This window comes from Siniperca chuatsi, linkage group LG21 (genome assembly GCF_020085105.1).
Source record: "Siniperca chuatsi isolate FFG_IHB_CAS linkage group LG21, ASM2008510v1, whole genome shotgun sequence".
Classification (NCBI taxonomy): domain Eukaryota; kingdom Metazoa; phylum Chordata; class Actinopteri; order Centrarchiformes; family Sinipercidae; genus Siniperca; species Siniperca chuatsi.
Window position 1 is genome coordinate 15,046,837 of NC_058062.1, and position 144,179 is coordinate 15,191,015.

A 144,179-nucleotide genomic window follows, 5' to 3' on the forward strand; every position below is an offset into this window, starting at 1 on the left:
GTTTTGTGTTGATTTTGCTTAAAATTTGCTTGGCAATTTAATGGCATGATTTATTGTATGTACTGTATCAGTAATTTCATGGAGTGGGACAATTGAATAGTTGTTTCTGTCCTAATACTTCTCTTGATCAAGTGAAAGTGAAAATACATGTTAATCTTTTCAGTTTTTTTGTTAGTTTACCTTTGTACTTTCACTTTCTCTTCTTGAACGCCCTTAATTTATTGTATATTTTCTGTGATTTCAATTTAATCTAATTAAAGATATTTATAAAGAATAAACAGTTGCTGTTGCAGCACACTTGAGTCTGCTTTACTGGTGAGAAGTTGCAACACTGAGAACTTACAAATACATATTCTGAAATATTAAGTCTCAAATATTCTGTTGACATTTGGTTTGGTTTCAGGCAATAAATAATGTGTAACAATGTTTCTTGTTTACACGTTGTCTTAATATTTTATTGAGGCCATGGGAGGAAGTCCAGCCAAATCTGAACCCCGCCCACCTTCTCCTAAGAGTAAGATACTAAAAATATTACAGAACATTGTTTAAACTTATGTAGATAAAAATAACAGATTTTTCATTTGTGTTGAAGTAATTTCCTTAAAATGTGACTCATATCTTACATCAACATGTGCACTTTACTTTTTTCAGCTTTTAGAGAACAATGGAGGAACATAACATGGGGGTGAGTAATGTGTTAAGTGTGTGGTGCCTTTGGTGTTTAATGTTTTTTCTTTAAATAACTATTTTTAAAACCAAAACTGCTTAACTGCACACACTCATGTGTTGAATGTGATGTCATTTTGTGTTTTTTGTGAGTCTCAGTGACGTATTGGGTACAATGTCATGGGTGTCTGTGACAACCAAGCAGCAACCACAAAACATGTGCACCATATGAAAATTAAATCTAACCTTTTCCTTATTGAACAGCCACAAAGAGAGCGAACTGCAGTTTGTGATGGATTATCAGCCTCATAATGCTGAGCTCCAACATCTCAGAGTCCTGCTTTATGGACCAGTTGGTTCCGGCAAGTCCAGCTTCATCAACTCTGTCGACAGTGTTTTGCAAGGCAGAATGGCTGGTCGGGCTTTGGCAGATGCAACCTCAGGCGGGAGCTTCACCAAAGAAGTATGAATCACTTTTGAGTGTGGTTTAACCAAGGTCATGTATTTCATGCACTGTAAAACTTCATGACATTTACAAACTCTTTCACTGTGTATTTCATGTTGTATGTGCACCTGTAATGACCTTTGCAGTACACAGATCAGTATTGAGCAACTAGTTGAGATGAAACAAGTGAGCAAGAGACAAACTGCTTTATGGCCATCATTCAACAGGTGGCACTGTTGTCATAATATGTGCCTCTTTCTGTTTTACAGTACAAAACTTACAAAATCCAAAAAGGAGGACCAGAGACATATTACCCTTTTGCCTTCTCTGACATCATGGGCCTTGAGAAGGAAACTAACAGAGGAGTTGGTGTGGAAGACATCAAACTGGCCATGATGGGCCACGTAAAAGATGGTTACAAAGTACAATTACTGAATTCACTAAACTGTGTTGGATATATTTCAGTTATACAATCCAGCTTTGTGATCAGTTTTGAGTTAACAATTTTATTCACATAAAAATACATATCTGAAACATTTACATGCAAAAGTCATTCTTTGATTTGATTCCACATTGTTTTCCAGTTCAATCCTTACTCTACATTATCTAAGGATGATAAAGGCTACAACGAAACCCCCGCTCTCAACGACAGAGTTCATGTTCTGGTTTGTGTCGTCTCTGCCAGCACACTAAACATACTGAGTGCTGAATCTATGAAAAAGTTGAGGATGTCAGACTTGCAGCCAGCGACATGGGTAAGGGTTAAGGGCAGTTAATGGGTTTAATGAGTCGAATCAAATAACCTAACATTATTGATTGACTCAGATTCTGCTCTGTATCGGCAGGGATTCCCCAACTGGCTATTCTCACCAAAATTGATGAAGCCTGTCCAGAGGTCAAAAGAAACATAAGGAACGTGTATAAAAGCAAGTACCTGAAGCAACAGGTAGGTTTCTACTGGTGATTTTATGAGTTTGTATTCAAGTTGGAATATAATTTCACTTTACATTTTAATATTCGAACACAAATATCTGCTTTGATCAGCACTTTGCTGTCATTTCCTAAGTGTCGAACTGTTTAAATTTAGATGGACCAATTGCATGTGTCGCTGGGTATTCCACTAAACTGCATCTTTCCTGTGAAGAACTACCACTCAGAGATCGACACAGATGACGACATTGATATACTGATAATGAGCGCACTGAGACAGATAATTTACTTTGGAGAAGACTTTGTCAACAACCTGTAGACCTACATATATACTGCAGGGGCAAATCTTGCTTTATTACAGCATGAAAAAAGCCAATTTGTGAACCTAGATGTGCTTGTATAACTCTGACTATGCTCTTTGAATTTTTGCATTATATTGTTAGATATGCTTTGTTGATTCAGGTGGTAATTTCTGGTGTTGTAGTCTCCCAGTAATCATGGACATGGTGATTAGCAGGTTAAAACTGGGCTAAATGTGGTTAAAAAGTGAAACTTTTAGACTTCTGGTTACATATACTGTACCTGTTGTTCCAACATCATTTTCTATTTGAATGTTTGGAGCTGCTATATATTGAATAATTGTGCTACAGTACTGTTGTTCAGGTAAAACTATAATAAAAACATAATACATGAAATTTGTCATTAGTGTCCCTTTATTTAATTAAAATTAAAATCTTTTCGTGCAATTCCTTGGTGAGGTCTTCTACTGCACTTTGCTGTATTTTTCAAACAGTCTTGTGGTTTTTACAAATATTGGGCTACCTGATACAGTAAGAATATAATAACACAAGAAAACCCCAAAACTAAAGGCTTGAAGTCCCCCCTTATGGTGACAAATTAAAAAAGTAATTTCATCTCTGTCCATCAGAGGACATGGCAGAGTGAAATTGGAGGTGTATTTTCACTCAGCAAATGTGAAAATCTTTTCAATTTCTTGACATAATTCCTTTCAGGAATGATGTATGTTTTCTCTCATTAAGCTTGTAAACAATTCAGTAGGACTGTGTACAATGTGTCTGTGCAAATAATCTAAGTCATTAGCATGATGTGATGTCATCATGTGATCTGGTCAACAACATTAAAGTAACATTAGCTAACCTGACCACTTTGGTGATGGTTGAGGTGAGTTTCCCCCCTTTACTGTGACGCACTTTGGGTATCCAGCCGTCCTATTAGCTGACTCAGCCCCGGGGTGCCAAAACCAGCAAGAAAACCAGCTCGGAACTGTATTCCCTGTCAAACTGGCCTCCGCTTGTCTCGGAGGTTGTGTTTGTCCCGGTCGTGGACTGGTCCTGGTCCGGCCGTATTCACAGGAAGCTACACGCTAACACTAGCTGCATGGCAGGGGGACGCACATCCAGGCGTGCATCCTAGCGTTTTACCTTGATACCCAAAGTGCTTCACAGTGAAGGGGGGAAACTCACCTCAACCACCACCAATGTAACCTTAATAGTAATAATAATAATAATAAGTCATTTTGACCCAAACCGTTATCTCTCTAACCCTAACCAAGTTGTTTTTGTGCCTAAACCTACCCAAACCTTAACCATCACTGTGTAAGATCAGAAAATAGTTATTTTTGAAACACCATTGTCATCCTGTCGATTGTGACATGACAACAGAAAACGCTTATCTATGTTGTTCTGGAGGCCGTGGACAAACAATGTATTTTGTCATTTAATTTGGCAGACTTGTTGGTCTGACACAGTGGGAACAGTGGTTATACCAACATTAGTTATTACTGCTGTAACAAACAGAGATTTCATTCACCCACAAAACCACAGTAATATGGACATGCCCAAACCATTCCAACACATGAAATTATGAAATTCATATCAACAGTATATTTTCCTTAAATTTAAGGCAGATTTTGGAAGGAAACAGTCTTGGAGTTTCTGCCTCTTGGTTATATGGCCGAGGCCTGGAACCAAGCAATGCTTTGATAACACACTCTAATGAAAGAGGGATCTTTCAGATAGAGTACTGTTTGTCTTATCAGGTGTTGGTCCCTCTCTCATCCTGTGGGATACTCTCTAAGCACAAAGAGACTGAGAGATCTAGTTTGAAGGAGCAGGGCAAAGCAGGTCTCATGCACTTCATTTCTTTTCATTCTTGCAAATAGCCTGTATCAAGTGTATCAAAATGACAAATGATGAGGCATGGGAGATTATGTATATCAAACCCTGGAAATATTTTTATTATTATCACTCCCTCCGGGAAATAAACGACGCCATGGGTCTGGATACTGATGGATTTATTGCCTTTCTCTTTCTTTTCTCCGCTATCACGTTCACCGTCAATGAAATCCACCGTCAAACTCGCTGGCTGCATATAACCAAGGGGGAATGAGTTCTTTAAATGCCCCGATCAAAATACAAAAATAAAAAACATCTTGTCTTCTTTGCAACTTCTTCACAACTTAAATTCACATGCAGAGACACCAACCTCTCACCAAAAGTCCGTTCTTTCTTATTGCATCCCTCAAAAATGTCCGTGTGCAACACATATGCACCCTAGTTCCCACTCAACATAAGCACTCAACATGCATGAATTAATTTAAACAAACACAACAAACACATGTTAAAACAACAGAAACAATATGTATGGAAATTATAGAACATATTAATTGAAAGAAATATGTACGGCAGTTATAATTATCAACCGATGAACGTACAATATTAATACAATGTAAACTTTTTTTGAGGTGCCTGCTGCGATATGGGCAGCCTTGTTTGTCTAATCGTGAAAGGATGTTGGTAGCTAAATTTCCTCTCTGCCCTTCCAGTGTACTTCATATTTTTGTCTTGGCTTTTCTTATTGTGTTTTAGTGTGTTTGATGTTATTTTTAAATCTTCATTTTATCCTACTATTCTGTCCATTTTATCTTCATTTAATGGGTGTTTTTCTTTAATGTATTGATATATCCTCTCCTGAGAGGATATGACAGACAAGATGTGACAGCAGCTGACTGTGTTGTTCTCACTGACACCTCTGTCTTGACCTTTTTTTTTTTTTTTTTTTACTATTTTAACTATACATCTATATTGTTGTCTTATTCATTTAACTTTTAGTTTTTGATTGTTTTAGTGTGCATTAGTCTCTAAATCTATTTTTTATATCCTAAATTTTGTCAATCCCCTGTAAAGCACATTGAATTGCATTTGGTTTAACTGAAAGTTGCTATATAAAGTGTGATTGATTGATTGATTGATTGATTGATTGATTGATTGATTTACCCTAATGCCCAGGAGCCATTCTGTTCATAACAGTTCTTAGGATGTGGGAATAAGTTATAGTTGTTTAGTTGTAGTTGTTCGGCTGTGCCTCGCAAGCTCCTTGTAGTGGTTCTGGGTCATGTAAATAAAGAATACATCAGAGAAGAGAAGAAAATTCTTTGAACAAAAACACATGAATCAAAGAATATTGAAAAGATGTTAACATGTAGCCTCAAGTTTAAAATGCCAGAGGTGTTTATTTGTGCCATTCCAAACTCACTGCAAACCAAAAAAGGACACTTACTGAATGTGCAGAAGTTCACCTCTGCACAAGTGCCAATGTAGAGGAAGAAAGCCCTCAAACACATGTCCACAGTCAGCCACACCCTGCTCCAGGGACTAAATGCTGAAAAAAAAAAAATTAAAAGAGAAGCTGGGTTGCCTTTGAAGATTTTTACAACAGGAAATAAAGCTATTACAATGAAAGCACATGAATGATTGAGCACAAACCAAATACCTCACAACCTCTGGCTTGCACTCTCTTCAAGTGGGCCTGACCTGTTCAAGGTGTGTGCCTACAAGTAAACCGAACTGTGCTATGGTTGGATTTGTTCGTTTTAAACAAGTCAACATATCACACAAGGAAAAGGAAGAACCGTCTTAAGTCAGTCATATCATTGAGTGTGTGTGTTTTACAATCCATTGTCCTCTTTGTGTGAAGAGTTTGCTTTGAAAAATTAACCAAAGCATGACTGCCTTCATCTTTGGGGTCTGGCCAAATCTCTACTTCTAATCTAACTAATCCCAAGCAAAAACAACAGGGTTCCAACGTCACTGTTGCTTGGCCCCTAAATATAGATGGGTGTTGTTACACCAGTATTTAGAGACTTTATAATCCAAAACCATAAATCACTTGGATTTAGTCTTCCAGTGGTAGATACTGTATTATGGTAGACTTGCCAATAAATTGGAAACTGATAGGCTGTTAATATAAGTGGAGCTACTGTTACTGGCATTAAATTTTAAAAAATTAAAGTCAAAATTAGAAGTTTTAAAATAGGTCTCTGATCATAAAATGTGTGGACTTCTTTGAAGTCACATGGTTGTTTATAAACTGAAGCTGAAAAACTGAAACTGAAAGCAGGTGGATAACCTATTAAAGCACATTCTCCCTGTCAACATTGCAGTGTCACGCTGTCCAGAGCCACATAAGTAAAAGTTGGAAACTGACTGGCTGTTAATATAAGTGGAGCTACTGTTACATTTTTCAAATATTAATGCCAGTAAGTCAAAATTAGAAGTTTTAAAATAGGTCTCTGATCATAAAATGTGTGGACTTCTTTGAAGTCACATGGTTTTCTATAAACTGAAAAACTGAAACTGAAAGCAGGAGGATAACCTATTAAAGTACAGTCTCCCCGTCAACATTGCAGTGTCACGCTGTCCAGAGCCACATAAGTAAAGGTAAGGACTTTCTATTATGTCTCTCCTCAGATATGGAAGTAAAATATTCTCTTGTGAAGCCAAAATGGCATTTGTTTATTTGGGTTAATGTTTCACTAATTTTATTTATTTGGTTTTATTTAGTGTTTGTCTCTTTGTGTTTACATTATACAAAGGAAGCGTAATGGGGTGAAGTAGCTGGATGGCTACAGTGATTATTGAGGGTGATGTGGTTGACAGGCAGGTACAGGCAGACCGGTAAACAGGCAAAAGGCAGATTGTTTACCGGCTGGTAGTGGTGGAAGCAGGGAAATGAGTCCAAGGTGATAAATCAGTTCAAATAGGGAACAGGCAAGTTACAAAATACAGGATCCAGCCAAGGTCCAAGGGAGGCAAATTATCCAAAAAACAGAACTCACTGTAAAACTGCCAGGGAATTGGGCACTGCAACCAGGTGCAACAAAAAGTTCACTAAACAGCGACACACAAAGGTCAGGAACAAAATCTCAAGGCAGGAATCACTCACCATGTGTAACAACAATAATCCAACACAGAACAAAGAAAGCGACCCAGATTAGATACCCTTGGGGAGGTGAAACAACGAGACACAGGTGGAAACAATCTTCTGCTCCTTCTTCTTCTGTTCAGTTTTAAGGCGGTTGGCATCCCTAATGGTGCATTACCGCCACCTACTGAATTTTAACAGCTTCACAGTTAAAACTATTTACAGTGTCTACCCAACGTGATCCCATGCCATAGTCAATTCTATAACCCAGACCCCATTGTCTGATTTGTTGCAACTCCTTCCCTCAGTGTAACATCCAGATCCTCTCCAGATATGTCCACAACATTCAAGAATCTTCTTGCAGCATCCAGCACCATATTAATCCTTTCCAACTTGAAGTGAAAAACCTTAAACTCCCACAGACATAATACAATAATGTTTGTTTTTTAGTTCAATCTGGGATTTTATACTCAGATTCCACAAAAAAAAAGTTTTATTCCTGTTTTGGTACTGAAGAAATACATATGGAAATACCTCAACCTGCTACAACAATAAAATGCTTCTTTCAATCTGATAATGTCAGTAGATTTTGCTGATAATGCCTCTGTGCTTAAGTAGGATTTTGATAGCAGAACTTTCACTTGTAGTGTTCTTACATCACTGTATTGGAACTTCTACTTAAGTAAAGAATCTGAATACTTGAAATACTTAATACGTAGATTCATGCACATTTACATGTAAATGTCTTACTTTACAGCTATGGGAGGAGGTAAGTCTTCACCTGTCACACTTTCACCTTGTAAGATGTTCCAAATATTGCAACAATTATTCAAGTTTTAACAATGACACCAGTCACAGAAAATAATGCATGTTGTTTAAAAATAAAGCGTTATCTTACTGTATGTCAACAGCAACTTTTAGTAAGCCATGGAGGACTATGCCGCAGTGAGTATAAGTGAACATAAAGTCAGTGTGGCTGTGCCCTTGGTGTGTGACCCTGCTCCTTAACACATAACTGAAATGGTTTGTTGTTGTGCTGGCTGGTTGGTGTGTGTGACAACAGAGCCTCAATAACAATGTGCCTGTTGTGTATTCAATAATCAAAATCATATAGTATTTTATTCTAATGTTATTTCTTCAATAAACAGGAACAAAAAGGAAAATCTTGATTTTGTGACATCTTACCAACCTCGAAACACAGACGTCAAACATCTCAGAATTCTGCTTCATGGACCGATCGGTGCTGGCAAGTCCAGTTTCGTCAACTCTGTTGAAAGTGTTTTACGAGGCAGAATTGTTGGGCGAGCTCCAGCAGATGCAATCTCTGGGACCAGCTATACTAAAAAAATATGAACAACTGTTGATTGTGGTGTGGCTAAAATAGCATCTAGGATTACTGACCACATTAATAATAATAATAATAAAACTTTATTTATAGAGCACTTATCAAAACAAAGTACAAAGTGCTTCACAATAAGAGAAATAAAATACCACAGTGAATGACGAAATATAAAGAAATAAAACACATAAAATACACAAAAGCAATAAAATAAACAGTAAAATAAACAGCCAGTTCAGGTAAAATCAGGATATACTTTCAGATAAAAATGTGTTTTGAGATGAGACTTAAACGAAGACACTGACTCAGACAACCTAATTTCTTCGGGCAAGTTGTTCCAGAGCCTCGGGGCCCTGATAGCAAAAGCTCTGTCCCCCTTAGTTTTCATCCTGGACTCAGGAACAGACAGGAGACCCCTGCCCTGATCTCAAACTACGTGAAGGTTCATAAGGGATTACAAGGTCTAAAATATAATCTGGGGCCAGGCCATGAAGAGCCTTAAAAGTAATCAACAAGATCTTAAAATCAATCCTAAAACCAACAGGGAGCCAGTGTAAAGAGGCTAAAACAGGTGTTATGTGGTCATACTTCTTGTACCTGGTTAACAGCCTAGCAGCTGAGTTTTGTACAGTCTGCAGTCGTGACAAAGTTTTTTGATTAAGACAAGTGAACAGGCTGTTACAATAATCAAGGCGTGAGGAGATAAAAGCATGCACAACAGTTTCTGCACTAAGATTTAAAATAGATCGTATTTTTGCAATATTTCTGAGGTGATAGAAACATGATTGGACAAGCTTAGTGATATGTTGCTCAAAACATAAATTGCTATCAAACAGGACACCAAGATTTCTTGCAACAGGCTTGATATGTTGTGACAGGTTACCAGTGGATGGCAGTATTTGTTTAGTGATGTGTTGGGGCCCAATAACAAGGATTTCAGTTTTATTTGAGTTGAGCTGAAGAAAATTTATCGACATCCAATTTTTTATGTCAGACAGGCAGTCCTGCAGAGAACTCAGTGTACTAAGGTCAGTGGGCTTGACAGGGAGGTACAACTGTGTGTCATCAGCATAACAATGAAAAGAAATCCCATGTCTGCGGATTACATCACCCAAGGGAAGCATGTATAAGGAGAACAATATTGGTCCCAGAATTGAACCTTGAGGCACACCATACTTGATATGGGAAAAGGATGACATGAAGTTATTAATGCTAACACAGAATTTCCTATTGGACAGATAAGATGCGAACCAGTCTAGTGCAGTGCCAGATATGCCCACCCAGTGCCTCAGTCTATCTAAAAGAATGCCATGATCAATTGTATCAAAGGCAGCACTTATGTCCAACAGCACAAGAATTGAACACATGCCTGCTTGTGCATTCATTAAAAGGTCATTAGTGACTTTGAGAAGGGCTGTCTCAGTGCTGTGGTGTTGATTATTGTTTTCCACAGCAGCAAGAAGCTGCTTAGATACAAGTTTTTCGAGAATCTTCTAAATAAAAGGCAATTTGGATATTGGACGGTAGTTATCCAGGAGGGTGGGATCAAGCCCAGGTTTTTTTAGGACTGGCTGGACACAAGCTGTTTTAAAGAAATCAGGGACACAGCCAGTAGACAGCGAGCTGTTAAAAATAATTTGTAAAAGGGGCGCAATACAATCCATAACTTCCAATAAAAACCTAGTTGGGATTTTGTCAGGGCTGGAGGATACTCTCATAAGAGACATGATGTCTGCGAGTTCGGGCAGAGTAACAGCAGAAAAATTGCTCAAAGAATCCCTGAGCGGGTGATCCACATCTAAAAAGGCAGGATTGGGGGTGATATCAGATCTTATTAACGCCATCTTTCCAGCAAAGTGCAAAAGAAACTTTTCACAATCAGCATCACACTCAGCAGGGGACAAGGAGAGGCAGGGTTAACTAACTTAAATAGGAATCTGGGGTTGTGCTGATGGGCAGAAATAAGTGCAGAGAAATGGCATGTTCTTGCATCCTTCACCATCCTATTATAAAGGCGTAATAACTCTTTCATGGCCACGAAGTGGACCTGGAGACCTGATTTCTTCCATCTGCGTTCTGCTCTTCTGCATTTCTTTTTACAGCTTCGAATACTGTTATTTAACCATGGCTGTTTTCTAGTCTTTGAGTTTGGTCTATTTTTCAGAGGAGCTATGAGATCTAAGGTTGAAGAACACAGGTAGTTAAAATAATCAACCAAATTGTTAGTGTTGGAGGAATCGGGAAACACACTGCCAGGAGAACTGAACAGTGTACAGAATTTTCAGGCACTATGCTCATTAAGGACGTGTGTGTACTTAGAGCGGGATAAGACAGTACTAGCAGCCTCTAATTCATAGCTAAAAACAATGCATAGGTGATCAGATACTGATCAGATAATGCATTTCCTATGATAATTACAGTTCATTAATCCAACTAGCTGTAATGCAACTTCTCTATTATGAAAATGACATGACATGTGACACGCCCTTCCATGCCACCCCTTCCTTTCACCACCTTTTCTTGATGAAGAGGATGCAGAAACTTTAATGTTATTATAAGATAAACATCGGACTTTAACACGTGAGACTGCTGTTTGTTTCCTGTTTCCTACTGACAGTCAACGTTTCTTTTAATCATGACTGTGGTCATTCCCTATCTGCAACAAAGTCATTACTATTGTAACCATGGCAATGAAGGTCTCTTAACCTTGACAAAGTAATTTTAACACAAACCGTGATCTTTCCCTCCTTTTTGTACCTAAACCTAATATAACCAAACTGTTATATTAGAAACACTGATGTTGTCCTGTCGATTGTGACATGACATCAGAAAACGCTGACAAACAATATACTTTGTCATGTAATTTGGCGGACTTGTTGGTCTGGCACAGTGGGAACAGAGGTTACATTAGTTACTACTGGTGTATCATAGAAAAGGTTTCAGTCGTAGTCATCTGGACACTGTTTTCAGAATCAAGACGTTTCGGCTCCCATCCGGAAGTCGTTCTCAATTGTGAAGAAATGGGACGGGAATAGGAAATTTAAGCTACTCTGTGTTACATAAGCCCTGCCCTCAGGAAGGAATCTCCCTGAGTATCTGTTAATAGCTAGTTTCACCTGAAACTGACCTAATAGTTTCCAAGATGGCCCAGTAATCAGTAATCAGGCCTATTGTTTTCTGGCTGCATCTACTTCATCACTGTTAAGTACCTGATTAGCATGTGATTGGCGTGACCAAGGTGATAATACACTCTGATAGACTTTGGGCAGATTGAATCTCAGACCACCATTTCTGTTCAAAGAGGGGTTCTCTTTTTTTACAAAAATGGCTTTCTTGACGCCCCGTTCAAACCAACTCTTCTCTCTACTTAGAATCTTCCCCTCGCTGTCTTCAAATGTGTGGTTTGTAGCTTTCAGATGCAAATGCACGGCACTGTAATCCTGAGTTAGCGTGTCGTCTGTGCTGATAAAGTCTTTTGTGAAGTGGCTGTTTGGTCTCGCCTACGTACCGTTCCTTGCAGTCTTCATCACTGCACTGAATGGAGTAGACAACATTGCTCTGTTTCTGTGTGGGCAACTTCCTTAGGGTGTCCTTAGGGTGAACGAGTTTCTGTCTTAAAGTGTTGCCTGGTTTAAAGAAAACAGGAACATCGTGCTGTCTAAAGATCCTTTGTAGTTTTTCAGACAGTCCAGATACATAAGGAATGGAGACACTGTTCCTTCTTGGTTCTGTTACACTTTTGTCCTGTTTTTTGGCTCTTTTAACTTTGTTGATAGCTTTAACTTTGTTGATAGCGTTTAACTTTGTTAGTAGCTGGCTACTACTGGTGTAATAAACAGAGATTTCACTCACCCACAAAACTATAGTAATATGGACATGCCCAAACCATTCCAACATATGAAATTATAAAATTCATATCAACAGTATATTTTCTGAAATTTAAAGCGGATTTTGGAAGGAAACTGTCTTGGTTTTCCTGTCTCTTTTTTATATGACCGAGGCCTGGAACCAAGAAATGCTTTGATATCACACTCTGATGGAAGAGGGATCTTTCAGAGTGCTGTTTGTCTTATCAGGTGTTGGTCCCTCTCTCACACACTCATATCCTGTGAGATCCTCTAAGACTGGGAGATCAATGTGGGTTCCCTTGCTGAATAAAATGTAACAATTGTGCAGATTTGTGTTGGTTTAAGAATTGCATATTTATCTGGGATTTGCTCAAACGATGCAAATAAATGCACCTTCTGCTTTACAGTACACAACTTACAAAATCCAGAAAGACCCAGCAAGGTTTTATTCTTTCATTTTCAATGACATCATGGGCTTTGAGCAAAACACCAACAGTGGAGTTTGTGTGGAAGACGTGAAATTGGCCCTGAGTGGACATGTGACAGAAGGTTACCAGGTACAATCATTTGAACTCTTGACATCATTTAAAGGTGCCCTGTGGAGTTGTCTTGCAAACAAACAAAAGTTATATTTACACTCAGTGTTACTCAACAAAACACATTGTGTGTATTCTTAAGGTTTAACAAATGTGATGAATGCATTTTCTTTCTCATGAAACTCTTCTGGTGCATCACCGGCACCTGTGGAATAGTGTGAAACCATTGGCAGGAATGTGTATCGCATCACCCGTGTACACGAGACAAACAACCCACTCATAGAGAAACTGCTCCATAGCTCTACTAGAGATCAAAAACTCCACAGGGTACCTTTAAATTATCTATCTTTTACTATTTCCATCAAACAGATTTTCACTTAAAAATGCATTGTATTGTTCAGAAAAAAAACATTACTTGACTGTATTTTATTGTATTTTATTTTTGTTTTCTAGTTCACTCCTGAACACCAACTGACCGAGAGTGATCAAGGCTACAACTCATCTCCCACTCTGGAAGACAGTGTTCACGTTCTGGTTTGTGTCGTTCCTGTCGGCACAGTATCTTTATTAAGTGACGAAGTTGTGAATGTTAACGAAGCGTCGTGGGTGAGTCCGTGGAGTATGAGCGGCTGGAGTAGAAGCTCTGTCCTTCATACTAACGAGACCGGACACTGACTGAGGTGAAGAGTGGGAATTTATGGAGGAGTAGAGTGGCTGATTGCGTTCAGGTGTGTTATGGGTAACAGGTGCTGGGGATTAGTATTCAGGTGAGGGGGTGCGGTGTGGCTGAGGTGTGGTGGAGCCTGGCGTGTCTGTGACAGTGAAGAAGATGAGAGAAGTCAGACCATGTCAGCCAGTGACATGGGTAAGAGCTGACATCACTATAGTTATTACTCTGTGTGCACTAATGGTGCCATGTTGGGTTTTATGAATCAAAATACCAGCAGAGCAAATGCTTAAAATACTGATTAGGTTTCTGTATCGGCAGGGATTCCTCAAATGGCTATTCTCACCAAAGTTGATGAAGCCTGTCCTGAGGTCAAAAAAGATATAAACAATGTCTATAAAAGCATGTACCTGAAGCAACAGGTTAGTGTCTGATGGTGATTCTTTTAAAGCGTTTTTAGATTTGTAATCTTGGAATGTAATTTAAGTTAAGTTCAGTATTTCAGCATGAAAATCTCTTTTGGTCACAACTTTGCAATTACTGATCATCTGAAATGCTGTTATTTTAAAACTTAGGTCGATTTAATTCAGCATGTTGCTGGGTATTCCACCAAACTGCATCTTTCTTGTGAAGAACTACGAATCTGAAATCAACACGAATGATGCCATTGATACGCTGACACTGATCGCACTGAGACAGATGATTAACTTTGGAGAAGACTTCCTCAACTACCTGTAGACCTACATACCACTGAAACAAAACTTGCATGATCAAGACTTGAAAAAACAATAATCTGCATGGTATTTTTTTGTGTGATTTTTATTACAGTGTAAAGCATGGAGTATTCACTATATCATGTGAGCCGTCATTACATCATTAATAGCTGAGTTAGAAATGTTGTCAAAATGTATCTTATTGTTATTTCACTTGGATGAATAAAGGATGAATAAGCTGTATACAACCTGGATGGGCAAATAAAATGCTTGTTTATATGGAAAATCAGAGTGTTCAAGATTAAATAAATAAGACTGTGAAATAAATAATCATAAGAATAAATACACAATATGCACAACTATACAACCATGACACTGAGAAATATACTGTATTCAGTTTATTATGAAATGTTATTTTATCCTACTTTTTTTCACAATTTTACAAAGTGTGTTTTTATTTTACGACGTCATTATTCCCCAATGTTTTATTTCCTAATGCCACTTTTCATCACAAATCACATCACAATCCTGCAGAGATCTCAACGTATGAAGGTCAGTGGGCTTGACAGGGAGGTACAACTGTGTGTCATCAGCATAACAATGAAAAGAAATCCCATGTCTGCAGATTACATCACCCAAAGGAAGCATGTATAAGTATTGGTCCCAGAATTGAACCTTGAGGCACACCGTACTTGATATGGGAAAATGATGACAAAAAGTCATTAATGCTGACACAGAATTTCCTATTGGACAGATAAGATGACAACCAGTCTAGTGCAATGCCAGATATGCCCACCCAGTGCCTCAGTATGTCTAAAAAAATGGCATGATCAGTTGTGTCAAAGGCAGCACTTAAGTCCAACAGCACAAGAATTGAACACATGCCTGCTTGTGCATTCATTAAAAGGTCATTAGTGACTTTGAGAAGGGCTGTCTCAGTGCTGTGGTGTTGACGAAAGCCAGATTGGAACTTTTCAAAGGTATTATTGTTTTCCACAGCAGCAAGAAGCTGCTTAGATACAAGTTTTTCGAGAATCTTCTAAATAAAAGGCAATTTGGAGATTGGACGATAGTTATCCAGGAGGGTGGGATCAAGCCCAGGTTTTTTTAGGACTGGCTGGACACAAGCTGTTTTAAAGAAATCGGGGACGCAGCCAGTAGACAGTGAGCTGTTAAAAATAATTTGTAAAAGGGGCGCAATACAATCCATAACTTCCAATAGAAACCTAGTTGGGATTTTGTCCAGAGGGCTGGAGGATACTCTCATAAGCGACATTATGCCTGCAAGTTCGGGCAGCGTAACAGCAGAAAAATTGCTCAAAGAATCCCTGAGCGGGTGATCCACATCTAAAAAGGCAGGATTGGGGGTGATATCAGATCTTATTAACGCCATCTTTCCAGCAAAGTGCAAAAGAAACTTTTCACAATCAGCATCACACTCAGCAGGGGCACAAGGAGAGGCAGGGTTAACTAACTGATCCACAGTCTTAAATAGGAATCTGGGGTTGTGCTGATGGGCAGAAATAAGTGCAGAGAAATGACATGTTCTTGCATCCTTCACCATCCTATTATAAAGGCGTAATAATTCTTTCATGGCCACGAAGTGGACCTGGAGACCTGATTTCTTCCATCTGCGTTCTGCTCTTCTGCATTTCTTTTTACAGCTTCGAATACTGTTATTTAACCATGGCTGTTTTCTAGTCTTTGAGTTTGGTCTATTTTTCAGAGGAGCTATGAGATCTAAGGTTGAAGAACACAGGTAGTTAAAATAATCAACCAAATTGTTAGTGTTGGAGGAATCGGGAAACACACTGCCAGGAGAACTGAACAGTGTACAGAATTTTCAGGCACTATGCTCATTAAGGACGTGTGTGTACTTAGAGCGGGATAAGACAGTACTAGCAGCCTCTAATTCACAGTTAAAAACAATGCATAGGTGATCAGATACAGACATGTCCCTGATTTCTACAGATGGGGTTTTCAGGTCCAGACTAAAGACTAGGTCTAAGGTGTGGCCATGGGAATGAGTTTGGCCAGAGTTAGTGATATTTAAAAAATCAGCAGCAAGGGCATTAGAGGAGTCATCAACATGAATATTAAAATCACCACAAAGAAGAATTCTATCATAATTTAACACAAGACTGGATAAAAACTCCAGCTGGTTTAGGGGGGCGATAAATAATAGCAAATGTGACCGGGAGGGGGCCACCAAGTTTAAACATGAGCACTTCAAAGGAGGAAAAATCATTGCAAGCTATGAGGTTACACTTTAAATGCTTCCTATAGACAGTAACAAGGCCCCCACCTCGACCACAGACCCTAGGGCAACTAAAGCAGTCATAATCAGGAAGGCATAATTCAGCCAGCTGACTGTGATCACCAGGACGTAACCAGGATTCAGTTAAAAACATAAAGTCTAAATCAGTAGAAGAGATAAAATCATTTAAAATAAACGTTTTGTTAGAGAGGGATCTTACATTGAGAAGAGCCATCTTAAAAAATCTGTGCTGCTTCACATTTGAGGTTGAGACTGGAGGTAGGGTTCTGGCCCTGATCTTTATTAAGTTATTATTATTATTGCTGTGTCGGCTGTGTCTGTTTCGCATTAAGGACCTATCCGAAATAACCACAGAAATGTTAAAAGTGGCACTAGAGGGATCCGGGCTCCAGATAGCAGCACTATGATCAGTCCACAAGGGGGAGGTAGTGACACCAGAGGGTGTGTGGATGTTTATGGTGGGCAGAGAAGAGGAAGAGGAAGAGGAAGAGCGAGGGGAAACAGGTGATTTAAATAGTCAACTACATGAGGAGGACAGCACAGCGTGTGACTACCTGACATGTTTGGGTGAAGACCATCTCGTGCAAACAAGGAAGAACGATCCCAGAATAAGTTAAAGTTGTGAATACAAACAACGTCATGGGTGCTGCAGACAGACTGGAGCTAGGTATGAAGACTGAGGATCCTGCTAAAACGGCCAATTCCCTGACCCAGTGTAGGAATTGGACCCGAAATGAAAGCATGCTTTCCGGTGCTGTTGAGCAGGTCATAGAGGCGGATGAAGTCTGCTTTCGTCAGCTCCGATTGCTGACGGGCGGTGTCATTGGTGCCGACATGGACTATGATTTTCGTGATAGTCGTCGGGAGTGCAGCCAGAAGTCCGGGGAGCTTTTCGAGGATGTCGGGTCGTAGCTCCGGGAAAGCAGCGTGTGACCGCATTAGCGAAGCGGATATTCCTCACTGTGGAGTCTCCAACGACCAGCGTGGTTGGGGGGATGAGAGAAGGCAGACCGCCGAGTTCCATCAGCCGTCCCTGGGATAGTCGTGGCCGGGACTGCTGCGGCGAGGGGCGGCGTCCTCCTTAGCAGAGGAGTTCTCTGCCGTCTCAGGACGAATGAGACCTCCAGAGCTTCTCCTGATCACGGCCTCTTTCAGTAATTTGCGGCGAGAGGAGGAGGAAGACTTGACCGCTGGAAGAAGGGAGCGTCCCTCCAGTGGAGGAAAGTCCTGCGTGTCCAGGATGTCAAACCTGTTGGCCAGCGGGAGGTCCCGATGTGCGCTTTGCACCATGTCTGTCCTTACAGGCTACAGTCCAGTGCTCCGGTTGGCGTGGAGTCGAACTCTCCGGAGCTTTCTCACCACCCCCGCCGACGAGTGACCATGCATCCACTGGGGCTCGGCATGGAGTAGAAATGGCCATGGCTTTGGGCTTTGCACCCATGAGGAGCCACGGATCTTCAGGCTTATGCTCCGGGGCGCCAGTGATGATGGAGCCGAGCCACGGAAGAGTGGGATCATTGTCCAGTGCTGGAGTGGAGCAGTCAGGGGAGTGAGAAGGGATGGTCGCAGTCCAGTTGCCGCAGCCAGAGGAGCTGAGGACCGCCAGGTGTTTTGCCTGGGCCGAGGCGACGGTGGAGAACTCCAGGATGAATTCAGATAAAAATTCAGAATAAGGACCAGGAGGCGGTGCACTATGACAAATAGAATTGGCTGTCGTGTTTTCCAGTTTGGGTGTGAAAGACTAAGAACAAGGTTTCGAATGAGTTATAATTTAGTTTAGGTTTAGGATTGATTAATAGGCTTGAGTCGAAGATGGCTGCAATTCCACCTCCTCGGCCTGTGCCTCGAGGAATGTGAGTATTAATATGACTGGGCGGAGTGGATTCATTTAGGCTAACATATTCTTCATGACCCAGCCAGGTTTCAGTAAGACAAAATAAGTCAATATGATACTCTGATATTAAATTGTTCACTAGTACAGCTGTAGATGACAGAGATCTGATGTTTAAGAGTCCACGTTTAATTTTGTTGTTTGTTGTGCTATTTCAGCGTTTTTGTTTAGGTTTTTATGTATAACTCCTCTTCTGTTAACTTTAGATTTTATTAGTTGAAGAGGTCAGACAACACCGAACAGACATCAACAACTACCACTGGACACGCTTTGGTATACTAACCATGTCTTTGCAATTCACTAGTTTAGGAACGTCAACTCATGATTATTAACTGCTTTGTCCACAAGAAACTATAGTTAAGTTGTATAATTGCATAATTTGTCAAAGTGATAAAAAGGAACTTGGAATACAGATTTTAAAGCTTAATTTCTCAATTTCAGAATCATTACTTGAGGTAAACCATCACTCAACAGCTGAGGTAAGAATTTCTTATGATATTTATACTGATAAATGTGGTTTTACAGTTTGCTATTAAGAAGTAAAATGTGCGTTTTTAGAATTAAGTAAGACACACAGATCTTTTACCTACAGTACCTCCTCTTTTCTGCTCATTTTTGAAACCATTATTTTAATTATTTCTTAGTTTATATTTTCTCTAAAATTTTAATAAAGTATTTGTGTGCACATCATAATAATGTATCTTGTTATCGCTAACTTCTTTTGATCAAGTGAAAGAGAAAATACTTGTTAATCTTTTCATTTTTTTTTAGTTTACCTTTGTACTTTCACTTTCTCTTCTTGAAGTTTTCCTGGTCAGAAGTTGCAACAAGTTAAATTATCAAACTATTTAGCTTTATGTGTTAACATTACATTATACTGTCATATGTGGTTGGTTTTGACACTGGCTGTCATGAGAAAATAATTGTGTCATGAATAATTCCCTTGATCTCAAGTAAAGTGGAACCATTTGGACTTGTCATAAAGATGTCATTAAATGTTATAAGGCCAGATTGACGACAGAGTAGTACCAAGGTGATTTACGGAGTTTCCTCATGGACACGTAGCTTTACTTGTTGCTAAAGTAACATTAGCTAACCTGACCCCTTTGGTGGTGGTTGAGGTTTAGTTTCCCCCCTTTACTGTGAAGCACTTTGGGTATCAAGCCGTCCTATTAACTGACTCAGCCCCCGGCTGCCAGGAGCCAAAACCGGCAAGAAAACCAGCTCGGTACTGTATTCCCTGTCAAACTGGCCACTGCCTGTCTCGGAGGTTGTGTTTGTCCCGGTCGTAGACTGGTCCTGGTCCAGCCGTGTTCACAGGAAGCTACACGCTAACACTAGCTGCATGGCAGGGGACGCACATCCAGGCGTGCATCCTAGCGTTTTACCTTGATACCAAAGTGCTTCACAGTGAGGGGGAAACTCACCTCAACCACCACCAATGTAACCTTAATAGTAATAATAATAAGTCATTTTGACCCAAACCGTTATCTCTCTCTAACCCTAACCAAGTTGTTTTTGTGCCTAAACCTACCCAAACCTTAACCATCACTGTGTAAGATCAGAAAAAACTTATTCTTGAAATACCAATGTCATGAACACTTATGGAATAAGTTGTATTTGTTTAGTTGTAGTTGTTCAGCTGTGCCTTGCAAGCTCCTTGTAGTGGTTCTGGGTCCTTACCACTTTCAGCCCGACCATTATAGCAGACACTTTATGCTACACACCCAGCTCACCTCCACCTGCAGTGCAAAGTAGCACTCCAAGACTACCACTTCTAAGTGAAGCACTGAGCAGGCAAACTCCACAGCAACATGGACGTCTCTCTTGATGCCGCTGCTTTATACTGCAGATGGTAAATGGACTGTACATGTATAGCGCCTTTCTAGTCTTCCGACCACTGAAAGTGCTTTACACTACATGTCACATTCACCCCATTCACCCCCACTCACACACCGATGGTACGCCCCAGACATGACAAAGATATTACAAAGAACACAAGCAGACACTTACCATGAAATCTGCACTAACCCAGCAAACATGCTCTTTTGGGGCCCGTGTGGGGCCACTGTGGGCAGAAAATTGGGCCCCGTGTGAGCAGCCTACTGTGCGTCCCATTACGGTGCGTGAAATACGGGGCAAATTAATGAATAACATGAATAACCAGATGTTTCATGTTCCATGTAAACAGCATATCCTGAACATGATCAAAAGCAGGATAATACTACCATACTGTAGCTAAAGCATGTAGACATAGTTTTTGTTAATGTTTACAGTAATTAGGGCAGGAAACAGTTATGTTATAACTCAGCAGTATATGCTGCAAATACAGCACAGGCTTTGTTAAATTATTCACATTACTGAACAATTAAGACATGAACATGACAACATTTTTAGCATTAATTCCTTTTGCTGTGCATCTATATATTAAAAGATATGCACGATGGAACATCATTTGGGGTTTGGGTTGTTATGGTGCAACCTCACAGCACCTTAGCTTAGTTTAGGAGATGAGACTGCCATCTGAGAAGAAAATCTCTTTAAAATAAATCACATGACCCAAAGGAAAGTGAAACTACATTAATAGATTTGAAGACCTGCAGCATCACACAACAGACATCGCCTGCACTCGAGTGGTCAATGTAAAAAAGAAGTCAATAGGAGGATACAGCATTAAAACAATATCAAAATCATTACTTGTAGCACTTTGTTCCAGTCATACAACAATAGAGGTAAGAACTTTTTTTATACCTATCCTCAAATGCTGTAGTAAATTGTGGCATTGTGAAACTGAAATGTTTATTTGACTGCAGTGGTAGATGCAATGAATGACAGATGAGCTTTGTAAGAATTCCATAACACTTGACATTCTTAAGTACAGTAGCCTGAAACTTCTTGTTTTGTGTTGATTTTGCTTAAAATTTGCTTGGCAATTTAATGGCATGATTTATTGTATGTACTGTATCAGTAATTTCATGGAGTGGGACAATTGAATAGTTGTTTCTGTCCTAATACTTCTCTTGATCAAGTGAAAGTGAAAATACATGTTAATCTTTTCAGTTTTTTTGTTAGTTTACCTTTGTACTTTCACTTTCTCTTCTTGAACGCACTTAATTTATTGTATATTTTCTGTGATTTCAATTTAATCTAATTAAAGATATTTATAAAGAATAAACAGTTGCTGTTGCAGCACACTTGAGTCAGCTTTACTGGTGAGAAGTTGCAACACTGAGAACTTACAAATACATATTCTGAAATATTAAGTCTCAAATATTCTGTTGACATTTGGTTTGGTTTCAGGCAATAAATAATGTGTAACAATGTTTCTTGTTTACACGTTGTCTTAATATTTTATTGAGGCCATGGGAGGAAGTCCAGCCAAATCTGAACCCCGCCCACCTTCTCCTAAGAGTAAGATACTAAAAATATTACAGAACATTGTTTAAACTTATGTAGATAAAAATAACAGATTTTTCATTTGTGTTGAAGTAATTTCCTTAAAATGTGACTCATATCTTACATCAACATGTGCACTTTACTTTTTTCAGCTTTTAGAGAACAATGGAGGAACATAACATGGGGGTGAGTAATGTGTTAAGTGTGTGGTGCCTTTGGTGTTTAATGTTTTTTCTTTAAATAACTATTTTTAAAACCAAAACTGCTTAACTGCACACACTCATGTGTTGAATGTGATGTCATTTTGTGTTTTTTGTGAGTCTCAGTGACGTATTGGGTACAATGTCATGGGTGTCTGTGACAACCAAGCAGCAACCACAAAACATGTGCACCATATGAAAATTAAATCTAACCTTTTCCTTATTGAACAGCCACAAAGAGAGCGAACTGCAGTTTGTGATGGATTATCAGCCTCATAATGCTGAGCTCCAACATCTCAGAGTCCTGCTTTATGGACCAGTTGGTTCCGGCAAGTCCAGCTTCATCAACTCTGTCGACAGTGTTTTGCAAGGCAGAATGGCTGGTCGGGCTTTGGCAGATGCAACCTCAGGCGGGAGCTTCACCAAAGAAGTATGAATCACTTTTGAGTGTGGTTTAACCAAGGTCATGTATTTCATGCACTGTAAAACTTCATGACATTTACAAACTCTTTCACTGTGTATTTCATGTTGTATGTGCACCTGTAATGACCTTTGCAGTACACAGATCAGTATTGAGCAACTAGTTGAGATGAAACAAGTGAGCAAGAGACAAACTGCTTTATGGCCATCATTCAACAGGTGGCACTGTTGTCATAATATGTGCCTCTTTCTGTTTTACAGTACAAAACTTACAAAATCCAAAAAGGAGGACCAGAGACATATTACCCTTTTGCCTTCTCTGACATCATGGGCCTTGAGAAGGAAACTAACAGAGGAGTTGGTGTGGAAGACATCAAACTGGCCATGATGGGCCACGTAAAAGATGGTTACAAAGTACAATTACTGAATTCACTAAACTGTGTTGGATATATTTCAGTTATACAATCCAGCTTTGTGATCAGTTTTGAGTTAACAATTTTATTCACATAAAAATACATATCTGAAACATTTACATGCAAAAGTCATTCTTTGATTTGATTCCACATTGTTTTCCAGTTCAATCCTTACTCTACATTATCTAAGGATGATAAAGGCTACAACGAAACCCCCGCTCTCAACGACAGAGTTCATGTTCTGGTTTGTGTCGTCTCTGCCAGCACACTAAACATACTGAGTGCTGAATCTATGAAAAAGTTGAGGGATGTCAGACTTGCAGCCAGCGACATGGGTAAGGGTTAAGGGCAGTTAATGGGTTTAATGAGTCGAATCAAATAACCTAACATTATTGATTGACTCAGATTCTGCTCTGTATCGGCAGGGATTCCCCAACTGGCTATTCTCACCAAAATTGATGAAGCCTGTCCAGAGGTCAAAAGAAACATAAGGAACGTGTATAAAAGCAAGTACCTGAAGCAACAGGTAGGTTTCTACTGGTGATTTTATGAGTTTGTATTCAAGTTGGAATATAATTTCACTTTACATTTTAATATTCGAACACAAATATCTGCTTTGATCAGCACTTTGCTGTCATTTCCTAAGTGTCGAACTGTTTAAATTTAGATGGACCAATTGCATGTGTCGCTGGGTATTCCACTAAACTGCATCTTTCCTGTGAAGAACTACCACTCAGAGATCGACACAGATGACGACATTGATATACTGATAATGAGCGCACTGAGACAGATAATTTACTTTGGAGAAGACTTTGTCAACAACCTGTAGACCTACATATATACTGCAGGGGCAAATCTTGCTTTATTACAGCATGAAAAAAGCCAATTTGTGAACCTAGATGTGCTTGTATAACTCTGACTATGCTCTTTGAATTTTTGCATTATATTGTTAGATATGCTTTGTTGATTCAGGTGGTAATTTCTGGTGTTGTAGTCTCCCAGTAATCATGGACATGGTGATTAGCAGGTTAAAACTGGGCTAAATGTGGTTAAAAAGTGAAACTTTTAGACTTCTGGTTACATATACTGTACCTGTTGTTCCAACATCATTTTCTATTTGAATGTTTGGAGCTGCTATATATTGAATAATTGTGCTACAGTACTGTTGTTCAGGTAAAACTATAATAAAAAACATAATACATGAAATTTGTCATTAGTGTCCCTTTATTTAATTAAAATTAAAATCTTTTCGTGCAATTCCTTGGTGAGGTCTTCTACTGCACTTTGCTGTATTTTTCAAACAGTCTTGTGGTTTTTACAAATATTGGGCTACCTGATACAGTAAGAATATAATAACACAAGAAAACCCCAAAACTAAAGGCTTGAAGTCCCCCCTTATGGTGACAAATTAAAAAAGTAATTTCATCTCTGTCCATCAGAGGACATGGCAGAGTGAAATTGGAGGTGTTTGTCAATGAAAATAAAAATGACACGTGTAATAAAGCTATACTAAGCTTCAGGGTAAAAGTGCCTCATAAGGTAAAAGTAATTACTTATGAAATCAATGTATTTTCACTCAGCAAATGTGAAAATCTTTTCAATTTCTTGACATAATTCCTTTCAGGAATGATGTATGTTTTCTCTCATTAAGCTTGTAAACAATTCAGTAGGACTGTGTACAATGTGTCTGTGCAAATAATCTAAGTCATTAGCATGATGTGATGTCATCATGTGATCTGGTCAACAACATTAAAGTAACATTAGCTAACCTGACCACTTTGGTGATGGTTGAGGTGAGTTTCCCCCCTTTACTGTGACGCACTTTGGGTATCCAGCCGTCCTATTAGCTGACTCAGCCCCGGGGTGCCAAAACCAGCAAGAAAACCAGCTTGGAACTGTATTCCCTGTCAAACTGGCCTCCGCTTGTCTCGGAGGTTGTGTTTGTCCCGGTCGTAGACTGGTCCTGGTCCGGCCGTGTTCACAGGAAGCTACACGCTAACACTAGCTGCATGGCAGGGGGACGCACATCCATGCGTGCATCCTAGCGTTTTACCTTAATACCCAAAGTGCTTCACAGTGAAGGGGGGAAACTCACCTCAACCACCACCAATGTAACCTTAATAGTAATAATAATAATAAGTCATTTTGACCCAAACCGTTATCTCTCTAACCCTAACCAAGTTGTTTTTGTGCCTAAACCTACCCAAACCTTAACCATCACTGTGTAAGATCAGAAAATAGTTATTTTTGAAACACCATTGTCATCCTGTCGATTGTGACATGACAACAGAAAACGCTTATCTATGTTGTTCTGGAGGGCGTGGACAAACAATGTATTTTGTCATTTAATTTGGCAGACTTGTTGGTCTGGCACAGTGGGAACAGTGGTTATACCAACATTAGTTATTACTGCTTTTTCTATGTATTGATATATCCTCTTCTGAGAGGATATGAGACAGACAAGATGTGACAGCAGCTGACTGTGTTGTTGTCACTGACACCTCTGTCTTGACCTTTGTTTTTTTACTATCTTAACTATAATATAATAATAATAAAAAAATATCTATAGAGCACTTATCAAAACAAAGTACAAAGTGCTTCACAACAAGATAAATAAAATACCACAATGAATGATGAAATATAAAGAAATAAACCTCCACCTGCAGTGCAAAGTAGCACTCCAAGACTACCACTTCTAAGTGAAGCACTGAGCAGGCAAACTCCACAGCAACATGGACGTCTCTCTTGATGCCGCTGCTTTATACTGCAGATGGTAAATGGACTGTACATGTATAGCGCCTTTCTAGTCTTCCGACCACTGAAAGTGCTTTACACTACATGTCACATTCACCCCATTCACCCCCACTCACACACCGATGGTACGCCCCAGACATGACAAAGATATTACAAAGAACACAAGCAGACACTTACCATGAAATCTGCACTAACCCAGCAAACATGCCTTTTTGGGGCCCATGTGGGGCCACTGGGCAGAAAATTGGGCCCCGTGTGGGCAGCCTACTGTGCGTCCCATTACCAGTGTGAAATACGGGGCACATGAATGAATAACATGAATAACCAGATGTTTCATGTTCCATGTAAACAGCATATCCTGAACATGATCAAAAGCAGGATAATACTACCATACTGTAGCTAAAGCATGTAGACATAGTTTTTGTTAATGTTTACAGTAATTAGGGCAGGAAACAGTTATGTTATAACTCAGCAGTATATGCTGCAAATACAGCACAGGCTTTGTTAAATTATTCACATTACTGAACAATTAAGACATGAACATGACGACATTTTTAGCATTAATTCCTTTTGCAGTGCATCTATATATTAAAAGATATGCACAATGGAACATCATTTGGGGTTTGGGTTGTTATGGTGCAACCTCACAGCACCTTAGCTTAGCTTAGGAGACGAGACTGCCATCTGAGAAGAAAATATCTTTAAAATAAATCACATGACCCAAAGGAAAGTGAAAGGACATTAATAAATATGAAGACCTGCAGCATCACACAACAGACATCGCCTGCACTCGAGTGGTCAATGTAAAAAAGAAGTCAAAAGGAGGATACAGCATTAAAACAATATCAAAATCATTACTTGTAGCACTTTGTTCCAGTCATACAACAATAGAGGTAAGAACTTTTTTTATACCTATCCTCAAATGCTGTAGTAAATTGTGGCATTGTGAAACTGAAATGTTTATTTTACTGCAGTGGTAGATGCAATGAATGACAGATGAGCTTTGTAAGAATTCCATAACACTTGACATTTTTAAGTACAGTAGCTTGAAACTTCTTGTTTTGCTGTGTTGATTCTGCTTCAGTTTAATTTGCATTAATTTAATTTTGAGTCAATTTAGTCCAGTTTTTTTTAAATGGGTGTGGCGTCTCCCTTTCACTCTAAACGTTTTATCTCTTCTGTACAGAAGGGGTTACGGTGGACTGGGTGTCTTACTGCTGTGCACAGTCACAGTCTCCCCTAATATTTAACAGATTATGTAATATTTCCAGCTATTTCAGTTGAATAAATCTTGGATTTATATCCACTAAAAATTAGACAAAACATTTTATTTTTAATTTATGTTTGGTACTGTGACTAAAAATATACATAAATTAGGATATACAGTAGTTAGTTTGCTGTTGCTGCACACCAAGTCTGATTTATCAGTGATAAGTTGCAAGTCACTGCAGTTGAATTAATATTTTTAAATGATTCACTGTCTTTGCTACAAGTACCTCTCCAGATTCTATTAACATTTGTCTTATTGTTAATATTACACAAACGTTTACACGCATATCTTTCTGTTATATCTTATTTTGTAGCAATGGGAGGAGAGCCGTCTAAACCTGCTCCTGTGAGTCTGACATTTAAAACATTCAGAACATCATTTAAAATCTATGATAATTATTAGCACCTGATATTGGTGAATGCATTTCTCATATTTTATTTTAGTTGGCTTTGTTAATTTATGTGAAATTTGCCATCAGCTTTTGGTGAACAATTGGAGGAACATACCATGGGGGTGAGTATGTGTTTTTTTCCCTATTTGTTATTTGCTATTTTTGCTAATAAAACGAAAACTCCACAAAATGATTTGTTGAGGCAGCAATTGGTTTCAGTTTTGTTTTTGTGGCTTCCTCAGAAACATCTTGGTTAATGTCACCACTGTCTGTGCAGCCAACACAAAATACCACAAAATATCTGCACCACTGACTACAAAAACTGATTTGGCTTTAACAACTAATCTAAAATGTTCTTCTAGTGATAAAGAAGAAATAAAGAAAAATCTGCAGTTTGTGATGGATTATCAGCCTCATAATGCTGAGCTCCAACATCTCAGAGTCCTGCTTTATGGACCAGCTGGTTCTGGCAAGTCCAGCTTCATCAACTCTGTCGACAGTGTTTTGCAAGGCAGAATGGCTGGTCGGGCTTTGGCAGATGCAACCTCTCACGAGAGCTACACTAAAGAAGTATGAATCACTTTTGAGTGTGGTTTAACCAAGGTCATGTATTTCATGCACTGTAAAACTTCATGACATTTAAAAACTCTTACAGGTGTATTTCATTTTGTATGTGCACCTGTAATGACCATTGCAGTACACAGATCAGTATTGAGTATTGAGCAACTAGTTGAGATGAAACAAGTGAGCAAGAGACAAACTGCTTTATGACCATCATTCAACAGGTGGCACTGTTGTCATAATATGTGCCTCTTTCTGTTTTACAGTACAGAACTTACAAAATCCAAAAAGGAGGACCAAAGACATATTACCCTTTTGCCTTCTCTGACATCATGGGCCTTGAGAAGGAAACTAATAGAGGAGTTGGTGTGGAAGACATCAAACTGGCCATGATGGGCCACGTAAAAGATGGTTACAAAGTACAATTACTGAATTCATTAAACTGTGTTGGATATATTTCAGTAATACAATCCAGCTTTGTGATCAGTTTTGAGTTAACAATTTTATTCACATAAAAATACATATCTGAAACATTTACATGCAAAAGTCATTCTTTGATTTGATTTCACATTGTTTTCCAGTTCAATCCTCACTCTACATTATCTAAGGACGATAAAGAATACAACAAAACCCCTGCTCTCCACGACAGAGTTCATGTTCTGGTTTGTGTCGTCTCTGCCAGCACACTAAACATACTGAGTGCTGAATCTATGAAAAAGATGAGGGATGTCAGACTTGCAGCCAGCGACATGGGTAAGGGTTAAGGGCAGTTAATGGGTTTAATGAGTTGAATCAAATAACCTAACATTATCTTGATTGACTCAGATTCTGCTCTGTATCGGCAGGGATTCCCCAACTGGCTATTCTCACCAAAATTGATGAAGCCTGTCCAGAGGTCAAAACAGACATAAGGAACGTGTATAAAAGCAAGTACCTGAAGCAACAGGTAGGTTTCTACTGGTGATTTTATGAGTTTGTAATCAAGTTGGAATATAATTTCACTTTACATTTTAATATTCAAACACAAATATCTGCTTTGATCAGCACTTTGCTGTCATTTCCTAAGTGTCAAACTGTTTAAATTTAGATGGACCAATTGCATGTGTCGCTGGGTATTCCACTAAACTGCATCTTTCCTGTGAAGAACTACCACTCAGAGATCGACACAGATGACGACATTGATATACTGATACTGAGCGCACTGAGACAGATAATTAACTTTGGAGAAGACTTTGTCAGCAACCTGGATTTCAGACCTACATGTTGCGGAATCAAATCTTGCTTTACAGTTTGAAAAAAGTCAGTTTGCGAACAGGAATGTGCATGATAATGATATAAAGTGGCAATATCGCTTTTTGTTTTTTATTTGCAAGCATGTAGCATATATTGTCTGCTATAAGATATCTTTTAACCTGTTCTGTTTTTTTACCTTGCTGAATAAAGTATGAATAGACTGTACAACAGCCTGATAAAATTAAAACCTAGATGTGCATAAAGTAGGCTTGTATAACTCTCATATGCAGTTTGAGTTGTTGCATTACGGTATTGTTGGCTATGCTTTGTTGCTTCAGGTGGTAATTTCTGGTGTATAGTCTCCCAGCTGGTCAAAAGACATAAATGAGAAGAGACTAAATGTAATGTTTAAATTATTTAAACTGGGCTAAATGTGGTTGAAAAGAGAAACTTTTAGACATCTGGTTACATATACGGTACCAGTTGTATGTTGTATTGAATCATTGTGCTACAGTACTGCTGTTCAGGTCTGTTAAAATATGTTCATTATGTCCTCAGTTGTATATTGATGTGATGCTGTACTGTACTGTTCTGTATTATGCATGTACGTATGCCACAAGGGGGCACTAGAGTGTGAGCAGCATAAGACGCATTTGCGTTATTATGTTTGTCCCGGTTGATTTACGGTTGACTCTTACTGAAGACTGTCTGACCTTGAGACTGATGTGTCGGCATCTAGAAAAAATAAATATGCCAAGAACGGCTAAAGATGGTACACGTCTCGTCCACTCTTTTTCTCCGAATGCAACGCTAGCTGCAACAATAGTGTAGTACAACTCAACAAGGTCAAACCACAATAAAAACAATAATAATGAAATTTGTCATTAGTTTTACTTTATTTTATTCCTTCTAGTCCATACAGTAGACTATATTTTAATGCAGTCCCTTGGTGAGACCTTCTCCTGCACTTTGCTGTATTTACACAAGCAGTCTTGTGGTTTTTACAAATATTAGGCTACCTGATACAGTAAGAACATAATAACACAAGAAAACCCCAAAACTAAACTGAGGCTTGAAGTCCCCCCTTATGGTGACAAATTAAAAAAGTAATTTCATCTCTGTCTATTAGAGGACGTGGCAGAGTGCAATTGGAGGTGTTTGTCAATGAAAATAAAAATGACGTGTAATAAAGCTATAATAAGCTTCAGGGTAAAGGTGCCTCATTAGGTAAAAGTAATTACTTATGAAATCAATGTATTTTCACTCACCAAATGTGAAAATCCTTTCAATTTCTTGACAGAATTCCTTTCAGGAATGATTTATGTTTTCTGTCATTAAGCTTGTAAACAATTCAGTAGGACTGTGTACAATGTGTCTGAGTAAATAATCTACGTCATTAGCATGATGTGACGTCATCACGTGATCTGGTCAACAACTCAGCTGTTGTGATGGTGCCCTCAAGGACCGTCGAAAATGTTGGAATTGTAATTCCACCTGGATGAAAAAAACAGTGACCAATATGACTGGACAGTTCGTGATTCTTTATGAACTATTAGATTTGTAAGACTATTACGTTGTACGCCGACGTTATAATCTCATTTGTGATTCGGAATGAAATGTGTGTATTTTATTCCCACAAGATAAAAATCATCTTCTGGGACCGTATGACTTCGGTCCTTCAGTGAAAATGGGAAGTAGAAGCTTTGGAACAGCACTTGAAAGCAGCATGGGACAGGTCAGGGAAAAGGAGGAAGAAATCCACGTAGCATATCTTGCATCGTTATAGTCTAGCCTTGTAATGTCCTCAACGTGTACGTTTATTTGAAGAAACGCTGCTTTCAATAAAGCGGATAACGGTGTTCATAGTGGCGGGGTAAGGCGGAAAACCCGCATTGGTCTGGTCCTGTTTGCTGAAAGGGAGAGGACTAAAATGGAGCTGGAAGACGGAGTTGTGTACCAGGACGACCCGGGGACATCAGCGATGATGTCTGAGCGGGTGTCGGGCCTGGCCAACTCCATCTACCGCGAGTTCGAGAGGCTCATCGGTAAATACGACGAGGACGTGGTGAAGGAGCTGATGCCGCTGGTCGTGGCCGTGCTGGAGAACCTGGACTCGGTGTTCGCGGAGAACCAGGAGCACGAAGTGGAGCTGGAGCTGCTGAAGGAGGACAACGAGCAGCTCATCACCCAGTACGAGCGGGAGAAAGCGCTGAGGAAACATGCAGAGGAGGTGAGTTGAATGGAGCTTGGGGTGGGAAAGACTGCACTGGGATGTCGCCAGCATCCTTTTTGGGGAGGAATGAATGCTGCCTCAGGTGTATATGTCCTCCCAGCATCCCCGTGCGGTGAATTCACCCTACACGTGGCCCGGCAGCATCCCACCCGTCCTGGCATGGTGCTTATTGGGGATGTAAACAAGGCTGTGTCATGGCTAACCTCAGGCTGAAATGGCCCCTCTCTTTGTATTAGCTGTGTGTCTGGTCAGTGACATAACTCTCTAATCCAAGGAGGGGAGTTCTTACTCACTGCCTCAACAAAGACATCTTTCTAACAAGCAAAGCACAACCATCCCTCTGTCAAACACACCTATAATTTATCAGCTCGCCTATTGCATCAGATAGTGAAGTAACGTCTGAGCCCTGTGAGACCCTGACTGAAGAAATAGCAGGTGAAGTGACTCAGCATTTTGGGGGCATCACTAACGTAAATGTATTTAATCAACACCCTGCACTGCCAGCAGGTCATCGTTTCCACCCTTCACCCCCTGTATTAAGCACTTCAGCCATATCATCACCCACATAATCCTCCGATTAATTGTTGAAAGCTGTTTGGAACATTTTAGAAATCAAAATATCAGCCTTTTTCACCTCCCTTTTCACGTAACGGCGTGTTAAATTGTTCGAAAGAGCAAATAGATGTCATGCTGTTTATCCAGCGACCACAAACTATGGTTTTAAGTCAGCATCTCTCACTTAAAGGAGTACTACAGTGTACTTCCATAGAGTTGGGGGACTTGAGAGAGACAGATTAAAAAAAGGGTATAAATTGATGCTGCGGAGGCTGAGATGTCCTGACTTTTAGTTATTAGTATCGTTCAAGCTACAAAACAAAAACACTGGATCCTATATTTCTCGTAATGCTGCTTGATAGCATTTCTCATTTGACTCTTCAGGTTATAACACAGTCATTCTGTTATACATTTGTAGTTTGTGAACACAAGCTGACGAAATTATAGATAGTTATTTTTTTCCAGCCTTTGGAAAAATCCTCCAGAGCCACAGAAGACATTATGCAACTGTTTTCACAGGCTGGGTAGTGCTCCTCATGACAAGTAAATTGACTTTGGTTTGTAAAATCGGTGGAGCGCCCCTTTAAAAAGTAACAAATATGAAATCAGGTCAGCATCTGCTGCTACACAAAGTTTAGGATGTGGAACAACAAGTAGCAACCAAATGGGTGCATTTTTGTAGCAAAAGCTCTTACTTGATCAGACATTGTGTGTGTATGTATATATTTGTGTGTGTGTCAGGGATGTTGTGTTTTGGCTGGGGTGATATGTAAGAATTGTGTGGTTTAGATGTGTGAATCTGGTGCCTCCTGGCCTTGAGCTTTTTGTATGAAGGGCAATGTGATGTGACTCAGACCTTCTGTCCCAGCTTGCTTCTTTGACTCAGGGCATCAGGACAGCAGGGACACTGGCCCAATATGTTGTGGACATGTAGACCCCTCTGTACACACTTTGACACTGAAGCGGTGTGACAGCCAGGCACACAAACACTCACTGACAATACAAGTGTATACTTTATTGTTATAGTATTGTACATATTATGTAAAATATAAATGCACATATTCACATTAAACCAGTGTTTATGGGATTGTCATGGGAAAGATTCTTTGTCCAAACCCCCGAGGAGGAGTGAGCAGAGCCTGTTGGAGAGGCAAGGTATTACTTCCAGGTCATGTGATCCTTTGTTAGAAACAAGCAGAAAGGGAACATACCCCAGTTTGCATTTTTTCCCGTTTCTTTTTTTTGTCTTGAGTTTAAGTGTCAAATTCTGGTGTCACAGACGGACCCCTCCACATTTCCAGAGTAGTGAAGGGTGTCACATTTCTTTATGTAGGCTGTTTCCACATGAGATGAACAGCTCAAGCTTTCACATGTATTCACTTTTCTTTTAGACCTTTTACTGGCTGGATTGACCATTCATTGCTTTTTAACTCATAGATTTCACACAGACATGAAACAGATGGTATCATCATCCTAACTGCTCAGCTATTATTGCAACCCTGTTTCCTCTAATCTCTAATGTAATGTGAAGACGTAGACATACAATTAAACAGTGTAAATTACTTATAATATTGATGGCTGTGTGGAAATCCTTGATTTTGATTAAGTATGAGGCATCTAACCAGCTGTTCAGATCATTAAAACTAATTCTCCACTTTCTGCCCTGTGGTTGCTGTTTTTGTTACATGTGTCTATGCCATCAATCACTGGATGCTGCTGTTGATATTTCATACTTATTTTTGCTCATGTTGCATTATTTTTGGGCTGTAACTAACGATTCTTTTCACTATCAATTAATCAAACGAATATTTTCTCAAGTGATTGATTAATTGTTTAGTCCATAAAATGTCAGATAATAGCAAAAATGCCCATCACAACTTAGCAGAATTCAATATGACGTCTTCAGATGTCTTGTTTTGTCCAACCAACAGAAACCGTAAAACCAAATGATATTTATCTCACTATCATAAAAGACCAAAGAAAACCAGCAAAAATTCCCATTTAAGAAGCTGAAAATATGAGTTGGGCAAACCTGAATGAAAACCCTGTAGTGGCCACTTCAAATCTGCGGCAAACATAATGCTACAGAGGCAAAAGATGTTTTTAATCTTGAGATAATTTTTCACTGAACAAAATACATTTTTATTTTGTAGCGCAAAATAACAGACTGCCCAGCAGCCTGTAACTGCTCTTTGTACATCAAAGTGTAGCTTAAGACCCATGTCCAGAAGAGGAATGGCACCCACATTATGGCCTTGGCTTGCTCAGCTGGACAGGATGTGGACGCTGACTCACACACACTCTCCCGCTCCGCGGTCCGCCTAGAAGGAAACTGGGAGGAACCGGAATTTCAGTTTCAACCAATAAATCAAGATCCTGTTCCTCTAATCCTGATTCAGACATATTTCTACATCCATCATCACGTTGTGGAAAGTTATGCCGTCACAGTGGCACATGTGTTGTGTGCTATTATGTAACATACTGTATGTGTGTGTGTAAAGGGCTGCGACTACCAATTATTTTCATTATCAGCTAATGTACTGGTAATTTTTAATCTATTAATTATTTCTATGAAATGCCAAAAAGTAGTGAAAAAAATGCTGATCACATCTTCCCAGATTCCAAGGTAACATCTTCAAATGTCTTGTTTTGTCTGACCAACAGTCCATCCTCTCATTTGAGAAGCTGCATCCAGAGAATGTTTGGCATTTTTTCAACTATTTTTCCTGAAAAATAACTGAAACAATTAATTGATTATTAAAATAGCAGCAGATTGTTTTCTCTTCCGATCGATTAATCTAATAATTTCAGCTCAAACTGTGTAAAATGTCAAATACATTATTATACTAATACTGCTTATGTGTTTCATACAAAAAGAATTTGCTGATGAATTAATGGTTTCATTACCTTAGTAACATCAATAGCACACTCATGTTTAGATACAGCATCTTAGTAACTATGGTGAGACGTTTTAGTATTTAGTAAGTATTTTTACTTACTATTGTGTTAGGAAATGAGGAAAAAAAACTCGGATTATCACTTTAAAGAGCATGAGACAAATGAGTTTTGATGGGTTTTAGATTAACAAGCTCTTTGTGTGTGTGTGTGTGTGTGTGTGTGTGTGTGTGTGTGTGTGTGTGTGTGTGTGTCTGTCTGCGTTCCTGAGTAGAAGTTCATTGAGTTTGAGGACACTCATGAACAGGATAAGAAGGACCTGCAGAACCATGTGGACAGAATGGAATCTCACTCACGGCAACTGGAACTCAAGATCAAGAACTACGCAGACCAGAGTAAGCACAAACACACATAAATTCATATGCAGGCATATTCACAAAATGTGATCATTTATTATACCATGTAAGTCTTCTCACAATCACTGTTCTCTATTGTGTTATGGAGAAACATCCATTCATTGATATGAAAATTAAATTATGTCTCAGCAGGAATTTCTATTCATCTGTCTGTTCCCATGTACAAGGCTTTTCTCTTCTCCCTTCTGCTTTTGCCATTTTGTACTCTCTTCATATAATCTTCCCCACTTGTTTGATGTCTCTCTCATGGCTTGTTATGCCTACTTTCTCTCTCTTTGCACGCGCGTACACACACACACACACACACACACACACACAAACACTTACACAACCATACACACTCACACTCTCTTTCTCCCTCTTCTCGGGGGTAACAGTAATGGGATTATAGGATTTCTGTTATTCCCATCCTCCTAATGCGACAGTGCATTACCGCCCATCTTATTGGTAGATTAAGGAATGGAAGGAAAGTGATTGGCTCTTACCTTCTGTCTTGTTGGAAATAGTGGATTCACACAATGACTGCTCTAGTATCTCGTGGCAAAGCAACACAGCTGGTTAAAGTGAATCACATATTTGCACGAAGCTGTGAGGGGGAAGAAAGTGCAAACATGAATTTCTTCCATATCTCACATTTAGCAGAAGCATTAATGAGACAAACATAAGAAGCTCAGTGTTTGGTTTATTTTGGAAAATTAAATGTAAATCATTTTGTAATTTCCTTCCATTATCAGTCATAATTCACTATTTCCCGTATTTGGGAAAATGGAGATCCTTGAGTGTACACGCTCCACGCAACTAGTCAGCGGGTTCAGTCAACCCTCTGCCACTCCCAGTGAATAGTGAATCATTCGGTACTGCACGTTGCAACAGCTGAGTTGATTGCGTCCTGAGGCATCTAGGACAGAGTCCACAGCTACTGTAAAGTTAAAAAGGCCACAATTAGTAGCAGATGATAGTAGCAGCGACAGTATAGCTCATATTTTTGAATCCACTGTCCTGCTTTTGTCTTGGCTTTATTTTCACTTGCCTGGCATTAAAGTGACCAATAATTTATGCATTTTGTTTTTTGGTTGTGTAGTTTTATTTGGCGCTGTTCTGCACTTCCAGTAGTAAACTCCTATTTCAGTTCATTCATCTGTCCCATCAGACAGAGATTTTGAATCTTAGTGAGGCCCTTTCCTGGTTAAATAAAGTTCTATATTATTGGATGATATTTGTATATCGGCCTCAGCACGTTATACTGCATCGGTCAAGCAAAAGGCATCTGACAATCTGATGATGAAGATTTATACAGAGACACACATCTCACCCTCTAGGCTTCCCAGCAGATTTATGACATTATATTAAATGGACCTTAATGGGTGATTATGCAGCTTCCACACAGATCAGGGATGTTACACTCTTGTCATTTCTATGATGTTGCTTTGTGTTCCATATCCTGTCAGAGTGGATATTACAGAAAGAAAGGTATTGTTTTGTCAGTGTTTAAACAGCTTTTTAGGCAAATAAATTATGAATTTCATCAGTATCATTGCCTTAATGTTCAGCCACACATTCAGCTTCTCCACACAGTGATTTGTCGACTGTGCACATCACTAATACAAACACACAGGAGGGATTACTTCAGCCGTCTCCCCTGTATACAGCCTTTCTCACTTCATTACATGTCTACATGAATTTGATGACTCATGATAGCAGAATGAAATCCTGCAGTGATGTCAAAATACACACATAGGAAAGACATCATCACACAACATGCAGAAGCTTTAGCTGCTGTAATTGATAGCATCCAGGCTTTATACTGTATATCTGTCTGTTGCAGTAGCTCTCTGTGTGGCTTAAGATAGACCTGACGCGCTAATAGGGGATTAGTTGTTTTTGTCACTTCCTAAATCAACCCAACATTGAAACCCATTGAGTGAGATTACCCCCTCTGCCTAGTCCCAGTGCCTGCCTCGTAGAGCAAAATGATGCAAGTGGGATATGCACACTCTTTTATGTACAGGGTTGTACTACAATGAGGTACGATAAAGGTCTAAACGTTTTAAAGGAATAGTTAGACATTTTGTGAAATGTTATTATTTGCTTCCTGGTGGAGAGTTGAAAGGTCGATACTACTCTCATGTCTGTACAGTAAATGTGAAGCTGCCGCCAGCATCTGGTTAGCTTAGCTTAGCATAAAGACTTGAAACAGGGAAACCAGCAACTCTAAAGCTCACTATTTGACATATACTGTAAGTGTTATATCTTGTTTGTTTAATCTGCAAATTCAAAGTGTGAAAACAACGATTTGCTGGACTATTTCTTGTCTCTGAGCAGTTGCAACCAGCTGAGACTCCAGGAAGTTACTGCTCCCAGGCAAGAAATAGCCTGGGACATGACCGTAAAACAGAAAATTGTTGTTTTTACACTTTGTTTTTTGTGCAAACAAGATATAACATGTTAATTACTGAGTTTTAGAGGTGTTGGTAGATAGAGTTTATCACCTTTGGACAGAGTCAGGCTAGCTGTTTACCCCTGTTTACAGTCTTTATGCTAAGCTAAGCTAACCAGCTGCTGGCGGTAACTTCATATTCACCGTACAGACTAGGGCTGGACCCAAATATTTGACTATTCAGATATTCGTTCTTTGCGTAGGCTTTCGATTTTCAATTTGGGATTCGGATATTCACACACACACCTGCACACACACTGGCTTGCACTGCCCCGCCTCGTTCTGTTTCTCTCTCGCTGTATGCGTCTACTCTGTTGACTTTTTTCATCAGCAGTGTGTTTTATAAAGCTGATGGAAAAAGACAACTCACGTTTTGAATTTTTTTCACTCGCGATACCGTTTTCACATTAGCAGGTGGAGTAGGCTTGTTGTTTAATGACGTAGCCTATCGAAACAATTGAAACCAACGTGGCACCGAATGACGTCTACACCAACCAGGTGTGTTCACTTTTTGTTTTACCTGGTCTGTGCTTGTAAAATATCCACTGTTTCTAGGTAATACCGGAGAACGTCTCTCTCTTTGTGTGTTTCTGCAGAGCATGTGTGATTGCCAGTATACCTGAATGGGATGGATATAAATAAAAAGTCATGCTCAGCACCACATTCGATGTTGATTACTACTGAAGTTTTGAAGCCCAAAAAATGGTATTCGGGACACCCCTAATACAGACATGAGTGGTATCAATCTTCTCATCTAACTCTCTGCATTGAAAGCGAATTTCGCAAAATATCAAACTATCCCTTTAATTAATATTTCATATCCACCTATAGCCTTGATACATAAGTATTGTTTTATTGGTAAGGATTTTGTAGTCCTGATCCTGCTTGCAAGATTTTGAATTTGTCATGCCCGGTCCTTGTTTTAATTTTTTTTTTATTATCATTTTACAAATAGTTCTTAGACAAAGTATGAGCCTTGTCTTGCGCCTTGTAATTTGACTACCTTAAACTGAGCAGTGTTGTATTCTGTTTCAGTTGGCAGGTTAGAAGAACGTGAATTGGAGCTAAAGAAGGAATACAACTCCCTCCATCAGCGACACACAGAGGTAAGGGGGAGAGGAAGGAAGGAAAGAAAATGTTGTTGAGTTTCAATTTACAACATTTGTGAATAGTTTCCTCTGGGTCTTTGCTTTGACTTCTGCAGATGATCCATAATTATATGGAGCACGTAGAGAGGATCAAAATGCAGCAGATTAGTGAGACTTCAGAGTCGAGCACGGCTGGCCGAGTCAGGTAAGACCGCAACAGATAAGTTTGTATAAATGCTGTGTTCCTGTCATATGGTATGGATGGTAGTGATGGGAAAGATTCCCAGGTCCCATGACTTTCGATCATTCACGTCATCAAGAAGGTTGTATGATTACAGAGTTGGTCGTGTGAGGATTTAAGTACTGTGCATTGACCATACACCATATTCATTAAATTTGGGTTTAATTACATTGAATGACAGTCTTTGGCTGATGTGAGGCGTCCATTTTGTTTTCAGACACTTTCGTATTAGTAAGTGCCGATATATCGGAGCTTTCAGACAAATCTGAATTTGCCAGTCATAATCACGACTTAAATGTCGACATGAATGCTATTTACCAGTCGGAAACTCGTAATTAACTCCAGTATGACATGAATGCTGAATAAGAAGCCCCTCAGGAAGAACCCTGTCTTTCCATGGCACATAACACTATGGACAAACCTGTGAAGAAGTTTATGTGAACATATAGTAGGACTGATCTTTGAGGACTCATTAAGCGTGTTTTCACAATTATTTATCAAGACGCATTTAGCTGTTTCTCAGCTCTGCTATTGTATCAACTTCAACCAAAAGTTAATTTTATCGTGACAGTTATGAAGAGCACAAACATAAAGAAGTCATGATTTCAGATTACATCTCGCTAAATTTTTTCACTTTCATATTATTTTCAGTGCTTATATAAAGTTAATCAGTTCAACATTGGGAATGAGTACCTGCAAATCAAAATACCACCACAGCAAACACTTAGTGGTTAACAAGGGCTCAACTGAGACAAGATCTGTGAAATGTGCCTTTGACAAAACATGATCAAAAATCTTTTTTTATTGTCCCTCCAGGAGAGAGCGACCTCTTTCTTTGGGGATTTTCCCATCATCTGGTGGGGTGTCTCTGCTCACCCCAGACCTCCAGACCAAGGCAGAGACACTGGGCACAGAGGGCTGGAGGTTCGCCGACCCAACACAACCACGGTCCAACACTAGTCTCAAGGTAGGTTTGTGGATGGCACCTCCATGTGATCATGTGGTGGAAAATAATGACTTAGTCCAGGCTGATTTTACTTCAGAGAATAAACTCACCTGGTTCAACTACATGATATCAGCCTTATACTGATGTGGGGAGTTTGGAAGGAAAATGATCATCATACATGCAGTACAGCATAGTGAAAAACAAATAATGCCATAACTTTGAAATTCTGACACAAAAACCCAACAAGACAGAATTTTATTGTCTTATGTGACTGTGTCGTCGTGTCAGCTGTGCATCTGGTGACATGTTAAATTCTGATTGTCCAGGCTGAATTATGATGATCTTAAATGATTAAAGAATATCGTGTAGTCTGATCCCATCATCACGCAAATTATTTTCACTTGCTTCAAATTATTTGATACCTGAATATTAACTACTACCTGAACACTCTCACCGTTTTAACTGTTTGATCAAAATGATTGTCAACAGTATACAAACATAAAAAATGCATAAAATATGGAGAATGATATGATTGCTTTAATCACATTTTCTGGCTGAGTATTTCCAGCCCTCCTGCCAGTGCTAGAAGATAGAGCAGTTTTGGCTTTGAATACATTTAAAAATAGAGCGCCTTTGATAAGGCTTGGGCGTGTAGGCAAATCTTAGTAGGCATCTGACAAGGCCATCTCTGTTTTCAGACATCCTTCTCTTTAGCCATTGATGAATATGCAAACTTGTCTGTTCCCTTGGTGCAGCAGTCAGAGGAGATCATTAAATGTATCACATAAATATTCATAACAGTAGCAATTTTCTATTTGTTGCAAATAGAAAATTGTATTATATATTGTAAATATATATTATTATATGATGTGTACAGTAATTTCAATTAATGTTAAACTGCTTTAAATACACTGGGAACACAAGTCGTTCTTCTAACATAGACATTATAATGGTTATGTTCTCTCAGCTAAAATTAAGCTGTTTTCTATGCAAAACAGTGACTGGTACTCTTCAAAATGTGTGTTGTGTGGGTTATCTGTGGCAGTTAGGACCTGGAGGGTGACAATGTTAATTCAGCCCACTGCTGCGTTTTTGTTAAAACTGGGACATCCGCGCTGTGGCGTGATGCATGATGGGAGTGATGCCGCTGTATGGCTCGCAGCCAGTCACTGAGGGAGAAAGGGGCTAGCTGGAATGTGATTGGTTCTTATGTAATCAGTGGGAGTGGGTGGCGTTTCAAGTGAAAAGGAACGACAGGTTAATGATGTGCATATGCCTGCATGCGAGCCATGATCTAATCTCCATCCACAATATGAGCCATATAGGCAAGACCATCCCATTGCCTTTAAAATTGGCATAATTAATATTTTCTAAATCATTGCTTTTATGTTTCGTTGAAAGGGACCTTTACAAAGCAACTCCACTTAAAGGGGAACTCCACCGAGTTTACACATCAAACTCTGTTTACAGGTCAGGTGAGCATTACTGCGTATGTGAAAAAAGTTGTATAAAGCCTTTGGTGAGTGCAGCGGGAGCGACACAAAATCTGATAAACATCGGTTGGGGCTGAAGACTACAAGTTTGAAAATGAAAAAATTCTGTGGGTGTGGAGTTGCTTACCAGACCTCTGTAGCCCGCTCCTCATCTTTGCTTGAAGCTGACGGCTCGAGGCTACATTAGCCGCTAGCATAATACATACAATCTCTGGCCGACTTGTCAAGTGTATTGTGGGTAATGTAGGCACAGTATAATGGCATGGAACATAAGACTATATCGCTGGTTCTGCTGCATCGATTCTGATACTTGCCATTCTATATTAGTGGAGTATTAAACCAATCAAAGATATGTAATACAGGTAGGAAGTGATGAAAAAGTTGAAACACTATAAATATTGTAGAAAAGGTTTCAGTCGTAGTCATCTGGACACTGTTTTCAGAATCAAGACGTTTCGGCTCCCATCCGGAAGTCATTCTCAATTGTGAAAAAATTGGACGGGAACTGGAAATTTAAGCTACTCTGAGTTACATAAGCCCTGCCCTCAGGAAGGAATCTGCCTGAGTATCTGTTAATTAGCTAGTTTCACCTGAAACTGACCTAATAGTTTCCAAGATGGCCCAGTAATCAGTAATCAGGCCTATTGTTTTCTGGCTGCATCTACTTCATCACTGTTAAGTGCCTGATTAGCATGTGATAGGCGTAACCAAGGTGATAATACACTCTGATAGACTTTGGGCAGATTAAATCTCAGACCACCATTTCTGTTCAAAGAGGGGTTCTCTTTCTTCACAAAAATGGCTTCCTTGACGCCCCGTTCAAACCAACTCTTCTCTCTACTAAGAATCTTCACCTCGCTGTCTTCAAATGTGTGGTTTGTAGCTTTCAGATGCAAATGCACGGCGCTCTGTAATCCTGAGTTAGCGTGTCGTCTGTGCTGATAAAGTCTTTTGTGAAGTGGCTGTTTGGTTTCGCCTATGTACCGTTCTTTGCAGCTTTCCTCACTGCACTGAATGGAGTAGACAACATTGCTCTGTTTCTGTGTGGGCAACTTCCTTAGGGTGTCCTTAGGGTGAACGAGTTTCTGTCTTAAAGTGTTGCCTGGTTTAAAGAAAACAGGAACATCGTGCTGTCTAAAGATCCTTTGTAGTTTTTCAGACAGTCCAGATACATAAGGAATGGAGACACCATTCCTTTCACCACCTTTCCTTTCTGAAAACAGTGTCCAGATAACTACGACTGAAACCTTTTCTAAGATAGAACACTCCTGGACGAATGAGGGACTACACCATACTATAAATATTTGTAATTTTCAAAACCGATTATACTTTTACTTCTTTTTTAATTGAAAATACCAAACATTTGGCTGCAAGTTTAGATTAGCTCGGATTTCTCCAGTTCATATCAGTCTAAGTACAACTTCCAAGGTATTTTGGCTAAAGATGCCATTTGGTTAGGGCAACAACTAATGATTACTGTCAGAAAATAGTGAAAATTACCCATCACAATTTCTTTCAGCCCAAGATGATGTCATCAGATGTCTTGTTTTGTCTGACCAACAGTCCAAAATCCAAACATATTAGGTTTACCAAACCATAAGACAAAGAAAAGCAGCAAATCTCCACAATTGAGAAGCTGGAACTGGGGATTTTTTGGAGGATCTTTGCTTGAAAAATGACTCAATCTATAATTATTGTAGATTATTTATTTCAGCTCGACAATTGTTAGCATTAGTCACTACTTTTTAAAATCATTTTATAGGTACAATATATACAGAAAATGATGAAAAAAAAGTTGAATTAACAAGATTAAAGATTAATCTGTTGCTCTATTGCTTGTAGTCTAGACTAGACAGTGTTTACCATGAGCTAGCCACATTTGCACACACACAATACACACACAGGCTTACCTGTATTTGCATACTTTGTCACATACAATAGTACTTTTCCATTCACTTCGCAGACATGCACACTTTGGGGTGTATGCATTTCTGCAAAACTGCTTCTGCACATGTGAGCTTCATTCTTACTCTTCCCCTCCAAGCAGTTGGACTTTGTCGACCCCCCAAAGGAAAGGGGGAGTAAGAGTGCGCAGGACTCTACTTGGGGGAATTCACTGGCAGACGACTGCAAGGTAGTTGGATGAGTGGCGGCTGGCAGAAGTGCCACCAGTGGCAGCACGCCTGTATTGACTGTGGGCAGCAAAGTGTTTGTGTTTGCGTGTGTGTGGGCTTCAGTAGTCTCCTCCACTATGCTATTTCATCTTTTCAAAAGCGTCGCCTTTCACTTTGTGCATTTATAGACCCTCACTTCACAGACCACCTGTGCTAAATCATGCTACATGCAACCATGTCCTGTGTGAAGTCTATATTGGGGTCTTTCAAAATCTAAGTGCACACAACAGTCAGGTGTGTCACGGATGGAATTGGTAAATTATTCATCTTTTAAAATCAATAACAGTGTGGTTGCATCTGGCCTCTAATTTGTTTTACTTTTCAGATAAAATGCATGAGTTTTATATTCCACATGCTTCTTTGTATTTTTGCTTCATTCATGCAGATCTTCAACATAATAGTAACATTTCTCACTCATTGTACAATAACAGCATCATACATTTAAACAGTATTCTGTCTTTTAATGCTGTAGTTGTGTAACATTAGATCTGATGTCCAGTAGATTCATACTTTCAATCTCTGTTCAGTTTTGAGTTTTTGAATCGTTTGTGGGTTTGTGTTGTGTACTAGCGATAGAATGACAGCTCCCATTGTGGCCTTGTTTAATTTCAGTTGATATTGTGTGAAGCCCCTCGCAGTCGTGTAGTTGTGTGTGGACTTCCTTGTCTATGTTTGTGTGCTAGCTCTGTGTTGCTCATGTTTTCTCTCTGCATCTGATTGGAAAGCTATCCTCAATCCATCCATAACTTTGTTTAGTGTTTCAAAGTTCTTTCTTTTTTGGTGTTAATTCATAGTTTTGGAGTCCCAGATGTTTTCATAAGTTCCAATTTCACAATTTCATAAAACTCTTCCCTGTAGCTTAATATTTCTAATTATTGTGTTTAAGGGATTTAGGGATTTAGAGATAGATTTTTTCTTTGAGAAAATTCCTATGCTCTTGCTCTACACAATGTAAGAGCTGAGAGAAATTGGACTCTCTAGCTTGTGATGAGCACTTTCAACCTGTCAAACCATGTTAACCTGTTAGATTATAAACTGTGTTGTTATGTTGTTGTTTTCTTTGTGGTCCGAATGTGTTTTGTATGTTTTAATTTTTTTATTTCGGCACTGGTTCATTGAAGGTCATTTTGACCCTTAACTTTGAATTGCTATCTGTAAATATTGCATTACGTACGCCCCTTTTCATTACAGGATGAGCTGTCGGACATCACCGGCTCCAAGTCGGCCACACCAATGTCCACCACGGCCTCGGACATGGAGAGGGAAGATGCGAACAGTAAGAGCACAGAGGTGCAGGCTGCACCTGGGACCAGATCCATATCAGTGGGTAGGGTCAAACATCATGAAACTGCACTTGTTACTAGAATCACATTTATTAGTCATCCATTAGTCTTGGTGGCCTTCATGCCTTCAAGGGTTTGACATACATATGTTAAGAGGTGTCCTAGAAGAAACCATTTTTTGTTATTTCAATCTAAAAATGTCCTAGTCTGATGCAAAATGTTGTAGATTTTTACTCACATACAGACAGTACCCATCCTTCTCTTTGGCATGTGCTGTGTCTCATGCAGGTTTGCCTGAAAATGAAGACAACTCAGATGTGCAGGACATCATTGAGTCCACCCCTGAGCTGGACATGGATCTCATTGGATACAAGTCCTGCAGGTAGTACGAAGAGCATGCTGTCAGACCAGTTTTCAACAAAGTTTCACCAGGTAGCAAAACATCAACCTGTTGTTATTACTCTTCTAGTACCCCTACTAAAGGCATTGAGAACATGGCATTTGACCGCAATACCGAGTCTCTCTTTGAAGAGCTGTCGTCTGCAGGCACTGGGCTCATAGGGGATGTGGATGAAGGGGCCGACCTGCTGGGTGAGTAAAAACTTTAACTTCATTGGAACAATGCAGCACTGAAATAGAATAATGAAGCAGGAATCCTGTCAGATCCTCTGAATACATTTAATCTGCATTTGTATTGGAATTGTCTGTATGAAATGTCTCGATTCAATTATGAATTGACTCAATGATTGTTTAAGTGAAAAACCCTACTGACACTTTCCCCGGTACTTGAGGATTTACAATACATAATGGGTTCTGTAAAAGCTCAGTTACCAATGTTTTGCATGATGTGTGAAGATTAAGCATATAAATGTTATATGTGACAATTATACCATGGCCAGGGAAAATTTGTCGTTTGTAATATGCTGGTCCGACAGGCCTATTGAGGCATCTTAAGGACATACGCCCTGTATCCAAAAAACACAAACAAAATAACAAAAAAAATAAATTTTAGTTTTAAATTCATTGTAACTCTGAACACCTGCTGTTTGCTGCAATGCTATACCACTTGCTTTGGTCCAGCTGTTATACGCAGTGTTAGCCATCTACCCTAATGTTAACATCACCTCTCTCTCTCCCGTATCTCATCCTCTGGCTTTTGTCCATAATCCCAGTGGAATACTCTGGTGTGTATGACCTCAAACCTTTCCTTAGCTAAGCATTCTTCTGTAATGTCCCTTTTGACCTCTACTCATTAGTCACTTTCTGCCATATCCACCATCCTTGCAGCTCACAGCTTGTTCTTTATTACATTTGATAACAGACTTTTGACTACTTTTGACAAAGTTTGGTGCATGAATGATGGAGTTCAATGCTTCCTTTTTTGGCCTAACTGTTCTTTTTACAGCTTAAATTATTCTTTATTTGCCTTTGTATTTTCCTATTTTCCTTATTTTACTGTACTGCTGCGATTGTCTTATCTAACTAGCTTTAAAGACCCAACAGCATCTTTTGCTTGTGGAGTCAACAGCTACACGTTTAGCTCTGGCTCCTCCATCATTTTGGTCATTCCACTGTCTCAAACTATATCTGCATTTCTTTCTTTCTTTCTTTCTTTCTTTCTTTCTTTCTCTCTCTCTCTCTTCCTTGTTCTTTCCGCCTGACATGGATTGCATGGTTTTCTCAGACCTTAGTTTGATTGGTAAGACCCCACCCACTCTATCCATCCTTCTCCTGTCAGTCATGTGACATGTGCTGTGGGTTTGTGTGTTGTAGTAGTTTTTGTACTGTGAAACCTACAGTAACAAATATCTCACTAGGAGATATTTCCCATCCTATGTAGTTCCTTGTTGGATTTTACCTTAGTAAGAAAAATCTCTACAGTGGTGCATTTTAATCTGTAGTGCTTATGTAGTCACTGCTGCAGCTTGTTGTCAAATTGTTTTTCTTATGTAATACAATTCTAATTTCATCATAAATTCTGTTCAGGTATGGGCCGGGAAGTTGAAAATCTCATTCAGGAGAATTCACAACTGCTTGAGACAAAGTAAGTACAAAACTTAATGTTTTTTGTGTCATGACTTTGATATGTGATATCCACCACTTCTTAAGTCTTTGTCCCAGGTAAAATGTGCCAACAGTATTTTACAAGTATGCGAAAATGTCCTTGTTCTCGTCTCTCCAGGAATGCTCTGAACGTGGTGAATAAAGACTTGATATTGAAGGTGGACGAGTTGACCTGTGAGAAGGAGATGGTACAGGGAGAGCTGGAGGCTGTGCTGCAGGCCAAGACCAAGCTGGAGGACAAGAACAGAGAGCTGGAGGAGGAACTCAAAAAGTAAGTCAACAGTCATAGCAGGTAGCACTTATCAGTTTCTTACTACTGTGCTTGTAAATTGTAAAATAGCAACAGGATTTTATTACATTTATTTACTGTACATCTTAATGTATTTCCTGTATATGTTGCAAGTGTAATAAACTGTTTTTTTTCAGAGTGCGACTTGAGGTGGAGGAAGTGAAACATAAAACTAAAGATGAGGAAGATGTGAGTCTTTTCCACAACAATGTCTGAGATTGCAGACATATATATAATATACATATACAGTATATAAAATGTTTGTCCTGTTTCTGTCAAGATGCAGCTCGTTCCCATAACAATAAATGTGTTTCTGTGTGGTCATGTGTGGGTTTAATTGTGTGCTACCACAGAGTGATGTACCTACAGCCCAGAGGAAGCGCTTCACCAGAGTGGAAATGGCCAGAGTTCTGATGGAAAGGAACCAGTACAAAGAGAGACTGATGGAGCTGCAGGAAGCTGTTCGGTGGACAGAGATGATCAGGTACAGAACAAAGGGGCAAATTTACACGTGTACATAATCGTGTTTTTGTTACATTGAGGTTATTATTGAAAATTACCACAGGGTGCTAAAATCTTTCTAACTCATGTTTAATATTTATCACATACAAACTTAATTCCAGTGTCTAATTGTTCTTTGAGAATGATGTCTGCTGTTTTCCTGTCTTAAAGCTGAAATCCATAACTTGTTAGTATGCAGTGAAAACATAACTGAGCAAAAGGATACAATGGCCATGTATAATATTTTCTGAATTGAAGTTAGATGGTGTCCAGCGCATGGACACCACCTCCATCCACAACAACTTCTTAGTGTTTCATCCACATATCAACTAAAGAACTTAATCGGGTTCGTCTTTTAATGTAAGAAGCAGTATGACATCCTCAACCTGTGCTTGTGTGTCTTCAAACTGACAACAGGTAACGTCATATCATCTTGTCTTCTTCTTTAGGGCCTCGAGAGAAAATCCAACACTTACAGAAAAAAAGAAATCCAGCATCTGGCAGTTGTAAGTCCATTTTTTTTGTTTAAACTACCTTTGTCGGGGCTTTAGTTTTAACAGCGTGTTGAGGTCAACGCATATATTCCGAGTGACACTTTCTCTCAAATATTCAAATGTTTTTTTCTCATCTTTTCCGGGATGTGCTATTGAATTGGCAGCATTAGGTAAAGATGGTTTAATAAATCTTCTCCCAGAGAAACCTCTCTTTTCCCCCCCATTGACACAGAACTGCTCCTCCATTTCAAATGGATCCAACTTTGATGTGTCTTTATCCATGATATTTTCTCTCCGTGCAGTGCATCAGTTGTTGTTATCACAAACTGCTCAGGAATGACTCTCCTTGTGCCCCCGGGCTTTCCTGTCTCTTGCCTGCTGTGTGCCTTTTTGATGTTTTCCTACTCTGTCTGCTCATAGGGAGCTAAAGAGGGACGGAGTTCCCCCAGCAGCCTAAATACATATACATGTTCTGACTTAAGTCGGGTTGTACCTGCAGATCAGTATGTTTTGTTTTATTATAAGGAATTTTAACAGATTTAGTAGAAGTATTATCTTTGTTTTATCAGGCTTATTTGATTAGACATCAAGATCATAGGGACCAAAAAAATTAAGCGGGTAGCTAGTACAAAGTTTTAGCACAAGTAGTCAGTGTTGGGAAATGACAACACATACATCACTGGAAACACAGCAGTGTTCAGTCTGCTAGGATTTGAATTAAATATGTTAATATTGTAGCAATGTTTTACCCATCTTGGAAGATTCTGTTGTGTAGCTGATATGGAAAGTATAAATTGTACATATAAAGACAGTATGATTCAAACACCGTTCTGAAATAATGAATTATACATTAAAGTGGTCATATTATGCTTTTTGCCATAGTTACCGGCTGAAGAGGCTTTGTTTTGGATCACACTACCTTGCTCGTCAGGACCCGACCTACTCTGCTTCTGATTGGCTAGTAGTCCTTACCTAGCTACTGCGCACGTGCAACTCCCAACAAAGATCGAATAGAAGTGAGACGCCTCAGTCGGTAGCTAAAACGGAGCATTCAAGACACAGGATGAAAAGAGGTGCTGCAGCAATGTGCAGTATGAGGAAAAAATATGGTGTTTTTTGAAAATTAAACCATGTCAACCTATTCTGGTACAACCCCAAAAGAAAATTATGAACCTGAAAATGAGCACAATATGACCACTTTAAGATATTTTATTTGCTTTTCTTGAACTGTGATGTTTTTATCTGTTTCTTCAAACTTTTGTTTACACACGCCAAAAGGTTTAATTATGCATAATTTATACACAGACAGACTTTGCCTGGGTATTGTTGTTGTTTATTTTACAGTGGTGCCAATGCCACCTCAGTCCCATGTGCAAGACTACTTTGTAAAAGTATAAAACTAACTTGAGATACTATTGATACTTGGTGCTAAAGACACAACTTTGTTAGTACTTAAAAAAAGTATTAGTGTTCAATGCCTAGTCCCAGTTAAATGTGATAGGAAGCTCAACTCCCAGCATGCTTTACGTCACTGTACAGTCAATGTTGGTGGTGGGTCCTTGGTTGCTTGGTTGGTTGGTGACCCCTTACCTTGCTTTTTCCCTGCACTCCTGTCTGCTCTGTTTCCCTCTTGGCTTTCTGTGACTTCGCCACCTGCAGTTTCAGCAGACTGTTTAGCTCCTCCTCCAGTTCACCTTCTATAAAGAAGGTGGAGTCCCAGTCCAACGTGAAATACAACTCCCCGGGCAGCCTGGTAAAGAGGAGTAGCACCTTCTCCCAGTTCCCCACAGAGAAGTCCAAGACCTTTGACTTCCTCAATGAAGAGTGAGTAATGGAGTCAAGTGACTGTGAGTTTGGTGTATTTTATCAAGGCAAACATGATGAGGGACATGACAAAGGCACAAAATGTGAAACTTAAATTGATACAAATCCACAAATGTATTTTTTTATTTTTTCTAAAATAATGTAAACATTACAGTGTAAGCCATATGGGTTTGATGTCCATCATGACTCATCCCAAAAATATCTGCAGGAATATTATTTTCACCTAATGGCCTGCAATAATGCACATGTATATAATGTAATCTGTAAGCTGATCACATTTTTCTCCCTTTGCTCTTCTTGTAGAAAGGATCAGTGCAGTTCGCCATCGCGTAAAGAGCAGAAGAGAGCCCAGTACAGACAGGTCAAGGCCCACATGCAGAAGGAGGATGGACGAGTCACTGCACACGGCTGGAGCCTGCCCAGCAAATACAAGGTAGGACATGAAGGTTTGAATTGGAATCAAGTAGGAAGAAATATGGCTGTACATTTTTATTTGGTTCATTTAACTTTGCCACACTCTTTTGAAGACAACATTTAAATTGTCCACCAGATGGAGCTCAACCTCATGAAATTAGACATATGTCAAGGTAAAAGTGACATAATGTGAAAATTAACATTGTAAATGTTTAGGTGCAGTTGTCAACATTCTGGGACTGAATAAAGAATATTTATTTTCATTTACTCATGAACATAGCTGTCATTACTTTCCTCTGTGGCTATATGAGCTCTATGTTCATGTGAGAAAATTTAATTTATTTACTGCTGCATTGCACAAAGACCTCCCCATTTAAACACCACATGCTGGCTTCAAGCAGTGTTGATTATGTTGCATTTTTGTCTAAATTTGGGTGAAAATCAGTTTTAATAGCTTGTGTCCTTTGCATTTGCTGGTTATTCCCTGACAGGTGGCAAATGGTGGACAGGTGGAGAACAAAATGAACTTACCTGTACCAGTATACTTGAGACCTCTGGATCAGAAAGATGCTTCTATGAAGGTACATCAGTCAAAAACTAGTTAACACTTGAATACAACCAGCGTACTATCTGCCTTTTTGTACATTACCTTAAATTCGGTCGAAAATTAGATAATTATAACGTGTCCTCTCTCTGTTCCCCAGCTGTGGTGTGGTGCAGAGGTCAACCTGTCTGGGGGGAAGTCATTACCCACATCAGAGCTCACTAAGCAGACGAAGGGTTCTCAGAGTAGCCTAGAGCAGTTGGAGCAAGAGAATAAATTAAGTAATGTAAGGAAGAGGCTGTCATGTTTTTTGTATCATTATAATGTTTAAACTGGTTTTGCACTCTATAAGTCCAGTGAGTTCAGGAGGTTCTTCAAACTTTGGATTGAATTCTGTCGAGGTAGTTGGCTGATTTTGTGTTGTCCGTCAGGATCAGGAGAAAGGGGAGCAGGAGAAGGAGCTGGTCCTTCAGGACGAGATGTCCAGTAGGGTGTGGGTGTGCACCAGCACCCACTCCTCCACCAAGGTTATGGTGCTGGACGCCAGTCAGCCCTCTGACCTACTTGACAGCTTCTATGCCTGCAACACCCACGTCGTCTGCATTGCCAGTGTGCCAGGTAGGCTGAGTGGTCACATTGTTTGTTTGTGTGGGTTGGGCTTCTTTGTCGTCCATTAATTTCTTTTCTATTCTACCAGCACTGAATTTGGACTGTTTGTGTTGTTTTTTTCAGGTGTGTTGGAGACTGATTATCCAGCAGGTGAGGAGGTACCCCAAGACCTGGAGGCTAGCCAAGGTGATGGGGTGTCACTGGCCGGCAGTGTGGCGAGTGTGGGCTCAACAGGCAGCGATGGTGCCATGGCAGCAGAGGGGACCACTGCCATCCCCCAGACAGCCAGCTCAGGTGTCACTGACCAGCTGGCTGAGCACAGCGGCATCTCTGGCTCAGGTAGTTCTCTGCTGTTCTCTACTTTACTCCTCCCAACCCCAATGATCAGGTACAATCTACCCTTTTCCTTGCACAGACAGTTACTGTATATTGCTGTGTGTTGGACTCTCCACCCAAACCTTTCCTGTATCATTCATTGACCCTCTGATTAACCCTGTGATTCACGATGCCCACAGTTGAGCTGTCCAGAGAGACCAGTCCAGCAGAAGATGGCGTTCCTACAGCGGAAGAAGCAACAGAAGCGACGGAGGCTAACGCTGGTGTGGGCGAAGAAGGGGAGGAGGACCAGGGAGCGGATCAAAACCAGCCAGGAATCTACACGGAGCATGTGTTCACCGACCCACTGGGGGTGGGACCCACTGACTCTCCTGCTGACACACAGAGGTGAGCAATAATGTTCTAGATTATCACTTCTAAAATTGTTGTGTGTTTTAGTAAACGCTAAGATATGCAGACGAAAGGTTCCTTTTTTCTGAAAAAGTTTTCAAGGTGCAAATCACAATGACGATATTTTTTATAAGAAAAATAAATAAAAGTTCTGCCCAATTTCGAAAGTCCAGCAACAGCTTTTATTTAAAAAAAAGGCTACAACTCTTATTCTACAGTACAAACACACCCTCAAAAACCAAAATGAGCTATAGTAGCTAATAATCAACTGGCCTTTTGAAGTCAGTAGTATCACATCGTCTCTACTTTTTCAACATGTCAGCTTTGTCAACATTTTACCTTCTACGAAAAGCTGATGTGCCTGAACCAGAAATCCTGTATAGTCCACTGTTATATATACAAAATAAATGTCTGTCTAAAATTAGAGTATTTCTTCTCCTGGTAGGGATTAAAAAACCCTGGTAGGCATCACAAAATATAAACATCATATTTAGCTTTCAAAGGACATGTTAATAACACACAAGTATTCCAATTTTTTATGAAGAGTGCATTTGAAAAACTTTTGAGTCTTCTTCCTTCTGTGATCCAGTGGCTGCGGGCAGGATGGTGTGACTTCCTTGCCAGAAGACTCAGACCAATCAGAGGGGGAAGTCCTGAGGATGAGCAGCGCCCTCCCCACCATGTGGCTGGGAGCTCAGAATGGATGGTGAATAGGACAGCAGCCTCTAGAGGGTGCTATTAGTGTGGCTGCAAAACATAATTGGTGGCACTAGCACAACAAATAGAATGATTAAAAAGAGAGGTGTTAAAAGTGCTACAATTTGATACACATTTTTACTGATTATCATAAAGCTTTTACCTATTTGTCATTTGATGTTTGCACTGGTGTGAGTATTTACCGTACTTATTAACATGTGACTGAAGATGTTTATGAAATCAAGTTTTAATCCAATAATGAAGGTTCTGTTTTTGTCAGATTATTTCATCACACAACTTTCATTATGATCACATTTATCCATTCAGCTATACTTTTACCAGCTCTGTTTCTCCTTTAGTTTGAAATCCACTCCTCATAAGCCAGTATTGCACTCTCATCAGCCTTTCTTCATCTCTGTCTCTCCCTCTCAAGTTTGTATGTCCACTCGTCTGTGGCTCGATGGAGGAAGTGTCTCCATGCCATCAAGCTGAAAGACTCCATCCTCAGCATAGTGTGAGTACAAAATCGGCTGTGTAATAATTCAAGGACATACACACAGACCAAACATACATTTATACCTCCTACAGGAAAAAAAAAGTGTAAAAAAGTGTCTTATCTCTTGTTACAGACATGTTAAAGGGAGAGTGCTGGTGGCTTTGTCTGATGGGACATTAGCAATTTTCCACAGAGGCATTGGTAAGTCTGTTAGTGCTCTTTGTGGTTAAGGAAGCTAAAAATATCAGAAGAAGTTATTTTTTATAGTATTTATATTGTTGGAGGTATTTATTTTTATTTTTATTTTTTTTTACCTCTGATAGCCATTTTATGGCACAACGATCATCAGTTCTCAAGTCTCTTTGTTTCTCCCAAGCAGACGGTCAGTGGGATTTAACCAACTACCACCTTTTGGATCTGGGCCGGCCCCACCACTCTATCCGCTGTATGACAGTGGTCCATGACAAGGTGTGGTGCGGCTACAGGAACAAGATCTACATCATCCAGCCTAAGGCCATGAGGATAGAGGTACAGCTGTTACTCAAATGAGTTTTCCTTTCCAGTCAACCACAACCTTTTAAACCTTATTGTAATATTCTATAACCTTTATCTAAAACGTTTGAAAATCCTATATTTGACATTTCCACAATATTGTAATGTCACATCATCTCAATCGGTCACGTCTGAGCAGAAGTCGTTTGACGCTCACCCTCGCAAGGAGAGTCAGGTGCGGCAGCTGGCCTGGGTCAGTGACGGTATCTGGGTGTCCATCCGACTGGATTCAACTCTGCGCTTGTTTCACGCCCACACCTACCAGCACCTCCAGGACGTGGACATCGAGCCCTACGTCAGCAAGATGTTGGGTATACATGCTTTTCTCTGCTTACCTTATCTCTTCTCTGACTTTCATTTGAACAGAATATTATTTTTTACTTTTATGGGAAGTAATCACTGATAGAGTTGCTGTATAAAAGCAGATTAAAGGCTGTCTAAGGTGACATACATACAGTATTTGTAATGTATAGCTTCTGTACGCAAGTATATGTGCAATAGCCTGATAACATTTTGAAAGCAGCATCTGTATATTTAAGGTAGAAACTGAACTCCTTCCTTCAGATCTTTTGCACATGGATTGAACGGCAAACAAGTGCGTGTTCCGTGTGTGTTGCAGGCACGGGTAAACTGGGCTTCTCGTTTGTGAGAATCACAGCTCTGATGGTGTCCTGCAGCCGACTGTGGGTGGGGACAGGAAACGGTGTCATCATCTCCATTCCGCTGTCTGAAGGTATCACACACCCAGCTCACTTAGGTTTACCCCATGCAACAATCTCCCAAACATTTCTTTTCATAGGGCTATGTAATAGCATACACATAGCTCTCTGTACTTAATGAAAAGCTGAAGAAGATTTAGGTTCTTGAATTTGAATGTGGAGATTCATTCTCGCCCTTGGGGACAAATTTCTGCTTCTGGGACAGGACTTTCTGTACAGACATCTTTAACAGAGCTTGTCATTTTCTTTTTTCTTCCAAATGATGTTTGGCTTAGATGTTTTGAAATGAAACACTTCATTTTCTGACATTTTGAGTAAGAATGAATTTATTTTTTATCAGCGTTGGACAAAGTATGTCGTCTCTGACAGTGTGTGGCTTAAAGAAATAGTTCAACATTTTGGGAAATACACTCATTTGCTTTCTTATAGAGAGTTAGATGAGAAGATTGATACCACTCCCATGTGGAAATAACCAAAACTGGAAGGAAGCTTCATATCTAGCATACAGAAGCTAGATATGAAGCTTCATGCCTGGAGTCTTGTTGTCACCGTGAAGTTGCGCGGCAACCAGCAGAGACTCCAGGAATTCACTGCACCTGACCAACAAATAGTCCAGCATGTAACCCCCTGTACAACCACTACTTCGTTTTTACGCTTTGGAGTGTGTACCGATTAAACAAGATATACTATGTTAATTTGTGAGCTTTAGAGGTGTCAGTAGACGAATTTTGTTATCTTTGGAGAGAGCCAGGCTAGCTGTTTCCTCATGTTTTCAGTCTTTGTGCTATGCTAAGCTAACTGGCTGCTGGTGGTGTTTTCATATTTAGCGTACAGACATGATAGTGGTATAAATCATCTAACTTCGCTCTAAATATATGCTCACTTTGACATATGCTCAAAGCAAAGTATAGTTATTGTAGTATTGGAAACAGCATGGACACTCTGAGGTAGCTCATGGATGATTCACCATCATACTGTTCATGAGCTCTCCTTTTCCCTCTCTCTCTGCCTTTTTAACCTCTCTTTAAATCCTGGCTGCCATACATCCTCTCTGCATCTTGCTTCTCATTGTATCCGTGTCCCAGATTTCTCTCAAGGCACATTCAGACAATGCAATGATTGTTACCACTCAGGCACAACTTGTTGAATAAAAGACAACAAGGTTGCCGTGGATACAGATCTCAGTCACTGTGTAGCTAACACAATACCGTTTGGCAGGTTCATACTGCACAGCTCTGTTCTCAGCGGGAATTGAGGATTTTTTTTGAGCACGTAAGCTAGTTCTCTCATCTGGTAACTGAGATCTTCTTCCCTTGTCTGCATATTTTTCCTTGTCCTTTTTTCTCTTCTGTGCTGTTCACTGTGCTTCTTGTTTTCTGTCATGGAGTATGAATATGTGAGAAAGTGTTTAAGAGCCAGGTCCTCTTTCTTTAACCTCTAGCTTCTCTCTGACAGGCTCCACTCGGTGGTCGGAAGGAAAGAGCTCTCTGTAGCCATGCGTGTCTCACTTTGTTTATGCTTTCAAAAACAATGAGAGCAAACAGTCTGCTGTTGTCAGACTGGCATGAACCCACAGACTGTACTGCTGTCTGTCTGAGAGACTGTGTGCAGGCCATCACTGCTCATAACCCTGCTTTGTCTAGTTTTCTGGATAGGAAATCAGTTTCACACTGTGTGTGTGTGTGTGTGTGTGTGTGTGCGTGCGCGTGTGCCTCAGGGAGCCATTAACACTGATATTTTTTTATACATTTCCTGCTCTCAACCTGTTTTGAGGTCATGGGTGAGATTTGATCGTCTCACCCCTGACCTCACCTTTTATCTTGTGCACAGACTTCACCCACAGCTGGCCTTTTTTGCATATGGATCTTTTGTTTCTCATTTCTCATTCTTTTATCTGCTTGTTTATTGATCATTTTGTTTGTTTTGAAGGCTCTGTCTTCCCTGTTTTAATACAGCACAGCAAAATAGACAAATGAAATGAGACATTTTTGTACAAAACCAAGACAATATGCGCATTGTGACGTCAATAGCGTTTATTAATTTCTTTCTTTCTTGTGCAGCCAACAAGACAACGGGAATAGTGCCAAATCGGCCCGGCAGTGCTGTACGAGTTTACGGTGATGACAGTTCAGACTGTGCCATGCCAGGCAGCTTCGTGCCATACTGCTCCATGGCCCACGCCCAGCTGTGTTTCCACGGACATCGAGATGCTGTCAAGTTTTTTGTCACCGTGCCAGGTAAGCAACAAGTGCAGACAAACTGTGGTATCAAGTGGCAGAAATGGTGACAAATGCGGCAAAATGAATAGTTATCAACCAATGATAATTGCCAGCCACATGTATGGGTCAAATTACTTACATAGTAATGTTGTTACGTATGTTAGTACTATTTCGCATCTGATAAGATATGACAAATAGATATCCCTACCATTTACATTTGTGACAATTATGTAGAGCTGCAACAACTAATCGATTAGTTGATTGAAAAAAAAATGCCAAAAATGTATTGGTTTCAGCTTCTCAAATGTGATGATTTGCAGCATTTCTTCTGTTTTATATGATTGTAAATTGAATATCTTTGGTTTTTTCGGTTTTTTAATATTATTTGACATTTTGTAAACTAAACGATTATTCAGGAAAATAATCAGCAGATTAATTGACAATGAAAATAGTTGTCAGTTGCAACCCAACATTTGTGCATCTTTATTATTGTCCATGTTGTGAATGAATTATTTGAGTAATAGTTGACAGAGAATAAACTGATGAAAGCTTTGACAATTAAGTCATTGTTTAAGTCAGTTATGGAGTAGAAATGTCAGCTGCTTACAGCTTTCCCAACATTTTTTCCCCTCTCTGTTCTCATTATTGTAAACAAAAAATATTTTTTGACTCTTGGTCATTTGACTTTTTGTCACAGGTCAGGCGATGCCCCCTCCAGGCAGTGCAGATTCAGGCTCTGATGACCCGCCATCTGAATCCTCTGACACAGCGAGCTCTGAGCCCAAAACATACCTTGTCATGAGTGGAGGCGAAGGCTACATCGACTTCAGAATGGGTGAGTATACCACACCACTGACACCATTAACAAAGCACAGAGGTCATGCAAAATGTATTTACTTAGGTGGAGCCAACAAGTAGCGTTCATGTTTCCCCTTAGTGACAAGCAAAATATTAAAGGTTGCGTTTGAATCCACATGAAAAGTAATAAAGCTGGTTTACTCTACTATACTGTCTTACTATTAAAACTGGTGAAAATCGGCGTAATGTCTCCACTGTGACCCACCTGTTTGTGGTACCCTGTTTGTTTGACTCGTCGTCTTCCTCCTCAGGTGATGAAGGCGGTGAGTTGGACGGTTTATCAGAGCCAACAGCCAGCCAGCAGTCGGCACCTACCAAGGCCGAACAGAGCCACCTCATCGTCTGGCAGGTCACAACCTCTCATGATTGAAAAAACAAATTACAAACTGTTGTGTCAACTCCAGGGCCGCCCACCAACCCCTGCATGCCCTTCTCGAAATTTTTCATTTGATATTACTGATTGCCTGAGTAGTTGACTACTTTGTAAAAAAAACAAACAAAAAAACAATTATTTTTAGTCCATGTTTTGTACAGTTTATTCTTTATGAATGCTGAAATAGGTAAGGTGAGGTTTATGTTAACTTAAGGAATACGTCCAATGGTCCAAGTGTTCCCTTCTGCTGGGTTGCATGTTGGAAAAGCTGGTACACAGAGGAAAAAGGCCAAGTCAACGTGAATAAAGGTGTTTGTTTGGGTAATGTACGGACATTAGTCGTCTCCCAAATGTTAAAAAGGGGTTCGATGTGAAAGATAAAAGGGAACAGTGCTTGAAGCATTAAAAACGGAATTTTTTAGTTGAACTGAAGTATATTTTATATTACACACAAGACTTTTACATTTGTGAACCACATGTCTGTACGTGTGTGAGCATCAGGTGTGTGTAGGCATTCACTGAAGTCTTTCCTGTGTTGAGTATTTTTATTATCTTTACCATCAGAGCAAAGTGTTAAAATATGATACCAAGTCAAAATGTATACAGAATTTCAAAAGGTTAAATTCTTTGAATGTGTTTCTGAGGCTGATAACTCCACTATATTGTCTGATTATTAGAAAAGCAGCTTGCACGTACCAGTGGTAAATAAAATGTGCTTTTATTCAGCAAAAGCTGTAGGATGAAACATTGCTTGAGAAGGTTGTATTAGTATTGAATGAGACCGAGCCCTATTTGCCACAGGTTTATGTTTTGTGATATGAATAATGTCTAAGCAGTTTGGATACTTAAAGGCTTCCTGTGAATAGAAGAACCAGCTTACTGTACTGCAGGTTAGCATTAGCCTGCATGGGGAAATCCTGTATCCTCGTCCAAGTGTGTGCCTGCTTGGACGTTTTAAAGCTAAACCCCCCATCTGCTGTGTGAGGAAAGTCTGCCTGTGCCACCAGCGTGGTGCTTCCTGTTTGCTTAAGCCCATTGGCACTTTAAAAAGTTACATGAGGTTTGGAAGATACCATCTATGTTAATGTACACAACACTACTATGTGCTAATTGTGTGAAGGGAACAAAATGTACAAATATTTCTAGTGAAGTGTCATCCCAGTAACCAAAGGACGAATGAAAGAAGAAGCACCGGGAAACATTTTCATTATTTGCATCTTTTCTAACTTTAAACGTGTTGTGAGTCTAATAATTTGAGGTTATACGTGTGTATTTTCAGGGTGTCATCTTATTGGAAAATAAGCTTGAATAAGGGAATCTGACTAAATACAACATTTTTGTGTGGCACCTTCTAATAGACAAGTACACAGCACTAAAGAGAGTCTCTCCTGATTGCTTCCTCATTCCTTGTTATGTTACAAATACATTTGGAGGCCTGGAAGGCTATTATTGTCCTATTTTTTGTTGTTGTTATTTTGTGCATCGTGCGTGTTTTGTGCTCATGTGTGAGACACTGTTATTAAGTAATGAGTATTTCAATGATGACTGTAACACGATAGCAAGATACCAATATTAAGCAGGTGTTTTAATTTGTTTTTATATCTGAAAAGTTGGGCCAGGTTTGGTCTTCAGTCCATTTCAAAATAGTAACTTTATATTGTGTTTTTGCCATTACAGTATTTATTTCCTTTGTTATCGAGCCTATCTTGGTTCAGAATGTAACTTTTTACAAATATAATAGGAGGCTATTGTAGAACAAAATAGTCCAATGAGTTTACGTGATTGTTAATAATGGTTAAATAAAAGAAATTAATGTAATCATGTTGGAAATTTTTGACAAACCATGAGATCAAACTGTGCAAACAATAACTTGGTGGTTTCGAACAACACATCCACGTACTAAGCTATGCATGTTTTTTTTAAGAGAACACTGCTAAGTTTTCATCTAAATCTCTATTTATTGCCACCGTTTTGGGTGGGATGGATGTCTGTATGTGAGTTTGTGTGTACAGTACATGTGTACATGTAGGAGTTTGTACGCAAGACACCTTTGTCAGTGTGTGTTTGATTTTGCAAATGTGCGGTGTATGTGTGCTCACTGTATGTCCATCTGTAATATCCCAGAGACTGGTCACATTTACCCGTTGTACTGGGCTTCCGGTGGTTCCTCCTGGTCAGTGTTTGCTAAAACAGCATCATAGCCTTATTTTTAACAATCTATTAAACTCAGTTTCATGGAGAAGTTTCTGTTATCATGTGTCTCATTTTTATGAAATTCATGTATGCATTTTTTTTTCCCACTGAAAGGTGTAGCAAAGTATGTTAAAGGCCCTAAAAACATTTTCTCAATCAGCTTCTTACTATGAGTAATGGGCTCCTACATGAACACAATACAACATTTTTTGAGATAGAGATTTTTGTATTTATTCTTTTTCTATTATAATATTATTTTATGAATATTGATTCAAGCCACGTTTTCAGGTCCTTTAAGTGACAAAAACCATAACCCACAGTACACTGATGACATGTAATCATGATTTAAAAAGTTCAACATTGACATACAAACACTGACATGTGCATAAGAAACAAAACTTCAACTGTTACCTTGTGCTTTCTTCACTACATCTTCTGTAACTGCATGCATGTGTCCCATGTGGCTATCTGCAGAAATGTTTCAGTGATTCAGTAACTTAAAATCCATCCCACTACTTACTGCATCCATTAACACGTTCAAATGAAAAATACTCCGTATAGAAGATATTCAGGTTTATTAAGCGATTCACATGTTTTCACATGACATTTAAATGCCCACAACCCATAAAATTGACTCCTTCAAAATAGTTGACCCATATTAACACCAGATGGCGCTCTATGTTTATTTTCCTAAATAATCTGAAGTGTCCTCTCAGTTCCACAGCGGTCATATTCAAATATGATTTTCATCTCTGGTAACAAACGACATGACGCCTTTTGTTTCATGTCAGAGGCGTCATTGAAGACCAAGCATTTATTAATCTGTGTTTAAGTCCCCCATCCTGCTTACAGCTCATGTAAACTCTGCATTTGATTTTTAGTTTGCAGAACAACTGAAGAATTAACTGTTAATCCACAAGATATATTCAAATCATATCCTCAGGCTCCAGTATGGCAGATATCAGTGTGGATGTCTGCTTTTACTCAAAGAACAAAGGCTCATTGGTACTCAATATGAGGAACCACTGCTGCTAAATGTAAAGTGGCAACTCAAACATCATATTTTCCTAGTCAGATAAACTCATCTGTGCTGTGTTCATGTGGTCTTTTCCTCGGCCAGTAGGAGGCTGTGCTGTTCAATGCATCTGTAGGATGCAGCATCACCACACATAACAATTTCCATGAAATGACATCACAGCGTAAAACCCACCTCCATATCTCTCTTTGTCCCACCGTCCCACCTCATCCACTCCTCCTCCTCCTTAGAAGCTATGCGGGGGCTGACAGCGAGGCCTGCACACACATACAGAGAGGTTTTTGACGTCACAGAGTGTGTTGTAGCCCAGACGGGCTTCTTGAGACTATAACATGCCAGACTGCTACAGCTGAGATGCTGCAAAAGAAGAACTGATCCCAACTTCCTGTGACAGAGCTGTATCCAGTGGATGGGGATGGGGGCAAAAACGACATCAGATACAGACATGCTTAGTCATGATGATGTGGGAGATGTGTATGTGAAACTGTGACACACCTGCCTTACAAAGTGTGCTTGAGTTTGGCTCGTTTGCTGAAAAATGCTGTTTAAACTGCTCTGGATAAACTTAATCAAGCACAATGAGAGAGAAAGAGGGAAACAAGTGTGGAAGTTGTGGAAGGCCAATAGGTTAACATCATGTATGATAATAATAATAATGATACACTTTATTTATATAGCAACTTTCATACACAAAACACAGCTCAAAATGCTTTACGACTTAAAAAAGAAAAAAAACAGACAATTCAAACAACAGTTAAATTATTAAAATACATTAAAAACTCTTTCAGCCCCAGGCAAAAAACTGTTTTTCTGCTGCCTCCATTTACCAGCCTCTCAAAGTCTCTCATTAGCTTTAAATATGGATGTATTGCATATTTTCTTTTTCAGAATAACCAGGACTATTTGAATATGAAGATTTATTTGATGTGAATAGTTGCATTCAGGATTTATGATGGATTATACAGAACATACATGTAGAATTTGGGTTCGCCCAGAATAAATTAAATTAAACAAAATACATTTTATCAGAATTCTGAAGTTGTCAAATATGAGAGCTCATTACAGAACAGCTATCCGACTAATCAGTGACATCTGGAAGGTTTTTGGTGAAACTGAAACTGGAACTACAGGCTTACAACAACCTCATAACCAATAAATAAAATAGAAAAAAATTGATAAAGTAAAACAACAAAGGTTTATTCAAAGTAACTTTTACTCAGGTTTTTACTCAAATCAAACCATGTCACTAACCTTTCTGACTCCATATGGGTCAGGGGTCAACAATTACTAGAATGTGAATTATTTACAAAAGCATCATAACCAATACATAACCAAAAACAGAGGCAACTCTTCAGTGAGCTCTTCTCCTCCACCATTAAGTAAGCACATAATAAAGAAATGCTTGAGCATTGTTAAAGGTTAGTTTTTACAGGTGCTTCAAGGCCTCAGCAGATTGTTGCTGTCCTCAGATTCACAGGCAGAGAATTCCATCGTTTAGAAGACAACTGTAATAAAGACAAATACGAAGCAATCTTTTGATGTACTTTGTTCTCTGAGAGAGGGTCCTCTTTTGTGTTCTTCCTTAGTTTGATGAAACATTTCCAGTGGAAAGAAAGGATGAGAACAAGGACAAAGTCACTGCTTTTATAACACATCTCACACATCTCTTCTGTATAACAGCTTCAGAACATGTTGTATCCTTATGAAAGCTTTCAGGAGGTGCAGTTCATAGATGTGATAGTTGTAGATGCCTGTGGTATGTCAACATAAGTAATTTGTGGCTGGTGGTGAAGAGGGCTGGAAGATAGCAAAGCGAGGAAGGTGAGAAATCTAAGAAATCTATAAAACTGGGGAGAGGGGGGAGAGAGAATGGAGGAAGTCAACAGAGAGAGAGAGAGGAAAGAGGAGAGTCTCACCAGATGACACTGAAATGATCAGATTCCAAAGCATGATTCTCTCTGCAGGCCTGTGGAGAGAGACAGTACAAGTACTCAAATATCTGATCATCAGCAGTCAATGCTTTGGGGTTCCTCCACTGTTGTCAGGGCTGTGACATCTGCCTGGATTTTGCATTCGAGTGCTTGCTGGTGATACTGCTCTTGTTTTGTCTGTTAAGCCATCATGACTCATTCGTCATTTTAACTACAGGATCCTCTTCCGTTCATTCCACACAACGCCTGATGCTGCTGCCAGAAATGTAAAATCAATCTCTTGCTCTCTGCCACAGAATTTATCCCAGTAAAAACCAACCTGACGGACCTATTCTTCCAAAATATCACGAGATGAGTAAAGACCTGAAGTGGGAAAATGCGTCCAGCTCACCAAAATGAGAGAACAACTAAATGCTACTACGACATACACATACAGTTGCTTGTTGATGTGTACATGAGAACACACACACACACACATATGCAGTCAATCCCACACATAAATTTAACCCCTCACACACTATTTGACCACAGTAGAAGCTTTTTCCCCTGTGTGTACATTCACAGGCAGCCCTCTGCTGTTTGTTGTGATTACCGCAGGTTCAGCACCTTACAGTTACTTTACTGTTCCACCAACAGAGCGAAGCTTTTTAATCTAGGACATTATATCGGACAATAAAAAGATTTGATATGAAGAGAGAAAATGAGCAGAAAGGAGTTCAGTCTTGAAGAAATGAACCATTTCATATACAAACGTTTTAAGATGGCTGCCAACTCTAATACTGAGCCACAATGTCCTGAACTGTTAATATGGTAGGATAAATGTATTTTCTTCTAGAAGAGAACAGAAGAGCGGTCCATGTGTGTTCGCTTACTCACACAATATTATAACACACAGCATATGTCTGTGTGTGTGCGCGCGCCTATAATCGCATGTGATTTAAAAGCCTCCCTGAGTCCTGGTGAGAGTGCCTTTGGCCTCCCGTGGAGGTGTGCAGTATTTCACTGTGAGGGTGAGTCTGGGCTAAGCATTTTCTGAGCCAACACAGCAAAGCAACACAAAATTCTTAGAGCGCAATGTGCACACCATAAATGCAACACAAGCCTGCAGGTTAAACTTCAACACAGCTGCAATCTCTTCAGCTGAAAAATAAAAGTTGACAGACAAAGTGGTCTGGTGGCTGTGGTGTGTGTGTGTGTGTGTGTGTATGCCTATTTATAGCAAATGACTAAAGAGCTGAGGGGACTGAACTAGGGTTGAAAGCGGGGACACAGTTTAGTGTGACACCACATGCAGGCTTGCAGTGAGGCAGAGGTTATATATGGGTGCAAACCAGTCACATCCTCGTCCTCTTTCTCTCTCTCTCTCCTGTCCTATATTTAGGGAGAGCTTTTGAAGTACACAAATGTGCGGTTGAACCAGAAACCTGAATCTTATATCCACCCTGCTGCCCTCTTTCTCTTTCTGTATGTGCTGAAGTTAGAATCCAAATGTTGGAAAAGGGTTATTGTTGATGAAGAAGCAAAACATACAGGGGGGCAGTTGTTGGTAGTCATTGCATTGACAGTATGCTATGAATTATTGATCGGATAGATATCGATGAGGAATCATGCATGTGTGTGTATAAATATATATGTGGTGTATTTACTAATTAAGCATCTTCAGTAGTTGTGTGTGCAGTTCTTTACATACACTTTGTGTGTTTGTGTCTCTGCAGTCTGAATGACATCACTACCCAGCAGAGCATGACAGGCGGCAAGGCCACAAGCGGCCGGGAGATGTGCGTAATATTAACCCACACTCCTCGCTCCTTTATTTATCCCCTCCGCCCCAAGGGTCTGGTTACTCTCGATGACGTAGACATACTGCTGTTATCGCTCTCCTTCTCCCTCTTACTCCCTGTCATTTTTTGTTTTGTTTTTGCATGCGGGCAGGCAACTGGATGATTTTCAGTCTCATGAGTCACTCTCTTTTTCCCTTTTGAATTTTATGATTCATGCTGCTGGCAGTGGTTTTCTCACTGAAAAGGCACTTCGGTGATCCCGATCCCTAAATTTTTCATCTAATGCAATCATCTGGTCAAAAAATTAATGTGCCCATTATTTTGATTTATGACCAAATACCAGCTAAACTAATGACATTCCCATCAGCCTCGGCTGAACTTTGTTTTTAGTGCTAATCAGCAAATGTTAGCATGCTAACAAACTAACCTAAGAGGGTGAACATTATACCACAACGTTATACCTGCTAAACATCAGCATGTTAGCATTGTCAGTGAGCATATTAGCATGCTGACGTTAGCATTTAACTCAACGCAGCACTGTTCCTATGTACAGACATGGTTGTAGACTCTTGTTCACAAAGGAGTTTTCTTTCCTAAATGTTTCTATAAAGCTGAAACATGATATTGGGTTACTTGTTGAACAAAGGCTGGTACAGAACTGAGCCTGGATGCAGAGCAGGACTTCAGTTCTCAACAAGAGTAAATTAATTGAGTACCATGACACACAACCTTAGTTATTGAAAAAATTGAGATAGTCAAAGAAATAGGAATAGGATTTGGAAAGGCGCTTATTCGCATCTTGCTGAGAGTTAGATGAGAAGATCAATAAGCTACCACTCTTATGTCTGTATGATAAATATGACACTACAGCCAAGAGCAGGTTTAAGAGCAGACAGCTAGCCCAGCTCTGTCCAAAGGGAGCAAAATTCCACCTACCAGCACCTTATTTTGTAATACCATACTGTCTGACATCAGTCTATGTTGACAGAAAGCAAAGAAACTGTTTTCCAGCACCTTATCATCTTCAGCTTTCAGTGTCTTGTTTTGCAGCTGTTCATTTCCATAGAGCAACTGTTCAGTCATAGGCGACGAACAAACACACAACCTATGTGACTATCGCTCTTGACGCTCTTCACTTCGCCAGCCCCTCTGACTTGAAGGAAGCATGTCCACCCATTCCATTCCTGAGTCTAATCACCTGTCACACTCTTAACTGCATATGTGTGAGGTAGTGCGCACAAGTTGGTTTAGCTTGGTTAGCTACAAGCGGATGTGTCTGAGCTTTGGATAAGATAGTGTGACACTTTAGTCTACACCTTTCAGAGTTAATTTCACACTTGCAGTTGTTATAACATCCTCACTGAAGTTCAGTTCTGTTAGTGGGCACATAATTATTTTTTAATCAACTCCAAATAATGGTCACTTAAAAATTGACACACATTAAACTCAGAATTTGCTGTGAAATAGAAATAGCAAACGATAACGTTATGATTTTGCTTCACCTTATGTCAAACACAATTTGCCTACAAAGGAGGTACGTGAAGGTTGTTAGGTAATAAAGTAGGCCAGAATAATGAAGCTGTCATGGTTTTGGGTCTTGGGTTTTGTTACTTCCTGTTTTATTTTGTAGTGTGCTGCCTCATGTGCCTTGTGTAGTTTTACTTCCTGTCTTTGTTTGCTTGTTTTCCCACCATTTTTGATTATCTGCCTCGCCCTGATTAGTTTCACCTGTGTCTCGTTTTCTCCCCCTCACCTGAGTGTATTTACGTCTGTGTACTTCCTTTGTTCTGGGTCTGTTCATCTTGGTTTATGTGCCTTGTGTTCCAGCCATCTTTCTTTGTGTTTGTTCCTAGTGTATTGGATTTGCTACCTTGATTTTTGGACTATCTACCTGTATTTGGACTGCTGTTTCATGGTTTTGATCTCTGCCTGCCTGTCCACCCCTGTAAGTGTTTGTACTTTGACTTTTATTAAAGCATTGCACTGCACCAGCTCTCTAGGATCAGTCCTCCTTGATGCCCCACTGCGAGGTCTCACTGGTGGGCTACATCCTAGCTTTTGATCCCTCCGTGTTGTATCTAATGTGGCCCCACCGGGGCTCTGAGCTGTATTGACCTTTCCCAGGGGCCCTCCCATGTTATGCTCATCTGAAGACCCCTGGAGAAGGCCCAGGGAAATATTGACGTCTCCTATCATCAAAAACAGCTGACATCTCTCTGTTTCCGCTTTCTCCTTTCTATCTACAGGGGTGTGTGTGTGTGTGTCTGTGAATATGGTGTAAGTGCCCTGCCCATATTACAAATGGAGAGGTCTGTTTTTGATTAATACTGATTGATCTCACTGAGGTGTTAACCTCCATGAGTCCTAATGCTTTCAACTCTAGTGGGTTCATCAGCTCTCTGGGTGGGAGGGCATATTGACTAATATGACTAACCTCCGCAGGGCAAATCCTTTCAAAATTTGAAAATCTGTGCATGCGCCCGCGGTGGCAGAAACAAACAGCACAGGGTTACGGTAATGCAGTCGATATCAAGAAGTTTGCAGTCTGTTAGTTGAATGCTCGTCAGCAGTGTAAGTAAGTACCAATTTAATTGTTTCAAAAAGGACACAATGTATCCTTGAGTAAATGTAATAATGTTCCAAATTTTGAAAGGATTTCTTTGCTTGATCTCTCTGCTGTAACACTGGCCTGTGTGTCTCTGTCTGTGTGTCTCTGTCTCTCATCCAGTGGTTGATCTGGAGTGCTACGACTTCAAAACCAATACATAAGAGAAACAAATTCCGCACACCATGACTTATGTCAAGGAAAACTCCTCATTTAAACCATTAGGTGTACGAGTATGCAAAAAAAAAAAAAATCAATCCAAAAAGCTTCTCTGTTCCCTCCTCGTTGGGATATATTGACCACTTCTGTACCCATGACGTGGCTGAGATCATGTTTATGCTCATTAAAGTGCTGAGCGACATTTCGTGTCCATGTTGACCATGTTTCCAAAAATTAGCACGCTGACGAAGGGCATGCTTTTTACTGAATATAATCAAGTTCTGCTCATTTAAACATCTCTTACAATTTCACCACTCACAAGGGCTTAATAATGGACCACATGTGTTTCAGCGGGCCACATGAGAAATGAAATGTGATTAGATGGTCTATATTCTTCCACAAGATCTATTTCATGAGTCACTGTTATGAGATGGCTCATTAAAATGCTAATTTGTTCATTTATAGGAACAACTAATACAAAGTCTAGCCTTGAATATGACCTATCATGAATCCTTGGCCGTAACTTTTGTGGCTGCTGTTTTACTTTTAAAATACAAATGTATTTGTGAGCAAACTTTTTTTTTGTTAATATTAATAATAGAAAAACATGTCAGGCAACATGTTGATTCAGGTTTACAAAACTCTGCTTTTTGCAGCCCAGTGGGGTGTTTATTCAATCAAAAGGCTTCATGTTCATGTCTAAGTGCATGAGAGCATGGACAATCATCTTGTGTTCAGACCTCTGCAAAGGATGCCTGCTCTAAGAGAATGTATCCATGTCCAGACCACAGAGAGATAAGCGAACCTGAGGACTGATTTCATGAGGTTAGTAGTTACTACAATGTCAAGGTAAATGGATGACATAAAGATAACTGTACTTGTAAGTTGTGAAGAGAACAGTACCTGATATATTTTATACTATTTGATTTCATAATAGTTTGTAATTGTATTATGATTGTAAAATTAGTTTTCAGGGGTCATCTTGTGCATCTTAAATGCTTAATGTTGTTTTTGTATGCACAGTGTGTTATTGTGAAATATAACAATTTTTCCAGAGCTTTTATCTAATGATGGAACAAACTTTTTTTTTTTATGCGCTTGTCAAGATTGACTGATATCTAGTCTAGCAATAATCATGTAAATTAAATATGATCAGTTGAACTGTAATCATTTTGTGGTGTTTTGAATTCTTTGACAGTACTACACAGCTAATACAGCAGGCAACGCAACTGGCTAGTTGACAGAACTGTGGTTAAAGGAAAAGTTCCACATTTTGGGAAATATGCTCATATGCTTTCTTGCTGAGAGTTAAATGAGAAGATTGATACCACTCTCATATCTGTATGCTAAATACAAAGATACTGCCAGCCAGCAGCTACCTTGCTGCTGCTTAAAGTGCTTAGCATAAAGACTAGAAACGGGGAAACAGCTGGTCTGGCTCTAACAAAATCTAAATACATGTTATGTCTTGTATTCATCCATAAACCAATGTGTAAAAATGACAACTTGCTGTTTTTATTGAGGGTTATGTATAGACATTTTCTATTCCTTGGCCGGGACCAGTAACTAATCTCTGTTGGTTGCCTGGCAACTGGTCCTGTTTTGTTTAATGGGCCTAAAGTGGGGCCATGGTGTTCATGGCCACTAGAAGATGTTATTCATGTTTGTTTAGGAGTTTGAATGCAGCCTGACTAGTACAGGCCATCGAACATTTGCTAATACAAGGTGGTGGTCTGTCAGAAGTCACCTCATGATGTAATTTAGCAGTTAACAAAATAACTGCTAAATTACATCATGAGGTGACTTCTGACACGGTAAAGTAAAGTTGTGTCATACTCAAACATATCTGTGCAACTGCTATCACATACAGTGATATACTGTAGTTTCCTACTCTCTCCCTTTTAACTTAACTTATTTATATTCCTGCCACCCTCCTGTGTATTATAGTTAGTCTTTACCTTCGGTCTATAGGGACCGAGACGCTGCTCTACAGCTACATCTGCTAGTCTGCATGAACTCTATAATGGCTGAAAAAACTTGATTATACAGTTTGTATTTCAGAAGCCTTGGGACCAAATTGAAAAGAAAGCGAGAGAAAACCCATAGTGAAGAGAAACCTACACTTCAGTGTATCCTCTATAGTGTTATTGTGTAGGTTATTGTAGTGAGAGACATAATGTATTTCGATAAACAGAACAATGCTGACTACATGTCTTAAAGAAAAAAAAAAGGCAAGATTATATTTCATGGAAAAAGCAACATACTGCACTGTAAAAAGATGATTAAGTGAGACTAGAAAAATAACTTCTCAAAAGGTAGCACCATTATACCTACTCCTGGTTTCCATAAAAAACACATGTATACTTGGACGTGGATGGAAATGCACATTTGCATTGCTTGTGCACATATACATTTGCACCTCACATGCATAAGTAAATGGTTTGCTGTCGTGCAACATTATGTGATTACTGAGCATCTTTGGGTGCAGTGGCAGGCTTGTGGTGAGACAGTCATAAATCTCTGACAGGGAGACAGACAAAGAGATACACAACCCGACAGATGGGAGTAGAGAGACTGAGTCTGCAATTCGTTTAGTGTAAGAGCACCACGTATCTTTGGTGCTTGGACGATTTGTCATTTTCACTTAGCAGTACAACTTATCAAAGTCAATCTTGAATGCAAACACGTATGAAGATTATAGGCACATGTTAGACAGGGACTCAAAAAAACAACCTAGATGCAGTAGTTTTAGAGATTCAAACTATAAAAATAGACTTACAATGGGGTTTGAACTGGAGCATTAGGATTTTGAGTACTTTTTAGAATAGTTTGACATTTTAGGAAATATGCTCTTTTGCTTTCTTACGGAGAGTTAGATGAGAAGCTTGATACCACTCTCATGTCTGTATGTTAAATATGTAGCTGGAGTCAGCAGCTGGCTAGCTTAGCTTAGCACAAAGACTGTAAACGGGGGAAACAGCTAGCCTGGCTCTGTCCAAAGGTAATCCGCCTACCAGCACTTCTAAAGTTCACTAATTGGCATGTTATATCTTGTTTGTTTAATTCGAAAAAACGTGTGTAGTGTAAAGTGTAAAAAGGACAATTCATCGTTTTACAAAGGGTCGTGTGCCAGACTATTTCTTGGCCAGCACCAGTAACTTCCTGGAGTCAGGGGCGTAGGACTGGGGGGACAAAGGGGACTGAGTATGCAGGGCCCTCATGTGAGGAGGGCTCACAAAGGTACTAGAATGAATACCTGTGAATGTTGGGAGGGGCCTATGTACAGAATTTTGTGCTACACCCTTGGTTACCTGGCAACTAGTCCCAGCAAAGAAATAGATAGAAATAATAGATTTTGTTACCTTTGGACAGAGCCAGGCCAGCCGTTTCCACAAGTTTCCAGTCTTTGTGCTAAGTTAGGTTAGCCAGCTGCTGACTCCAACTACATATTTATCGTACAGACAGTGCATAGAAAATGAAATCTAGGTTGTTGTTGTTAGATCTGTGAAATCAGGTAAATCCAAACTCTGAAGTCGGTCGCTGACTATGATCATTTGTCAGCAGTCCAAAATAAAAACCGCCCATTCACGGTATCTCGATGCATTCAACTGTCCCTCTCTGATGGCTCCTGATGATTCTTGTTGCCCCGTCACTCGGCTGTTGCCTTTTTCTCCTTCTAACGCCTGCACTTCCTCTGCCTCCTTAGTGAGTTTTTGTGGTTTTGCTGCAAGTGAGCCTAGAAAACTATCAAAGATGTGTTCCCATGACAACCTCCATCCAGCATTAGTGACACAAAGTGTCAGGGAGTGTGTGTGTGAAAGAGAGCGAAATAGACAGGTGATGTGGGTGGAAGCAGTTTCAAATGAAGCATAGAGAAACGACATGTGAAGTCGATGTGTGGGTAAAAGGTGAATGTTGATATGGCCAGTGTAGAGTCTTCTTGGCCAGTTAACAAACAGAAATTAATATGTACACACATGCATATAAATATACCTTCATATTTAACTTTTTTCTAATCTTTCCTAACACCCCAAGAGGGCACCTTTTATTTCATTTCCTCCCGTGAGTGGGAATTACGTCACAGATGCATTTACATTTCTGGAAACATGCATGCAAAGACACACACGCTTGCGCACACACATTTGGGATAATTTGATGATTTTATTTTTTAAGCTTTCATGTAACCGTTCCTTGAGATTATTATCTTGGGTTTCAATTGTTCAGAAAAGAGCTGAAAAACAGGTTGTGGTTAGTGATATTGCTTCTATTTAATAAATCATCTTGTGACATGTTTCTGGCACCTGTCAGCTCATAGCCTGAAGTAGTCGCTCAGGGTACTCTTGCACCTCCTGCCTTTCTTCCTGGTCTTTTTTTTTTGTGTCATTTTCTCCTTCACTGTAGGTGTTGTTTTCAATCTCACTCTCTCTATCCTTTACCTCTCATCCAACCTTCTCTCCCTTTTCCTTCTCGTCTTCATATCTCAATTACACAGAAGAGCAAAATCTTTTTTCCATATCTGTTGTTGACATTCTTTGACATTCTGTTTCGTTAAACAGCCCACAAAAACACCTCAAAAGTATTGCAAGTTTTTTTTTTCTTAGACACACAATTCTTGCAAGACCAAGCACATCTTCAAAGTTTCAATTGAGATACAATCTCGCTGAAACTCCAATTTATAAACCTTCCCTTCGGGGACGTGAACCTGTATTTCATACATGTCAAGCTAAATTATTCTATGCTCCCTCTTTCTTCGCCCGCGTCTACCTCTTTCTCTCTCAGACACATGAAATACAGCAGACGGCTTCTTGGCTTTTACTGGATGCTACACACAGCCGCACAATTAAAAGACATACAGCAGGGCAGAGGGGAATCAAATTTACTAATGTATCTGCCAAGGTTGCGCTGTAGTGGTGGAACATGGCTACCTGACCTCTGGGACGCCTCGCAGGAACATCTGTCTCTTTCATGACAGGTTGAGGTGAAGAACTGGTACATCTTGGCAGAAGGGGAGAATAGCATTTCTGAATTCACCAGCATCCATTTTTTTATGTGACATAGTACTTGGTCTTTACGAGGGTGAAGGGTGCACATAATAGGATTAGGAGGAGTAGATTGATGATAGATTGGAAATCAATACAGTACAGTGTCAGTATATCTGGTGTTAGCGTCGGATTCCGTTTCAAGTGATGTCATTTTGAAAAACAACGTGAAACTTAATTGGTGGAGATTCACTGAAATTGGATTATGTTAGAAATGTGATAGACTGATGCATGTGTCATATTTCTTTGGAGCCTGGGAACATCTGTGTTTGCGTGCAAAATCATGCAAATTGCCCTGAGCTCACAGCCAGGAAATTGGAGGTTATCACAGATTATGATATTTCTAACATCTATTCAGTCTGATCACATCTCATTTTCATAACCATATTACAAACCTTACATATTTCCAATAAATATGGTGGCCTTCAGTCTCATTTTACATGACTGTTTTGTTTTGCAGTGAGGACATCAGTGTTTTGTCCCTCCCGTCTCTCTGTAGGAGTCTGCCTGTTCCTCCTGTGTCCTGCTGGCATGTTGCACAATACCCTTTTAGTAAAGGAGAGCTGGTTGGTGTGAAAATGCCAGTGTTTGTGAAACTTGATACACTGAGGTGCAGGGAACACTTCCAACAATGAGTGCCATTTTACTTTTATAGGAATGTGGGCACCATTCGCTTACACATTTCTAACCTATTTTTTTTGGGGGGGGGGCTGCATCTCACAATGCTGAACTACTGATTTTAGTTTTCTTACAGCATTTTTCCTCGTGTACTTCACAGGAATGGCTCCAATGGGTTTGTTCAGCACAGTGCTTCAGTATCATGTTCTGTCTCAATGAATGCCACCTTGATTGAGCACGGCCAGCATGATGATATCAAAGCTAATATCACATTATCAATCAAGAGATGAGGCGTGACCTTTACATAGCCCAGTGTTGTGTTGAGACCTGTGTGTATGTTTGTGCGTGCTTGGATCTGTTACTAGGCAATCGCCGCAGGCTCGTTATGTCGTTATGCTTGTCCTCCCACAGCTGTAAGCCTTATCACTATATGGCTGTGTAAACTTGTTTCATTATGGAGCAAAGCTTTCCTGTGAACCCAGATAAATAACAAACTCTGTGGCTACGGGAGCATTTTAGGCCCCAATCTAAATGGTTGACAACTCTTTCTCAAGCCCCACAATCATCGATATCACCAACAGTGGTGGAAGCGCACTCAGATCCTTTACTTAATTAAAAGTACCCATAGACATTTGAAACATGACAATGGGCCCCAACTAGACACAGGTTTTTTTTGTAAGGAGTCACAGGCCAAAAAGTTTAGCAACCACTGGTTTTATCATTAACAGTGCACTGTAATACGGTGTAGTCCCTCATTCGTCCAGGAGTGTTCTATCGTAGAAAAGGTTTCAGTCGTAGTCATCTGGACACTGTTTTCAGAATCAAGACGTTTCAGCTGTGTCACAATTGAGAATGACTTCCGGACTTTCAGTGCACTGTAATTTAAATGCTTATCATGTTTTTTTGCCTTTATTTGTAGTGCAGCTGAAGATAGACAAGAAAGGGAGAAAGAAAGGATGACATATAGCAAAGGGCTGCAGGCTGGATTCGATACCCAGGCCGCTGCGGTAAGGACTCAGCCAGGTGAGCTACCTGGGCAACCCTATCATATGGTTTTTAATGTAAAAATGTTAGCTGCCATAAAAATGTACAGGGGTAAAAAGTGCAATATTTCTTTCTGAAATCTTGTGGAGAAGTAGAAAATATCATACAATTATTATACTCAAGTTAAGTACCTGTTAAGTACTTGTACTTGAGTAAATATATTTAGTCTGCCTTTATAATAGCTGATAACATGCAGGTAACTGTTGTCAACACAGGCTTTCTTTCTTTCATAATCTGTTGATGATCAGGACCTTTGAATGAGCTTAATAATGCTAAAACCTTTGGTGAAAGTACAACAAAAAATAGGTTTTGTTCAACACCTGAGGGAATTGTATTTGCCCCCCCCCACATCCCTCTCTGTCTTACTCACGACTTTGCAGCTTTGTGTATACTCACATAATCCCACATTCCAGTTCTCATCCATGCCTTTTTACCAGCCTTTGTCATTCTGAAACTCTGTATGTTTTAAAGGACTCTAGTACAGATTTAGTCTTAATTAATTCCCATGGTAAAAGATTGTTTTCAACTACTCAGACGTGGCTGCTGTAAAGTATCAAGAGGGGGAGAGAGGATGGTTCAGCTATCTGAATTTTAAATGCCAGATCTTTGGGGGGCAGAAGCTGGAGTGTTTGATGAAGAGATGGAGAGGAACGCCTCACTCACTGCGAAGGTGCAGTAGTCACATTGATGCCACTGAAAGTCAAAGTGTGACATTGCTGAGATTTGAGAGTTTGGTGCTTTCTTTACTCTTTGTGTACATGTTGGGTGGCCACTGACTCTTGATTTTGATTAGGTCGTACATGATTCATGCAAGTGCATAGGGACACACACACTCACTCACGCACGAACACTTGTCTGACAGAATTGTGCTAATCAGCCGCTTACCTAAGATAGATTTGCTGTCCAGAGTATTTGACCAGTCGCATCCTTGAGGAGAGCGGTTGAAGAGAAAGAGAGCTTGAGAGAGTAGCTTTGGTTGGGTATGAATAGCAAGGCTAATCGCCCCAGGCCATGGGAACCAGCTAGTTGCAGGGCTAATAATATGCCGGATTGGTGCTTCATGTGACAGCCAGGGAGCTGCTCTGCCGGGCAAGATGGTGACCCACAGTGGGAGGGGATTGAGGTCAGCTTGATGCTTTATGCCACCAAAGCTAGCTCAGGCTTATACAAGGAGAATAAGGAGCACTGGAAGCTATGTTAGTGTATGTATACAAGACAGATGTGTAAAGGAAAGGATGAGAGAGAACGTTAGCCTGTTGTGAGCTTACAGAAAGTGTAACAGAGAACTGATGGTGATGATGGTCTAAAGCCCAAAGATACACCGTGGGCTAGGAACAACACTGGCCCAACATTGACTGGATTAGTATTGACAACATTGCCCTGCTGTAAATGTTTCTATGCCTTTGCATACAGAAACACACAGAAGTACTGTATATTAATAATGTATATGCAGTGTTAAGATATGCTTAAGTTGTGCTCAGTAAGGTCATATTGTCTTTCACAGTAGAATTTGCAGACAAGCATTTCTCCCACTTTTTTTTGCATGTTTTAGCTCATTTACTACTAATCACTTTACATTACTGCTGACTATTTCCCAAAGGATACCATGGTTATTTAGAGTTTTGACTGTTTTTGCTCAGTGGTTTACATTCGTGTCATGTGAGATTCAAAGAATCAACTTGCAGAGATATGAACCTTGCTTCGTAATCCATCACAGTGAACATCATGTCCTGTTTTATTTTTGCCAAAGTTGAAAAGGATCATACAGTATTTGATTGCCTCTTGCATTAAAAAAGGCTGCAGTTCAGGCTAAAATCTGCACAAAATATGATCCTTGAAGGCCTACAAACTGTCTCTCTCTTGATGAACTAGTACTGAAAATCAATACCTGCAGTAAGAAAATCATTACCCAGCGGTGCTCCGTTCCTTCAGGATCGAACAAATCTTAACAGCATCTGACCTTCAATGATCATCTCCCAACTTGAGAAACACATTGGTTCTAATTGAATCCTGTCATTCTGCACCTGATACAAAGGCATTGCATCTCAACCCTTCTACCCAGTCACTGTGCATACATTTTTCAATCTCTATTGACTCTCCCTGTCAATATTTCTGATACGTAAAGGGGCCGTTAAAATTCATGAAGGGTACGGGTGTGTAGGTCATAGAGAAACCAAAATGAGCACCATTCTCATGAACCCTGCAGAAATTCTTTGAAATCACAAGTGTACATGATTTTTGCAGCATAACAACCCAGCCCCACAACATTAGGTGCCTAGAGCTTTATCAATTTATGTCCAGCGAATTTTGTGAAACATGAAATGCTGTAAAAGTATTTACGAGAGGCAGCTTTTGGCAAAAATCTGTCTGCTTCTTCTTGTGAGGCTGTGCATGGATATAAGAAATGACCTGAATTGAAATGACAGAGAGTGGAAGAGGATGAGGGGGAGAAACAAACACAGAAGAGAAAAGGAAACCAAATTTACAGTAGAGACAGCTCCTGCTAGCTTTGGTGTGCTCTCTCTAACTCATTCACTTTCTATGATTCACATTCAAGCAGTGCACCCCGAGAAAAAAAAAGAAAGAAAGAAAATAAAAATTGCCGCCCCCTCTGCCGCAGAAGATTGCAGGTCAGACATGTTTGCAGAACACTGAAATATTATTGCTCATATAATAAGAACTCCTTGGTTAATTTTGCACTGGTTGTTGGCCGATAGTTTGACCTGTGAATGTGCCAGGTCACTGCGCACTGGGAGGCATCAGTAGAGCTATTAACGACTAACTAAGCTCCATCCGTCCTCAGATTAGCAGTGTGCCGGGGTGCTTGAGAAATAATCAACAGCAGAGAGAGTGGTGGCTTTCTCTCTGACAGCTGCATCATCTTCTCTTGGCTCTTATCTTTCTGTCTCCCTTCCCTTAATCTTTTCTGTCTCGCCCTCTTCTCTTTAGCATCCAACTTTCTGATTTCCATTGCTTTTTCCCTCAACAGATCTTTCTCTTTCATATGTCTTCCATTTTTTTAAAACTTTGTGTCAAAATCTTTTTTTCCTGTTATCCCCTTTCCTCACTTTACTGTTTCCTTTTTTCTCTGTGTCTCCCCTCAAACTGTTCTCATTTCCTTTTTGGACACTATAAACCTTTAACGGGAAAGCTGCAGGCTGCCATGGCTCTCCAAATAAGCAAATATTCACACCACAGAAGTGAAGCTGAGGAATCCAGAGGAGCACGGGACAAACTTCAAACGAGTAATGCTCTCTCTTTTCCTCAGTTATGTTTACTGTAAGGTGGACATCTTTTACCCTTCACAGGCAGCAATTCTGAGTGGTGACAGGAAAATATGTGGGAATGTTAGGGTCATTTTATCAGCAATGAACAAATTTGTAAAACTTCATGCAATTGTGAAAGACAAATACTGCAAATTTTATGCTGGAAAGTCATAACCATCTATTCAAAAAAAGTGCTATCCACATTTGACATTTTCAGTGAAACGACTGTTGATTAATGACCATAAAGAACATTTGCTTCTGCAGCCCCATTTATTTATGTGTTGACAAGGCAAACACGGGGGGGGAGGCTTGCCCCTGCATTAGTAAAAGCCATGACCAGGTTGCACTCTTTATTCTGTCCATATTAGCTGTAATTATTCCTCCTTATTGGTGCTTAAGAAACCCAGCACTGATCCAAAATAAGCCAAAACCGTTCTGCTTGTGACTAACTTCATGCCTTAAATAGCCAGGAGGAAATCTAATGGTGTAAAGGAATACTGAAGGTGAAAAACATGCAGGATCTTTTAAAATCATATGTCTTTGGGAAATGAAGTGGCTAACAGTTGTATCAGGCCTGTAACTAGGTTATCTCACTAGCCTGGAACACAGAAACATCTGTGTATTGTTTATATTCAGTAACATAAATGTTGGAATGTGTGTGTTTTAACACATAGAGAAACAGACTGTAGATATGGATTTCCTAATATGCAAAATTTGAGGATTCAGGGTGTTGATGCTGTTACTGTGCTGGAAAAAAAATATGATATTAACAATGTAATTGCATACTATTGCTATATTTTATATTCAAAGAGCATATTTGAAAGCAGGTTTTACCACTTTGCTGACGCTGTCCCTCCCAATCTAAACACATATCGTTTCATGCCGTCTGACTGACTTTGAGCACAGTGCAAACATTAGCAAAGTTGATTACAATTTGACTGACTGTACTGGGTAAACATTTGTTAGATGTCTTGACAGAGAAAGTAGGTCCTATTTTACTCTCCCTCAAACAAGCTGTTTCAGTTAAGAAATGGCTTGTCTTATATTAACTGCTGGCAATGAGAATGTCTCATTTAAGCACATTTGGTACAGTGTATCCTGTCATGCAACAATGCACAAAAAAGGTGTGCTAAGATATGAAAATAATAAGAGGTAGATGCAAAGGGACTGAGTCCACTATTTTCAATATTTACTATTACTATATACTGCAACATATGATTTTAATAGACATTTGCCAGCCAATCATAAGTGAGTATATGGCAAGCCATTTTAAGATTTATAAGCTAAGTTTGACTATCTGGAATTAATATTACAGATATTAGCAATGTCATTTTGACTAGTTAAAACTTAATTTAAGAAATCTAAAAAGGACAATGTAGATATCTTGAATTGAGGGGAAATAAAGATATCTTGAACTGGAATTAAATCGCAGATATCTGAAACTGGAATTACAACTAGTCATAATTCAGTTGCAGATATCTGCAATGTGAACTGTAGATATCTGTAATGCGAAACCCCATACACATGAATGGTAAAAGTAGTTTGAATCTTACTAGTCAAAATGTAATTACAGATATCTTGAATTAGAGCTTTGACTAGGCAAAATGACATTGCAGATATCAGTAATGAATACCCAGTCTTGCTAATATATTTCAAAACGGCTTGCCATAGTGAGTGTCTCTGACAGAACTAAAGAAAAGTAGTCCTTTTGTATATGTGGTTGGGTTTGTCCAGTTTAGTGTAAATTTCAGCCCATGCAGATGTGCTGGCGTCAGTGGCTGAAGGCTATAGAGCACTGTTAGAGGGAGAAGCATGTGTGAAATAGAACATAAACATACTCACTCTGTTCAGTGTACAGTCAGTCATGTTTAGATCTTCTTTTTATACAGCACATTATAACTCTCCTCCCTACACCTCGCACCCTGAGGTGTCAGAGCAGTGTGTGCTTTATGACGGTCCCAGGGGAGACTGAAAGATTGGATGGACACGCCTTAATACCATGAAGGTCACCATATTGGCTTTGTGTCATTGTGGAACAGGACTCAGACTCTACCCTTGCTGCATATACGCAATATGTACTATTAAAAAAAACAGATAAAGATATAAGATAGATTGAATAGTGCCTGAAACTTTGGCCACTGTTATAGCTCAGAGAGAAACAGCTCTTAAGAGCAGAGTCTTTAGAAATGGATTGTGTTTGAGTGTGTTTTTTTTTTTTTTTTTATCATCTCTGTACTGTGGGATTTATGCCACCCCTGTCTAAAAGTGCCCTCACCCTGTACTTTATGGCACTAATATGAATCAGAGTTGGAGTGCAGAGAGCATAGGGAGTGTAAAATATGTGCACTGGCTCACCTCTAGCAAAGCCCATCACTCTGCCTTTACTGCAGGTTCCTGTTGGGGTTTAGTGTCTTTTATGGATGGTAAAAATGTAGGGACTAAACATATAGACCCTAATGATTTTATACTGCATAGAATTAAAATTGAATCTAGACATGTTTGACTCCATAAATGAGAAATCCTGTTTGTGATATAGCTCTTCAGCTCTTCTTTGCATTTCAGTTTAAATTTTCTGTCACCAGTGGACATAGGTTGAATTGTTTGACCTTGAGCCCTTCATTCCAATGATATTCTCTGACATGAGCTCTAGGAAAGCATCAAATAACACAAAATAAGTTAAATAAGTTTAGTCTGATTTAGAAGGGATGTTGTTATTTTATATGTTCATACCATACACATATCTACTTTTGGCTGTTTCAAAGCTTTCACAGTAAAAATAAGTTGAATGTTAGTTTGACAATATACAGTACTTACTACCATTCATGTCTCCCATCATTTGTTTATGGGTTTAACCGTGTGTCTGGTGCATATCTTCATCATATGGGTCTCTAAATCACCAGAGTCACCACCTGGATCAGTCGTGTTGTTATTTAGTAAAGGGAGGAAACAGTCCACCGCCGCTTGTCCGTCATCCAAACAGACTGGCTGTGTGGCTCTTACTGACAGTGAAATTAACTAAAACAGGCTCCTGTGTGTGTTTGATATGATTGATGATGAAAGCTCTACTTAACAGCTTCCTGGTTTTTGGATTCTTCTTCTTATCTCTTTTGCTTCCCTTCTGATGCTCCTAATCCAGCTGGGGGAACATTTTCTGGTGACATTTTTTACTCAAATTGAATGAATTAGTTACCTTATACTTATTACCCTTTACCCTATACATATTCTTCTCTTCTTCTACTCTGAAAGAGAGCCATCAAGCTGTATACCAGCGGTCCCCAACCTTTTTTGTCTGACGAACCCATAGCCCTATCAGATGATGTAGCCCTTCATCTGCACCAATATGTTCTTATGAATGGATTTTAAACTGGATGTTTTTAACACTATTAATTATAGAAAAGTGGATATTGTTACATTTCATGCAATTGAATTGGGAATGTTTGGTTGATTTGCAAGTATTCATAGCCTACTACTGCCACTTGGAGTGGCAACAGCTGGATGTTTCAACCACATTTGTACTATGTCAACTTTGCTTTAAGCTATTTCAGCAGTTTATTCATTAGTTTTTGACAACTATCAACTGTTTATCCATACCTTTATCTAACCTTTTCAACTATTTCTACTTTTAGCTAACTATATCAACTGCTTATTCATTGTTTTTATCTATTTCAACTGTTTTTTTTCATTATTTTTGGCCATTTCAACTGGTTTATGTAACACTTAGCATTTCAACTGCTCATCCATTACTTCAACTATTTCAACCATTTATCCAATTGATTACTACAGATCATTTTCCTCCTTAAAACAAATATGTGGATATATTTTGTTAAATCACAATTTCTATTTTTTAGTAGAGTTGGTTGAGTTTAGTTGAGTTACTTTCTTCATACGTCTCCTGGTAGCTCCATAAGTAATGATGATGATGATAATAATAATAATAATAATAATAATAATAATAATATACTGATGATGATAATGATAATAATGATAATCATCATCGTCATCATCATCCCTGTTGCACACAAGTAACCCTGGTTGAGAATTACTACCATATGCCAATATAATGCTATTAGGCTATTAGTTGAAGTAAGATTTGGTTTTAGCCACTGTAACAGATAGGTAGTAATAATGTTGCTAAGCAGAAATGTTTTTGATATATTTGTACTGTAGGTATTACTTTATTTTGTAGTGTTTTAGTGTTCCATTAGTTATTGTGGTGTTTTCAGTATCAGTAAAACAGTGCATGCTTTTTGTTTGGGGTTTGGGGAACTTCTGTCCAATCCAGTGAATCAAAACAACACTGTGGTAACACTGTTGCCAAGTGATCATTGGGAAATGCTGCCCAGAACACCACAGCAATGACCGCATATCACCAAAGATGTCACAACACTAAAGCAAACAAACCAGTAAAACAAAACAAAGATAACACACTCACACACATAATGCACTTGATTTTTGCAGACTACCTTTTCATATTTAAAGCAAAATTAAAAAATGTTTCTGTCTTGATCGAGACACTAATCACTACTACATACAGCTAATCGCTGTACATACAACATACTGTATACACTGTGTTTCAAGGAACTTTATTGGATTTTAGCCTAAATGCGGGTAAAAATGAGGACATGTTAATAAAGTATGAATTAATGGCTCATAAAGGTGGTGCTTAAAGCAGGGGCAGTGATTCAAACATTACAAAGCCTCTGTATATAGCTATGTTAGCTCTGGATTTCTTCACCATCTATCTTCACGAGAGCAAGTAGTTGTCTCCCGTTACAAAGTTGCACAGTCACACCTGGCTTTGCAAAACTAGAAATGGAAAAATTCTCCAGAAGTTCTAAAGACCAAAGAGGCAGGAGGCAAGAGGAGTCACTTCTCCCTTTATAGAATCTCACAGTCCAGTGATGGACTGAAAATGCTGCAGTGAGACCTGCACAGGTGTAGTTGTGGGTTCTAAGCATTCTAAGACTGTATAAAACATGGACGTAGAGTCTGTGACGTCACCCATAGATTTCAGAAGAGCCGTTGCAAAGCTCAATGTGGGTGGCTGACTCCAGCAAATCCAAAAATGGACAAAGACGTGGAGCCGAGTGAGGCCTGGTTGCTGAACCACCTAGCGGCTAGCCATATGAACAGGTGGGTCACTCAAAGCAGCCACGTATAATTTAACCAGGTAAGTTATGTAAAAATTCACCCGCCTCACAGTTGTCATGAAGGAGGAAATTAACTATAGAGACCAAAACCGTAATTTGTACCAGGCTGTAAACATGTTTATTTCTGCTGTGAAGTTGGGCATTTTAACATGGGGCTCTATGGGGATTGACTCGCTTTTGGAGCAGGCCTTAAGTTGCCATTTGAGGAACTGCAGTTTTTGGCACTTCTGTGTTGGCTTCATTTTTAAGCCAATTTGCAGCAGGAAGCCTTGGGAATACTGAAGAGACTGTAGTATGCAGATTTAGTGAGATTTTGATGGAAAAATATGAGCCTGATCTGAATTGTAGCCAGTGCATGTTCTCAGCAGCTCATGTTTTACTTTAAATGGCCCGACCTGGCCTCTCCCCTTTGAGCTCAATTAGAGTGCTATGCTGTTGTATTGGTGAAGCCAAACAGGCTGCACTAAATGAATTCATTATGCAAAAACAAAGTTTGAAAGCCTCTTTTTCTCCACGGATATTGTTATCTTTTGACCGCCCCACAAACGTGGCAAATTGAACCTCTGACAATCCATTCAAAGATGGGAATTCTAAATCCCTTGATGTGCGGTCTGTTTATGTATTTACACCTAAACTGATTTACATTTCTATGGCTGCTGGGAAATATGAAAATGAGGGGCAAAAAACCACTGTAGCGCAGTGTTCCTGCACAGATCACTTGAGCTGTACATATTAATTGAGACATTAAACTTAAACCAGGTTGTGTCTCTGACATCAGAGACAGGCAGCAACCTTCTAATTCTCATTCTGCCTGGTGGTGATTCACAAACACACACACACACACACACGGACTGTGTAGACCCTTCAAAGCGTCGTTACTTCAGCCTTGGGTAGCCTACTGCACCACCCATTACCCATTCACCAAGCAAACTTCAATTATGTGCCATATGTCTGACAACACACAAAAACACACATTGATCGCATGTCTTACGTTCAGTTTATATATATGATTTTCAGTTACAGCAACATGCTCTATCAGGGCCACTTCATTAAGCAGCACGGCACAAACACGCTGGTCAAGACCTCGACATATTAAAATGAAAAGCCACTTTCTTAGATTAGATGACTGTCAGATAGGAAAGGTGCTTTAATCTAAATCAATATGAAAAGCCACAGCCAATCGATATGTTGGCGGGATGTGACTGTATTGATTAAATGATATTCAGGTCAGTCTCATTTGGACATTAAGAGCAATGCTGTTGCAGTATAAATAACAGACTTTCATTTTAAACTGGACCTCACATAATTATTTTTCCCCTCCCTCAGCGCAAAACACAAGTTAATAATTGCCGATATTTTTCACGTGTGCTAATGTGTAGTGCTCAGGCTTTCTGATAATCTGAAGCTGATAAAAGATACTCAGCTGCTTTCATTGCTGGCCTGACTGTTTACTTTTCCTTCTCCTTTTTTCCAACCCCTCCATCCATCCATCTGTCCTTCAGCTTGAGAATACGAGCAGATGGAAGGGGAATGTGCTACCTGATGCCAGCTGGTCAAGCGATAGAGGGAGTACGGGACAGAGAGATGGATGGGGGGGAGTAGAAGCCCAATGTACTCCTGCGGTCATGGCACAGTGGTGCAGTCTGCACCGACCTGTAATAAGACAGCGGTGACCCTTGCCTGAGCTGCCCTGGAAAATCATATGGATTTTTCCAGATCTTTGACCTAGTTTACAGTGGGTGACTGAGAAATCACCTGATGTTTTCCTACGCTTGTCCTCTTTTACTCATTAAACTCTTAAATTGTATTCTTTCCTAATCTTAAAGGGCAAACTAAAAGAAAGGGCAGCTGTTTCTCAAATGATTTAAGAGTTACTTTTACAACACTCTCCCTTGACTCATCTTATAAAGCAACAGCATGCACCATGATGAATAAAACATGAGAGGGATGTCATAGCTTATTCTGACTGCTGGCTTTATCTCCCTGTTGTCCAAAGATTAAATACTTAACTTTGCATTACATTGTAATGCATTGGGTTTACATTAAACATGACAGTATTTTGTCTAGACTCCTACCTCCGTCTTTACTGACGATGTCAGAGGAAAAATATCCACTGCCCTTCTCCTTTCCTCTTGTTTGGGATCAACTGTAATCTCTGGAAGGACATCACACACACACACACACACACACACACACACACACACACATGCGCACGCAATATCTCGAAACAGACTCCTGTTTGCACCATTAAACCTTTCTTGCTCAAGATCTCTTCCAGGTTACAGTGGTTGCTTTGGTCAACTTGATATAATGGGTTAAAGTGCACACTTTGTGCTGTTAAAAAGGTCATCTTCCTGGGGAGTTTATTTACCCTGTTCTCATGCAGGGAGGAGAGGAAGGCTGGTGGATAAGTCGATTCTTGAGCCTGCCAATTGTGAACAACCTGGCGATGCAGCTCCTCCCTCTTTCGCACTGTCAACCTTTGCTTCAGGACTTTGGCAGCCTCTTTCTGTGTGTGCAAGTGTAGATGTGGGTATGTCTCTGTGTGTGTATGTTAGTTTAGGGGGAAGACCATGCCAGTGCCAGGCCAAGTAATGCAGTGTCCTTTGGATGCAGGCCCATCAGAGAGGGAGACAGAACATTTACCAGCAGGGAACAACTTCCAGTAACATGGACTTGCTTAGCCAACTGGGGCACTTGCTGTTATTTACCTATTGGTAAAATGAGGATTTTCTATATGAAAATTGCTAATGCAAACATAACAAAATATGACATTTGGTTTGGCATGTGTTTACCATTAAAGAGTGTTACTGTCAAGTCATTTAAAAAGCTCTATTATAGGTTCACATAATTCCCATTTTCTCTTGAACAATCAGCTGTTCAGAAGAGACTGAACACTGTCAGATCCCAATTTTAAAGAATGCACATGCCACAGTGCAAAATATGAGTGAGATGTATTTTTTTTATTTATCCTTTTTGACACCATTTGTTCCAAACAGCTTCTCCCTGTGTGTTCAGCACATCAGGCTTCCCTCCCAGTATGTTATTTCAAATGTTTGCTTTTCAGATTCAGTACTTGCAGAGCTGTTGCTCTGATGTATTGTGCTCAATAGTACTGTTTTTTCCCAGGATGATTTGTTAATGCATATGACAAATACATCTAACAAACAAAACCATACCTGTTGATGAAGATGAAAGGTGCCCTCGCCGTTTTTAAAGAATACTGGTTAGTACAGTATGTGGGGCCTGTGTTTCTGTCTCCTGATAGAAAACTCTCCCAGAGGACAGACAAAGATAGCACTTTTTTCATTTTTTATTCAGTGTTTTATTTTGCTTTTAGACATGTAGTTAAAAGTCATGTTGTGTTCTGACCTGAACCAGCATGTTTTAAACATACTGTAGTCAGTAAACAATGGTCTGCTTCACAAAAATGTGATTACATTTCTATTTGTGGGAAGATGTTTACATGGAAGGGAAAAGATGAGGTGCATCCATTTACTGCATGATGTAACATGATTAGCAGTTGTTTGAATCAACACTGCTCTGATTTTGAGAGATTAGAATTCAGGACAACATCAACATACAGCCTCCATTTTCGTCTGTGATACAGCACAGATTGCTGGGATACTCATGCCAACTAATTACAGATAGAGAACGAGGGATTAGGATGAAAGGAAGAGTATTTGGGGTGAGGTGAGATGGATGGTTGCATGTCGTGATGGAGGGGCAGATGGCTGAGAAGATGAGAAGAGGACAGAGCCGGATTTACAACAGGAACATCTCCTCTTTTACAGAAATGAGTCTCTCTGGAAGCCTCGTACATAGAGCAGGAGTAGGTGCAGTTTGAGGGAGGATTATATTATGCAATCTCACACCTGGGTGCACCGCAGTTCAAAAAGCCTTGCACTGTTGATGGTGAACATCGGAGCAGTAGAGTAGGCAGGGTGGCAGATAGCCTGCTTCCAAACACCTGAATCACCGCACACATCTCAAATATTGTCAAGTGATACACATTTTGAGCTGCCAAACACTGGTGTAACTAATACCATTAAAAATGCCTGCATTCCAATTAGCTGTGCCAGTGGTAGAGCTCTGTTGTACATGCTGAGCTTATTGGCACACTTAAATGGAACAGAGGCATAAAGTATGTCAGGCTTTGGATACACAGATAATACAAGTTAGAAGGATAAATGAATTGTCAGTTTAGGTTTAAAGTACATTTACTAAAGTACTGTACCTATTTTGAGGTACTTGCACGTTACTTGAGTATTTCCATTTTATGCTATACTTCTACTCCACTACATTTCAGAGAGAAATATTTAAATTAGCTTTTTACTTCACCAAATTTATCTGGCAGCTTTCTAATTACTTTGAAGATCAAGATTTGACATGCAAAACATATGAGGAGCCCATAAAATATGATGCAGTGCTTTACTAGTATACTAACTAGTATTGTTTAAAGTAGAATTTTGCTACTCATTGACAAATTACAACATTAAGTAATAATATCCAATGATACACTGCATTATTTCTAATATGTACCACTCTGAAAGGAGTGTTTCTGCATAATTTTACTTTTGAGATTTGAGGTTTGGCTGACAATACGTTTGTACTTTTACTTAAGTAACATTTTGAATGTGGAGTACTTTCAGACTTTTTTAGAATTTAGATGTTTTTCTACTTATACTTAAGTAAAGGATCTGAATTCACCACTGTATTCAGGATATGACGTTGACATAGAATGTTAAGAAACCTGACTATCTCTGTACACGTTCGTCTTTCGTTATTCAAGTTTGCGATCACTGTCTGCATTGTCTGCAAGCCTTTGACTCCTTAACATCCCAGCCACTCTGTCATTTCTGTACTAACTGAGTTACCTCAGCAGCTGAGGATGAACCCAGTTTGGTTTGTGGCCAAACATTTCTCACGCCTGATTTGTCTTCTAATGGAAGGCAAGAGTGAAGATTGATAAAATTTATCTTCCACATACCAGTGTCAGACTTTCACTTTCATTTGAGTGTGTGTCACTACATCATTTATCATCATTGTTTTGATTGTCAAACTTATCCATCCGATCCATATCAGGCCAGGGAGAAGAGGGTAGCTGTTGTAGAAAGTTAAAATTAACTACCCAGCCACACTGCCTCCTCTCTCTATCCCAGCCCTGAGGGAGCAACAGAAAAACTAACATTGAAAGCTGTTTAAGAGGTCATGGTTGATCAACTGTAACATCACCATGTTCTCTCCCACACTGTCAAGTGCATTTTATTGTAAGGGTCACATTGTCTGTCTAGCTGGCTTCACCGATGGTACATACAAGTGTCTGTCCTCAGAGGAGAAGTAGTTAAAGGTTCTGTCAAATTTCACAGAGATGGGCCAGGAGGGGGAAAACGGTTAACGTATAAGAAGCAAAGTTAGCTTTTGAAACCTTTGGGTCTGTCTGAAATTCAATCCAGTAGAGTTATACCAACAGCTATTAGATCAGATTACCTAACTGTGTGTTCTCTAATGTTAGCAGCCCACTGATCACAAATACCTGGCTGCAGAGCAGTTGTTAGGGTTTGAGACAGACTGCTGTGCTCAGAGAAGACACCAGCGTTCCAAGAGGTGGGGCCATAAAGACTGCATCAACCAATCACAGTAAGGGGTGGAGATGTGCCTTTACCCGGCAACAGACCTGGAGGGTCTCCCATTGCTCAGCTGGACTCAGGTGGGCTAACAGAACAGCCTTAGGCCTGAGAGGAACTCAGTTTGGCCCTGTCTCACCACGTAGGTCATTGTACATGAATGCTGTGACATTAAACCCAAGAAGGAAAAACACACTCCTCCTGAATCTAAAAAAAAAAATGCTTTTAAGCTTTGATTGGAGCATTAGTGTGTGAAAGTAGTCACTGAATTAGGCTTTAACTGTTTCTATCAAGCTGATGTGTGTTTTGTGTTAGCCATGTTGAAACAGCAAAGAGGGGAAGGAGAAAATGAGGCAGCAAAGTACAATATTGCAGTACATGAGGGTCAGTTATCGAAAATGTCAGGAAGGAAGAGAGAGAGAGAGAGAGAGAGAGAGAGAGGTTATGTTTGCACAAGCAGTTTTTCTCTCCAGGAGGCCCTACAGTGCATTTTTAGAAACTTCGCAGATAGACTGGTAGAGTGAGTGAAACATTAACACTCTTCAACCTTTGTTACTGCCAAAGGATCTACAGCTGAAATCAAGACAAGGAGAGATCTCAATAGTCAGTCTCCCACTATGAGTGTTTGACTGCAAATAAAATGTGGGTGTGTGTTTGTGTGTGTCTCCGGTTGCCCAAATGCTGTACATGTATGCACAAAAGGAGGTGTTGAAATCTAGAAATAACATAACCATCTTTCTATGTGCTTTCACTACAAGTCCACCCTGTCTTCCTTCACATCCCTTATCACGGCAACCCAAAGCACCCTTTGGTATCATCTTATCACTGCTTCAGGGTTTCAATTATAGCTCTGAACTTTTCCACTGCATTCACTTTTTGAGAGATATTCTCACATTAAAAAAGGTTTTAATGCATGCAGAACACTTTGTCCTTGAAAATATGGCTGGTATGTTGTGCACACCAGCATATTAACTCCTGGACCATTTGTTTTTGGTGTTGACACCTCTCTTAATGCTAAAACTGTAAATCACTGAGTGAGGGTGACAGCAGTGACATTACCAATTCATGCAATAACAGAGATTGCTGAGCACACACTATGAATATACAATCTACACATTATACATTTTGCAAATTATATTTTTTTCTACCTTCCACGCTATTGCATAATTCTAAGCAATGCATTCACACTTCATCAACACCAAGTTTTTTTAAGGGAGTATCATTAGTCTAAATAGAAACTGCACATTTGCAGCAAGGTGGTACTCAGATTTGTTCGAATGCAGCCACAAAGTTAACATTTTCCACTTTGTTGTCTCAGCAAAAATGTCAGTACCCTCTCACAGTAACTACTACAATCAATCAATGATACTTAGATACACTCTGCTGGAGCAGATACAAACAGGAATACAAGGACAGAGATATCTTGCTCAGTTGTGTAGATAAATAGCTCAAATGACGTCAGTGGGGAACAAAAACTTCCGAGGATGATGGACGTGCCTGTGTGTCAGTTGGTCATGCTTACGTTGAAGTTCACAGTCTGATCCCATCATGACTTATGACAAACATATCTTTCTAATTTTCCAAACCAGATATGTATGGCTTGCAGTGTGACTGGAATTTGGTGTAGCATGGACAAAGTCATGGTCTGTCACACATATGGAATTTAATTTAAGATTTATATAGATCTAGAATATTTTGAAATAGATTCGGTCAGAGATCCATGTTTTGCACTGGTGCCAGTGTCCTTGTTGCTGCACTAGTGACTGTTTGTTTTTGCATGCACAGAGGGTGGTGGGTTCTGGGTGTGGGCTTATGCTCGGGTTACACCTTCCCAACAAGTCAAAATATGACCATGCCCTCTAGAACGACACATAGAAGGTTTTCTAATCTGACGCCCTTATAGGCAGGACGACATAATTTGTCTGTGCCATCTAAAACTGTTACTAGTGAAAAATAAATATGTTTTATGATGTGACAACACTATGGTTTGGTTAGGTTTAGGCACAAATACGTGTAGCCTGGCAAAATTAAACCGGCAAAGGACACAGAAATATCTCTGCTGTGTATGCGGTTCCTGTAAATTAACAAAATCAGCACCAGCTGAGGGCTCTCCTCAATACACTGTAAGCACCTATACACCTATCTAGTGTGCTTAAGGTATAAAACCTTTCTCTCTCTCACTATATTCTGTACAGTAGTAGTCTCGATAACCATTAACTACTGGTGTCAAAATACCCACTACAAAAGTCTGCAAAAATAAGTATGCTAGAAAAGACTGCAGAAATAAGTATACTGGTACAGAAGGCTGCAAAAATAAGTACAGCCGCTTCCGGGTCTCTCCCTAAGCCACTTCCCAACAACCTCTGCGCTCGCAGGGGGCACCCAAATTGAGACAGTGCCATCTGGTGGCATTAATAATTACACTCACATTTTCTCACCTGGCTACACACGACTTGGTTAGAGTTAGGGAAACATTGTACAATAACCACTTCGTTAAGGATAGGGGAGCTTCGTTGTCATGGTTACAAAAATAAACACATGGTTACGATAAGGGAAAGATTGTGGTCATGCTTAAAAAAAACAACGTTGACAGTTGGTTGGAAACGGGAAACAAACAGTGGTCTGCCCGTCCATCCCATCCACTTTGTTGCTCAACTTTATCAACCGAAAATGTAGAAGAGCAGAGTGGTTGCAGGCTGTAGTCTGGCTGGTCAAAAGAAGCACGGGCAGATTGTTTTCTATGATAAATAAGAGAATATATCATACACATTGCCACCTCAGGGCTCAAAGTTTCCAGTAGCAGCACTGTGCGCAGCCCAACATTAATTGGACTTCAACATTGTTTCAAAATACTCAAATGCTGAGTGAGTCTTGTAGAGCTCCATGCCTACATTTATGGAAATTAGAACACTTGTGTTATCCAATTATTTATTTGGGACAAAAAAGTAAATTTGACTGTCTCTGATGCAAACATAACCAGTGCGGCTCCGGAGTTCAAATACTTCTCCTAATCAGGTTGTGAGGATGGAAATCGAAGCTACATAACTTCAGTAATAAAAACAGGTCCCACCCTGTCTAAGTTGTTGCACAAATTCAAAGACTCTATTGTGTGAATGTGGAGGCCAGCAGCCTTTTCCTTCTTATCCAAACACAGCATAGGCCTGAGCTTTAGCTCTATCCTCCACACAGAGAATATTTCAGTAGACAGGATGTGTGGCGGAGGGTCACTTCCTAAAATGCCTCCCAGTACAGATGCAGACATGTCCTTGATTTGTGCCTGCATCAGTTTAAAGTATATGTGAAATATATGTGCACTTAGAAGAAGACCACAGAGATAACTGGCATAAAGAATAAGGTTAATTTGGTGTCATCTTCTTTGTTATCTGTCATTACTGACCATTAAAAGATAACAAGGGTAAGATATTAGATTCCCCAGGGGGTGCATATGGCTGCTGCACCGAAAGCAGCTCTCTGTTGGCTAACGCCCAGAGGAGCCGAGGCAAAGTCTGGGCATGCTCACTGATTTGTTTTAGCATTGCATATAGTCAGACCAGCACTTTCTGGTGCCCTCAAGCAAGAGTGTATTAGTTGACATTTTAGGTCAGAAATGACGGCAGGCTAATGTTGGATCCTGGAGCTGCAGCATGTCTGGAGGAGGTGAATAAAATAAGCTCCATTATAAATGAATTCAGTGATGACACCTCAGGGTTTTAACTCAGTAAAATGTGTATTGTGTTGTGTGTTATATGTCTTTTTGATTTTAGACATCTGTTAGTACTGCTTTCAGTGTGTACAGTCCTAGCTGATTTGAGTAGGAGTCTTTTTACAATCAGTTTGTCTCTGAGCAGAAGCATGGCGGCATGACCAGAATTTTACTGAAAGAACCAGTGTCACTGAAGATGGTGAATGCCTGTCTTCATTACAGGGGAGGAAGAAAGGATTTTTGACTACTCATGAAAGCACAACCTCATTTACTATTCAGTGTTTTTTGTGCTACATCTCTGTGGTTTATGTAACCAGACGTGTTGATTAAATCTCCCTTTAAATGTGTAACCAATGGCAGCTTGTTATGAGGGCATAGCAGTCAAATGTAATGAATGAGTTTTCAGAATAGCATCCAAACCCCCCCAAAAAATGCAATTTTGCCACATTAGACAGAATGTGCTAATTAAGAATTAATCGTTCCCTACATCTTGGTTACACGATTTGTAAATCATGTTAGTAAATGGACCTGTCAGAACACTGCTGCAACACCAAATTGTCCGAATAGTTTTTTCTTCTGCCTCTTTCCTCTTTCGCATCAACCAAAACAAGAAGTGCATTGCAGTAGCTGCCTGAGAAACCCTGGAATGGCGGGGTCAGAATTGAGGCCACTCCTCAGGTGCCTTGTTGACACTTTAACAAAGCAAGAAAATGGCCTCCATTTGCAGTGTGATGCCTCAAGTGCCCTGAGGTATTGATTATATGTTCAGAATCTCTGGAGGACAACTATGACTCAGCATTTTCCTCACATCCACTGGACCATCTGTCATGGTTTTGGGTTTGTGTTCAGCTATTTCCTTTTTATTTTGTAATGTTCGGCCTCATGTGTCTTGTGTAGTTTTACTTAGTGTCTTTGTTTGCTTTTCCTGCCAGTATTGATTGGTTGCCCTGCCCTGATTAGTTTCACCTGTGTCTCGTTATCTCCTCTCACCTGTGTGTATTTAGTCTGAATGCTTCCCTTGTCTCTTTGTCAGATCGTCATCGTCCCTGTATCAAGTGTCCTGGCCTTTGTCACACATTGAGTTCTGTTGGAGTTATTCTTTGTTTCTCTTGGATCCTGTCTGGATTTTGGACTTTGATCTTTGCCTGCTCCCTGTTGGATTTGGTCTCCTTGTTGGACTGATTCCCTGATTTTGTCCACTGTCTGCCTGTGATATGTGTAAGCTTTTTCTTACCATTAAAATCATTGAACTGCCCCTGCTCTGCCTCCATTGTCTGCATTTGGGTTCAAACCCTTGTTTCCCTCTGCTACTCTGTTTGACAGCATCACAACACCATTTCCCTTTCTGCTTCTGTGCCCATGACCGTGCTGTCCTATCACACAGCCTTTATGCAGTATGTGGGAGGAAAATAGCACTGAATATCAAATAACAAATCAGCGTTAATAGATTAAGTTGAGATTTACAGCCTTGTCGATTGGAGTATAGCCATTTATCTAAGGGTCATGAGTTGAATCTGACTTATGAGAGCACTTTCAATACCAGATGCGCCATTTCAGTTCCAAAGTACTGAGTTTAACACACTCGCTTTAGGTTTTTTAATTTGCCATAGTGATGACGCAGGCCTTGTCACAGCACATTGTGCCACAGCAGGGGATCATCATCATCACTCTGTGCAAATGCTGTTGATACTGCTGCTGTTCACTGTGGGAACAAAGTAAATAGAAGATACATTCTCTAGTGAGGCGACAATAGAAAAGTGTAATAATGTCTGTAAAGGCTTAAGCGCTGGTGTGGGAGCCCTGTTGTATATCTTGTGGCACATGGAGGCACATGATTACGCATGGAGTAATGAAGCACACTTGGGAGCCAGCAGCAACACACTGCAGGATTCCTCATTCTTATTTAATGGGGTTGTTAGTGTGTCCTTGGAGACAAGGTGGACTGTGATAAGTGATCTGGCCAGGCCGAGGCGGTAAATGAAATAATCTCCAGGATGAATGACATTGTGAACCCATGATGCTACACCGCAGGGCAGAATATTTGGACACTAAGTATCTTACCTCCTAGGACATTGGTGTTGGTATTGAACATCATCAAACATCGCTTTCATCATCATCATTTGGCATGTGGTACTGTGTGTCTAAAGAACTGAATTGGCTCAAAGCAACTGTTGGAAAGGTGCATAGGTTGACATTTCATGAGTCTTTTGACAAAAGAACACTGGGAGGATGTTCTTCAGAGACTGCCGTGTAACATTTGTAGCTTTTACATCCCTAAAATCATCAGCACCATGAAATATAATCAAGTAAATTTACTGCTCATGAGAAACATGAACTACTGAAAAAGTGAAAAGAGTGACTCTATTTGACAGAATGAAGATTGTTGTTTTTCTTTTTCGCATGAACTATTTCTCGAGTCTGCCACTGAAAGAGTGAAGCATGTCTTTTCATAGACTGTTTTACATCTGTGACGTTCATTCCAACCATTCAACTGCTGAATATGTAAGCGCTGTGGAAAAATATTTGTTTGATGTGACCCTCCACGAGTGGTAGTGACAGTCTCTTCATTTAACTAGAATGAAAAAGCACATGCTTAGACAGTCCTGTGTCTCTCTCAGCGGACAGCGACCTTGTTTTTTTTTTTTCAGATTTCACAGTATCTATATAGACTATCAAAAGCTAATGTCACTCAGAAAAGAGTGCAAATTAATTGGTAAATCATCTTTATATGACAATTTGAGATGGAAATTTTTATATTTTTACTCAAATCTGACATTGCAATTACAGTTTGTTATTGCTGCTTATTTGGATTATGCTGGCACTGTTTGCGTACATAACAGAAAAACAAAAGGAGGTAATGGAAACAAACATGGTGAATAAATCATGATGTACATGAGTCGTGTGACTTAAACTGTAGCTTCCGCTCCACTGAAGAGATGAAAACATCAACAAACAGATCTGTGTGGAGAGCTGAGGAGACTAACAACATCCTCAAACTAATTCATAGAACATAAATAATATTCCCATCATGTTTTCTACATTGTTTTCCACAATTTGAGGTTTGACTGGCACTTTTTTAATTACGTCATCTTATTGCACCCTAGTCTTCTGGTTTAGTGGCACCTGACTTGAACATTACCGCGCTACCTACTGCTTATCTCGATTAACCAACTCCTAACATTCGCATAACAGTAGTGGATGGAAATGTGCATTAATTAGCATATTCTTTTGCCAATTTTCTGAACATTCTGTTAAAATTTATGCTACCTTTGAATGGAAACCTGGCTAATGTGTTTGACAGTGGATCATGATGACAGGATTCTTCCTTTCACAATAAGGCAACTGAAGGATTAAAACTAAGAACATGCACATTGTTAGACTTTTTTTTTCATTACTTATCCAAAAGTTGGATTTGTTAAGGTGAGAAAATTGTTCAGCAGGATATTTAAAAAATATATAAATAGATATCAAAGGAATTGGACCAATAGCTTCTCGTTTTTTTTTTTTTTAAACAATTACCATTTAGGTGAAAATATTAACAAAATATCTTAACATCATGTTGTAGGAAAGTCTGACACTAACACTGGTACAGTTGTGTCAGTGCTATATTGACCCACAGTGCGTCAAATTTTAACCCAGTGATTTATTTATTTTTATTTTTATTTTAGTGTGTACTATAGTGGAGCCAGGAGAATGAAAAGTAAGTTATAGCTCACCAGTTCACGCCAAGGAAGGATGAAGTAAGTGCCTGAGATCATGGACTGGAGTGTAAGGTTGGACTCCAAAGCAGAGGGATTGTATGAAAACGAACCTGCCTCAGCAGCTCTGTGCACCAGGTTTATGAATCTGGGATGAGCAGCCAGTGGATGAAGTGCAGGAGGGCCTCCTCCATCCTGCACACTTGAAGGTAACACTGGCTACAGCATCCTGGATGAGCTGTGGGAGCTGAGGAAAATGTCAGCAATGTCCAATATTGATAAGATGACAAATACATCTGTAGAGCAAAGACTCATGTTGCATCAAGTATTACAAATATATTTGAACCTTTGATCCAGTGTTTGACGATATTATTCTATGTATTGGCTAAGGTGCAATAAAAGATCGAAATTCAACCTGCTTGCTCTAATACTCATCAGCAGTGTGGCTGAGACACATTCAGTAATAAATGTGTGACAGCACCCAGCACATGAGATGTACGAGATGGTTCCACATAAACGAGGGAAGCTATTTTTTTTATTAAATCCTAGAAAAGCTGAGATAGATTTACAACTCCAATTACATTAAAATAACTGTTTTTAATTTTAATGCATTTTTTATCAAGAGTCTTTTGCACTCTACAAGTATATTTGTTATTGTAACAGAAACAGATATTTCACAGTCTTGCCAAATGAGTATTCATTCACAGAAGATTCATAATAACAGTGTATATACCAGTTCATCTGACGCAGTATTATCAGTAAGGAAATTCGAGTTTCTTATTTCAGTGGTGCATCAAGCGCTCTCATGTACTGCATGTGGATGTCAAGATGGAAATCGAGCCCTGGTTCATCGGTAATGTGAGATTGTCCTGTCAGATCTCTAAATGCTACCTTTATTGTTGTCCCTTGTCTAATTTCCAGCGCTCATATTTCACCTTGCGGCTGCTTGGCCGCATATATTTTTAGCTCCAAGCTCCATTTTGTATTGATTGTATCTGCTCTTTTGTGTGTGGATAACTTGGAGGTAAGCCACATTCCCCTAGCTCTCAATTGTCCTTGAGGTTGTCATGTCATTCTGGGCTCCTCATATTCCAGCCCGAGGTTCTCAAAACCTGAAACTTTACATATTCCCTTTCCTGAGCTGGACATCATGTCAGTGTTTTGCTCAATCATATGACATTAAGATTCAGTGTGTGTATGAGGTAAGCCTTGTTCAAGATACAGAAACACATACGCACAGGATAATGATAGGCTGCTTGCAGCTTGTACACAGGATGCAGACATACAAGAATAGAAACAACATAATGGTCGCTACTGATTCCCAAAGGCACAGTGATATCTGGCATCATCAGCATCACAGATTCTAAGACAATTTCCCTCCTCCCATGTCTGCTTTTTCCTCTCTCCTCCTCTTCCCCCTCTTATCATCATCCCATTCACATCCCAAGCTCCCAAGCAAGGTAACAGAGGTCTCATACTTCTCCATTCTGATGCTTCCCCTCCCCTTTCTTCATTTTTAGCTCTTGTCCCCTCATTCACAGTTGTGACAGATTTCAACATTAACCTCCTTTCCTTCTTCTTTCCTACAGATTTCCACTTTCCTTCTTCCTTCGTGCTGCCTTTTCAGTTTTCATTGCCAGTAATAATCTGACCTGAAACAGCCCTCATCGCTCAGATAATGATTATTCCACTTGCTCCCCCTCTCAAGTTCCTCGTCCCATCTCTGGTGACTGCTGCTTGTGCTCTGCAGAGTTTGTATGCATGCTGATTATTCACAAGGGCCCATCCACCAGTGACCTCTCCTCCACTGGGTTGCTTGCTTGTTACTTTTCATCACTCTGTCATCCCTCCACAACCATCCATCCATCCATGTTTATGCACAAAGGAACACGTTTAAATGCAGCTTCCACAAAGCCTCACTTCTAGGGCACTAGCTCTGAACAAGGGGACCATTGAGCAGTGTGGTAAGAGGAGGGGCAGTCCTGGCATTCAGTCTGGCATTTGACAGGGGGCTGATCAAAGGCTCTGAGACTCTCTCTGTAACACAGGCTGCAGAATGGGGGCTAATGAGAGATATGCATGCCTGATCTCAACTGGGCATGTGTAATGTCAGGATTGTTTTGGGCACTGAACAAAACAGTTTTCATCACTACTTTTGTAATGTGGTTGTATTTGTCTATAAAGGAAATATGGATGCAGTTGTTCCTTCAGCAAATCGCCCAGGTACTAAAGGCATACAGAATTAAAGCAATCAGGGGCAAACTGGCTGAGCCGTTTTCTGAATTTATGAGGAATATACTTTTGTGTAAATACATCCAAGTGCAACACAGGTTTTCATAACTGGATTTTGAATTCTGTTCATATGACCCTTGGCTAACCGCCACCTCAATTTTCTGCCTCTGTGTGTGTTCAGATTCCCACCCTCTCACTGTTCAAATCATGCTTTATTTCTCCTGTGTGCCTTTCCCTTTCTCTGCTTCCTCTTTGTGTGTTTCTGTCATCATCTGCCTGTTCGCTGCAACTGTCTCCCCTGTTTGTTCTCCTGGTTGTCTGTTGTCTGTCTCCTGCCGGCCATTATTTTTATATCTAATGGCTTTGGTCAAATTTTTAGTGTCTGATCTCCCTGTAACCATTCTAATTTACATAAACAATAAATATTGCACATAGAAATACATCAGGAATAATGTGGGTAGCGACACAATAGTGGTAACCAGGTCAGCGTATGCTCCTATTACATAACACATGAGCAGGATTTGACCACGGCCACTGAAACCTGACCTCTGAATGACCGTTATGCATTCACCATGACCCAGGCTGCGATAAAGGAAAAAAACAAAAAACAAACAAACAGAAATGACCATAACAAGGACGAATTGTGAGTGCTTGTTATTGTGGTTGCCAGTTTTCTAATATTGTTTGTTTTAGTTTAATTATTGAGGTTCATCACTCCACATATCAGTTATTTCATCCATCAGATTCAGATAATTCAAGTACTCCACTTACATACTTCTCTTGGACACACTGTCAACATGTGATAGCACTTAAATAAATTGCAATGTGTGTATATATATATAGTAACACAGTAACATAGTAACATATTTCCCCTCAGTCTCCCACCTTATGCTGCTCAAGCCAACACAGCATGTAATCCATATGGTCTCCTTCTCCCACATGATGGAACCAGCACAACCGGGCCAAAGCCTGGGGTGGGGAAGGGTCGGCATTTCCTCTGATAGTGCTCTCTAAAAATAAACCTGTGCCCTTACATAATAACCGAGTCTGTTGGAGAGCAAGAGTGATCAATGCCAGCAGGTCCTCACTACTATCAGCTACAGTGGGACATGACATTCACAAGCAGCATCAGATCTCTGGCTGAATTTTAGATAAACAAAACCCAGGACCATAACACACAAGGTTTTTTGTAGGTAAGGCTTATCCATCTGATGAAGGTTACATCAAACCTGGCTTCAAATGCTTGAATTATGTTTATTTGTTCATTTTAAAATGGACATATAAAAAAGAAATTAACTATTAATACATATGGGAAATTTGAAAAAAAGTTACCTTCAAGCTTTCCAAGACTGGCTAACAAATTGAAATCATAAGACTGAGAGCAGTTGACCATGATTTCTGTGTGTGCTTGTCACAATAACCACAATACCATTGTTGTGCTCATCAGTAACAGTGGTGGAAAATAACTAGTAACTAACAACTAGTAGGCTACATTTGCTCAAGCACTGTACTTAAGTACAATTTTAAGGTACTTGTACTTGACTTTATACTTATACTTCACTAAATTTATTTGGCAGCTATAGTTACTAGTTAAGATTTTACAAACAAAACATATGATATGCTTATAAAATATGACACATTGTTACGGATTAAACGGAAAGTGTGCCATGGCAAAAAACATAATAGGAAACATTGGTTTCAAAGAATGCTGAGACATATCTGGGCCTATGTTATCCTTTTATACAGTGGACCTGCTGTACAAAAAAAAACAGATTAAGATACACTGTGATAGGTACTGGAATAATGTTGTTATTGGTATTATTAAAACTTGAGTTTTTGTATTCAAGAAAGACAGAATAAGGGCCCAATTTACATAGTTTTTGTGGGAAATACACTTATTCGCTTGAGATGCGTAAAAGATGAACAAAAACAAATGTTTCATGTTCAGGCCGCTGCAGATATGCAGACATTCAAACTGAGCGCGAAGGATAGAATACAGGTAGAAATCCTTTCTGTCTTTCCACCAGTTTGTTCTGTACTGTCCCTCTCAGAGTGTCACTGTCTCCCAGACAGAGCAAGGGGTGATGGGTAGTGGTAATGTATAGATCAGGATCAAGTTTCTAATGTTGAACGTGAGAAAATAGTTTTTAAGTTTATATCTCTGTATATGCCCCCTCCATTCTCTCTTGCATTGCCTCTGTGCAGTGTTCACTTCTGCTGAGGCCCTCATCAATCATCACTACATATCTATCTCATCCATCTCATAGGCCGATGTCCCCTACCTCATCCCTCCCTCATAAATCAACAGGCAAATGCATACTAATAAACAGCAGCTGTCTTTCTTTTTTTGGTCCTCCTCAACCTACCTCATCCCTCTTCTAATCACTATCCAGTTTTTTTTTAGGACCCTTAAATGGATCTCAGATGAAGAGGTGTCAATATGAAGAGTGATCACCTGTGTGAGCTGTTTGCGCATGCTGTGAGAATGGAGAGGATGAGAGTAAACAATAGTGATAGTTTTCTGCTTTTCAACCATATGGTAATGACCCAGGCCTCTTTTTGTCCACTTCATCCTGCCCCGGAAATTACATCAGTACTCTGTCCCTGGAATTGTTGGCAACATTAGAGTCGCACAATGCAGCCTGTATTTTTTCAGGAGAACGTATTAGAGCGACAGAATGATGGAATGTCACTCTTACTCTGAAGAGATTTAAAGGATCAAAGAGGGGGGGATAGTTACCATGGTGACCATAACATCACCAGAGGCTTGTGTGCTCTGCCCCTCAAAGGGGGTTTTGTTTGTGTGGAGGTGAAGGCAAAACTACGGTCTTGAAACAACAAAAGGAGGCACTTTGTGAAATTTAAGTGACAGAAATGTGGCTCTCAGAGCTCTTGGATATTGAGAACAATCAGGAAAATTAAGCTTTTTTTCTGCTGCTGTCTCTCCCTTCCCTCTGCATCTCTCTGTCGTGGGCAGCTGCTGCAGCAGATCTGAGTTACGACAACTTGCTAATAACACAGTGTGGTTGTGTGGAGGTGAATTGCATGTTCCAGTCAGCTCAGTCATTTTTGACAGAGTTACTACTTTGTACAGAGACTGACGAAAAGAGAAAGAGAGATGGTGCAGGGCAAATGTGCTCTCTGGCATTACTGTGAATGAATGAATGAACTTTTTATTATTGTGTCATGTATGTAACTATGCCCAGCCAGCATGGGCCTACAAGACACCATGCATTCATACAACCCAGGACCAGAGTGCTGCATATACATTTCCAAAAACAGAGAAGCATCTTTCACAATCAAATCTTCAGACATTGTCTACAACAAAATTCATAAATCACTGACAAAAACTTTTGCAATGTAGTGCTGGAGAATCCAGAATAAATACTAAATAAATAATCCATGTTGCTTTCTTTTCCAGGCTTTTGAGACAAAGTTAGCAAAAATAAAACAATCATTCAACTTTTTGCTCATCTGTACACAAGAATATTTCACAGTTGAGCCATTTGAAAAATGTACTCTCTTAAATCATCATAATTTGTACAGTATAAAAGAAAATGAGACTCGCTTTCCACTTTGGCCAAATCACACACTTCACACAATATTTTTTCCTCCTGAAAATGTTTTGATCTACCAACCTCACTGGCCAGAGGGAGAATACCAGCTCTCAACTTTGCAACTGAAGATCTTTTGATATGCACATATGTCCTTAGTTGGCTTTGACAATATATTTTAAAACCATTTTACTTCAATAAAACTACAATAAAAGATATTTTATCATTCCGTATAATAAAACACCCAATTTAATATCATCCAAGCACATGCCTAAATTGACCACTGAATGACCAGAATCAACTTCAGAAGAATACATCTCTAACATCTAATTATAATTTAATTTAACTGATAATTATATATGTGTGTTTTGCCTTCTGTGTTTTTCATATTGCAATAGTGATTCACCCACCTATACTCAGAAGTTTCACATTTGCTGTTAAGTGTAGGTCATTTTTGAACTGAAGTTTGAGGCAGAAGCGGCAGAAGCAGCAGAAGCAACAGACACATGCGTATACCTGCACACGTCACACATGTAAGCATTAACACAGACAGACACATGCAGACAAAGAAAAAACCCAAATGCACAATAGGAGACTTTCGCACACAATAACTGTGATGATTTTCGATGCTATTCTGATTCTGATTTTGCTCCCTTTCCCACAGACTCTAATTGCAGCCATTTTGTCTTCACTGCTGGGTGCCTATTTACCTGGTAGAGGTAGTTTAGAGTTGCTTTTACGTGTCTGACCTGAGCGGGGAAGCTGATGCGAATTGACAATTGTGTGACAGGCCTTCCAGGGGGCTGTTAACATGCTATTTTGGAATTTTACAAATACACAGCACTGTTCCTTCAGAAGTCCACGTATGGTAGAAACTAAATGACCTTAAACTAAAGGGTAAAAATTTAATAATAATAATAATACATTTTTTAGCAGTGGGTTGCACTGCCTCCTCATGCTAAAGGTTTGAGCTTTCTATGTGGAGTTTGAATGTGCTCCCAGTGTTTGGGTGGGTTTCCTTCTGGTGCTCCAGTTAACTCACATGCCGTAACAGAGAGGGTAGATGCGATATCATTGAAATATGGGGATTATGAGGTACATTTTCAGCCTGTCTCTTCTGAAAGGCATTCATAGTGTTGCACTCGACTGTACACATGTAAAGTGCCAGAAACAAAAAACGGAAGGAAAAAGAGAGCTAGAGAAAGACGTTCAAACCGAAGCTATTCAACCATCCGACAAGCACTTCTGATGAAGCATACTGGCAGTTTAAACTGCCCATAGATGGTGAGTGTGTCTGTGTTTGCCTTGCAAATGGACAGATTTGTCTGGGGTGTTTCCCTGCCTTTCCCATATGCTGGTGTAATCAGCCATCCTTAAGTGGTTAGAAAAAGTATTTACATTAGTATTTACATTAGACATTGAACTTCGACAGCAGTGTCCCTCAAATCAACTTCATTTGACTTTCCTTAAATTCCTCAGAAACCAAGACCTTAGTCACATGCTCACAGCATTCCTCCCACCTTCTCCACAGCAGATTTGTGTATGTGTGTGTATATGTGTGTGATGGGGCAAAGGTCAGGACAAGAGACACGACGCGGCTGTCCTACTGACATGGTTGACACTCAGGGGGAAAGGCAGTGACACATTATGCATTTCACCGGGGATCAAAGGGCATTTGTAACTGAATCAGTGAGTCATGCACCACCTCTGGTCTTTGAAGTGAATTTCAGATGACTGATGCAAACTTTTGAGTGTGAAGCACAGCAGCTGGCCGTTTCTTTTTAGTAGCAGGCGAGAAGATTTAGGAAGGGAAGAGTGCTTTGGAAGGGTGTTATTTGGTGAAAGCTCTTTCTTTTGGGGGTAACTTTGAAACACTACAGCAAAGTAAATAAAGAGTTTGATGGATGGAGGTATTTTGTGAGGTGGGTGTGAAGACTTTGAAAGGTGAAGGTGAATAGGTCGGTCTATTTTTGAAGTACAATGTATTTAGTTGTATAGCCGCATTAGGAGACAACTAAGAGACAGTAGGTGACAGAAAAATGCTTAAAGGGGAACTCAAAGTCTGTTTACAGGTCTCGAGTAGTACTACTGCATATGTGAAAAAATTTATAAAGCCTTTTGTGGCTCCAGAGGGAGCTGCGCAAAGTCTGATAAATTGCCACTTGTCACTTGAGTCAGCGTTGGTTGGGTTTGAAAAGTTTGAAAATGAAAGTGGAGTCAGAAAGAAGTGAGCTTAACCAGAACTCCTCATCTCTGCTTGAGACTAGCAGCTCGAGGCTACATTAGCTGCTACTAGCATAACACACGCAAATCTCTGACTGAACTGTCAGCAGTCGAGATGCATTGTGGGTAAGGTAGGCGCTAGGTGTGGACAAGAAAGAGGAATGCATAGAATAAAAAAGTCAATATCTCTGGTTCTGGTGCATCAATTTTGATTTTTTTTTTATGTCCATCGAGAGTCTGACAATGTTATGAGTGCAATGCTAACTTTGTGGAGTATGCTTTTAACTTAACTTTAATTTAATCACTGCAATTTCTTTACTGACTGTATCTCCCTTATAGTAAATTCAAACATCCTCAGACACGTCCACAAGATGATTCATCACAGCCGCTGTCTTTTGCAATGTAGCTCTATTTGCCTGCATCCTGATTCTCATTCATGGCCAGTCAGTTTGCAATCTGATATTGGTTCACATCATTGACTCCACAGGACAGAAGCTAAATAAAGGAAAGGTTAATGTGCTGTACTCATTTTAAGTATGCATCAGTCACTCCATGATACCATATTTGTTTCAAAAACAGGTACAACCATTAACTGTTGGGAGTCATGCCCACACACCAGTGTGTGTGTGTGTGTGCATGTGTATGTGTGTCTGTACGTGTGTGTGTGTGTGTGTGTGTGCAATTTATGTTGGTTTGTGACTCACTGATAAGGCAGCTGGAGATCTAACATAGACCTGTTGCCTCACACACAAACACATTCATACACACCCATTGTGCTGAGCCAAAAGAGGAGGACGTCTGGAAACACTGTAGCAGCCCAGCAGAGTTTATGGACTGTGAATGTGGTGCATTGTGTCTGCTCCCACCAGATACACCACAGGGCAAAGTATGTGCAAGTCCTCAGCCTGAGAGCTGTTGAATCCTACTCCTTTCCAATCCTTCCAGGAAAGAAAAATCATAAAACATTTTTTTATTTTAGCCATAAACAGAATTTGATACGTCATTTATATATGATACAGTGCACAAATTAATATGAGATTTTAACATTGCTTTTACTGGGAAATGTAGTTTTTAAGTTTATGAACACACTTAGAAATTACAGTAAAGAGCACTTACATATCTGTGTGTGAAGTGTTATTTGGATTGCAGTGAGATTTGTTTGGGGCATTCTTTGAAATAAGGAGATGCATATCGGCTAGTCTTGTCTCAGGTCGTTGTGTCAACTCTTAGTTTGGGAGAAGAGAGCAACTGTTTCATTCTTCATCAGGGTAAAGCAAAAGCAGACTGTTCTCATTCTTATCTTTATGTGTGGCTACTTAAGTCTTGTTCAGGCCCGGAGCCACAAGAACATGGAAATCAGGGGTTGGCCATCAGTCAACGTGTTGATGATGTGGATGTAGATGTGGAATATGTACCAACAGAACAACTCTTATCTTGGTGGATAAGGATAATACTAGCAAAATCACATTTTAGATTTGATGCAAGTAAATGGGATGTATGAATAAATGAATTCCTAATCAGAGAAATGCTACAGATTATACATAGTCTTATTTCCATATTTGCCCCTTCTGTCTGTACACTTCTATTTATTGCACGTTGTTCTTGGCCTTCAAAAGCCCGGTTAAGAAAGGGTAGTAATTTCTCATCAGCATTTATTAATAACATTGCCTCAGCTTGTTTTGGCCACACACAATTCAGTAAACAGCCACAATAAAATCCAGTCTCTATACACTGGAAAGTTATTCTTGGATCAGCACTTGATTAAGCAGGTAAATAATTCAGTATTGTGCATCATCAAAGAACGTATGGACACACATAACAGTAATGCAGTATTCAGACACACACATGCATTCATTTGCTGCCTTCTCAGTAAGGGGACTTGTTACCTGTGTGGTGGTATAACACTTCCATATTCAACACAGACTTGCAATGGAGGACCACAGTGTCAAGTGAGAAAACCGTGTGACCTCACAGGCTAAATGGAACACAACTTTAGTCTTATACATCTTTTTTTTAAATGCATTCATGCGAGATGTTTAAATCAAGACTGTAATAGACAAGCTACAAGATAAAATTTCCTGCTTGTGACAGGCTGGATGATAACAAGTTGAATAATCTTATAGAAAAGGCACAACCAGAACACTTAAAGATAATATGGGTGGTTTATAATGCTATCTAAAAAGCAGAATCTCATTTGAAGGTAGATGAGATTTCTGCTGGTGCGTGACCACTTCATCTCCATCGATTACCGAACGCACATGCACACACATGTCTGAAATAGACATACACACTGATGGTAACAGTGGGAATGCGATTACATATTCAGATAATGTGAGACCGGGCCTGCTGAGAGATGCATGAATGTGTGTGTATCTGTGTGTGGTGAACATACAGATTCAACAAAGTATTTCTCCACAGCCATGAATACTGAGTAGCCTCCCTCTATTAAACGCAACAGTGAGATTATTTTTCTCCCACTTTCTTTCTTTCATCCTCCGTCCTTCTCCTCTGTTGTCTCCCTCTATCTCTCCTCTCATCTATCAGGCACACTTCTCTGCAGACAGCCCCTGCTGTTTACTTTTAATTTCTCTCTGTGAATCCTAATTGCACGCTGTGTATTTCCAGGGTCAGTTCTAATCAGAATTATGATAAGTGCATCAGACTCTGCAGCCACCGCCTCCAAACTGCCAGAAGTGTTTCTGTCATGGGCTCTATTGTTGTCAGTAGGTGGTCTCCATTTTGCTGACTTTGCTTTTTGAAAATAAAATAGATTTTGCTTTCCAGTGATGAACAGAATTAATTTAAAACTATTTGCATGGTATTAGTTGGCATGCCTTTTGTCCCATAATCATATGTGTTCTGTTTCAATCTATACCAGCTCTGTCTTCATTTCTTTTCACTCTCATCTTTTTTTCTCATTGTAAGACCTTATAGGTCATTCCTGGCCCTCAGGGCACAACTGTCTTCCTGCCTTCTTCCTTCATATCCTCCCAGCTGTCCTTTATTTCCCCTCTTTCCATTCTTGCACCTCTACACTCTTTCAACCTGGAGACTATTGCTTCCCCAACACCTCAGAGAGTCACACTAAGCACTAAAATGTGTCCTAATTGATTGAATCACATGCAAACAGCTCTATACACAGGTGTGAAGGTACCCACTAGATTGTACTGGGGCGACTGAATTCCTCAAGCCACATTTGGAGGAGGCCAAGGATACATGTGGCCACAAATGTAACGTAATGTGAATGCAAATGTGCACCTGTCCACACTGAAGGACTGACTAGGTGTTAGTTCATACATGCCAGAAAGTTTTCCTATCAAGTGGACACTCCAGACATTTGAGACATTCTGATGGCAGGTGTGACAGACTGCAATCTGTCTGAACTAAATCCAAAAACAATTTGGATAGATTTCAATGCAATACAAATATTACAGGCAAAGAAAATAAAGAAACTGAGCTGAGGAAAAGATTCTACCATGGCCACTATTATGGCTGCTGAAAGGCAATTGCAACTACAATGGAAGACAATCTCTGTGTTACATTTGTTATATTATATGTGGAATAAAAACTGCATGTCAAATAAAGAATTTGTGACCAACACTAATAGAATCATTGCAGAAGTAACATTGTCAGTCTTTTGTACATGAATAATACATGAATATGACTGTATAGGTAAGAAAATTCTGCCAGTGTGCTAGATATAAAATTATTCATTTCCCATGCAGTTTTCGTTGTTTCAGAAATGTACAATACATTGAAACAAAGCAGAAAATAACTAAAGAAAAACGTGTAAAGAAAATAACATATGTAAAAACTTGTGAAAGAGCTGAATTCCCTAATCCCTGAATTTATTTCAACTAATTTTAGTTTTTATTTAATCATTTTAAAAATAGTAGGCTGTATATAGTAGAACTGTGGTACTGTCAGTAGTTAATAACACAATGTGCTCCTTTAAACTAACATGCTGCAGAAAGTCTCTCTTTGTTTACTATCTAGATCAACTTGGAGCACGTTCCCTCCTGCTGTTTAAGACTCACCCAGAGGATGGGAAACATGCACAAGGCCACACAAAGGACCTTACACCCCTCCAGTCAGATCCTATGCACACAGTGGGCTACAGTTTTGTCATATTAATGGAGGACCCTGCATTAAAAAGTCATGAATGATTGGGGAGAGAGAAGAGTGCAGAATAAAAAATGTAAGGTAATCAACATATTGTCAGGCAGTAAACCACACAAAGTGATGTGCCTCGTCACTGCCACAGATGAATCAAAAATACCTCGGCACCTGTCTCTTATCTTTCCATCAACTATCCTCATCTCATTACTAAATTGATTCTCCATGTCCTTGGGGCACAGGAGGTGTCACTCTATCATTTGAGACAGTTTATGTGCAAAGAGACCTGAGGGGTGGGAAGGTGTGTGTGTGTGTGTGTGTGTGTCTATGTCTGCGTGTGTGTGTCTGTGTCTGTGTGTGACACCAACAACTCAACTGTGTTTTTCCTGCCTGGAGGTTAAAGCTGAAGCATACTGCCATTGTTTTTGCTGAGCAGTGCTACAAGGTCAAAGTGAGAGAAAAGGGGAGAAAGACGAGGAATAATGTAGAGAAACAGCTGAACACAACAACACAACATACAGCAGAGTTTCATTTTACACCAAATGTAATTTTCAATCCAGAGTTACAAGGTAACTTGATTATAACAGGTCAGTGACAGCAATCCTTATGAAAGTGAAGACTTATGAATGCTTATGCAACTTATAAAAGAGCAAGTACCATGCTATATATGAAATGCCTTTCCAGAGATAACACCACTCATTTGCATGGCTCATGGAATAACACAACACTACAACTGAAACTGACCATAGATCAGTAATGAGCCATTTTACACAGCTTAGAGTTGGTCATATTAGGATGCTCTTGTGCATTTCAGCCTTGTTGTTTTCTCTCTGCAGATGACGAATGGATCTATTGATGTTGCCCCTGTGGGCTGCCATTGGATGAATTATGTCACATCCTTGGTGGGTTATGAAGGCGGCTGTGCAGGAGAAAAAGTACTTACACTGCTCTTGTGACAACTGATAACATAACCTCTGTATTTACATATAAGTGTACCATGTACATCCTCCGTGTGTATGCATGCTGGCCACTGATGCATGATGTTTAATGGGCAGCCACAGCTGACAGACTGCTCCAGAGTAAAGAAAAGGTACAATTTGTCATTCCCTGATAACACAAGAAGATTTTGGCGTAAAAACTCAGTCACTCATGAAATTTAGTTAATGACATTTTATACCAGGGTTGTAATTTCATGTATCACTGACAGAATAACTGAGGTACAGACTCATTTGAAGGTTACAGAAAATATCATTAATTTTTGAGAGTCACTATGTATACTGAATGAAAACGGACTATCTTCTACTGTTTAGGCTAAGTGATGCTGATGGATTTTAGGTATTGTGTTGTTGACATGCTACCATGTTAACAGATGTAACTAACTGCAGTCTACCAGTTTCCCCATCTAACTGATACCTATATCCCTACTAAAATAATTTTGCTTTTCATATCAACTAAGAGAAAGCCTTTAAGACCATCACTTAGAAGATTCCTAGAAGATGTTGAAATGTAGGATCTCTGTAATAAATCTCAGGCAACCATTTGTAAGTTTAATTGCATAATTATGTAAATATACATCTACTGCTCTGGGCACATGTGTTTTCCCTATTTAGGAAAATTAATTCATGTTTTAATCTAATGGGAAGTGTACAGTTTTTTTCTCAGTGGGGACTTTAACTTTCTTGCTAGCAATACCTTTTTTTTTTTTATTATTATCACCTTTTTGTGGATAACTCAGTTTGGATCCCTTCATTTTGGCAGTACAAAGACAAACCCACAGTATCCCTCTCCCTTTCTCTCCGTCTCCTTCACTGCATGTCTCGCCCGCTGTCTCATTTACTCTTCAAAGGGAGCGCAAAGCATCTGTCGATTATGAGGAGCCCAGGGCGCTCTGCAGAGTTGTGTTAAGTAATAACAACCAGTGACGTCAAAGGCTCTCCGTCTGAGCTGGAAAGAGGGAGGGCGAGGGGGCGAAAAAGGGATAAAAGGAGGCGGAGGATAGGCAGACATGGAAGCGGTAGTGTGTGAAAATTCTCCTCTTCTACTTGTGTCAGTTGCCCCTCTTCTGTTATGTGTCACTGCTGTATAACACTGTGAAGCCAAATTATTCTTTAATCACAAGCCTTAAACATTGATGTGATTTCTGTTCATCCTCTCGCAAAGGCTCATAAACATTATTGCAATGATTCTTTTCCCCTGGCTACTTATTTCCCACTGGTTGAGAGAAAAGCAGAAGCAGTCTATTATGCTCTGTCACACATCTGCTGCTGAGCATAACTCTGTATATGGTCCTATCACAGGAGCCTGGATGTTTATGTCATATGGCAACAGCGAGGGAGGACAGCCTCTGTTCATCCTCTGTTGTCAGGGAGAGATCAAGTTTGTTTTATATATTTTACTGTAGCTTGAGGTCTTGTGACAATTGTTTATGCAATATGTTTTTTGAAGGTGACCTTCAATTCACTGAGATAATAAATTTAAATGGGTTATTAAATATCAGAAAATCCCACAACTTCTTTTCCGTTTACTAAATTGTCAGATAAAGCCTGTATGGTATGCGTTGTATTCCTTCAGTGTAAACAAGCCTTAAAACAGCTCAACTAAACCCGCATGAGTCGGATTTTCATAAAAAAACTGAAATGAGCAACAACATTTGGCAAATTTCTCATTTAACTTAATTTCTTCCTCTACCCACATTCTCATTCCTGGAGTCAAAGCACAAACTCCGACTGAAGTCCGATTAAGATCTTAGGGTGTTACGCTCCATCATAAGCACAAGTGACAGAAGCGGCAGTGAGTGGAGGATACATTAGAGGATTACACCCTAAGACAATATAGCAGTCTTAACATGTCTCATTATGGCTGCTGACCTTGCTCTGTCAGGTGGCGGCTGTTTGTTACAACTGCAAACTCCACAAGCAAGTGCACACACACAATTAACACACTACTGAAAAAGACCCATGCACATAACTACCATAAAAAGAAACTACCAGACAATGTCTATATGGCTTTGGTCCTAGAGGACATGAGACATTAGATTGTGCTGAGCTGTTTACAGTAAACAACCTAGAAGGCCTTGCCAGGATTGTGGAAGTCACAGTGTTGTTGGCAGCCAACACACTCTCCCACCCACTTCGGCTCTAAGCTAAGATTGTGAATCTGAATCCACGGGGCAACGTCAAACCGTACAGTCTCTCCTCTATTCTGCCCCTGCCTGATCTGTCGTCTGTCTTGCGCATTTGATCCCCACAGCACTTTGTACGGGAGCCCTTTCGCACACATTTACTGCTCACACCGAGCACATGACTCTGCTTGGCAAAACTAAGTGCTTGAAGAATGTCTAACAGTCCACTCCTTCAGCAGGCCTGTACAGCCCAACAGACTTCCTTTTCCATTACAGTCACAGCTGCTGGGATGGCAAAAGTAAGACTCTCGCACTGAATGCCATCAAGAGATATGAATAAAAAAGAACAGAAAAGCTTTGAAGACGATAAGTTAATACACATTAAATTTGACATTAAAAATGCCCTGATAAAATTCCTATCTTTGGTCTTTATTCTCAGTTTTGTTTTACTTTATTAATCATTTTATATTCAGTCTGTTTTAGTTATTATATATAACATATTTTTGGATTTGTGTTATGTGGCCACAGTAACACTGCAATTTCTATATGGGATTAATAAAATACTAGTTCTGTCTGTCCATCTATCTATCTATCTATCTATCTATCTATCTATCTATCTATCTATCTATCTATCTATCTATCTATCTATCTATCTATCTATCTATCTATCTATCTATCTTTCAGATTAAATAAATTATGCCAGCCTTATAAAGCCTTTGTTAACAAATATAATAATAACAATAACACCCACTTTTTTTGCTCTGTGACATTTATGTTACAATACCATTAATCATAAGGAAACATTATGTTACTTTAACTAAAAAGTATATGCCCTACGACTTTTCCCCTTTCCAATACAAACAGTAAGTGTAAAGTTACACTGACATTGTAGAGCAATGACTTCATATCATGCACATACACCTATGTGTGTTGGTGCACTTTAAATTTGGCAACAGCGTGCATTCAGCCGAGCGATGACGTGCGCAGCCTACATCAGCACCTTGGATACGGGCACACCATTCACCGTAGGGCTCCTGCCCCGTTTTAGACCAATCAGCGCATGTGTTTTCTAGATAGCATTCAGCACCACCCACACTGCTGCCAGCTGTATTGTTCCGCTATAGGGAATCTCCTCTTAGGCAGTATTCATCATAACGCCTTCAGTTTTTCGTGGGATCTCACGAAAACCTACGGTCTTATATGAATATTCTGTGACCAAAGGGAAGCATATGACATAAATGAGATTACATTTGCGTAAACGGCTCCCTTTAGAGCTCTGCTGTGTGGTATAAACATGTCACAGGCATTAAAAGAGCAGCGAGTCATGTGTAGAGCATGCTTAAGTATATCAATCCATAGCACAGTCTCCCTAATTGTATCTGATAATTGTGGTTAGACCAGCAAATATGTTCCTAAAAAGAGAAGGTTTAGCCTGTAAAACATCTACAATACGACATTTTCCCATTAATAAAAGCATTTGTTTCAACACAACTCAAACATAGGCAGGATATCTCTTTATATAAAACCGTTTATGTTTTAACATGAATTATTTTACCATTTTGCTGTCAGCTCAGACCTAGGTTATCTCTGACGCAAGCGCTCATCACAGGCGTCTCTCCCATTTCACAGAATCATATGTCTCGGAGTGACGGTGCAGATCAGCCAATGAGCGCACAACTCAGGCACGACTCCGAGGGCGGGACTCGCACTCTGGACCAATCGCAGCCAGTCGTATTGTGTTGACCTCTGAAACCGCATCACCGCCTACCTCGTGCCCATGGCGGAGGAAAGCTATAAATAAAGGCAATACTGGAGCAGGAGGGGGACAAAGTTGCGAAACTCCCGAAGAGGCGGGAGCTGCTCTGCAAACCTGCTGAAAGAGGAAAAAACGCAAAATAACCTTAAAAAACAGAAACCGAAGCAAACCGTAAACGCCAATCCTCCGAAATGTACATGTACTGGAATATTTTTTTGTAATGTTGATAATATATTCTATGTGAAGAAATTATTTCTACTTCTTTTTCTATTTGCACTAACTAACGGTACTTCAGAGCTACTGAGAATCTTTGGTTGTTTTTTTGTTTTTTTACAAAAAAAGTAAGTATTTCTTGCTGACTTGTTTCTGTTGCTTGTGATGTATTTAATATTGTCTTAATTTTGCCAGCTGTCTGTGGCTCTATTCATACTTGCTAAGCTGATTTGCTGCGTCAGTCCACGAAGTTAGGGAGGGGTGTGTGTGTGTGTGTGTGTGAGAGAGAGAGAAGAGGGAGAATGAGCGTGTGCGCAAGAGCGTGCGTGTGTATAGTATGTCCTTTTTTCCCCCTCATCTCAGTTCAAAAGATGACAACAATATCCCCTCAGAGACTAAATGTGTCTGACGTGCTCGTGACTTTAGACTGTTGCCTACCATGTCGTACTTCCTTGCATCTTTGTTTCATTGGTGTCAGTAGGCTACAGGCTGTTATAACCATTATAGTCCTGCATATTCTGCGATACTGCAACAATATTCCTCTTTAAGTTTATTAAACTGATAAAAATGGATCAAGACCTGTAGCCATTTCGCAACGGTGAGGTATCTCCTCTAGGCTACTGTTTTCGAGGGCAGTTTCATGAGGGAGGCGAAACATGTTGCAGTTATATCCCCGTGCAGATGTTTTTCCTCCATATGGTGAATAAATTAGTTAACTTTAAGATATTTAAAGAGCCTCGACAAGTCCACTGTCTGTATCCATCAGTCCAGCTCTTCTCAATGGCGATGATTATTGCAGCACAGCCTGTTTCTTTTGAATTTGGCTTTATGGCTTGTGACATTTACATTTTATCCAACATTATGTTTTAACGTTCAAGTATTTCGTCTTCACTGTGTAGAATTGCCAAACATACGGATGTAGCCATAGTGCGTTAAGTCTTATTTCGACATTGTTTTTAATGTAGGAAGCGACTAATCTGCGGTGCTTTATGCATATCAAACCAGTCACACGATTGTAAGCTTTGAAATCCACTCGAATCATTTCCTCGCCAACTTATCCTCCATGAGGCATTGTTGACATGGCATTTCCTCACATAAGTTTACTGTTTTCGTTGATAGAATGCAACAACCCCGCATTAGTTTCCCTGTCTCCGGCTGGATGGAGGATATCCAGTAGCCTATTATGTAACAGGATTCCCGAGTCCTAGTGCGAGGTCATTGTGCTTAATACCCACTTTTTGACGTTTAGATAAACAACATATGCACAATTCAATGCCAGATTAACAATAAATATAGCCTGATCCCAGATCAGTGGGCTCTGTATTCATATTTCTGCAATAGCTGCGCATGGTCTGCTATCTGATTGTTGTAAAATTTTGCTTCAGTTGTCTGTTGTGTGACATTCAACTTATGAGCTCACAGCAGTCAAAACTGCAACACGCACAGGTACTTCAGACAGATGTTAATAATTATAGGACACTTACTTGCACACCCCTTTATAAAGCCAGGTCTCAAATGGCTAAAAAGGGCAAATGACCTGAACACATCTGTCTGTTGTGCATATTTGTAAGCGCATCATTTACTCACATTTACTTGTGGATTTATGTAGACATTTCGAACGAATGATTAAGTGTCTTTTTTGTTTCTCTAATTGTTGCAGGAAAACATTATCACACCCTGTGGAAGGACACCACTTCTACAAAACCAGCACTTTTGCTTTTGAAACTGTTATCCACATTCTGGTTGCTTTCGCCATCCTGCCTGGAGAGAATCTGTGCTGCCAACCACGGATAAACAAAGCAGACCCAGTGGACACATTCAAGGTCAGACACACCTAATCGTCACGCACCTGGTAAACGTCGGCAGTTAGCTATGCAGCTTGAAATCCAAGTAGCTCTCAACTTCATCATCTCGTACCTGTATAACAAGCTGCCAAGGCGGCGGGTCAACATTTTCGGCGAGGAGCTGGAGAGGCAGCTGAAGCAGAAATATGAGGGACACTGGTACCCGGACAAGCCATACAAGGGCTCAGGATTCAGATGTATCCACGTGGGGGAGAAGGTGGACCCCGTGGTGGAGAAGGCCGCCAAAGAGAGCGGGCTGGACATTGAGGATGTCCGCAACAACCTGCCCCAGGACCTCAGCGTGTGGATTGACCCCTTTGAGGTGTCCTATCAGATCGGAGAGAAGGGGCCCGTCAAAGTATTGTATGTCGATGACAGCAGTGAAAGTGGAGCTAGTACTGGGGGGCTTGATCTGGACAAGGAGATCAAGAACAGTTTCAATCCCGATGCACAGGTCTTCATGCCAATCAATGAGCCTGTGAACGGAGCCTCTCCGGGCTCCAGCTCACCCTCTCCTCCTTTTGGCCACTCAGCAGCCGTCAGCCCCACCTTTATGCCCCGCTCCACGCAGCCTTTAACCTTCACAACAGCCACCTTTGCCGCCACCAAGTTTGGCTCCACTAAGATGAAGAGCAGCGGACGCAACAACAATGGCAGCAGCAGTGCTGGGAACAAGGTGGCACGTACCTCTCCCACCAACCTGGGCCTGAATGTGAACAGTCTCCTGAAACAGAAAGCCATCTCCACCTCCATGCACTCTCTGTACGGGTTGGGCCTCGGGGTGCAGCAGCAGCACCAGAAGCCCTCAGCCCTGTCCCCCAATGCCAAGGAGTTTGTGTTCCCCAGCCTTCAGGGCCAGGGCAGCCAAAGTGCTCTCTTCCCTGGGGACAGCTCACTCAGCCTCAGCCCGCTGCAGTACAGCAATGCCTTCGACATGTTTGCGGCCTATGGTGGCCTTAACGACAAGTCCCTTATGGATGGCTTGAATTTCAGCTTGAACAACATGCAGTATTCTAACCAGCAATTCCAGCCAGTTATGGCCAACTAGTACACGTAAAGGTACTACTTAAGCTACTACTTCACACAGAAACGACCAGAGATAATGTGATGGGGGGAACACAAATGCACATTTTAAGGGGAAAAGAAAGTGTAAACAAGAACAGAATGTCAAGGATAAATGGAAAAAGTGACTTGTCAGCTGTAAGATCTATGTTGTGAGTCTAAGAGCATGAGGCCGAGGGTGAATTACTTTGCCCCCCTTGAGTTATACCTTTTAGTACAAGATGTCCAAGCTTGGTTACCTAAACTTCAACATGCATCATTGTTATTTCTTTTGCCAACCAAGCACAAAATATTTTTTTTATGTGACTGTTTTAAGATATAAAAAAAGACAAAAAACCAAACAAAACACCACCACAAGTCATGGCCTCTTTCAGTATTTAAACATAACTGGACACCGCCAATTTTTCAAGAAATTGGCATAAATAAGTGGGATTTCCTGGTCTTTTTTTCTAATTGTATAATTTAATTTAGTACAGAGTTTGTAAAATATCAGAGTATCTATTGTTTCTACGACATGGTATTGCATTTATATCTTTTTACTACTCCAGTGATCTGTGATGGCTGCAGCAACTTTATGTTTTCTTTTTTTATTGAAATTATAAAGTGAATCCATCTTTAAAAACATTGACTATTCTAAAGATTGTGTACAGAATATTCCGTAGTGGTGGGATTTAAGAATATTTGCTTTTTTGAAAAACACAAGAGTTGTATTTTCTGTTAAGAGTTTAAAGATTTTTGCTATATTATGGACAAAATGTAATCGTATATTAATTTTGTACCTACATTGTGCAATACTTGATAAAACAAACGGTATAACAAAGTATTTGGAGTCAGTGTCTTACATGTTAAGAGGGACTGATAGTTTATTAAGTTTGTATTAAAAAGCTTGAAAATAATTACACCTGTTCAGTTTATCATTGGTTTTTGTGGTTGAGCTGGTTGATACAGGTCTTAAAGGAGAGTATTTTAGGGTTTTCTAACATGTCAGGACAAAACCAATACTCTACCCCGAAGTCAGAAGAATCAGGTTTTTCTTGGGTACGCCCATATCTATTTTAGTTCACCTGTTTGCTACATTGGCATGTTCTCGGCAAACCGTTTTGACAGTTCACTCACAATGGGCTTGGTCAAAAAATGTATTATGCTGAGAGATTGCAGGTTTAGTTTGTTACATTAGTGAATTGTATGTGGAACCAATTCCACGTAAGACAGTATATTATATACCTCGACACATTTCATGTCCTCTGCCTGTAACACTGATATATTAGCCTACAAGCCCTCAGTAACATTTGTTCAAACATGCAGGCTGTATTGGCTAGCAGTTGCCCTTGGGACAAGTGTCATTACACATATGGATACTGGGAGTGTGATTGTGTCAAGCCCGATAACTTCATATGCATGACAGGGCTGTTAGCTAACAGGCTGCTAAACCATGTGACACATTTCAGAGGCATAAACACACACTACTGTGTACTGTAGGTAGAAGAATTTATATAAGAACCCTGTCTGATGAAAATACAGATCTGATACTGTAGCTATAAGATGCCATCATGTTCAGTGGGGCATGGGAGGAAACAAAAGTGGTTTTAGTAACTCTCTTGCTGCATCATCAGTCCATCAGACTGTGTGGGTGACATGTTAGACATATGTCCTCTAAGGTGAAAATTACAGCAAAGCATCTACTAAAATGCTTTTATGCAAGATACTGAAACCCTACCAGCTCCAGGGTGCTATTCCTCTGCACTCTGGCCTCTTTGTACATGGGAGACCAGATTGAAAACTCACCCTACACGGAGTCAGCAGAGTCACTTATTAACTTAAATAATAAAATACATCATGCTGCACTCGAAAAACAGCACTAAAACCTGTTCAGGAGAGTGTAGTTGAATGCTAAGCTGGTCAGTTACATTTCACCCAGTGTGGCCTGTTAATGGATAACAACCAGTACTTTTTTTTTAGGTGGGTAAAATGAGATCCAAGCATGTACATCCTAAGAGAGTATTTTAGTATGCTGGGGCTGGAAAAATAGTACAACAAACTATTTACCGTCTACTGAATCATTAATTGTGACTTTGCTGTTTCAGATCAACTCAAATATGTTTTTGTGTAAACATTCAAAGTAACACTTAAGCTTTGGATTTTTAGCTGCTTACATTATTGCATGATCATTCAGCATAAGCTTTTCCATGACAATGATTAGGATAATTAGGGGCATTATTTGACTGCAACATGGTAAAATCAAGCTTTGGAGATGGCTTTTGGAGAATACACCCACCGATATAACTGTTGGGTTAAGGATCCAAGTCAGATTGTTAATGCTGAAGGTTAATCGTTGCTTTTATGATTAAAAAAAACATGATTTCAGCAAAAACCTCACCCAGCTGCATCAGAGTAAAACTGGACTTGATGGCCAGTGCCTGGGTTTGCAGTGTTGAAGTTGAGACCTCTGTGGTGTTACTGCTGTTGCTTGTGATGAGAGGTGGTTCGACTGCCAGAACTGGCTGACTGAAATCCCCCTGACCCTGCTGGCATATCACGGTCCCTCTGGAACTGGCTCATCATCGCTTGTCTGTCTGGTTTCCCCTGATACACTTGGGGCTTGATAGGCTGTGTAAAGTTCAGCCTGTGTGTGTGGGTTTATCTCAGTTGCTGATACTGTGAGTATTGCAGAGTCTGGTGGGAGTGTGTTTGTTAATCTTGGTCTGTGACACTGTGTTTGTGTATATCTAAATCACCCGGGTGTGGAACAGGTCATTCTGAAAAAAGCTTTGATGGATTATTATTATTATTTGCACACTCCTAATATATGTCTGTTTGTTATTTCTGTTGATGATTTTCTGTACATCACAGCTCAGGACTGTGACCCTCCAAGCTAGCATGAGAGAGGAGTCATGGACATCTATATAACAACCAGCAATCATCAAAGGGCATTACTATCACTAGTTGAGTTTTTTTGTCCTCTACTCATTTAAATTAGATTGTTATTATACTACTTAGTATGTTACAAAGATTTAAATCAACCTGAACTTATAGTCAAAATGTATTTCTGCAAATACAACAAAGCGTTCATGATTGGGGTTGACGTTATGTTAGGAATATAGTCTATTAAGGATTATTACTGATTATCATTTCTGTATCACAATCATACAATGGTTTTGAGTATTTTATCCTAATAATGTAACCTGATTAGATTTGATCATTTGACTAAATATATGAAACAGGCACATAATGACTCAAAGTTGTTTACTGTCAAGGGTCATTCACTCAGAGTACTTCATTATAACATGAACAAAGGTAGGCATAGTATAATTTTAAAGTAGCAAAAGTATTGAGTACTGATGTAAATATACATATATTGGATTGGCTGCAATCAGTGAAAAATTAGTGTCCTGCCATTACTGTATTCATTGAGATTACCTGTAGATGTCTCCTCAGATTAAACATGTCTTCCAAAGCTGCTCATACACAGGCTTTGTACTGGATAAAAAATATTTCGTTTTTAAAATGAAGGTCTTATTGACCCTTTTAAGCATTTGTCAAAGAACGTAATACTATCTAAGTCACAGCCATCCTGCCTTGAAGACATTTCTTCTCACACACACTCCCTCGACACTTGCCTGCAAGCTGCATACGTGTTTGTAGTAAATAATGTTTTTATTTTTTAGACATGTTACTTTTTACGCGTATAATCATTTGAGTGCAGCTTTTGTGAAATCACTAGAATTTTGATTCAGAAGTGTAATTGAATTACCTTTTAATTCATTTATTTTTGCAAGTAAAAAACGGTTATGAAATCATATGTTGTGTTACCCAGGTGTGACTGAAAGACAGTGGAGGAAAGACAAAAGAGAGAGTGAGGGAGTGTGATATAGAGGTGAATGCCATAAAATTATGGTGCTAAGAATACCAGTGAGAAGAAAATCCAAGTAAGACGAGGCTGAGAGTGGGATCAGAATAGCACAGAGGAACAAAGAGAGACAGAAGCTTGATGAAAAGAAGAGGGAATGGGAAAGGCATGGAGCAATGTGACAGGGAGCGAGAAAGAGTGAGAGTGAAACATTGCCTGCGCCACTATTGATGCTTATCCGGTGCCAAGCACACCCCTCAACCCCCCGGTCCCCCCTCCGCCTGTCATAAAAACAGGTGGAGCTCAGCTCAGCTTGTGGTCCCAGCCAGCCGACAAGGCCTTATGGTAATGTCACCCTCCTCATCAAAAAAACAGTTAATAGCTTTTCAGTCCCTTGCCTTAGTCCAACCCCTCACCCCATCTATTTCTGGAAGCACACTGGAGCTGATTGAGCAACGATAAGCTGGAGGGAATTGTGCTTTCCTCTTTGCATTACTTCACCACACCTTATCTGTATCTCACAAGGGAAAGTAAAGGATCGATCTATCTGTTTGTGTTTTGTTTTCTGTCTGTACCCAACACTTAGTTGGAGCAGTTTTGTCCATTTAAAAAGAGAAAACTTTCTGTTTTAGAGGTGTGCAAGAAGTATAAGAAATTAGACCTCTTCCATGTCTTGCCTCTAGCGCACATTAATGAGAAAGACAGCATTTGTTGACTGGTCTCAGTTGAAGCTTAAGTGAGTATCAAGGGCGCTGACAGTTGCTTTAAACAGTTGCTCATACACCCATTTGGAACATATGAGCTGTTGCTGGTAGGCAGGCAAGAAACAGTTTACATTCATTCAAATATATTCTTGCACTGTACTAATACACCCTGCAGCTGCTGACTGTCTTGTGCTAAATCAAACAGAACTAGAACAAAGGTTAAAGTGTGTAGTACATCAAGAATACATGTGTTTTTAGGAATCTTATGAGGCATTTTTCCATGGCATCTGGTAGCTACATGTAGCATTTTGTATCTTGATAGATACATTGCATGTCAGGTCTATCTTCTCATATATACTTTGCTGCATTCTTTTACAGAGTAAGTTATGCATATTTGCAAATCGCTCTGTATTTTTGTGGATATGACTTTACATATCACAAATAATAAAATACATGCTGGTGGATAATGAGATATTTGTGTATTATGGTACACATTTGTGTGATTGTCTTCTGTAGGTTACAAATTCACACACACACACACACACACACACACACACACACACACACACACGTAGAGTAAACTGTATTTAGAATTTTTGATACATAGTGGGAGTTGTCCAGTTTGCTTTGTACACTGTAGATATCCCCAGCAGGCATTCACGTGCCCAGCCCTTTAAACATGCAGCTGCTCTTATCTGCAGAAGGAAACCAAAAACAAACACGCAGCCCTTGGCCTCCCCTCCCTCCCCACACATCTCAGGGTGACGTACGTACTTTGGTTTCTAGTGCAGTCTATCACGGCACTCCCATACCTGGCACTGGGCCCCCATGATACTTTGCAGCTGAGGGGTGGGGAGAGAGAACTAACCGTCAATGTTACAAAGTAGCCCCGTATAATCCTAGTTAATATGCAAATCAACTATGGTTGTTGTTGTTTGTAGTATTTCTAGGTCCACGTGTTCTGCCTTATCTGGTAGAAATAAAGATTTATCTCACATTTGATTAGTTTTTGTTTAGTCTGGATTTGTTTTCATGATTGGATAAGAAAGTCAGGCCAGAGTTCAATTATAGCAAGACACAACACGTTGTGTGTTATATTCAGATATGAGTAAAATTGGCAAGCGTGGCCTAGACAGTTCCTACCTTTTACAAACATTCACTACACTATCTGAATATTTGGGGATCGCATTGCCATTTATGGATAAAAAGTAACATATTTTCAACATTAAAACCATCCATCAGTCTACAAAGATAACACTGTACCCCCCAACTTTCCTCTGTAATTGTGAGGAATTTGGCTACTTTCGGCAGCATTCAAGCAACATGAATCAGACTCAGCTTGTCAAGCAGAGATTAATCAGTGCTGTGCAATCTGAAGATCCGTGTCACTGGTGGTGGTGGGGGAGTTAAAAGTAGAGGAAGGTATGGGGGGTGGACACCTACTATTCATCACTTCCTAGTGTGTATATGTGTGTGTTCAAGTGAGAACGAAAGAGAAGGAGGACACTATAGCTACTAAGGAATCTTTTGGTGTCTCTGAGAGGCTTCATGCTCAGAAGAGGCTGATTTGTAGACAGGAGAGAGAGGAGAGATGCAAGGGTTGCTGGGGAAGACTGGAGAGGAAAATCATGCACACACAAATGCATACAAACACATATATCATATATGTACACAAACAGAAAAGAATGCGATTGTGCACCCGCTGCACATGCTCTGAGTTGAGAGGATTACAACAAAACTGTAAGCAAGAAGAGACTGAAGTCCTTCCTAAGAATGCATTCATTTAAAACTTTCTCTCCACAACCACTTAATCCACATTATCTATAGCCGACATGTCACCACAAATTCTCCTCTGTTGCTGAGAAAAAATAGCTATTGCTTTCTAAACACCTTTACTGTCTACTTAGAGTCAGTCTGGATTTACCTGACTTATGCCTCAGAATGCTTTGAAAACTTTCATGAGTATTTACACATATTAAAGAAAGAAACCCTGGTGACGACTGGCTGTACAGCTTCTGACTTGTAACTTCGAGCCATGAGACGTACAATTTGTTCCTTTGCTTTCCGTAAACTGTCTGTGCAGGACTAAAATATTTTGTCAACACGGTTAATGTATTCTCAAGCTCTCAAAGGAAGCTCTTTTTTTCCTGTCTGTCTAAATGTGTGAGGATGGGATTGTTGGCAAGCGCAGCTCACACTCATATGGATCAGTGGGACAGGAAGTCAAAACATGCATAGATAAAGCCATCTCTGTAGCATTTACTGGCAGCAGCGCAGGGCAGTAATCATGAATGAGCACTACTATGTGAGTTTTGTGCCCTTGAGAAGTGCTAGGATGAGGTCGTCTCCAGAGAAAAAAGTGAGGAGTGTGTGGAGCTGCAAAGTAAGAAGTTGTAGAAGAAGTAAGAGATACTCTGCTGTCTTCTAAACTTATTTCGTGATCATTAGACTCAAGAATGTAATGACTTCTAAGGAGAAGTTTTGTCAGTTGTTTACAATGCAGTGGAACGTTGAGATTATCGGGCCTCTCTTGTCTAAGTGAACCTGTTTGGACATCACCAGGAAATGTCTCCACAGCTGGAGCACCCCCGACTGACTCAGGACTCTGGAATTTCAACCATCCCACTAATAAGGCTGCCTGGGTGCCTCACGTGCAGGCCTGAACACACTCTTCCCCATTTCACTTTCTCTAACGGGCACCTACATTACTGCTTTAAATAAAAAAAGTAAAGTAAATAAAAAGCGTGAGCGTCAGCCATTATATTCCTATTTCTGCTATTTTATCTATGAAGTTTTTAAAAAGTTTTTTTTTAAACAGACTGAGAGAAGATCATGAATCAAATGACTCAGATTATCCATCATTTTAGCCCCCTAAAGTAAGACTATGTAACTTTTGCTGAAGAGCAGCCACTGTGGCCACTAGTGACAATTCAGGGATAATTGTAATTATCAAGACATAGTGTAACAGTAGCACAAGTAGAGAAGACTCATAAAGTCAGCAAACTGACTTCTAACTAGCTAAAGTTTGCTAACATCAGCTATTAGCCACCATAAGCTCTATTAGCACCATAAAACCAAGTTAGGCGGCAGCAGCAAAGCCTTTGAGTGTACTGAACTAAGCAGATACTGTTTGTGAATTCACTTCACACTTCATTTCTAAGAAAAATAGAAGCTATGTAAGAAAAAAAAATCTTCCTTCAAAAGTTACATAGTCTCACTTAAAGATGAGGAGAACTACATTTGACAAAAGGCAGTTTAAGAGCTGTGAATACTCCTGCTAGAACAAGTATCATCGGTGCTGTTGACCGTGGTAACATAGCCTGTTGGGGTGTGTTCACCTCTATGCAAAGGAAACTGTTCTTATTTACATGCGTTTACATGACAGTTATGCTAGTTATTTGCATTGATAAGTGTAAAAACATGTCCCATTAACAGTTTAACCTCTGCGTCTATTTAATTTACATTTCAGTTTTCCCTGAGAGTGTTGCTTCTCACGGCTCCCATGTTTGCACTGCTTAACACATTAACCTCAAGGTGAGTTGCAGAAACAGCTTACCATGGATAGACGTCTCCCTGGTGAACTTATTAGGTCTTCAGTGTTTCTTGCCTCACCATATTGGGATATTAAAAGAGAGGAGATTGAAAGGAACACAATAAAAGAAAACATTAGATCGATCAGTGGTTATCACAGTTCCCTGTAGCAGCTGATATTCAACATCATATAGAGGTAAAATTGCTAAATAGTATGAATGTTTGAGTTAAATATGCCCAAATAGTGTCCAAACCAAATATCCCTGACCTTAATTCCGTTTGAGTCAGTCTTATCTACAGATTTAGAGCCAAGTTTACCAGCTGTTTTAACACTTCAGATTTTCACTGACTGCAGCTGGTCTTAAAGTTCACGACCACTGTCAAGCAGATGTTCTGGCTGCCCTCCATTGCAAAAATGAATCTACTTTCTGTCCTATTTCTTTGAAAACTGATACATTGTTGTCTCTGGATTTTGCTCTTTACTTTAGGCTCTTTGTGATGATGGAATTGACAGACCTTGATCTGCATGTGAGGTGAAAATCCATATCTACTTTATATCTTGCGTCAGAACAAAAAAATGTGTGTCTCCACTCAGCCTCCCCCAATGTCCTCACAGAAGTTTGTGCAATGATCTGGGGAATGTACCACACACCTGTCAACCAACAGCACCGCACAGAGAGGCTCTAATGAAGCCAGACTTGGTGGTTATGATAGAGATTCCTCCATCCAACATGCTCTATTTTGGTGTGTTGACCATTACCAGGAAAGTAGATTTATTGTTGTTATTGGTGGATCAGGATTCAGGAAATCATTTTCAAAGTGACTTTCAAGAGGTTAAGTCAAGTCTTTGTGAAGACTGTTTATAATTTTCAATCCCCATAGGAATCAGTTTGTAATCCTATTGTTTTTACACTGACTATAGTGGATCAGCCACAATAATATTATTCCGTATGTCCTGGGATTACATTTCAAGATGGAATTTCAAGTGTAATCTATTTCCAATTACCTAGCCTAAATGGCTGTGCTGAATACACACTAATTTTAACAAATTTAATTGGGGACTGAAAGATAACAAAGTTGTTATTGGTAAACATATTAAAAAATAAAAAATTAAAGAAGACATTTTCTTTAATGGCTTCAAACATATTGTTACAATATTTATTGTCTTCCCAGTACTTTAATCAGTTCCCTAACAACATCAAATTAATTGCATTGTGTATTGTTGTGTTGTTGTGTGAGACATGCAAGCTTATGAAACTAACACAAACTGTCAGGTATCATCCAGGGCTATTTACAAGGGCTTCATCATTTGTCACATGCTAAAAAATTTCATGACACAAATAAATAGAGAGAGGGAGTTGGAGGCTGTTAACTTGCTGTGGAATCCAGTTTGGGCAGAGGATGCATCTGAAATAATGGCTGAATTAATCACTCTGTGTGGGTGACTGGTGATGCAAATTCTTATGCTCTTGGCAATAAATACTGACACATTTAAGAACTGGAGCTCTTATGTTATTATGTTTATTATATGGTGCTTAATTCCTATGGGTTCCCAAAGATTACTGCCTGTATTTCCCATTTGAAGCATACTACAACATTCACTGCATTTAGTTTTTATGTTTTGAGAACATTTTTTTATAAACTCACACTGTTTTATATCAATTCAGATAATGATTTTTACCTTTTCCTCTCTGGCATGTAATGAACTGTGAATTAGAGGGCATTCATTTGACTTTCTACATGACTGCTTCAGTATATTTGTATATGTTCACTAACATTGGGCAGCAGACAGTGAAAATCCTGCCAATGTAATATCCATTTGGGTACTTTTTACACAGACAAAATCAATTTACTGTGTTGTGGAAACACACAGGGTACAGGTAACGCATTATATTCAATCTGTTTAAATGTAGGCCATATTTTCACTGCAACCACACACTACATCAGATGGACTACGCTGTTCCTCCTTTTCTGGCTAAAGTGTGTTAATCAGTGAAGTCAGTTTGCCTAATTAGCACATACAGTAGATTACAATCCCTGATTTATACTACACTGTATTTATGTTGTAGTTTGTATACGCAACACAGGTGGACTAAATGATGTCTCACTCCTATCCCACACAGAACAAAGATGCTTAAAGCTACTTTTTGTGTGTAGGCCGATTGTGTGTGTGTGTATTTGTGTGTGTGGGAGGCACTGATGGGTCCTCAGTGGGTGGCGTTGCATAACGCATAAGGGGGTTCTATCACTTAAAGGCTCTCTCTCCCTCTGTGTCTCATAGAGTATAGCATGCACACATGGACTGAGCCCAGCACACAGTGGTGTCTGAGTCAACTGCGTGGACCACGATTTGTAGAAAAAAGCCCACTGAACAGCGGCGGTGGCAGGTAAACACAAGACTACACCAGACTAACATCATAGATCAGATAGAGACTGAGACAGAGAAAGATTCCCACTCTCAAAACTAACAACATTGTGTAGGTGAAAAACTTGGCCTACTTAAATAAGCACACACCTCAAATGCAAGAGACTGTTTGGGATCTATTAATGTGACAGCAGAATTATTTTTCAACACACTAACTGATAGTATTCCTGGCCCCACCCTCCTCTCTTGACATACCTTATGTTTTACCTGTAAACAAACAAATGAGAATGAATATAATTTTTTCACCAGTTGAAAGGCTTGTTCATAAAGTTGTTGATGAAGTGAGAAACACCGGCTTTATCCTTCAAGTGTTTAAATAACATCTCTAATTCTATTCTCTTCCCTGACACAGCAAAAGGTTTACATTGAGATATGTGTTGTATCGATAAAAACTGACTTTCTATTGTGAAAATTTGCTTGAGGTAACTCATTGCTGAACTAATGATCTTTTGTACACACAAAAATTCCTTATCTGTTCTGCTTTATTGGAATGTGAGAAGAAGGCCACTGATTTAATTGTATCAAAATAAAAGACTTCTCTTGTCAAGACCTCTGCATTTAGGCACATACCATCTCCTGAGGGCATTGTGGATTTTTATACAAGTCCCTTGTAGTTAGAATCAGAATCAGAATCAGAATCAGAAATACTTTATTGATCCCAGAGGGGAAACTCTTTTGTTACAGCTCCTCACTATCACGTCAGTGCACACAGGAATAGAAGTACTGAGCAAAAAAATATAATGGACTATAATACAGGTCAGATAAATTAAGTATCAAGTGGGTAAAAGTATAAAATTAAAATAAGTGTAAAGTGCAAAGTGGATTTACCGGTTGATGATAAGTATGTACGGTATAATAATACAATGTAATATAAGTAATAAGTAGTAGTGCATGAACTGTCAAGCTAAGTGTAGCTTATTAAGATGATTATGGGACAGTGGATACTGCACAGCAGTAATAGAAGTATGAATAAATATCAATAAATTAAACTGAAAACAGAGTATATTGCACCAGAGTATTTAACACAGACAATTGCACAATTATCTGTGCAATTATTGCACAATTGCACAATTATTTCAAGTATTGCAGAGATGTTAATGATCAATGTCCAGTTTAATGACTTAGGGTCACACAGACTAACACTTAGAGGGAGGAGTTAAAGAGTTTGATGGCCACAGGCAGGAATTACTTCCTGTGGCGCTCTGTGGTGCTTTTTGGGGGGATGAGTCTTCCGCTGAAGGTACTCCTTTGTTTGACCAGCACGTCATGGAGTGGGTGGGAGACACTGTCCAAGATGGCATGTAGTTTGGCCAGCATCCTCCTCTCTGACACCACCGCCAGAGAGTCCAGCTCCACCCCCACAGTGTCACAGGCCTTATGGATCAGTTTGTTGAGTCTGTTAGCGTTCCGCTACCCTCAACCTGCTGCCCCAGCATGCAACAGCATACAGGATAGCACTGGCCACCACAGACTCATAAAACATCCTCAGCATTGTCCGTCAGATGTTAAAGGGCCTCAGCCTCCTCAGAAAATAGAGGCGGCTCTGGCCCTTCCTGTAAAGAGCTTGAGTGTTCTTATCCCAGTCCAGTTTATTGTCCATGTGTACTCCCAGGTACTTGTAATCCTCTACAATGTCCACACTGACCCCCTGGACGGAAACCGGGGTCACTGGTGCCTTGGCCCTTCGTAGGTCTCCAACCAGCTCCTCAGACTTTGCCGCATTGAGCTGCAGATGGTTCTGCTCACACCATGAGACAAAGTTACCCATGATACATCCCACCACAGAGTCATCAGAAAACTTCTGAAGGTGGCAGGACTCTGTGTGGTAGCTGAAGTCTGTGGTGTAGATGGTGAAGAGGAAGGGAGAGAGGACAGTCCCCTGAGGGGCCCCAGTGTTGCTGACCACGCTGTCCGACACACAGTGCTGCAGACGCACGTGCTGTGGTCTGCCAGTCAGGTAATTACCAGACTGAAATCACTTATCTCAGAGTGAATTATTTCAAGTGAAATAACTACCACTATCAAATCAGCTGAAGTGTACAGTAAACATTAATATATCATCATTGATGTCACATAATTACAGTATATACTTTTTGGTTTATGAGTCAACAATTTACCCTCAGCTTAAATGTCAGTGTCTTTTTGCACCAACTGTTTAGGCAAGTTAACACTTGCATACTGGCACAGAAAGATAATTCCATCTACAGTGAAAACTCATTGTCATGCTATTTCTGTGCTGATGCATAACCAAGGGTGTAGGTTTGGTCTCAACTTTGGTATGGACAAAGCAACTACTGTTTCAAAATCAAAGAATACATTTATTAATCACAGCACTCACATAACAATGTAGCACTAGCAAAGCGAAATAAAAAAAAATATGGACGATTCTCTGTCAAAATCATCAGGGGGAGGTGCGTAGAAACAGCGTTTGCGGCTTGCAGCTCTCTCTCTCTCAGTGCTGCTAAGCAATAGTCAAGTCACATGTATCTCGGCCAATAATTTGACGTAGCCTCTGGGAGGGCACATAGGAATGATATAATATGACTACACTCCAAAGATAATGCTAAAATTTTGCTAGGGATGATTCTGTCCTCCCAAAATATTGGTAGGGACATGTCCCTACCGTCCATATGCAAACCTACGCCCTTGCGCATAACAGTGCTAATGAGGGGAACCAAGCTTTTTGGGTAATAATTGGAGGGTCATGCAGTGTCTCTGCATCTCTTTCTCTCCCACATACCCTGGCATAGCGATGAACTGTGCTACACCAGCAGCCTGAGGAAGGTGGAAAGACAGACTGTTTCATCTTAAGGAGGATTAAATGATTAGGGAGGGAACAGAGGTAAAGGAAAACAAGTGCACTTATCTGGTGATTTACACTAAATCTGAGGTTTGGTTCAAATTAGTTTAACTCAAGAGCACTGTTGCGTGGCATGGTGAAGTGTAACATTAGTAGCCTTAACAGAACACTTTCGCAGTTAGTAGACCTAAACATACTCCTCCACAAGACTGGGAAATGTTTGTTTGGTGAAGTAAAAACCTACAGACAGCCTCCTCTCTATGCAGTGCAATGGAGTTTCACTCAAGCTGCAATTCATTTTGTCTGATTTATACTTTGTCCCTCGCTCATGCTTCTCCCTCCTTTAGGCTGATAGCAGTCCACAGTAGGCCTATAAAACGCCAATCCCATTGTGTGATATAGTGCCTGCTGTGCTGTCAGCCATCGCAAAGGATTACTGGCAGTGAGTTTTCTGGTGGCCGGCTGCAGCCAAATGAGGAGGAGGAGGAAATGGGAAGTGGGGAAGCTGCAGAGGGGTTCTGCCAGTTCATGTCACTCCGTGTCAATGAAATGTAATCTGTAGGTCTCACTTGAAGACTCACAGCCCTGATAAAACAGACTTTTTACTCCGACAAAGTATGTCCTGTGACGTGCCTGAGAATTGATGAAAATACCCCAAAGTCACTGCACACTGTTTGCCTTAATAAATCATTGTAGTTAAGTTAAAAATGTGCATTGCTTTTTTTTCTTTTGGTTATATTTGAAAATATGGGTCAGTTAAGACAGATTAGTGGACTCAAGGGTGGGGATGTCGGAGTAAAAAATGTAATATGGAACAGATGGGCTATCTTCTGTGTAGAGTTTTGAAGCCAGAGCCAACTATCTGGACATTTTCCAGATTTTATGAAAAGGCAGTAGGTGACTTGAATCCCTCTAGTATGAGGCTCTTTTAGTAAACAATGTTGTCATGACATGCCGTCTATATTTGGAGACAGAAATCTACCCAGAGTTAGTTTTTATACACATTTGGATGCATTAGATTTGGGAATAAAGGTATGTTGTGTAATCTGATGTTCCTAGCAAAGAGCTTTCTCAAGGTAGACAACAAAATAAAAAACCCTCAAAGCACCAAAAGAGATAAGTTTACCTGAGAGAGTAAATTTAGAGGGCTTTATTGGAGTTTCTTGACATTGCTACAGAAGACAAGTTAAAATGGGGCACATTTCACTGAGTGAGCTCAGCAAAGAAAATATTCCTGCTTCTCACTGGGAGCTTTCATCAAATATGAAGCACTGAATTGTCAGACATGCAGTGTGACTTCTTTCGTATTATTTATTTATTCATTCGTTTTTATCAGTCATTACAATTACACAAAGTTGGGTGATAAAATGTTTGCGTCAAGTTTGTGTGAGTGCATTTGTATATATGGATGTGTGCTTGTATCAGTGTGCTTGTGAAGTATATTATTGTGTGTGTGTACTATTTATGTGTGCATGTGTGAGGGTGTACACATTCTTGCGCATGTGCCTGGCACACATCTCGACTGACATATGTGCGTATGTGTGCGCATTTCATTAGAGATTTAAGGCAGTTCCTGGCCACGCTCCAACGCCACTGCAGACGTCAGCAGCCCTTCCAGCTAGCCGAGAAGGGAGCAGATGGAGGGAAAAAAGATGGAAAGTTAGAGGTAGGAAAGAAGGAATAGACTGGCGATATGATGGAGGGGTTAGCAGGGATGGATGGATGGAAATGAGAGAACAGAGGGAGAGATATAGGAAGAGAGACTGAAATAGTGAAGAGTGATTGGCAGAGCTACAGGAAGCCAGAGAGAGAAAGAGAGAGTATGAATGGAGGGCAAAAAACAAGTACAGCTTTGCTAGAAAAAATATTCTCATCAAATACAGACAAAAAAAGATAAAATATATGCATCACACTTGCACAATGTGCAATTACAATGTTTACTGAGTAATCACGCGTGCTGCAGTAGATCAACATTCTCCAAGAAAACAAACTTTTGGTAGTACTTTTAAATCTAAATTGATCTGTATGTACCACTCCAGACATTTTGCTTAGAAACCCTGTCCTAATTAATCATTAATCCAGTCATCTGCATGTTTAATATGCATCATCTGAAGTCCCATGACTGAAAGTTGTAATGAATTTTTATTGGTGGCCTTTATACAGTATGTGACTTTAGGTGATGAAAGAATAAAAGAATTAAAAGAATAGTTTGACATTTGGGGAAATACGCTTATTCACTTTCTTGCCAAGAGTTACATGAGAAGATCGATACCTCTCTCTCAATGTGTAGCTGGAGCCAGTTAGCTTAGCTTAGTACAAAGACTGGAAACAGGGGGAAAAGCTAGCATGGCTCTGTCCTAATTAACACGTAACACTCGTTTGTTTAATCTATACAAAAAGTATAGGCAGGAAACCAGCAGAGACTCCAGGAAATTAGTTTCTGTCGTAAGGCGAGGTGCTAAATAGAGAAGTATGTGGACCCAAAAGCAAATGACGAGGAAGCGGAAGTAGCTGGATGACTACCGTGTTTATTGTTGGGTGGAATGCAGGCAAGAACAGGCAGAGGTGAGCAGACAGGTAATGAGCAGACAAAAACCAAAATCCAAAAATCCAAACAAGGTTCACCGGAGAACAAAGAATCCAAGATAAACTCAGCCAAGGGCTTGGCAAGGAACAACACCATGTGTACAACAATGATCCGACACTGAACAAAGAAAAGACCCAGACTAAATACCCAAGGGGAGGTGAGACAACGAGACACAGGTGCAAACAATCAAGGGAGGACCAACAATCAAAACTGGAGGGAAAACACAGACAGGAAGTAAAAACACAAGACACACAAGGGAAGGAGACTACTACAAAATAAAACAGGAAGAATGTGTTTAGTTTTTCATTTTCAGTTGAGTTATAAAAAAAAAATCTCAATGCTTGCCCTAATTCTTAATTGTTTAAGATAAATTAAATACTCAAGCAGTCTCATACTGGCCATCTACCTGCTTTTGCACTAAAACCCCCACCTCAGTTCTGAATGCACACTTCATAGCACAAACAACACCCAATACCTCGATAACAGCACAGTGTAGTCCCAAGAGACAAACAGATCTTCTAAAATGAATCAGTGATATAAGTGTCCTCCACAGGCAAACAGGTATGTGTGGGCTGACAGTTGAAAGCGCAGCACTTTAACGTCATGTGACAGGTTGTGGAGTCAGAGACAGCAATGAGCCAGCTAAGTCCCCAGCAGGAAGGCAGTCTTTATTGAAGCCAATAGTTGGGCTGTCTAAGGAGAAAAGCTGTTATTAGCATTACCCTGCAGGAGTCTCTGCTACAGGTAGCTCAAGGGAAGATTGGAGGGAGGAAGAAGAGAACACTGAGTTGGAAATTTGAAGAGCAGATGAGTCGAACAATTGGTTGTGGTTACAAAGATGCAGATGACGACAATGATAGTTATGGTGATACTGGTTATGACAACACTGATCATAGTGGTTATCTAGATGACTGTGATAAAGTAATGCTATTACACTAACAAATTATTAACAATCATTTAAGGTTAAAGTAATGAACACCCATCAGCACAAAAGTAAAGCACTAATGGTCAATGTTCCTGATCTATTGCTGTAATTTGTATCCAAATGCCCACACACCTGGCACAAAGTCAGTGTAAGAGCTTGTTTCGTAAAAGTGATCAAACTCTAAGTTTCTCTGTATTTGTAGTATTAACTCTTTAACCAGCAGCTACACGTTGGATGTTCAGTAAAACATCATGTGCCAGAGACAATGCGCTCCCCAGTTCACACACAAGCCTCAGTGTGTATGCATTTTGACCAAACCTACAATGATAACCTGGTCGGTTCATAGTGAGATAATTTAGTGAACAATCAACAACAGACCCAGTAACTGAGTGAAACATGCTCCATCCTGTTACACTGTAAAACTCCTATATTTAACATGTGATTGTAATTTAAACAGACAGTGGATACTGCAGTTTTTCTTGTGCAGACATGCCAGTGATCAACTTGTATCAGAGATCTCTGCATGGCGTGTGAAGGATACAGAACGACCAAAAACTTTGGCGCGCAGCTGTCATTCTCATATATTGTGGGGGGTGGGGGATGTGACCCCCAGTCCCCCACAGCGATTACGCGCTTGGATAGTGCATACAAGTGTGCTGCATAGAACAACAGCAGGTCCATAAAACTAAATCAGTTCAGATACTGTAATGTAGCATGTTCTCTCTGTCATCTCACTTTCAACTGGACTTGAGAACGTAAACGCTGTTGTCAAGCCAGAGATGAAAATATAATGTTGTCCGTAAGCCATAAGCTGTTGAGTTCTTCCTCCCACCCTGCAATTGAAGCTCCAGTCGTATTCATGGTGGCTTGACAGCCACACACAATAGACATGGTAATGGTTGGGTACATACAGATGCACACACACACACACACACACACACACACACACACACACACACACACACACACACACACACACACACTCACAAAATAGGAACCGTATACAGACTTACACTGAGACCACAGGCTTTCAGTGAACCACAACATAAAGATCATCATTTAGACTTGCCTTCCCCTCCACAGGAAACTGCAGACACTGATTATATGCTATTTGTTTGCGTGTGTGTGTGAGACCAGAAAAGAATTTATAGATTACATTTCTGAGGTTAAAATCCAAAACATGTTTGATTTTAGTACCTGTTCTCCATCCGTTCCCACATCACCAAAAGTATGTTTAAATGGGTACTCCAAGATTTAGAATTCAGAATCAGAAATACTTTATTGATCCCCGAAGGGAAACTCTTTGTTACAGCAGTTCGGTTGCACGTCCATGTAAGAGACAAATCAAAAAAGAATGGTGAATATCACAGCAGCAGAGGCTGAGACAACCTTTAGACCTAAGTGTGGGTCAAGCTCTAAAAATGCTGGATTCTACACTTCCCATAATGCAACTGGATAGCATGCTTCACTGGAATCATTCATTGGACCCTCCCTGCCTTGTAAACGTCCACGTCTTTCAAGTGCCATGTTGGACTGACAAAGCTCCCCCCAGAGCCACAGAAGACTGATGGATAGTATGCCCTGTGACTAGTGAACTGATCTTCATGTGTGCCCTTTTAATATAATATTATATCCTCAAACAGGGCAAGTGGTAAGTGTTTTCGCCTCAGAGCAAGACTGTAGAGGGTTGAATCTTGGCCCTGCAATCTGATCAATGACTCCCCAAGAAAGTTTTATCATGAGCGCAAAATAAAATAGTTTCATAAGCAGTCCTGTTTACATAATAATACTGTATGCCCACGAGCAAAAGATGAACCTGTGTTAATTGTCATTATTGGTCTTCTGTGCTATCGTACTGAAGCAACAGTTTTATTAGAATATACTGGATTTATTGAGCAGAAGATGAGCCTCCTGTTTATGTCCCCAAAACTGATAACATTGCCTATTCAAGATAGTTCCCTTGAGAAACATGCAGCCCTCAGAAAAAGGTAGAGAGGGCTCGTAAATTACAAGAGTGGTGAGTCTTCCCAGAAGAGTATCTTTACTTAACTCAATTTCAGAAAATGTGCAGAAAGATATGCTTAAAATATAGTCATTGAAAAAATGCTTTTATGAAATATATATCAAAATGATTGTTGACATGACAAATTTATATTTACTGAATCGATTGTTAAAGGTTTAATTCTCTTTTGTGATTGAGCCAGTATATTCTGATTACGTTATTTATATGAGACCTTTAGACTCTGATTAGTTATTTATTTCTATTCTGATATTTAGTGAAACAAAAAGCTCCATGTAAACACATCTAATGAAGCAAACTGTGCTTTTGTTCACAAAGTCCTGGTCTATCTGGCACAATTAGAGAAAGTATGTGGAATTCTTCAGTTCATATTACTCTTTAATATGTATCTTCTCAACCAGGAAGGAGTGGGCAGCTCTAACAGCTATTTGCCATCAATATTATGTGATTCCATGCTCAGAAAATTTAAAATTTAAAAACAAATGGTAAAACAAATGTTATTTCATGTTTCAGGCTTAAGGATCCAAGGACTTTATTATACCTACTATTCACTGTTTAAATCTTCTACAGCAAAAAATTGAGTTAGAGAGGCTGCATGTTTTGAAATGAAGGGCAATCTAATTTGTAATGAAACTTCTTATATTAGGTGGAGACATAGCTATATGACCACCAGCTCCTGTTCCACTAATAATAAAAGCTGTACAGAGTGCTGTCACATATGTGAAACTCAGCTGGAAGCATTTATTTCCATCGGCATATCAGATATCTCAGTGACTGGTTGATATTTAATATCTGATGGAGCTGATGACACATTCAGCTATTGCACAGCAGGGGGTTGAACCTTTTCTGTGCCATACTGTTATAGTTATGTTGTTGGGAATTTAATCATGTACTCAGTGATTACAGGCAAAAATATTTATAGTACCATGAAATTAATCACATTATTTCTTGTAAATAGGGTTGTAGGATTTTTACCATCATTTCAGCTGTTAGCCCAAACAGCAACAACTGTCAGATGGGAAACCCCAGCCAAATGTTATCTGTGTGAGTCGTCCTGATAAAATGCATATCAATTTGGTGTAATGAGGTTTGAGAGCCTCAGGCCCTCCCTACAAAGGGGTATTGATTTGAGTCAATATTGAGTCAGAGGCTTTGACTCTGAATATAAATCTTGATTATTATGTTGTTGTGGCCAAGTGGCCAAGGCACTAGACTAACTATCCTCTGGGGGTTTCACTCTTCTGGTTCAGATTCTGCTGACAAAGACAGGTTGTTTTTTTCCTAGATGTTTGGGCTGAGATGTCTGTTCTGTCAGTGCGGCTTTTACAATAAAGAAATGTCACTGACTGCTTTACCCTTTTCAAATATACTGTATATTTGCTATATCATTATTATATTGGTAGGGCAGGTTTGACTTCTGTGTTCTGTTCTGTTTTTGAGAAAGACACTAAAACCTGCTGAGATTTGCTCTTGAAATAGGGCCATCTAAATTCCTAGCACATAAATGCAGATCTATAGTGAGTAATGTCCTCAGACTCATTACAGGAATAGTTCAATCAGGTTTGACTTAATTTAAAGAATAATAAAATGTATATACATGAGATTTACAAATAGGAAAGCTGAAGAAAAATTAAGAGTCTTTGGCGATTGAACCCCATCATGACATCATATACTCAGGGGGTAGTGATATGAGCTGTACAGGAATGTCCCCCCGATGGAGTCTAGACACTGGTGGTGGTGGTGAAGGGATGAAAGGAGTCATGGTAAAATCTGATTGGTTGTCAGCTGATGGAAGTGGGCACAGACAGAGAAAATAATAAATAGATTAAGCATTAAGACAGTCAGTCTAACCAGGTTAGCTGTTTCCCCCTGTTTCCAGTTTCCGTGCTAAGCTAAGATAACTGGCTACTGGCTGTAGCTTTATATTTAGCACAGACATCAGAGTGGTATCAATCTTCTCGACTAACTCTTGGCAAGAAAGCCAATAAGCAGATTTCCCAAAATGTCAAACCGTTCCTTTACGTGTAGCAATGAGCTGTGAGCTTGTATTTGTGATTTCTCTCTAGTTATTCCCACTCCACTTCAACTACATGTCTCTCTTGTCTTTTACATATTAACAGTGGAAGTAAATACAATCCACCAGAGGTGCTGGTTTGAACGTGTGAAAGCATTTGGAAGCCACAACTTGGTTTCCCAATGTGGCCTGACTGTGTTGTTAAACCCTTACTCTCTTTTTCTCCTCCTTCCCACTAATAGTATGTTTGTCCATATAGGACTGAAATAGATATAATAGTGCAACAGACAAACTATACTAAGAGGACATCCGAGGACGAGTCAACAGCACTGTTCCTAATGTGAACGGACAGGCACCTAACTGGGACACATTTTACTGGAGACCAGATAAAAGTTGGTCAGTGTTTTGTGTTCTTACTGTATATTTTGTTGAGTATTTTATTTTATTTATTTGTTTATTTGTACATAGGCTTATAATGTGTACAAAGTCAAATATGATATATGAATAAGGATTTCTGAAGTGTTTCGGGAATCTAAAAAATAAGAACGTATCTGTCTGTATAACCTTATTTCTTTTTTAAACTTGTAATATGAGTTGCCTTCTCTTTCCAAAGCCATCTTGAAAGCCTGAGCTGATCTTAGAGAAAACAACCTCTGCGTCTGGAGCAGATTTCACAAGGCATTGCACAACATTCTCCTAAAAAGCAGGTCAAGCTCATCTGAGACCATCCATACACCCTGAAGACACACAAAGGAGCCTCCACCACACCCACCTTCACGTAGCTCCTCTCCCCAGTTCAGGTCTCCTTTTCCTGCTATACTGATAGGTCAACAGAGCCCATGTTCCACTAAAGATAGTAACATACAAATCACCAGCTATCTTATTGTCAGAGAGGGTGCAACACTGGCCTGGGGTATAAAAAGATACAGGACAGGGTTTGGCTTGCTTCAGATTTTTCTAATACACAGTGAACAGGTGGACAAAGGTGCGCGCACACACACACACACACACACACACACACACAGATGAATGCTCTTAAACACACAACCACCCACAAACACACAGACATACAAACACTCATAAACAGCATTTTCTTTAGTTCACTGTCTCTCTCTCTTTTTCTTTTGTCTTTTTACTTCCTTTCAGCCAGTCTCCCTTTTTCAATCTTATTATCAGGCATTGAGGCCTGAGAGAAATCCAAGGGAATAAATGTAAGCAGACAGCGTCTCCTCAGAGGCTGGATGTGTGCTATTGGACATAATCAGCCTTAAACAAGCACACACACACACACACACAGGGAAGTCTGTGTATGTGTGTTTGCAGGTTTTTTGTGTCCTCGTTGTCATGTGAGTCAGCTCTCATGCATGATCTCACTGTCAATCTGTCTTTCTCACATGTCAGCCATGTTTTTTGTGGGGACCAACTGTGTATCATGTTATTAATGGATAAAACATAGAGAGCCATCGCTTGATCATTTTGACCCACTGAACGTGTGGCGCTTTGTGCTGTGCTGCTTGAAAGTTGGATTTCTCTTTCACTGCTGTAGGCCCTTCCTTCCAGTTTTTCATTATGAGAACACTACAGTAAAATGAGTGCCAGTGTAAACAGTAACACCACAGAGCAACGTGTGATAACGATTTCTTGCCCATGTTGGTTTCTAACAAGGTTTTTATATGGTGGAAGTGAAGAGAAATGGACAGAAGATCATCCTAACTTGTAATGATGCATCCTTATATCCACAATAAATAAATCCAAAGTGACTAAAACTAAAATTAGTCAAAATAAGTTGGTTTCCACTGCTCGACAGTTTAGTAATATTTAAATATACTAGCATGCTCAAGGTGAGGCAATTCTGTGATCTCTATATGTGTTGTCACTCCAACTGCCCTTCAAAAAAGTATTATAAAGAATTAATAAACTGAAAAAATACCAGCCTTGGCATGCAGAGAAATCAGATTACTGACCAGTGGCATCTTAACATGATCTTCAGCTTGTTGCCTTAACCTCAGTTTCTCCCAATAACCTTGTTTCTCTTGTAAATGTAGTCGGTGACTCAGTATCATTGCACCTGCTACCACATCAATCTTTTCACCAGCTCCACCCATCAGATTTCGCTAACACATATTTCACCACCTCCCCCGCTCGGCCACTATTCACTCCATGCCCTCTGTCATGAGCCTCACCGCTTTCTTGCCGTCTGTCCCTCTCTCTCGCTATCTCTCTCGCAAATGGCATGCTGTGCCAAGTGCAAGTGATTCAGCTGACTCACAAGCAGTGTGGGTTGCCAGCTACCACCCATCTCACTCCAACACACATACTCAAATACAGAGGTAGAATACAGAACAAGGCAGAGAAAAATACTGGTGAAAAGGAGAGATGAAAGGATGGGGGAAAATATTCCTGTTACAACATACATATAAATCCCTTTTTTAGACCAGCAATCACTGAAATGAATATGAAACAAGTCAAAGGATTTATATAAATATACAATTCACTCCAGAACTTGCCCAAAGTCTTTCTCTTTTGTCTCTCTATGCATCTGTTTCCCTACTGAAACTGCAGTCTGGCAGAAGTGGCTACAAATTAATAATTTGCTCCCCAGCGAGCACCAGACTGAGTCACTTCTCCAATTACAACTGGTAGAAAGTAAACACAGGAGCACATAAAGGTAGGCAGAGAGCTCCCCTGGGGGAAACCATCACCCCCTTTCACACAAGAATACACACACACAGGAACACACAACCTACCCCTGTACTCATTCCATATTAAAGAGACCCAATCCTGCCAGTGAGAAACAGGATCACCTTACAAGTTTTTTTAACCTCCTGTATTCCAGCAATTAAAGCTGTTTTGTTGAGCAAAACGTTTTTTAATTTTTTTAAATATTTGCATGAAAGGTGATGTGCTTTTTAATGGCTCAGATAGTTCTTTCTATGGGGTGTTTTTCAGTTTGTAAATAGTGGTTATAATGGCTGCAGTAAGATGTATAACATGTAGTGCTATGATGAATACATACCAGGGGAAATGAATGGTGTGCATGCTGTATTTAGCTAATGCCCTAGTATCAAGTACAGATCTAGCCAAGGGACACTGGTCGCTAGGCCTCATTAGCTCCAAGGGACAAGGTTGTCACCCTGACAACAAACACACACACACACACGCACACACGCGTGCGCACACACACACACACACACACACACACACAGCACCTGGAAAGTGGCTTTGATTGCCATTAGAATGTATAGATGTTATCAGTAAGGGTCATATTAAGTCATACTGTCGTAGTCAGTTTCAGACATGAACCTTCATATGAGAAGAGGCATTTTTCCACATACAGGTTTATTCATACAGTGTGCATTCAGGGTCTGTTCTAAAGTCTTGTTAAAGGTCTAAAATACCTATACTGAGTGAAATAATCAAACTGAAGATGCATTATTGTATTGCCGTACCAATAGATTAAATTAAATAGTAAAATTCTAGATGTCTTGTTTATCATTTTACACACTATCTATGAATATCATCATATTTGATGTTTATATTTCTTCCTAATGTATAAACGATGGCAGGAAAAGACAGAAGCATGTAGTTAGAAGCAAAGTGGAATGTAATTTTCAATCTCGTACTTTTTAGATGTTTTCGTACTGTATGTACAGATAAGACTACAAACTGCAAACTCCATGCACTTAACTATCCAGCTCAGCAAGACAGACTCAGACAAACTACAAACTGGAAGCTTACCATCACACCCATACCAGCCCTAAACTTCACCACCCCTGATCCACCCAAACCTCCACCACTCCCCGGCCCCAAACGCCCACCCCACCCTCTCGGTTTATAATCAGAGTTGCCGAGCTAAGCAGAGTGAAAGCACAGGAAAGACAGTGGGGGCCGGTGCTCGACCCCCATTCAGCACAGTCGGAGGGCCGGCCTGGGCCCCGAAAGCTCAGATTACATCCCACATAATGAGAGGCCTGGCTCAGCAGGCTCTACCTCTCTTTCTCTCTCTCTCTCTCTCTCTCTCACACACACACACATACAGACAGACCCACTGTGGTATTATTGCTGAAATCCTGTTCTGTTCTGTTCTTCTCTCTGGTTACTACACTGACAATTGCCAGCACAGCTGCTTTACATGTCACTGTATGGCCAAGGGAAATAGACACAAATCTGGTGTGTGTGTTTTTGATAGTGTGAAAGTCTGGCACTTAGTGCTAAGGCCATGTCCACACCGATGTGGATAAATTGCAACCTGCATCTTTTGTTTTAGTTTTTGCCTTCAATCCAATAAAAATAAGAATAGAAATAAAAAATACTAATAATTTAAAAAAGTAATAGTGCAGTACCATCTCTAAGCGAAAGTATTTGGTTACCTAATTTTGGATACATTGAAATTTTGACCGTATAAGTTACAACAGTTCATCCTGAGGGGGACATGAATGCCTGTCCCAAATTTGTAGTAGATGTTGAGTAATTTCACTGGATATGTGGTTATTTCACTGGATAGAGGAAAATAGAGGGGAACATCAAAGTCAGTAGGATACATCTTTTGGGGACCATGAATGTCTGTACAAAATGGCATGGCAATCCATTCAATGGTTGTTGAGATATTTCAACCTGGACCAAAGGGCAGAAAAAACAACATTGCCATCCATAGAGCCACGCTGCAAGCGAGGCTAAAAAAAATTGGACTACAAATTAGACCGCACATGGCAATTATTAGTTCAGTGTGTTTTTTATATTAAAAAATCTCTCATGAGTTCACTATAGCTCACAGAGTGACACAACAAAAAAACGCTATGATGAAACTGAATGTGATGTGAATTGAGCTACAGTGAGCAGTTTATCCGCTTTGAGCCCCAGTGGCAAGGTCCTTACAAAACCATATTGAAACATGGCCTTTTCTGGAAGCTCTGTGTGTGGAATGCTGCAAAGCCTAGCTCCTTCGCAAACACACATTCACACACACAGATCCATTCAGCACACAACTCACAGCCTACTCACTCACATGCCATGTGGGCTGGCATTGTGTTTATTGCTCTGTGCTTTCACAGCACCAAGGCCATTAGCATTGTGTGAGCTGGATTGGGGCACAATGAGCTTGTGTGTGTGTGTGTGTGTGTGTCTTGTGTCGGTGCATCACCGTATGTGCCTATGTGTGCCGACGGGCATGTGCTTATGTTTGTAAACAGAACAATATTACATCTCAGTGGATGTCTTTTTTTCAAAGCGTCCACCTCTATGTGCTTTCCCTCAGGTGTTTGTGTGTATGTGTCCGTGTAATAAAAGCAGTGTGAGGTCACAGACTTTCGCTACAAAGGCTCCCAGCCCAAGGTCTACAAGAGTACAAGTAGCCTTTGTAAAGGCCATGTGTGGAGTGCTCTGTGCTGCATTACAATGGATCTGAGAGAGAGAGAGAGACATAGAGAGCAAGGAAGAGAGAGAGAAGATCTAACAACTTGTATCGATTATCAGGAAAGGGTTCCACCTAATGCCCCATCCGCTGTTACTGCTGCCAACAGGAAAACAACAGTACCTAAAAGATATCTACCTTTTGGAAAATAGTTTTTCTTTTCCACATAATGTAACATGCCTTCCACGGTTGTGTTGCCCCAGGGTTACATATTTTACCCATTGTTTTCACAGTATGTGTACCTTTGTTTGTTTGTTGAGGTTACATGTGTTTTGACGTCTGTATAATCTGGCTCTTATCATTTTGTTACGTGTGTGTGTGTGTGTGCACGTGAACATATCTCAGCAATGAGCCTTTGTTTCTGTATATGTGTATATATATACATATATATATATATATATATATATATATATATATATATATATATATATATATATATATATATATATATATATATATATATATATATATATATATATATATATATATATATATATATATATATATGAGTAGGTGTATGTGCCTGCCTTGTCTTGTTTCAGCCACGCCGCAGGAGAGGAAACATCAAGCTAACACAGAGCAGGAGTTCAGCACACTGCCTGGTCAGGGTTTTTCTCACAGCTGTTCCATACATATAAACATGTTATGATATAACCTGCCCTGGATGGTTCGCTAGAGGGGACTGGTCATCATTTATGGATAGGGCAAAGATATAAAAAGCCCATATGTCAGACTTACGGCAACCCTGTGAATGCAAATAGAGCAGCAGGGATTGATGCCAGGGATTCGTAGGGGTGAGTGAGGTGTTCATCACAATAAAGCCCGGTTGGTGGAAGTGTGCTGGGGAGGTGGGGTGAAGGTGGCAGGAGCACAAGAATATTTCCCTCGGGTTGAAGGACATGCTGTGTGTGAGTGTGCATGTTTATGTGTTTCAGAGTTGAACCAATAAACATGGCAGATGAGGGTGGGCAGGTGGACTAATCTATAGGAGGCAGTGCATGTGTGTTATTGATGTCATATTCTGTGTGTCTATGTGTGTTTCTATATCCTCAAGTATCTGTATATATATATATATATGTATATGTATATGCACATGTATTTGACATAACAAGTATCATATGAATGCAGTGTAGTAATAAGAGATAGCCACCCCTCTCTCTTTCAATTTTAAGATAGCCAGACTGACTCACAAACCCAATAATACACTCTGCACCTGTCACTATGGGCCTCACACACAAATGGCTGGAAAAAAGTACGAGAATATTTTACTATAATTAAGTGAAAGCATAATTACTGAATCGTACAAAAGTAGAATATGTTACGTAGTTAAAATATGCATATTAACACGCAAACATGGGTGAGAACGTTGTGAAGCAAAGCTGTAAAATGATGCATATGAAGCCAAACGCAGTCCAACATGATTTGCACTGCACTTACTCTTTGCTTGCTGTTTCCTTGACTTAAACAGTCAACCTCTAAGTTTTTTCAACAAAAACTTCAAGGACAAGGTTACGTTAAGGAATTACAAAAGTTTTTAACTGAACATCAAAATATCTAGTGTGTTTCAGCCACCAAGCTGAAAGTAAACAACAAAGCTGCTGCAACATTTTCAGCTCCTGTTCCGTCCCAAGG

The 144,179-nt window shown here is 39.9% G+C and overlaps 5 protein-coding genes, 2 long non-coding RNA genes and 1 pseudogene across 36 annotated transcripts; 7 read left to right on the forward strand and 1 right to left on the reverse strand.

Annotated features, from left to right (window-relative positions):
• The first annotated feature begins 296 nt into the window (after positions 1 to 296).
• Positions 297 to 5,132, forward strand: LOC122868455 (annotated as a pseudogene).
• A 685-nt stretch (positions 5,133 to 5,817) lies between these two features.
• On the forward strand, positions 5,818 to 19,251 carry LOC122868456 (interferon-induced protein 44-like). Of its 14 annotated transcripts, XR_006376120.1 has the most exons (9): positions 6,387 to 6,780; positions 8,022 to 8,033; positions 8,176 to 8,209; positions 12,859 to 13,008; positions 13,441 to 13,575; positions 13,814 to 13,852; positions 13,976 to 14,454; positions 18,743 to 18,809; positions 18,978 to 19,251. XR_006376120.1 is itself a non-coding variant. In XM_044180435.1 (5 exons), the coding sequence occupies exons 1-5, from the start codon at positions 6,594 to 6,596 to the stop codon at positions 8,615 to 8,617; spliced, it is 288 nt and encodes a 95-aa protein (XP_044036370.1). In that variant the 5' UTR covers positions 5,818 to 6,593; the 3' UTR covers positions 8,618 to 8,791. The 14 variants fall into 14 exon arrangements, 2 of the variants coding, with proteins under 2 accessions (XP_044036370.1, XP_044036369.1); XR_006376116.1 differs by adding an exon at positions 13,204 to 13,314 and having other exon boundaries at positions 6,374 to 6,780; positions 13,441 to 14,454; XR_006376119.1 differs by having other exon boundaries at positions 6,388 to 6,780; positions 13,814 to 14,454.
• Positions 19,252 to 21,138: 1,887 nt separating this feature from the next.
• LOC122868454 (interferon-induced protein 44-like) lies at positions 21,139 to 24,171 on the forward strand. Of its 2 annotated transcripts, XM_044180433.1 has the most exons (8): positions 21,139 to 21,268; positions 21,896 to 21,947; positions 22,085 to 22,118; positions 22,364 to 22,562; positions 22,814 to 22,966; positions 23,129 to 23,300; positions 23,391 to 23,491; positions 23,633 to 24,171. In XM_044180433.1, the coding sequence occupies exons 2-8, from the start codon at positions 21,899 to 21,901 to the stop codon at positions 23,792 to 23,794; spliced, it is 870 nt and encodes a 289-aa protein (XP_044036368.1). In that variant the 5' UTR covers positions 21,139 to 21,268; positions 21,896 to 21,898; the 3' UTR covers positions 23,795 to 24,171. The 2 variants fall into 2 exon arrangements, with proteins under 2 accessions (XP_044036368.1, XP_044036367.1); XM_044180432.1 differs by lacking the exon at positions 21,139 to 21,268 and having other exon boundaries at positions 21,711 to 21,947.
• A 2,303-nt stretch (positions 24,172 to 26,474) lies between these two features.
• Positions 26,475 to 29,946, forward strand: LOC122868453 (interferon-induced protein 44-like). Of its 3 annotated transcripts, XM_044180430.1 has the most exons (8): positions 26,475 to 26,612; positions 27,303 to 27,334; positions 27,468 to 27,502; positions 27,743 to 27,950; positions 28,208 to 28,360; positions 28,523 to 28,694; positions 28,787 to 28,887; positions 29,029 to 29,946. In XM_044180430.1, the coding sequence occupies exons 2-8, from the start codon at positions 27,305 to 27,307 to the stop codon at positions 29,233 to 29,235; spliced, it is 906 nt and encodes a 301-aa protein (XP_044036365.1). In that variant the 5' UTR covers positions 26,475 to 26,612; positions 27,303 to 27,304; the 3' UTR covers positions 29,236 to 29,946. The 3 variants fall into 3 exon arrangements, with proteins under 3 accessions (XP_044036365.1, XP_044036363.1, XP_044036366.1); XM_044180428.1 differs by having other exon boundaries at positions 26,497 to 26,612; positions 27,303 to 27,502; XM_044180431.1 differs by having other exon boundaries at positions 26,497 to 26,612; positions 27,303 to 27,502; positions 29,086 to 29,946.
• A 915-nt stretch (positions 29,947 to 30,861) lies between these two features.
• spag9a (sperm associated antigen 9a) lies at positions 30,862 to 60,555 on the forward strand. 13 transcript variants are annotated; one of them, XM_044180413.1, is made up of 32 exons: positions 30,862 to 31,404; positions 35,132 to 35,252; positions 38,746 to 38,816; positions 38,915 to 39,003; positions 39,856 to 40,006; positions 43,523 to 43,612; positions 44,844 to 44,979; positions 45,224 to 45,317; positions 45,405 to 45,526; positions 46,108 to 46,119; positions 46,620 to 46,634; positions 46,922 to 46,979; positions 47,118 to 47,270; positions 47,426 to 47,477; positions 47,642 to 47,772; positions 48,239 to 48,295; positions 49,943 to 50,107; positions 50,411 to 50,540; positions 51,013 to 51,102; positions 51,226 to 51,351; positions 51,497 to 51,683; positions 51,798 to 52,013; positions 52,190 to 52,397; positions 52,990 to 53,106; positions 53,530 to 53,610; positions 53,726 to 53,793; positions 53,969 to 54,120; positions 54,284 to 54,455; positions 54,764 to 54,877; positions 56,924 to 57,100; positions 57,780 to 57,917; positions 58,192 to 60,555. In XM_044180413.1, exons 1-32 carry the CDS (start codon positions 31,105 to 31,107, stop codon positions 58,308 to 58,310), a joined length of 3,912 nt encoding a protein of 1,303 aa, XP_044036348.1. In that variant the 5' UTR covers positions 30,862 to 31,104; the 3' UTR covers positions 58,311 to 60,555. The 13 variants fall into 13 exon arrangements, with proteins under 13 accessions (XP_044036348.1, XP_044036355.1, XP_044036349.1 ...); XM_044180420.1 differs by having other exon boundaries at positions 44,844 to 44,928; XM_044180414.1 differs by having other exon boundaries at positions 43,526 to 43,612.
• LOC122868458 lies at positions 58,789 to 65,935 on the reverse strand. The gene is made up of 2 exons (XR_006376121.1): positions 61,717 to 65,935; positions 58,789 to 60,974 (listed from the first exon to the last, which is right to left on the reverse strand). It is a non-coding gene; the product is annotated as an uncharacterized LOC122868458 (long non-coding RNA).
• A 1,132-nt stretch (positions 65,936 to 67,067) lies between these two features.
• LOC122868452 (protein Tob1-like) lies at positions 67,068 to 117,180 on the forward strand. 2 transcript variants are annotated; one of them, XM_044180427.1, is made up of 2 exons: positions 67,068 to 67,199; positions 115,039 to 117,180. In XM_044180427.1, the coding sequence occupies exon 2, from the start codon at positions 115,251 to 115,253 to the stop codon at positions 116,268 to 116,270; it is 1,020 nt and encodes a 339-aa protein (XP_044036362.1). In that variant the 5' UTR covers positions 67,068 to 67,199; positions 115,039 to 115,250; the 3' UTR covers positions 116,271 to 117,180. The 2 variants fall into 2 exon arrangements, with proteins under 2 accessions (XP_044036362.1, XP_044036361.1); XM_044180426.1 differs by lacking the exon at positions 67,068 to 67,199 and adding an exon at positions 113,222 to 113,506.
• A 4,160-nt stretch (positions 117,181 to 121,340) lies between these two features.
• On the forward strand, positions 121,341 to 128,633 carry LOC122868459. The gene is made up of 4 exons (XR_006376122.1): positions 121,341 to 124,369; positions 124,855 to 126,346; positions 126,648 to 126,753; positions 128,380 to 128,633. It is a non-coding gene; the product is annotated as an uncharacterized LOC122868459 (long non-coding RNA).
• The last annotated feature ends 15,546 nt before the right edge of the window (positions 128,634 to 144,179 follow it).

Coding starts and splice junctions, on each gene's coding strand:
- LOC122868454 (XM_044180433.1), top strand. CDS start 21,899: ATGGGAGGAAGTCCAGCCAAATCTGAACCCCGCCCACCTTCTCCTAAG. Junction 22,967..23,128: donor ACGTAAAAGATGGTTACAAA/GTACAATTACTG, acceptor ATTGTTTTCCAG/TTCAATCCTTACTCTACATT. Junction 23,301..23,390: donor ACTTGCAGCCAGCGACATGG/GTAAGGGTTAAG, acceptor CTGTATCGGCAG/GGATTCCCCAACTGGCTATT.
- LOC122868456 (XM_044180434.1), top strand. Junction 6,781..8,021: donor CCAGAGCCACATAAGTAAAG/GTAAGGACTTTC, acceptor CTTACTTTACAG/CTATGGGAGGAGGTAAGTCT. Junction 8,064..8,175: donor ACCTGTCACACTTTCACCTT/GTAAGATGTTCC, acceptor GTATGTCAACAG/CAACTTTTAGTAAGCCATGG.
- LOC122868452 (XM_044180427.1), top strand. CDS start 115,251: ATGCAGCTTGAAATCCAAGTAGCTCTCAACTTCATCATCTCGTACCTG.
- LOC122868453 (XM_044180428.1), top strand. CDS start 27,408: ATGCATTTCTCATATTTTATTTTAGTTGGCTTTGTTAATTTATGTGAA. Junction 27,503..27,742: donor TGGAGGAACATACCATGGGG/GTGAGTATGTGT, acceptor ATGTTCTTCTAG/TGATAAAGAAGAAATAAAGA. Junction 28,695..28,786: donor ACTTGCAGCCAGCGACATGG/GTAAGGGTTAAG, acceptor CTGTATCGGCAG/GGATTCCCCAACTGGCTATT.
- spag9a (XM_044180413.1), top strand. CDS start 31,105: ATGGAGCTGGAAGACGGAGTTGTGTACCAGGACGACCCGGGGACATCA. Junction 40,007..43,522: donor GGTCCAACACTAGTCTCAAG/GTAGGTTTGTGG, acceptor TTCCCCTCCAAG/CAGTTGGACTTTGTCGACCC. Junction 53,107..53,529: donor CTGGGAGCTCAGAATGGATG/GTGAATAGGACA, acceptor CTCCCTCTCAAG/TTTGTATGTCCACTCGTCTG.